The 123,671-nt window shown below is 39.7% G+C and overlaps 3 protein-coding genes and 5 pseudogenes across 6 annotated transcripts; 1 reads left to right on the forward strand and 7 right to left on the reverse strand.

The window, feature by feature from the left end:
* Positions 1 to 7,044: 7,044 nt before the first annotated feature.
* LOC143853767 (phytosulfokine receptor 1 pseudogene) lies at positions 7,045 to 9,284 on the reverse strand (annotated as a pseudogene). The gene is made up of 2 exons (XR_013237290.1): positions 8,687 to 9,284; positions 7,045 to 8,533 (listed from the first exon to the last, which is right to left on the reverse strand). The product of XR_013237290.1 is annotated as a phytosulfokine receptor 1 pseudogene (transcript).
* A 10,307-nt stretch (positions 9,285 to 19,591) lies between these two features.
* LOC143853768 (phytosulfokine receptor 1 pseudogene) lies at positions 19,592 to 22,446 on the reverse strand (annotated as a pseudogene).
* A 5,561-nt stretch (positions 22,447 to 28,007) lies between these two features.
* On the reverse strand, positions 28,008 to 30,485 carry LOC143854342 (phytosulfokine receptor 1 pseudogene; annotated as a pseudogene).
* A 13,969-nt stretch (positions 30,486 to 44,454) lies between these two features.
* LOC143853769 (phytosulfokine receptor 1 pseudogene) lies at positions 44,455 to 47,351 on the reverse strand (annotated as a pseudogene).
* A 5,446-nt stretch (positions 47,352 to 52,797) lies between these two features.
* LOC143854884 (phytosulfokine receptor 1-like) lies at positions 52,798 to 55,349 on the reverse strand. 2 transcript variants are annotated; one of them, XM_077365005.1, is made up of 2 exons: positions 54,399 to 55,349; positions 52,798 to 54,275 (listed from the first exon to the last, which is right to left on the reverse strand). In XM_077365005.1, exons 1-2 carry the CDS (start codon positions 55,177 to 55,179, stop codon positions 53,026 to 53,028), a joined length of 2,031 nt encoding a protein of 676 aa, XP_077221120.1. In that variant the 5' UTR covers positions 55,180 to 55,349; the 3' UTR covers positions 52,798 to 53,025. The 2 variants fall into 2 exon arrangements, with proteins under 2 accessions (XP_077221120.1, XP_077221119.1); XM_077365004.1 differs by having other exon boundaries at positions 52,798 to 55,349.
* A 17,008-nt stretch (positions 55,350 to 72,357) lies between these two features.
* LOC143854935 (auxin response factor 12-like) lies at positions 72,358 to 97,456 on the forward strand. The gene is made up of 15 exons (XM_077365078.1): positions 72,358 to 73,785; positions 80,646 to 80,758; positions 80,849 to 80,947; positions 81,038 to 81,094; positions 81,172 to 81,327; positions 81,403 to 81,487; positions 87,911 to 88,001; positions 88,438 to 88,602; positions 88,706 to 88,828; positions 88,909 to 88,984; positions 89,526 to 89,673; positions 93,598 to 94,517; positions 94,825 to 95,015; positions 95,994 to 96,185; positions 97,124 to 97,456. The coding sequence occupies exons 1-14, from the start codon at positions 73,743 to 73,745 to the stop codon at positions 96,169 to 96,171; spliced, it is 2,445 nt and encodes an 814-aa protein (XP_077221193.1). The 5' UTR covers positions 72,358 to 73,742; the 3' UTR covers positions 96,172 to 96,185; positions 97,124 to 97,456.
* A 5,970-nt stretch (positions 97,457 to 103,426) lies between these two features.
* Positions 103,427 to 105,498, reverse strand: LOC143854969 (trans-cinnamate:CoA ligase, peroxisomal pseudogene; annotated as a pseudogene).
* A 7,429-nt stretch (positions 105,499 to 112,927) lies between these two features.
* On the reverse strand, positions 112,928 to 120,541 carry LOC143854407 (Ribosomal protein L20). 2 transcript variants are annotated; one of them, XM_077364374.1, is made up of 3 exons: positions 120,403 to 120,541; positions 118,773 to 118,975; positions 112,928 to 113,503 (listed from the first exon to the last, which is right to left on the reverse strand). In XM_077364374.1, the coding sequence occupies exons 2-3, from the start codon at positions 118,956 to 118,958 to the stop codon at positions 113,324 to 113,326; spliced, it is 366 nt and encodes a 121-aa protein (XP_077220489.1). In that variant the 5' UTR covers positions 118,959 to 118,975; positions 120,403 to 120,541; the 3' UTR covers positions 112,928 to 113,323. The 2 variants fall into 2 exon arrangements, with proteins under 2 accessions (XP_077220489.1, XP_077220490.1); XM_077364375.1 differs by lacking the exon at positions 120,403 to 120,541 and adding an exon at positions 119,837 to 119,882.
* Positions 120,542 to 123,671: the final 3,130 nt, after the last annotated feature.

Raw genomic sequence — 123,671 nt, forward strand, 5'->3', positions numbered from 1 at the left:
TGGGCTTGCCACTTAGTGGGCCTCCCATTTGGGCTCAAGTGGGTCCGTTTACATGTAAAACTCCTTTTTTATGAGTAGGGCCCACTTAGGGATTTGAAGGGCAATTTTGTAACTTAAAATGAACACTAATTTTTTTAAGGGAAGTGATATTTACGCCCCTTTTCATCACCAGGTACACCAGCGCAAGTGTACGTGGCAATCAAGGCCACTAGATTCTTCTGATATCAAGTACATTAGGCCTCCTTTAGTCATTGGTATACTGGCACCAGGTGTCCTTCGTGATTAAAAGGGGCGTCAATATCACTTCCCTTTTTTTAATGCCCACAAATCTCACGAAATCGTGTTGAGGAAATCTTGCCCCCTTCAAGTTACGGGTTTCCTTTATTCAATCTTTCCCTCCACGTCGCCTCGAAAAAGATATTAGAAATTACGAGGGACAAAATCTTACCCTCCTAATTGGGAGTGCGAGAAAATCTCACCAAAACTAGGCGAGAAAATCTTGCACATTCACATTTTTTTCAGTAAAAAAATGGGCGAAAAATGTCACTTTCCTTTTTGGATTTTTCTTGGAAATGATAGTAAAAATGGCATAAAGAAGCCAAAAATCAGGTTTTTGAAGTGACTGAAAACACCAGACTGAAACAATAAAAAGGGAATTCTAGGAGGAATTCTTAAGGTGCAGAGCTATACGCAAATGCAAGCATCACTTTCCAGATTCCAAGGTGCGGGGTTATACTCATTGAAGCTGGGAAGCTGGCTATGCCAGATTGAGGCATTCCAATATTCGTTTCTTTGTTGCAAACTTGCAATTTAAAGTCCCACCACAAGTCTCAACCGTCCATCATATATTGGTTTTGATTGAATATACCAGATAGAGTTGAAGCTGCTATAGAGCAATTCGTGTGATAGATTGGTGAGAACATTTGTTGCATTGGAATAAACTAGAGTTGCAACAAAATAGTGAATCAAGTTTCTGTTCGCGTCTGTACTCACAGTGGACTGGGCATTCTCCTTAATATAGATCAGCCTACCACCATACAAGTGATTAATCTAGAGCAGATTTAAGACCTAGAACTACTTGACCTGCTCACTTTAGCATTGAGCCAAGTCACTGGTCTAGATTCTCAACTAGTAAGCAAGACTCGAGCTGAACTCTGTTGAATTTTCCTTTGGTGAAAAGGAAATAGTCTAATTATAATTCAGAACTATAATATTTACCCAGTTTTATTTTTCCTTTTTTTTAACCGGGAAAGGAATGCAGCCCCGGGGCGGACTGCCAACATTTTATATAAGATAAGAGATAGGGGTGCAAGTTTGGACCTGTCAGCCCTGACCCGCCCTGAGCCCGAACAGGGTCAGGGCGGGTCAGGATTCATTTTTTTAGACCTTGACTCAGGTCGGGTCGGGTTTTGGGTTAATGCCTCGGGTACCCTAACCCACCCCGACCCTAAGTTTTCTATTATAGAATTGAACCATCTGTGCATGTTCTTTTTGCTAATGTTCTTGGATTGATGTTTCTTTAAATGATTATTATTATTAATTGTCTCTGTTGCCCGTCATGTTGTTGAATTCATATTGTCTTATTTTGTTCCCTTTCCCTGTTTATTGATCATTTTGTTCTATATGATAAGTGGTTGCTTTATTTTTGGCACTCTTAACAGGTATTTGCACTAGGGTCAATTAGGGTTTGGCCGGCCCGGCCCTGCCCAATCAGGGCGAATGGAGGGCCAGGGCCAGCACTGAGCCCTGTAGGGCGGGCAATGGGTTGAGGTTTTTCAGCCCTGACTCAGGGTCAGGGCGGGCAATGGGTTGAGGTTTTTCAGCCCTGACTCAGGGTCAGGGCGGGTCATGGTCAAGATAATGGGATCCAGGGTTGGACTAGGATTTTGAAAAACCCGAGTCGACCCTGTTGCAGCCCTAATAAGAGATATACAAGCGAAGGGCAAGCCTCCTAGCCACAAAAACCAAAAAAGGCAAAACACAAAGTAAGCACTAAAGATGGCTGCAAATAGAGGAACCTAAAGACCACGAGGGGCTCAATCAGCCCTTCTTGACGCTCATAGCCGATCCCAAGATTCCTAACAATCATGGTGGATGGTTGGTTTTGAGATTCTCCCAGTTCGGGTTTTAACCCTAGCTTTCTGCTAATCCTTGGAGCTTTTTCTTTGCCATCGAATAGGGGGTTGAAACTTAATCGACAACATCTGTAGAATTATCTGGGCTGTTGTTTTCATTTAGCCTAGCAAGCTTGAGTGAGTCATTTTTTACTTTTTCAGAGAGAGCTTGAATCCTTTCCTCAGAACGATCCAACCCTTCAAGCAAACCTATCGAGGATGAAAGCTTAGGTGGGGGCTCCACTTGCTAATGGAAGGGTAGATAGCTGATCTATTGAGGTTTCTATTGGAGGAGGGGCTTCCGTGGGTACAATTAGGGGGGGGGGGGGCAGCCAACGGAGGTGAGAAGTGGGAAACAGGGCAGTCCCTGCCATTTAGAAGAGCTAAGCAGACATTATCGCCTCTGACTCTGGCAGAGAGTTCTTGGATCCTAGTCCTTGCCAGCGATGAGTTCAGAGGTTGAGAGCATGGTTTTAAATTTCGACCGAAACCGAAATTTCAGATTTCGGTGGGGACCGAAACCGAAATTTACCAAAATTTCGTTTTTCGCCATTTACCGAATTTCGGTCTGAATTTTGATTAAATGCCATTATTTACTAGAAAAAAAAGTGTTACAAAATTTCGGCCTAAATTTTGGAATTTTGGTCTGGAATTTTGACCCAAATTACCAAATTTCGGATTTCGCCGAAATTTCGGTTTTCGGTGGGTCCGAAACGGTTACCGAAACCCAAATTTTAAACCATGGTTGAGAGAGTTTTGTATGGAATTGAGTCTACTGAGGCTGGGCCAGTGGGGGATGCTTATCAGAGGTTTAGTAGTGACAGAGAGACAATGTAGTCTCATCTTTCTCCTACTTTTCTTTTGTTTCGAATTTTTACCCAGTTATATTTTGTCTTTTGCACTTTAACCTTTTGTGAACTTTTCAAAGCAAACTTGAGTTTCCCTCCTTTCCCTTTGTCCTTTGTGGTGGGGACATTTAGTCCCGTATTAGAAAGTGGAGGAAAGGCTCATGAGTATATACTGGTTTTCACTTCTATTGGTTTGTGAATGAGAAGAGGAAAATGAGGTCTACGCACATGAGTGGGAACCGGTGGGCTCCTGGCTATACCACATGTGCACCGCCAGGGCGGCCGCTCGTGTGACTCAACGTTTTTCCTCTTTCCCTCTATTTTATTTTTCTTTTTGCTACTGGCCGTATTTTTTCTCAAGGAACTTCGAAGTTATTGGCGAATAACTTCGTCGTTCTTGGGAAATAACTTCGCAGGTATTTGGAGAATAACTTCACCGTTCCCGGTTAAATAACTTTGTTGTTCAGGAGAACTTCAAAGTTATTCAGTGCGATGTTTTGTGTTTTGGATTTATAACCGCCCATTGAGTGCGGCTTTTCTTTTCTTCCCGTTTGGCAACGTTCTAGACGTTACCTAATTGTGTCCCTTAATTAAGGGATTAAGGACGCGACTTTTGGAAGTCTTTTTAAGGCGTCGTTTTGGGTTGAGAAAGACATGCACATTACATAAAGTTTCTCTCTAGTTTTTCCTTCTTCTTCAACTTTCTGTTTCCTATTATTTACAAGTTTTGGGTTGTTTTTCATCTGTGATGAAGGCTGCATAAGCGTTTTCGCTAGGCATCCGGGAAGCGTGAGTGCACACCCCCTGGAGCAGAGTTGTTGTATCCTGGAAACATACGCCAAGAGACCCAATCTGCACCGCTATTAGTCGTATTAGTCGTATTTGGGGGCATACTTGTCTCAAGGATAGCGAATTGAGATCGGTGCCTCAACTCACTGATAAGTTTCCCTTCACTATTGTTTACTGTTTTATTTCTACAGATTGGTTGCTTCTTAGTATCAGATTCCACATATTGTTGTATTTTCATCAGATTCATTTTGGAAAAAGGTATCATCCTAAATTTCCCCCATATCCCTAAACAACAAACTCTATAATGATGTCGACTCTATTGCTAATCTCACATTCAACAATCTGTATATTTTACTTCTAGGTTGAGCCTCGGTGCCTCCTTTAGACAGAACAACCCGCCTGCTAGCCACTAACAAAATTGGTGATAGGCGTCCTCACATGTTTCTCCCCTCCTGCATCACATTTGGCTAATATAGTAGTGCTTAATGGCTTACAAAAAGGGCGTCAGTGACTTGCTAGCCGAGAGAAGCTCAGAGGTTGAGGGCTAGAAGTTTTCCACGTCAAATATGGAGAAACTACAGAGGAAAATGAAGGAAGAGATGTAAGAAATGCATATTAAAATGGATCGATGACAAAGTTAGCTAGACTTACTGGTTGAGCAAATAAGCCGGCTGAATACCTGCTATGACCGTCCTTCCAAAGAGTGGGGTGATTCGAAATAGTCCCTGACACTCCAGGATGAATGGAAACATAATAAGAAAGTACGAGAAGAACTATGGGAAAGCTTCTTATCCCAATATCTCAAAGAGCTGGAGACTCACAAGAAATGGAAGATTGACCTTGAGGAGAAAATGGATAGGCTACAAGCCCAGAGTTTTGTTACCCCCACCACCACGAGAGCCTACTCCAGAAACTAATAGTGATTGGAAAGAAGAAGAAGCTTCCATTGAGCTATCCGCCAGCCCGCTAAGTTCAGCTCAACTGCATTCAGATGAGGCCCTACAATTTCCTCTATTACACACCCCGGTTGAGCAACGAGAGGAGAGTTTGGAAGAAAATGAAGAATTAAACTTATTGAGTAGTCCAAGACACTAGAAAAGGCACAATATGATACTACGCATGTATTAGAATATGAACTGAATATTGATTTCATAGGAGTGGATATTATTTACTGTGTGGATCACAGTAGGACTGTCCTACCAAGTCAAGTGAGGCTGCCATACACATCAGAGCATCTCGCACATACTTTTTATGGCTTTCGGGAAAAGAACCGGAGTAGCATGCCACCGGGAGTTACAAAGTCACTTGAGACACAACTGGGAGATGAAACTAAAGAGGTTGCTAACAAATCTCGAGTAAAGGGGTTGTCAATGGAAAACTTTCTGTTGGGTCCAGGCGTAGGAAATGATATTTGTCGAGCAATGAAGGGATGACATCTCTAATAGCCGGACTGACCGTGTCCAATCCTTGTGTTTAGAGAGGAATCGAACTTGAAGACAAGTTCTATTTAAGAGGCGGAGTCTGACGCAGAGCTACATGACGTAAATTTCAGAACAGAACAGTGCTCAGTGAACCAATGGGGTACTTTGGTCATTTTCTTTAAAAGGGACATTCCCTTTGGTCCATAGGAGGAGAGATTGAACAATTTTGTCCAAAAAACTTGCATTTATAGCTGAAATAAGTGAGGGTTATTATTGTCTTTAACTGTCATGGCTGAGTATAAATAACAATGAAAACCCTAGATTAGGCACTTTGAGATAACATTGAATTGGAGAATTAGGTTTTTCTGCTTGGAAAGCATTCCAGCAGATTGTGCTATCTTTGGAGTGTTCGAGGAGCAAATTTCAGAGTAAAATTTATGCATCTTAAACTCTTCTTATTTTCCCCGTTTCAAGTAGGTTCTCTTGAAGGCATATATGCTATTATCCATCCCAGTAACACTAGCGTAGCACTTCTACAAGCGTCCACCTACGTCATATATGGTATATGAGCTCCATTCCTGCCTCTTGATCTACGTCAATGTCTCCCCATACTGCCAATTGTCATCCGATATGCATCTCATTGGTGTGTCTCCATACTTCTCCTTAGTGACCCTTACACACAAATGATGCCCTTCTTCTCCAATTATCCATAACCATTTGCCTAGAAGTGCCATACTTGCATACTTAATTCTTCTAATTCCCAACTCCCCTAGTTTTCTTGGTTTGGAAACCTCCTCCCAGCTATCAAAGTAAAAGTTCTTCTTATCGTTAGCCCCACCCGACATGAATCTCTGTTGGACTTGCTCAATCCTATTCACCACACTCAAGTTGATATATAGGTATATTAGCTAGCGTCACCTTAATTAAAGTAATCCTCTCTTTCCCAAGGAGACCAAGTTCCGCTTCCAAGAGTCAAGGCTTCTTTCCATCCATTCTACTATATGGCTCCACTTGATGAGAGTCATCGCCGACTTGTCTACACAAGTGTCGGATGGGACCAGCATGGGCGGTGCGGACACGGCGCAACACAATGCGGTGCGGGCCGGCATGGTTATCCTAGTTAGATTAGGACTTGTAGTAACTGTTTGGTGTTAGGATACATATCCTTGTTGGGTTTGAGTGGAGGAGTCCTACTAGGAGTGGAAGTTTAATAATTAGTTTCCAGATAAAGTTGAAAGAGAGATGGAATCGTGTGGTTGTTTCAAAGTTAATTTGGGAGTTTTAATTGTAAGTGGAGTTTAGCTACAGGTTATCTATATGTTAGTTTTAGGTTTATTTACTTATAGTAAAGAAGTAGCAGACATGTGGCTGTAGGAGACATGTGGCTCTTTTGTGTTTTGGTAGGAATAGGACTCTGTCTTATTGTCTTTATAAAGAGAGTAGAGGGTCAGTGAGAATACGTCGTGACGAAACAGAATAGGGTATCCGATTGTTTTTTTTTTTTAAATAAAATTTCTCTCTATCTCCATCTCGTGTGTGGCTTTGTGATTTGTGGATATTGCTTCTTTCTTTGTTTGTGATTTGTGTGAACAAGTGTATCAAAACTAAATGTAAATGTTATTCAAGTTAGTACAACATTTCCATAGATGAGACTTATCTGCTAACAAGACAATATATAGGGAGATGATAGAATTGCACCCCCTGTAGGATAATTTGCACCCCTTTAAAGTGAATTGATGCCAAAAAGCGTTAAACTTTGCCACATGCCCTCCTTTTTTATGCTTTTTGACGTCAATTCACGGTAAAGGGGTGCGAATTATCCTACAGGGGGTGCGAATTTCTCATCTCCCTACTTGAAGACGTTCATGGAAGCTAGAATAATCTTCTCGTCATTGTGCATATGATAACTGAGAGGAGAAAACCTACAACGGCTCCAATTACAAATGGCCATCCTATGATGATGGCTCTAATTTCATTTGCCATTCTTTTAATGGTGCTTTTGTTTCTCTGTGGCTTTTCGCTTTGTTGGGAGGGAGTTCGAAACTGACAAGGGGCAGAATAATCACCACATAGACCGTTGTTCCCCTCAAAGCTTGAATTTGGAAAGGTTGAGAACTGTCCTCCTGAAGGGATCAACCCAGACAAGTGATTGTTTGCTACACTGAAAGTTGATAGAAAGCTGAGGTTGGTTAGAGAAGCAGGTATGGATCCCGAGAGATTATTGGAAGACAGATCCAGATATTCCAAGTTTTTCATGCCTGATAACTCATCAGGAATGGGACCTGAGAGATTGTTCCTGCTCAGATCTAACACATGAACCATCTTCAGTCGCCCAAACTCTTTCCAGATCGGTCCGGTAAGTTTGTTGTAACTCATATCCAAAGATGGTGGTAAGCTTGCAACCTTGCTATACATTAATGTTCTGGCACTTGGATTGCGCCCCTTAAATAAACCAAAGTTGAGAGAGGGACTCTCCAATGAGGTGGTGCTCAGTTGTGTCAAGCTTATGGGGATTTCCCCGCTCAATGAATTGTGAGACAAATCCAAGTAAAAGAGAGAGTTTAGACTGCCAAAATAAGAAGGGATGTTACCTTCCAATTGATTCCATGATAAATCTAACAGTTGCAACATGCTACACCTCCGCAACCACAATGTAATTGAACCAGAAAGACCACAGTTTGAAATGATGAGAACCTTTAGGCTTTCGAATCCTGTATTACCATTGATAGACAGATTTTCACCATGGAAATTTGTGTTGAGAACCAGAGTAGTTAGGTTTCTGCATTGCCGCAGAGTTGACAGAGCTCCTGAAATATTATGGAGGCTGCAATTTGCAAGAGACAGGTACGAGAGGGCCTGAAGATTTTTGAAGCTCTCGGGAATTTGGCCACCCAGACTATTTCTAGCAAGACCTATGGATTCCAGTTTACTGCAAGAGGAAAGACTATCGAGAATACGCCCATGAAACCGATTTGAACCAAGATCAATGGAACTGAGATTGACCATCGTTTTGCAATTAAAATTGATCTCACCATCGAGAGAGTTGTTCCTCAAATTAAGCCCGCGGAGCGTTGACAAGTTCAACAAGGAAGGGGGCAACTGACCTTCAAAAAGGTTTGAAAGAGCATAAAGATACTGTAACTTCTCGAGCTTCTCAAAAACATCTGGAACATGCCCTTGGAACCCATTAAGGGAGAGATACAAATCGGTAAGATTAGAAAGATCACCAATTCTGTCACTAAGCGGACCTGAAAGCTTGTTGTTCTGAACATACAAACGCTCCAACGACGCCAACCCAAATAAATCATCTGCCAAATTCCCCGTCAAATCATTTGAGTTGAGGGAAAGTTCAATTAGGAATCTGCAATTCCCAAAACCGATGGGAAAATTGCCGGAGAACGAATTCATTGAGAGTTTAAGAATGCTAATTTGGCTTGAAATGTTGCATATGCTCGTACTGACAGAACCAGAAAACCAATTGATACTGATAATGAAAGCCTTTAAATTCACAGACCTGATGAGGAGTGGCTGGCTGCCAGTGAACAAATTTGACGAAATATTGAAAATTCGTAGTGATGGTAGGTCAGTATCTGGCGGAATCAAGCCAGAAAAACGGTTAGAGCTCAAATCGAGGACCTCTAACCTTTTCAAATGGAACAGTTCAGATGGCACCTGGTCTTGAAAAGAATTGTAAGAGAGATTAAGAACTTTAAGCTGATCCAATCCAGCCAAGGATTCTGAAACAATCCCTTTCAATCCCTTGTTTCCAAGAGCCAACCCAACTACCCGGTTGCCCAAAACAGAAGAGAACTCGCAATTGACACCGACCCAAGTGCAACAATCAGAAGCATTGCTCCACCCATAAATCCCTGTATCAAGATGGCTCAAAAAACCCTCTAAGGCACTCAAGTCCTTTGTATTACAGCTTTGAGTCAGAGAATTTGAGACCTGTGCTTGGAAACAATATCCAAGAAAAGTGAAGAACACCCAGAAATATCCGAGACCCATCTTTTACATGAGACAGGAAATACAAAACAAATGGGTTTTTGACATTTATAGTGTAATGGTGTTGGGATTCATTTGAGTAAAATGGATTCAGTTTGAATTAAAAGAGGAAATGAGAGAAATTTCAAATCTCGTGTAAGACTTATGGTCTGTATTACATATGTTCCATTTGGGACCCACCACAAGATCAATTGTGTCGATTATTTTGGTCTCAAATAAGGGTTTCATAGCATGTGAGGGACTACATGGCAGTTGCATTTTTAACTCAGCCACTTTGTCATTATGGAGGAAGTTCTTCCAAGGTGTCATTCATGTGACGTGCCCTTACTACGTGTCATTAATTCACTTGATATGCCTTGCTTTGGATCTCCTATAGTAAACAAAAACTAGGACTAATTACTATCTAAATTGAGCACCACATTTTGATAATGGCACTCCTAACGATCATGTCATTGTGTTATTGTATCGTACGAAAAGTTTGACAGGAGCAGATCACATGCTTTAATTTTCTTGTTCTCGTTCAGACTTTGTTACATGGCCTGGAAAATGAAGAAGTATATTAAATAAACAAAACGAGTGAGGATAATACCAGTTATTTTTATGGGATTTGCTAGCGACCATCGCAGAAGGCATTTTGAGGAAGGGCTGTTGCATGTGAGAACAGCCACACAGGCTCACTTTTCAGCAGATTTTGTCTTCATTCACGAGCCGGCTGCTCTCACGTGCAACAGCCCATCAGCAAAATGCCTTCTGCGATGGACGCTAGCAAATCCCTATTTTTATTGATGACGTATAATTATTTATGACTTTCTAATTTTCAACTGAATAAAATAAAATGGCGGTCTTAAGGAAATAAATCAAAAGAAGTCATTTGATGAATAAGTCTTCGATCTTAATTAATATTTACTCTTCAATTAAGAAGAGACTTTCTGTTTGAATTTTTGGGTTCAAGTTTGTTTAATATAAATTAGCAAATCACCGTTGACTAATGAAGAAGAGACTTTCTGTTTGCATCAGTGAATGACCACAAACGACATGGATTCTGAAGTTGTCTTGTAAAATAGTAATGACTTGAGAGCTCTTAAAACCTTGGGATCTGCTTAGTATCTGACAGTCCAATGGTGATTTCAATGAAGTTCTTTAGCGCATCTCATATCACGGCTCAATAATGAATAGTAGAAGCTGCACCCAATTCTCACTAAAACAATGACACTAATGCATTCCAAATTGTAAGGCAGCAGAAAGGAGAATTCAAGATGGTAGGCTTCAATATAAGTGAATTCCCATCATAGAATTAAGCCCACTAGCTGCATTGTGACACGATGCTAGCTGGATTTCAGGAGCTCAGACTTCAGATATGGTTCTTGAATGATCAGGATATGATCTGATGGATTGAACTAGGCATATGTCCTGTGAGGAAACATTTCAACAAATCAGCAGCATCATATAATACTTGTGCCTGAACTTGTCGCCACAGTGTGGACCCCGATCCCGAGGGCGGTGAGCGAGGGATACGAGATCCCACGTCAATCTTCTGAGATCTCCACAATGTGAAGGAGAGCTCTACCAAGTAACTCTCGAAATGGTGCCACTAACAGCATGGGTAGCGATATAAATGAGATACATCTTGATTCAAGGGCTAGCCGGAACCAAGATGTACCTATAACAAAGAAGAGTCGCCATCCAAGGAAGTAGGCCCTGGATCCCATGAAATACTCTGTTGCAACGGATAACCAGAGATACAAAAGTCCGTGCCTGGTGACGAATGGGGAAGGTGTTAAGCGCCCCCAATTCGCCCAAGTGCAAGCACCTGGTCTCTTATGCCATTCTTAATTAACTTTGAAGAGTTTTGGACGAAAATCATGTGAAATGGGAACGAGTATCCCCAAGAAAACGTCTATCTAAACATGCATGACCCGGGGATGGGCAAAAGAAAATAAACATCCAAATCCTAACTCACCGCATCTAATCCTAACCCATCACATCTAGGAAAGCAGTAACATCTGCACGCATAGCTACAGCTAAGCAGATAATGACAGATAAGATGAGATAATCAGGAAAAATAGTAAAGGGCTACGTCTAAGAAGATAATCAAGATAAGATGAATGAATAAATGATACAACTAAGCATGTGAGATGACAGATAAGCACAGTAGTAAACTACCAAAGCAATAAAATAAACACACTAGCATGCGAGCCTATACAAGAGATAATGCTAAGAAAATAGCAATCAATCATAAGCTAGAACAGTAAGCAAGCTAAAAGTAACATATAATAAATCAAAGACAAACACACGATAAGCTAAAAGATGCAAGGAAAGAAAGGAATCGAAAAATCAACGGTATGTGAAGACCAAAAATACCAGGGAAAAGAAAAGGGAGCATACGATAGGCTCAGAGAGCGATTCTAATGAATCAAGCTCAGCGATCCTGATCCCCTAAAGATCGAATAAGTCTCACGATCGTCATAGCCTATCGTTGGGCTCAGCGAGGACAATCCCTGTAAAGGGGTCACGCTATGTCATCGCCCTTCCCAAAACCCAATAAAACGTCGAAAAACCGATAAAACGAGAAAACCACGATCAAAATCGGAAATGAAATGAAAGGAAGGCTCCGAGTGATCTGGCAATCATCATCCTTGCCCATTTTGGTTTTTGTTATACAAGGTTTGAAAGATTTTTTGGATGTTTAAATGACTTTTTTGAAGGGTTTAAATGATTTTATTGAAAAGTTTGACTGAACTTGAGACGAGAATCCCAAGCTGCCTACGTACCCTGTGGAAAGGGATCAAGCCAACATAGTTCTAAACAGCTTTTCGAAATACGTTTGAGTATTTTTTGATGTTTTTTGTTGTTTTTGGATTTTTGTTGTTTTGTATTTTTATGTATTTTTATCCCTTTTGATTGAAATGGGGTTTTGGCTCAAGAGGTTGCCGTCCGTCATCACCCAAAACCCGAGAAAGTGTTCCTGTAATCGAGGGAATCCCGAAACTCGAAGAGGATCCCGAAGAACATAAGGAGAATGACTCTGAACGAACAAGAAACCTGAGGAAATGTCCCTATAATCGATGGAATCCCAAAGCTTGAATAGGATCCTAGAAACGTGAGGAGAATGAACCCGAAGGAAGACAAGGTAGAACCCCTAAACCCTATGAGAAGTAATGATCTCGAAGAAAATGAAACCCCTAAGCCCCATGAGAAGTGACGAGATAAGAAGAGTGACATGAAGGGCAAAGGGGTGGCTCAAGAAACATTCCGTCATCGCCTTGACCCGAAGGGAAGATACCGAAAAATTGATGGAATGATCAAATGCCGATGGAAACCCTAAACTCTAATGAAAATCCCGATGACAAGAGGACGCTCAAGGAATCTCAAATGAAACCCGAATATCAATATAAAACTGGAAGGGAAGAAGAGAAAACGGAAAAGGTGGTGCTTGAAGGGATGATGGTAGTGAAGTTGAGGGTTTGGCCAGTCCCCTTCTCCCTCTTCTCTCTCCCTCTGTCTCTCTCTCTCTCTCTACCTCTCTCTGTGTTTTTTTTTTATATAAAAATGGGGATCTCTACACCCTCCTCCTAATCTCAGCCATTCATTTCCCATTTGATCCTATGGTCCTTGGTCGATGCTTGCAAGACAAGTCAAAATGATAAATTTGGTCCCCCTCTTCTTACCTTGGACAGACCCATCTAGTATATTATGACTACTCTTTTTAGCTACGAGGGGTGGCCGGGGCGAAAACAAGTGATGAGGAAAATGATATACATGCCCCCCCCCCCCTTTCTTCTTCTGGACAGTCCCCAAGTATATGTTGCAATCACTTCTTTGGTAAAAAGGGGTGACTCGGGTAGGAAGGAGGGGTGGCATTTAAATGCTGTTTTTGTTACCCAAAGGGTTGGTAATGGCACACTCAGGTAGGATATTTCACCTCCCTTCTGCTTCTTTGATTGGGGAAATGGCATTAGCACAACCGCATTTTAATACTTGCACCATCCTAGCTTATCTTTCCTTCTTTAATTGCATGAAAATGCAATAACCTCTTGACAACAATTTAACACTAAAAGACAAGATAGGTTATTGAAAATATCAAAAAGGGGTTGTCCGAACATCATTTGAATTTGGGGGATGTAAATAAAGGGCGTCACTACGAAAAACTTAGGAGTATTTCGAAATTTTTTACAAATTTCAGAAAAATAATTGAAGACATTGGGGTTCGGAATTATGACTCAATCTTGGGATACTCAGGGTTCAATTTTAGGTTTTCCAATTTAAGAACTCGGCTTTGGACATTAGAAATTGGCTTCGGGACTTCACTTGAATTTGGGATTTTATTTGACTTTGGGGAAATGGGTCCGGTCAAACTGGGGTGTGTAAGCCCAAGGGTTTACTCTCCTGTCTTGTTTTGATGATTCTAAACATAATTGATTATGTTCTTGAATAATAATCAATTTGCCTTGAAGTGTTGTGTTAAGATAGGTTGATCATTGAAGAAACCAACACTCCACATGGTCATGCTTGAAGATGTACCACACAAGAGTCAATGGAGCTAAGTGGAGCTCACATCATCTCTCAAGCAAGCATACACAAGATGGAAGATCAATTGAAGACCAAGGCTAAAGAGAAGTTGAAGGTTATATAGATTACATTGTACATCTTTTCTCTTTAGATTTCTAAGTCAAGGCAAGGTTTTTCAAAAGAGTTTTCAAAAACACTTAAGAACTTAAATGGTTTAGTGAATGGTTATGTGGTGGACCAACATGTTGGGACCCTCATAAAAAGTCTGCTGATATATAAAAAGTCTGCTGATTTTAGGCTTCTCGGAACTCCGAGATTTTTCTCGGAGCTCCGAGCTCGGAACTCCGAGAAATGGTCCAGTAGTATTTTTCAACTTCTGGCAATTTTCTCGGAACTCCGAGAAATGGTCCAGTAGAATTTTTCTTCTTCTGGCAGTTCTCTCGGAACTCCGAAAATTTGTCTCAGAACTCCGAGAATTTCTCGGAGCTCCGAGAACCTCGCGACAGCATAGAAAAGAGCCGTTGGGATTTGAATTAAAATTTGGTTTTTGATATTAACACCCCCAAACGGTCATATTTTGTTGAGAAGCTATATATATACATTCAAGAGGATTATTTTTCTCTCTTGAATATTTTGAAAAACCTCCTTAAGCATTCAAACAAACTTGCAACCCATTTGAGCTTAAGAATTTATTTTTCTCCCAAAACTTGCCTTGCACTTGCAAATCTTTTGAGTTTGGATTTAGGGCTTTCAACTTGCAACCTACTTTGGAGAAACATTCAAGGGACTACAACGTGCATCAAGCATTCAAGAGAAGCCAAGTTATTCATCTTATTTTCTTGTAAAGGTGGCTAGGGCATCCTATCTTAATACCCTAGGGAGTATCGCTTAGAACTCGGCGAAGAAGGAGAGTCGGTGTAAAAGTGTCAAGGGTATCCTCATTTAATATCCCTTGGAAGTGTAATCGCCTCGGAGCCGGGCATCGTGGAGGTCTCGCATAGTGGAAAGCCTTAAGGACGATCTTAAGAAGAGTGGAGTAGGGCTTTGCCCGAACCACTATATATCGGTGTGTTCTTTCTTTTTCTTGCACTTTCATTCTTGATTTTGGTTTGACATTTCATTTTGTTTTGATCTCATTTGAACTAACCAAAATCTAATCAAGAAAAGAAAATTCAAATTAGATTCAATACTTAAATTTAAAAAGACATAATTTAGTGTTAAAACCAATTCACCCCCCTCTTGTTTATTTCAGGATGTCTACACACAGTTGGGAATGCAACTCTTGTAGAATCTAACTCCAATTCTGGTAAGCTAGAAGGCTGCTCCAGTTAGTGGGGAGTACTGAGCTATGTAAAGGGAATGGGCTTGAGGCTTAGTGAATGCAAGGGTGTCATAAAGAAGCGGCTATGTATTTGCAAATCATGAATGCACTCTACTACTAGACCAACACTACATTGGCAACATGTAGAAATTCCTCAGCAACATTCACCCAAATGAAGTGGAGTCATTATTTGAATGAGGAAGCCTTTTAAAGCTATCCAAAATAAATGCTGTGCCGATTTTAGCACAAGACAAAAGCTTCACCAAAACAATCGAGTACACTGACCCGCATTCATTGAGATTTAGTTTGCCGTGCAAGATATTATTTCGCAAATCAAGATGAAAATTGTTCAATCAAGGAGGGATATGCTATTATGCTCCATTATTCAAATCTTGGGTTGGGCCAAATAGCTGTTGGGCTTGTAAATTTTGAGTTGGGATGGCTTGGCTGAAATTGTTTGAGCCCAAAATGGTTTTAATACAAGAATTGATTTCCTCAAGTAAAGCCCAGTCCATGTAAATTGGGCCCAACTTTTAACCATAGGTAAGCCCAATTACGAGTGCCTCATGAGTGTCTTACTTGAATGTTTATATAGTGGACGGCCCATAGGGAAAAATACAGTGGGACCCACATTATTGGATGATCTAAGCCATTTGTTCGTTGGGCCCAACAAAGATATGTCGTGCCTTAAATATGTACTTTGTTCATTTTTATATAATACTAGCATTCTTGGCCCATTCTGTGCATGGGGCATGGGTGTGAAATAATGGGCCCCACCCTATGCAAGGGCTTAGGTGGAGATCGTGGGAGCTACCCCATCAAAACATGGGGTAAATTGGTGGTTGGGTAATGGTGGGCCCCACCTATACATGAGTTTGAGTGGAGTATCAAAACATTGTGTAAAATGGTAAGCCCTATGCATGGATTTGGGTGGAGACGATGGGCCCACTCATGGGTGTAAAATGGTGGGCCCACCATATGCATGGGTTTGGGTAGAGATGGTGGTCCTTAGTGGCTTACCATATGCTACTAATCAATCAAACCCAATATAAAATAGAGTAAAGGGTTTCTGCGCTCGAGCACAGATAAGCTTATATGCGCTCGAGTGCAAGAACAGGGTGTGCCCACATTGTTTTTTTTTTTTGGGGGGGGGGGGGGGGGAGGGGTCCAAAGCATTCATTTAGAAGGCCCTTTCATTGATAGGGTGTCCACCAAAAAATAGTTCCATTGGATCATCTTAGGGTGTCCATTTGTGGGGTGAAAAAATGGGCAGATTAGTGGACAAACAATATCTGTCCATTTTCACCCCCACAAATGGACACCCTATGATGATCCAATGCAGATGATTTTTGGTACACATCCCATCCATGATGGGGCCTTTCAAATGAATTCTTATGATCACGCCATCAATGTGGCCCCACCCTTGTTTTTTGCACTCGAGCACAAATAAGCTATCTGCGCTCGAGCGTAGGAACCCTTTTCTCTATAAAATAACATTATTAAATAACCCTTTAGAAACTTTATGATGAGTTTCTCTTGATATTTTTCCCAATATTGTTGTCAATTTTTTTTATGGGACATGCCTTCCATGTTAGTGGGGAAGTTAGATTTGGTTAGAATGGTAAATCCATGTCATCATCAATACTGTAGAATCCAAACCTAAAGTGGGTTGGAATATGAGTGTTTCATGTGGGGGAATTGAATAGGGTCATTGAGTTATGTTTTGAGCATTTGAAAAGCAGACAAAGATGGCACACTGTAAGCAACTTTAGACGGTCTCTAGCATTAGATACTGAAGGAATGATTCAATTTCATTTCAAAAATATTATATTTCCTATAGTGTTTGTCTTAGATATGGTTAATAAATCATTCCGGCCCGCCTAATGGCATTTTCTTACCATAATTAAGCTTAGTGGCAATGTTTTGCATAGTGATTGTGGGAATTGCCTTTTGTTTTCTTATTTTTCCAATAGGAGAGGCTGATAAGGATATCAACCTAACTAAAATATGGTGAAAAAAGGCAGAGTGATTTCTATCCACTGAAAGCATGGAAATATGAAAGATAGGAATGATTTTCCAATTGAGCGGAGGCTAATTTTGATCATGGAGTGACCATTTGTCTATCTTTTGGGAAAAAGGAGATGATGGGTCTGGTCAGATAATTCATGGCTCAAATAACTAAAGATTAGATGGAGAAATCCTTAGCAAACTACACAAAGTTGGTATGGAATCATTCAACTTGGCTCCGCAACGTTGTGCAAGAACCTCCTGGGCAACGCACTAAAATCAAGAGAAAACAGGGGTGTGGAAATAGCAGACCATGGAATTGATTTTGCCACACCCCCTGCTATTTGTGTATTTTAGTGCGTTGCGCAGGGGGTTCCTGCTCAACGTTGCGTAGCCAAGTTTTTTTCCTGCTATTTGTGTATTTTAGTGCGTTGCGCGAGGGTTCCTGCGCAACGTTGCATAGCCAAGTTTTTTTCGAACAAAATGGCAGCTAAACAATAACAACTGCTTCCTTTGAAAGTTGACAAGAGGCAATCTAAAAAAAGATATCGGATTTGTAAACCATGAAAAAAGACATCAGAAAAAATGAAAAAAACTTGGCTACGCAACGTTGCGCAGGAACCCCTGCGCAAAGCACTAAAATACACAAATAGCAGGGGGTATGGCAAAATCAATTCCATAGTTTGCTATTTCCACACCCCCTGTTTTCTCTTGATTTTAGTGTGTTGCGCACAAGGTTCCTGTGCAACGTTGCGGAGCTAAGTATTGTTCTGAAAAAACAAGCAATATGAAAAGAACAAAATGGAAAAACTGTAATCTGACTTGTAAACCCCCAATCACAAAAAGGAAATCGGAGAAACCCCTGCAAAAAAAAGCCAGGCGGCAAAGGAGAGAGAGAGAGAGAGAGATCCAAATCTAAATCTCGTGGGTATCCAAACAGCGCCTAACTGAACAAGTGATTTTACTTTCTAACAGATTTAGGTGCCAGCAAATTTTTTTCCAAGAAAAATACGTGTCTCCAAGCACTGACAGAAGGGTAGAGCTTTTGGAAACAGATAGAGATTTGAGAGGGCATGATTGAGATGAGCATGAGAAGTGGCTAAAAATCAGGAAAAAAGTTTTTTGTTTCCTTTTTAGCCACCCCACCCTCATCTCCACTTGGAGGCACCCATTTATTATGAAAAAATAATTCGTGGTAGCCAAATGTGCCCTTAGTTGTAAGGTAGAATTTGTGTCTATGTTTCATGAATATAGAGAACCATTTTTAGGCCTGTTTGTTTTGATTTTTTTTTTTTTTTTTTAATGGTGAAAGAATTGTTGATAAGGAAGGAGACTAAGATGGTCAAAACAAAAAAGAAAAGAAGAAGAAGATAGAAGACAAAACAAAAAGAAGGAAAACAATAAACACAAAAACTCAAGGGGGCAAGGAATAAAAAATCAATAGCGATTCCCTAAAGACCCCATCCCGGCCAAACCATCTGCCACAACGTTTGCCGATCTCCTAATATGCAAGAAACCAATCAATGATGAAACCGTCCAATCCTAAATCTCATCAAAAAAACGACTGAATCTCCACGAATGGTGATGAGAACCTTTAAGCCACCTAATGTCATTCAAAGAGTCTCCATCTACCAAGATATTATTTAGGGCATTTTTATCCAATAACTTAATGCCTTAATTTACCGCACGCACCTTCTCTTCACTTGCATCGGCGATGCCAATATGACCTGCAAACGCCCAGAGAACCTCCCCTGACTCATTTCTTAAAACTCCCCCAACCCCGTCCAGCGCAGGATTTCCCAAACTAGGCCCAGGTTTGTTTTGAATTTTCGTAATTGATTTTGAGTACAAAACTGATAACTCACAATTTTAATGGTGCTTTTGTTTCTTTGTAGTTCTTTGCATTTATGGGAGGGAATTTGCAGCTCTTCACAATATGATAACGGATTACCACAGAGGCCCTTATTCCCCTGAAAGCTAATTCCTTTTGTCATTCTTTTAATGGTGCTTTTGTTTCTTTGTGGATCTTCGCTTTGTTGGGAGGGAATTTGTAGCTCTTCACAATATGGTAATGGATTACCACAGAGGCCCTTATTCCCCTCGAAGCTTAAATTTGGAAAGGTTGAGAACTGTCCTCCTAAAGGGATCAATCCAGACAAGTAATTGTCTCCTATGCTGAAACTTGATAGAAGAGCTTTGTCAGAGAAGTGGGTCTGGATCCCGAGAGATTAAGATACAGAGTTTCTAAGCTTCTCATGCCAAATAACTCATCAAGAATGGAACCTGAGAGATTGTTCTTGCTCAGATCCAGCACGTGAACCATCTTTAGTCGCCCAAACTCCTTCCAGATTAGTCCCGTAAGTTTGTTGCAACTCAGATCCAAATATGGCGATAAGATTGGAACCTGATTATACTGCAACTCGTTGGCACTTTGATTGAGTCTCTTAAATAAAGGAAAGCCGGGAGAGGGCTCTTCCAGTGATGTGTTGGGGGAACTAATGCGGCTTTCCAGTTGTGTCAAGCTTCTGAGGATTTCACTAGTGAGTGAATTATTAGACTCATTCATGGTAGTTGGGATAGGGAAACATGGAAGTATATTTATATGTATATACATATTACAAGAGTGTCATACATAGCTAATACTACTTCAAATAACTCCCGAATACACAAAGTAGGTAGCTTAAAACACAGATATAACTGGTATATAGAAATGCAGAGAACATATTAACCCTTCCATACAACCCAGAAAACCGCAGTCTGCTCTCGCCTATCCCCCGTGGATTCTACTTTAGCCATTCATGGAAGCTAGAATAATATTCCCGTCATTGTGCATAGGATAACTGAGAGGAGAAAACCTGCAACTGCTCCAATTGCGAATGGCCACCCTATGATGGCTCTAATTCCGTTTGTCATTCTTTTAATGGTGCTTTTGTTTCTTTGTGGTTCTTTGCTTTGTCGGGAGGGAATTTGCAGCTCCTCACAAGATGGTAACGGATTACCACAGAGACCCTTGTTCCCCTCAAAGCTTGAATTTGGAAAGGTTGAGAACTGTCCTTCTGAAGGGATCAACCCAGACAAGTGATTGTCTGCTACGCTGAAACTTGATAGAAAGTTGAGCTTTGTCAGAGAAGCAGGTATGGATCCCGAGAGATTATTGGAAGGAAGACCCAGAAATTCTAAGCTTCTCATGCCTGATAACTCATCAGGAATGGAACCTGAGAGATTATTCCTTCTCAGATCCAACACAAGAACCTTCTTCAGACGCCCAAACTCTTTCCAGATCGGTCCTGTAAGTTTGTTGCAACTCAGATCCAAAGATGGTGGCAAGCTTGTAACCTGATTATATTGCAATACATTGGAACTCTCGTTAAGCCTCCAAAATAAAGGAAAGTCGGGAGAGGGCTCCTCCAGTGAGGTATTGGGGGAACTAATTAGGCTTTCCAGTTGTGTCAAGCTTCTGGGGATTTCCCCGGTAAGTGAATTGTTTGACAAATCCAAGTAAAACAGATGATCAAGATTTCCAAACCACGAAGGGATGCTGCCTTCAAATTGATTCCATGATAAATCTAACAGTTGTAACTTACTACACCTCCTCAACCACACTGGGATTGAACCAGAAAGGCCACTATTTGCAATGACGAGAACCATTATGCTCTTGAATCTTATAATATCACCGACAGGCATTTCTTCGCCATGGAAATTTGTGGTGAGAACCAGAGTAGTTAGGTTATTGCACTGCTGCAGAATTGACAGAGCTCCTGAAATATTGTGGAAGCTATTATTTGAAAGGGATAGGTGAGAGAGGGCCTGAAGATTTTTGAAGCTCTCGGGAATTTGGCCACCCAAACTATTGCTAGCAAGATCTATGGTTTTCAGTTCACTGCAAGAGGAAAGATTATCGAGAATACGCCCATGAAACCAATTCAAACTAAGATCAATGGAACTGAGATTGGCCATTGTTGTGCAATTAAGATTGATTTCACCATCAAGAGCATTGTTCCTCAAATTAAGCTTACGGAGTGTTGACAAGTTCAACAAGGAAGAGGGCAACTGACCTTCAAAAAGGTTTGAAGAAGCATAAAGATACTGTAACTTCTCAAGCTTCCCAAAAACATCTGGAACATGCCCTTGGAACCCATTAAAGGAGAGAAACAAATCAGTAAGATTAGAAAGATCACCAATTCTGTCACTAAGCAGACCTGAAAGCCTGTTGTTCTGAATATACAATCGCTCCAACGACGGCAACCCAAATAAATCATCTGCCAAATTCCCCATTAAATCGTTTGAGTTGAGGAAGAGTCCATTTATGTATCTACAATTCCCAAAACCGATGGGAAAATTGCCTGAGAACTTATTCCACGAAAGTTGAAGAACACTAATTCGGCTTGATGTATTGCAGATACCTGTATTAACAGATCCAGAAAACTGGTTGCTACTAATAATGAATGATTCTAAGTTCACAGACCTTACAAGGAGTGGCTGGCTGCCGTTGAACGAATTCCCTGAAATATTGAAAATTCGTAGTGATGGTAGGTCAGTATCTGGAGGAATCAAGCCAGAAAAACGGTTAGAGCTCAAATCGAGGACCTCTAACCTTTTCAAATGGAACAGTTCAGATGGCACCTGGTCTTGAAAAGAATTGTAAGAGAGATTAAGAACTTTAAGCTGATGCAATCCAGGTAAGGATTCTGAAACAATCCCTTTCAATCCCTTGTGTCCAAGAGCCAACCCAACTACCCAGTTGCCCAAAACAGAAGAGAACTCGCAATCGACGCCGACCCAAGTGCAACAATCAGAAGCATTGCTCCACCCATAAATCCCTGTATCAAGATGGCTCAAAAAACCCTCTAAGGCACTCAAGTCCTTTGTATTACAGCTTTGAGTCAGAGAATTTGAGACCTGTGCTTGGAAACAATATCCAAGAAAAGTGAAGAACACCCAGAAATATTCGAGACCTGATGGGGTGTAAAAATTCCAGCCTCTCAGAGGCCGCCACCTGTCCTGGAGTAGGTGAACTCCAGCCTCTCACAGGCCGCCACCTGTCCTGGAGTAGGTGAACTCCAGCCTCTCACAGGCCGCCACCTGTCCTTGCACAGGTCATCTCACGTCACCACGTTTTCCCCTATAAATAGGGGTTCAAAGCTCAAACCAATGGGTAATACAAGAAAACCCTCTCCACCCAAAAAAACTCTTAAGACTAGCTCTGCACTCCTGCTCATACTGACTTGAGTGTCGAAGGGCCTGTCCGGAGTAAAACCCGGGTTGGTCTTCTGACCTCGCTTGCCTTGTGCAGGACTCAGCCCTCGTAGCAGGACTCAGCTACTTCATCTCACCTCACTCCGGTCCCTCAGGATTCAGCTCCTCTGGTCATCCGGCTCCGCTCTTACGCCACTGTCGTACCTGTTACCGATTTTCGGTCTAACAAGACCCATCTTTTACATGAGACAGGAAATACAAAACAAATGGGTTTTTGACATTTATAGTGTAATGGTGTTGGGATTCATTTGAGTAAAATGGATTCAGTTTGAATTAAAAGAGGAAACTTCCTGTTACTTCGTTTTCTGTTATTCTATGGAAATGAGAGAAATTTGAAATCTCGTGTAAGAGAGTCACTCTGATAGAATTTCTAGTTTGTTTTTCCTTGACTGATTCAAACCGTCCACATCATCTGATAGTACCAACTTATGTACGATTGATGACTATTCATGTGGCGTGCCCTTACTGCCTATCATTAATTCACTTGATATGGCTTGCTTTGGATCTCCTATAGGCCAACCCTAGAAAGTGGGGCCACACGTGAGGGGGAGTGTTAAAGTATAAAAGATTAAATACTGCCTTTCTCCAACAGCTTAAGCTATTGGAGAAGTTGGTAAGTTAACACATCTCATATCATGGCTCAATAATGAATAGTAGAAACTGCACCCAATTCTCACTAAAACAAGGACACTAATGCATTCCAAATTGTAAGGCAGCAGAAAGGAGAATTCAAGATGGTAGGAATATGCCACGTTTGGATACCCACAAGATTTAGATTTCGATTTAGTTGATATTTGGAACTGGGTCAGATCCTTAGATTTTTAAATCAGCTACAACAGTGCAAAAAAAATCCGATTTTCAAATCTGTTCTGCGAGATGTTATTTGGAAATCAATGTTTGTGGCAACTTCATTTCCTGTCGCTGCTCCTCGACGTTGCTCCCGCGGCAGCGAGACATCCCTCCCTCCCTCCTTCTCTCTCTTTCTCTTTCTTTCTCTCCCTCCCTGAAAACATGATCATGAAGATGATTGATGTAATTTATATCCAAAACTCAAATCCTAATCAAAATACAAATGCATGAGGTATCCAAATGGGAAGTGAATTCCTGTCGTAGAATTAACCCCACTAGCTGCATTGTGACACGAAGCCAGCTGGATTTCAGGAGCTCAGACTTCAGATATGGTTCTTGAATGATCAGGATATGATCTGATGGATTGAACTAGGCATATGTCCTGTGAGGAAACATGTCAACAAATCAGCAGTATCATAAAATACGTGTGCCTTAACTTGTCTCCACAGTTGGGAATGCAACCCTCGTAGAAAATTGGCAATCTAACTCCAATTGTGGTAAGCTAGAAGGCTTCTCTAGTTAGTGGGTAGTACTGAGCTATGTAAAGGGAATGGGCTTGAGGCTTAGTGAATGCAAGGGTGTCATAAAGAAGCAGCTATGTATTTGCAAATCATGAATGCACTATAATACTAGACCAGCACTACATTTGCTTAAAATGGATTCAAGAGTTAAAAGAGGAAACTTCCTCTTCTTTGTTTTCTATTATTCTTTGGAAACTGGCCATTATAGTCTAATTGTAACTGTGTAAAGTCCATGTTAAGCATGCCACAGAGACGTGTTGCCTTCTTTATCTCTCAATTTTATCAAGAGACATGTTCTCTTGGATTTGTATCCTCATGTTTCAAACAAACGTGGGCTACATTTTTCACTCTTCAAATTCCCACCAAGGCTCCGCACATATGTGCAACAACCACTGAGCCGAAGAGATCTAAATGCTCAATGCATTATTAGTAGCAACCAGTTTTCTGGATCTGTTAATACAGGTATCTGCAATACATCAAGCCGAATTAGTGTTCTTCAACTTTCGAGGAATAAGTTCTCAGGCAATTTTCCCATCGGTTTTGGGAATTGCAGATTCCTAATTGAACTTTCCCTCAACTCAAATGATTTGACGGGGAATTTGGCAGATGATTTATTTGAGTTGCCGTTGTTGGAGCGTTTGTATGTTCAGATCAACAGGCTTTCAGGTCCGCTTAGTGACAGAATTGGTGATCTTTCTAATCTTACTGATTTGCGTCTCCCCCTTAATGGGTTCCAAGGGCATGTTCCAGACGTTTTTGGGAAGCTTGAGAAGTTACAGTATCTTTATGCTTCTTCAAACCTTTTTGAAGGTCAGTTGCCCCCTTCCTTGTTGAACTTGTCAACACTCCGCAGGCTTCATTTGAGGAACAACTCTCTGGATGGTGAGATCAATTTTAATTGCAAAATGATTTTTTGTACACACTCTATCTATGATGGGGCCTTGCAAATGAATGGTTTTGATCACTACAAAAAGTGTGGGACCCATGTGTTTAGGCCCTCGACCGCACCTAAGCTTAGGTGCGGTCGACCGCACACTCTTATTCCTCATATATATATATATATATATATATATATATATATATATATATATATATATATATATATATATATATATATATAGAGAGAGAGAGAGAGAGAGAGAGAGAGAGAGAGACCCCATTTTAAACAGACCAGGACTGACGTTAAGTTGCCGCGATGATGACTCCGATGATGAGCGTCCGGGTAAGGTTTGATAGTTGTCAAGTAACCAAAGGACCTTTATAGGTAAAGAAATTCAGGACTCCCACTTTAGACAGATGTCCCATCAGATGGCCATACCTAGGGGTGCAAGTTTGGCCCTGTCGGCCCTGTCCCGCCCTGAGCCCGAACAGGGTCTGGGCCGGATTTTCCAACCCTGAGAGTGGGTCAGGATTCATTTTTTAGGCCCTGACTCTGGGTCGGGTCGGGTTCAGGGTTGATACCTCGGGTCAACCCGGCCCGACCCTAAGTTTTCAATTATAGAATTGAACCATCTGTTCCTTTTTCTTTTGCTAATGTTTTCTATTATCTTTGATTGATGTTTCTCTAGATTATTATTATTAATTGTCTCTGTTGCCCGTGATGTTGTTGAATTCATATTGTCTTATTTTGTTCCCTTTCTTTGTTTATTGATCATTTTGTTCTATATGATATGTGGTTGCTTTATTTTTGGCACTCGTAACATGTATTTGCACTAGGGTCAATCAGGGCCAGCCCGGCTCGGCCCAATCAGGGCAGGCCAGGGCAGCGCTGAGCCCTGTAGGGTTGGCAATGGGTTGAGGTTTTTCAGCCCTGACTCAGGGTCAGGGCCGGTCAGGGTCAAGATAATGGGATCCAGGGTTGGGCTAGGGTTTTGAAAAACCCGACCCTGTTGCAGCCCTCGCCATACCTTTCCCCACTCAAAAATCCTAGAAAAACCCCAGAATCAAAGCATCTTCTGAAAATCACCCAGCAAAGTTCGAGCGTCGCACGAACCAAGTTTTGCACGTCGCATGTTTTTAACCCTGGCGGTCGCACCTTTACTAGAATTTTAGTCCCACATCAGAAATTGGAGTGGGAGCTCATGAATTTCAAGTCAATAAAAGCATGACGTTACCTCTCATCGGAAAGGCACTGGGTGAGGGCCTGACCTTCCATTTTTGGAAGAAAAGAACCTCCATATGGTGTAGTTTAAGCCTTAGCAAATTACACAAAGTTGGTATGGAATCATTCAACTTGGGTATTCCACACATCATCCATACAACATTACACTCATAAATTATGTCACACATTACCAAAAACAAAAGGCTTTTTGCATTAGCTATTTCGCTCATTGTCAACCTATGTTATACTCCCAACTTTCATTTGAAAGGAAATTCCTTAGAATCCCTCCCCTGAGATACATTCACCAAGGGCATTAAACCCTCCTAACCATTAAAAGGAGCTCAAAATGGAAAAAACTGCATGGAAGAACAAAATGGCATCTAAACAATAACAACTGCTTCCTTTGAAAGTTGACAAGAGGCAATCTAAAAAAAGATATCGGATTTGTAAACCCTGAAAACAGACATCTGAAAAAATAAGCAATATGAAAAGAACAAAATGGAAAAACTGTAATCTGAGTTGTAAACCCCCGTCTCAAAAAGGAAATCGGAGAAACCCCTGCAAAAAAGAGCCGGGCGGCAAAGGAGAGAGATCCAAATCTAAATCTCGTGGGTATCCAAACAGGGCCTAACTGAACATGTGATTTTACTTTCTAACGGATTTTGGTGCCAGGAAATTTTTTTCCAAGATAAATAAGTGTCTCCAAGCAGTGACAGAAGGGTAGAGCAGTGGGAAACATAGAGAGATTTGAGAGGGCATGATTAAGATGAGCATGAGAAGTGGCTAAAAATCAGGAAAAAGTCTTACAGTTTTTTTGTTTCTTTTTTAGCCACCCCACCCTCATCTCCACTTGGAGGCACCCATTTATCATGAAAAAATAAATCATGGGAGCCAAATGTGCCCTTAGTTGTAAGGTAGAATTTGTGTCTATGTTTCATGGATATAGAGAACCATTTTTAGGCCTGTTTGTTTTGATTTTTTATTTTATTTTGAATGATGAAAGATTTGTTGATAAGCAAGGAGACTGAGATGGTGAATACAAAGAAGAAGAAGAAGAACAAAGAAGACAAAACAAGAAGAAGGAAAACAATAAACACAAAAACTCAGGGGCAACGAATAAAAAATCTAAAGTAGTTCCCTAAAGACCCCATCCCTGGCCAAACCATCTGACACAACAATTGCTGATCTCCTAACATGAAAGAAACCAATCAATGATGAAACCGTCCAATCCTTTATCTCATCAAAGAAACGATTGAATCTCCACGAATGGTGATAAGAACCTTTAAGCCACCTAATGACATTCAAAGAGTCTCCATCTACCAAGATATTATTTAGGGCATTTTTATCCAATAACTTAATGCCTTAATGTACCGCCCACACCTTCTCTTCACTTGCATCGGCGATGCCAATATGACCTGCAAACGCCCAAAGAACCTCTCCTGACTCATTTCTTAAAACTCCCCCAACCCTGTCCGGCCCAAGATTTCCCAAACTAGGCCCAGGTTATTTTTATAATTGATTTTGAGTACAAAACTGATAACTCACAATTTTAATGGTGCTTTTGTTTCTTTGTGGTTCTTCGCTTTGTTGGGAGGGAATTTGCAGCTCTTCACAATATGATAACGGATTACCACAAAGGCCCTTATTCCCCTCAAAGCTAATTCCTTTTGTCATTCTTTTAATGGTGCTTTTGTTTCTTTGTGGATCTTCGCTTTGTTGGGAGGGAATTTGTAGCTCTTCACAATATGGTAATGGATTACCACAGAGGCCCTTATTCCCCTCGAAGCTTAAATTTGGAAAGGTTGAGAACTGTCCTCCTAAAGGGATCAATCCAGACAAGTAATTGTCTCCTATGCTGAAACTTGATAGAAGAGCTTTGTCAGAGAAGTGGGTATGGATCCCGACAGATTATTGGAACAAAGATCCAGAGTTTCTAAGCTTCTCATGCCTAATAACTCATCAAGAATGGAACCTGAGAGATTGTTCTTGCTCAGATCCAGCACGTGAACCATCTTTAGTCGCCCAAACTCTTTCCAGATTAGTCCCGTAAGTTTGTTGCAACTCAGATCCAAATATGGCGATAAGATTGGAACTTGATTATACTGCAACTCGTTGGCACTTTGATTGAGTCTCTTAAATAAAGGAAAGCCGGGAGAGGGCTCTTCCAGTGATGTGTTGGGGGAACTAATGCGGCTTTCCAGTTGTGTCAAGCTTCTGAGGATTTCACTAGTGAGTGAATTATTAGACTCATTCATTGTAGTTGGGATAGGGAAACATGGAAGTATATTTATATGTATATACATATTACAAGAGTGTCATACATAGCTAATACTACTTCAAATAACTCTCGAATACACAAAGTAGGTAGCCTAAAACACAGATATAACAGGTTTATAGAAATGCAGAGAACATATTAACCCTTCCATACAACCCAGAAAACCGAAGTCTGCTCTCCCCTATCCCCCGTGGATTCTACTTTAGCCATTCATGGAAGCTAGAATAATATTCCCGTCACTGTGCATAGGATAACTGAGAGGAGAAAACCTGCAACTGCTCCAATTGCGAATGGCCACCCTATGATGGCTCTAATTCCGTTTGTCATTCTTTTAATGGTGCTTTTGTTTCTTTGTGGTTCTTTGCTTTGTTGGGAGGGAATTTGCAGCTCCTCACAAGATGGTAACGGATTACCACAGAGACCCTTGTTCCCCTCAAAGCTTGAATTTGGAAAGGTTGAGAACTGTCCTTCTGAAGGGATCAACCCAGACAAGTGATTGTCTGCTATGCTGAAACTTGATAGAAAGTTGAGCTTTGTCAGAGAAGCAGGTATGGATCCCGAGAGATTATTGGAGGAAATATCTAGAATTTCTAAGCTTCTCATGCCTGATAACTCATCAGGAATGGAACCTGAGAGATTATTCCTGCTCAGATCCAACACATGAACCTTCTTCAGACGCCCAAACTCTTTCCAGATCGGTCCCGTAAGTTTGTTGCAACTCAGATCCAAAGATGGTGGTAAGCTTGTAACCTGATTATATTGCAATATATTGGAACTCTGGTTGCGCCTCCAAAATATAGGAAAGTTGGGAGAGGGCTCCTCCAGTGAGGTATTCGGGGAACTAATTAGGCTTTCCAGTTGTGTTAAGCTTCTGGGGATTTCCCCGGTAAGTGAATTGTTTGACAAATCCAAGTAAAACAGATGATCAAAATTTCCAAACCACAAAGGGATGCTACCTTCAAATTGATTCAATGATAAATCTAACACTTGTAACTTACTACACCTCCTCAACCACACTGGGATTGAACCAGAAAGGCCACTTTCTGCAATGGCGAGAACCATTATGCTCTCGAATCCTGTAATACCATTGACAGGCATTTCTTCGTCTTTGAAATTGTTTGTGAGAACCAGAGTAGTTAGGTTATTGCACTGCCGCAGAATTGACAGAGCTCCTGAAATATTACAGAGGGTATTCTTTGCAAGAGACAGGTAAGAGAGGGCCTGAAGATTTTTGAAGCTCTCGGGAATTTGGCCACCCAGACTATTTTTAGCAAGACCTATGTATTCCAGTTCACCGCATGAGGAAAGATTGTCGGGAATAGGACCACGAAACCGATTTGAACCAAGTTGAAGGACACTGAGATTGACCATCGTTTTGCAATTAAAATTGATCTCACCATCCAGAGAGTTGTTCCTCAAATGAAGCCTGCGGAGTGTTGACAAGTTCAACAAGGAAGGGGGCAACTGACCTTCAAAAAGGTTTGAAGAAGCATAAAGATACTGTAACTTCTCAAGCTTCCCAAAAACGTCTGGAACATGCCCTTGGAACCCATTAAGGGAGAGACGCAAATCGGTAAGATTAGAAAGATCACCAATTCTGTCACTAAGCGGACCTGAAAGCTTGTTGTTCTGAACATATAAAAGCTCCAACGACGCCAACCCAAATAAATCATCTGCCAAATTCCCCGTCAAATCATTTGAGTTGAGGGAAAGTTCAATTAGGAATCTGCAATTCCCAAAACCGATGGGAAAATCACCGGAGAACGAATTCATTGAGACTTGAAGAATGCTAATTTGGCTTGAAATGTTGCATATGCTCGTACTGACAGAACCAGAAAACCAATTGATACTGATAATGAAAGCCTTTAAATTCACAGACCTGATGAGGAGTGGCTGGCTGCCAGTGAACAAATTTGACGAAATATTGAAAATTCGTAGTGATGGTAGGTCAGTATCTGGCGGAATCAAGCCAGAAAAACGGTTAGAGCTCAAATCGAGGACCTCTAACCTTTTCAAATGGAACAGTTCAGATGGCACCTGGTCTTGAAAAGAATTGTAAGAGAGATTAAGAACTTTAAGCTGATCCAATCCAGCCAAGGATTCTGAAACAATCCCTTTCAATCCCTTGTTTCCAAGAGCCAACCCAACTACCCGGTTCGCCAAAACAGAAGAGAACTCGCAATCGACACCGACCCAAGTGCAACAATCAGAAGCATTGCTCCACCCATAAATCCCTGTATCAAGATGGCTCAAAAAACCCTCTAAGGCACTCAAGTCCTTTGTATTACAGCTTTGAGTCAGAGAATTTGAGACCTGTGCTTGGAAACAATATCCAAGAAAAGTGAAGAACACCCAGAAATATCCGAGACCCATCTTTTACATGAGACAGGAAATACAAAACAAATGGGTTTTTGACATTTATAGTGTAATGGTGTTGGGATTCATTTGAGTAAAATGGATTCTGTTTGAATTAAAAGAGGAAATGAGAGAAATTTCAAATCTCGTGTAAGAGAGTCACTCTCTGTGGAATTTCTAGTTTGTTTTTCCTTGACTGATTCAGACCGTCCACATCATCTGATAGAACCAACTTATCTACGATTGATGACTCCATTTTTGTTGACCCCTAAACCATTGGATTTGTAGTCCTTCATTTTATTACGAATGGTACATCTGTTTGGTAATGGGATCAGTTCCTTCTACAGAATCTATGGTCTGTATTACATATGTTCCATTTAAGACCCACCACAAGATCAATTGTATCGATTATTTTGTTCTCAAATAAGGGTTTAATAGCATGTGAGGGACTACATGGCGGTTGCTTTTTTAACTCAGCCACTTTGTCATTATGGAGGAAGTTCTTCCAAGGTGTCATTCATGTGACGTGCCCTTACTACGTATCATTAATTCACTTGATATGCCTTGCTTTGGATCTCCTATAGTAAACAAAAACTAGGACTAATTACTATCTAAATTGAGCACCACATTTTGATAATGGCACTCCTAACGATCATGTCATTGTGTTATTGTATCGTACGAAAAGTTTGACAGGAGCAGATCACATGCTTTAATTTTCTTGTTCTCGTTCAGACTCTGTTACATGGCCTGGAAAATGAAGAAGTATATTAAATAAACAAAACGAGTGAGGATAATACCAGTTATTTTTATGGGATTTGCTAGCGACCATCGCAGAAGGCATTTTGAGGAAGGGCTGTTGCATGTGAGAACAGCCACACAGGCTCACTTTTCAGCAGATTTTGTCTTCATTCACGAGCTGGCTGCTCTCACGTGCAACAGCCCATCAGCAAAATGCCTTCTGCGATGGACGCTAGCAAATCCCTATTTTTATTGATGACGTATAATTATTTATGACTTTCTAATTTTCAACTGAATAAAATAAAATGGCGGTCTTAAGGAAATAAATCAAAAGAAGTCTTTTGATGAATAAGTCTTCTATCTTAATTAATATTTACTCTTCAATGAAGAAGAGACTTTCTGTTTGAATTTTTGGGTTCAAGTTTGTTTAATATAAATTAGCAAATCACCGTTGACTAATGAAGAAGAGACTTTCTGTTTGCATCAGTGAATGATCACAAAAGATATGGATTCTGAAGTTGTCTTGTAAAATTGTAAGGACTTGAGAGCTCTTAAAACCTTGGGATCTGCTTAGTATCTGACAGTCCAATGGTGATTTCAATGAAGTTCTTTAGTGCATCTCATATCACGGCTCAATAATGAATAGTAGAAACTGCACCCAATTCTCACTAGAACAAGGACACTAATGCATTCCAAATTGTAAGGCAGCAGAAAGGAGAATTCAGGATGGTAGGCTTCAATATAAGTGAATTCCTGTCATAGAATTAAGCCCACTAGCTGAATTGTGACACAATGCCAGCTGGATTCCCGGATCTCAGACTTCTGATATGGTTCTTGAATGATCAGGATATGATCTGATGGATTGAACTAGGCATATGTCCTGTGAGGAAACATTTCAACAAATCAGCAGTATCATATAATACTTGTGCCTGAACTTGTCTCCACAATTATTTTTTTGCAGTATCATAAAAAAACTTGGCTACGCAACGTTGCGCAGGAAACCCCTGCGCAACGCACTAAAATACACAAATAGCAGGGGGTGTAGCAAAATCAATTCCATAGTCTGCTATTTCCACACCCCCTTTTTTCTCTTGATTTTAGTGCGTTGAGCAGGAGGTTCCTGCGCAATGTTGCGGAACCAAGTACTGTTCTGAAAAAATAAGCAATATGAAAAGAACAAAATGGAAAAACTGTAATCTGACTTGTAAACCCCCAATCACAAAAAGGAAATTGGAGAAACCCCTGCAAAAAATAGCTGGGTGTCAAAGGAGGGAGAGAGAGAGAGAGAGAGAGAGAGAGATCCAAATCTAAATCTCGTGGGTATCCAAACAGGGCCTAACTGAACAAGTGATTTTACTTTCTAACGGATTTTGGTGTGAGGAAATTTTTTTCCAAGATAAATAAGTGTCTCCAAGCATTGACAAAAGGGTAGAGCAGTGGGAAAGAGAGAGAGAGAGATTTGAGAGGGCATGATTGAGATGAGCATGAGAAGTGGCTAAAAATCAGGAAAAAGTCTTAGAGTTTTTTTGTTTCCTTTTTAGCCACCCCACCCTCATCTCCACTTGGAGGCACCCATTTATCATAAAAAAATAAATCATGGGAGCCAAATGTGCCCTTAGTTGTAAGGTAGAATTTGTGTCTATGTTTCATGGATATAGAGAACCATTTTTAGGCCTGTTTGTTTTGATTTTTTATTTTTTTTTTGAATGATGAAAGATTTGTTGATAAGCAAGGAGACCAAGATGGTGAATACAAAAAAGAAGAAGAAGAACAAAGAAGACAAAACAAGAAGAAGGAAAACAATAAACACAAAAACTCAGGGGCAAGGAATAAAAAATCTAAAGCGATCCCCTAAGGACCCCATCCCTGGCCAAACCATCTGACACAACATTTGCCGATCTCCTAACATGAAAGAAACCAATCAATGATGAAACCGTCCAATTCTATATCTCATCAAAGAAACGATTGAATCTCCACGAATGGTGATAAGAACCTTTAAGCCACCTAATGACATTCAAAGGGTCTCCATCTACCAAGATATTATTTAGGGCATTTTTATCCAATAACTTAATGCCTTAATGTACCGCCCACACCTTCTCTTCACTTGCATCGGCGATGCCAATATGACCTGCAAACGCCCAAAGAACCTCCCCTGGCTCATTTCTTAAAACTCCCCCAACCCCGTCCGGCCCAGGATTTCCCAAACTAGGCCAAGGTTTGCTTTGAATTTTTATAATTGATTTTGAGTACAAAACTGATAACTCACAATTTTAATGGTGCTTTTGTTTCTTTGTGGTTCTTCGCTTTGTTGGGAGGGAATTTGCAGCTCTTCACAATATGATAACGGATTACCACAGAGGCCCTTATTCCCCTCAAAGCTAATTCCTTTTGCCATTTTTTTAATGGTGCTTTTGTTTCTTTGTGGATCTTCGCTTTGTTGGGAGGGAATTTGTAGCTCTTCACAATATGGTAATGGATTACCACATTGGCCCTCATTCCCCTCAAAGCTTGAATTTGGAAAAGTTGAGAATTGTCTTCCTAAAGGGATCAACCCAGACAAGTAATTGTCTCCTATTCTGTAACTTGATAGAAGAGTTTTGTCAGAGAAGTGGGTATGGACCCCGACAGATTATTGGAACAAAGATCCAGAGTTTCTAAGCTTCTCATGCCTAATAACTCATGAAGAATGGAACCTGACGAACATGTCATGGTGATAATGGCACTCCTAACGAACATGTCATTGTGTTATTGTATCGTACAAAAAGTTTGACAGGAGCAGATCACATGCTTTAATTTTCCTGTTCTCGTTCAGACTTTGTTACATAATAGGAGTTATTTTTATGGGATTTGCTAGCGACCATCGCAGAAGGCATTTCGCGGAAGGGCTGTTGCATATGAGAGCAGCCACACGGGCTCACTTTGCAGCAGATTTTGTCTTCATTCACGAGCTGGCTGCTCTCACATGCAACAGCCCATCAGCAAAATGCCTTCTACGATGGACGCTAGCAAATCCCTATTTTTATTGATGACGTATAATTATTTATGACTTTCTAATTTTCAACTGAATAAAATAAAATGGCCGTCTTAAGGAAATAAATCTAAAGAAGTCTTTTGATGAATAAGTCTTCTATCTTAATTAATATTTACTCTTCAATGAAGAAGAGACTTTCTGTTTGAATTTTTGGGTTCAAGTTTGTTTAATATAAATTAGCAAATCACCGTTCACTAATGAAGAAGAGACTTTCTGTTTGACTAATAAAATAGCATAATAGGGATATGCTATTATGCTCCATTATTCAAATCTTGGGTTGGGCCAAATAGCTGTTGGGCTTGTAAATTTTGAGTTGGGATGGTTTGGCTGAAATTGTTTGAGCCCAAAATGGGTTTTAATACAAGAATTGATTTCCTCAAGTAAAGCCCAGTCCAGATGGTGGTCCTTAGTGGCTTACCATATGCTACTAATCAATCAAACCCAATATAAAATAGAGTAAAGGGTTTCTGCGCTGGAGCGCAGATAAGCTTATATGCGCTCAAGTGCAAGAACAGGGTGTGCTCACATTGTTGTGGGGGGGGGCGTTTCCAAAGCATTCATTTGGAAGGCCCTTTCTTGGATAGGGTGTCCACCAAAAAATAGTTCCATTGGATCATCTTAGGGTGTCCATTTGTGAGGTGAAAAAATGGGCAGATTAGTGGACAAACAATATCTGTCCATTTTCACCCCCATAAATGGACACCCTATGATGATCCAATGCAAATGATTTTTGGTACACACCCCATCCATGATGGGGCCTTTCAAATGAATTCTTATGATCACGCCATCAATGTGGCCCCACCCTTGTTTTTTGCACTCGAGCACAAATAAGCTATCTGCGCTCGAGCGCAGGAACCCTTTTCTCTATAAAATAACATTATTAATAACCCTTTAGAAACTTTATGATGAGTTTCTCTTGATATATTTCCCAATATTGTTGTCAATTTTTTTATGGGACATGCCTTCCATGTTAGTGGGGAAGTTAGATTTGGTTAGAATGGTAAATCCATGTCATCATCAATACTGTAGAATCCAAACCTAAAGTGGGTTGGAATATGAGTGTTTCATGTGGGGGAATTGAATAGGGTCATTGAGTTATGTTTTGAGCATTTGAAAAGCAGACAAAGATGGCACACTGTAAGCAACTTTAGACGGTCTCTAGCATTAGATACTGAAGGAATGATTCAATTTCATTTCAAAAATATTATATTTCCTATAGTGTTTGTCTTCGATATGGTTAATAAATCATTCCGGCCCGCCTAATGGCATTTTCTTACCATAATTAAGCTTAGTGGCAATGTTTTGCATAGTGATTGTGGGAATTGCCTTTTGTTTTCTTATTTTTTCAATAGGAGAGGCTGATAAGGATATCAACCTAACTAAAATATGGTGAAAAGAGGCAGAGTGATTTCTATCCACTGAAAGCATGGAAATATGAAAGATAGGAATGATTTTCCAATTGAGCGGAGGCTAATTTTGATCATGGAGTGACCATTTGTCTATCTTTTGGGAAAAAGGAGATGATGGGTCTGGTCAGATAATTCATGGCTCAAATAACTAAAGATTAGATGGAGAAATCCTTAGCAAACTACACAAAGTTGGTATGGAATCATTCAACTTGGGGAACAATACTTGGCTCCGCAACGTTGTGTAGGAACCTCCTGCGCAACGCACTAAAATCAAGAGAAAACAGGGGTGTGGAATAGCAGACCATGGAATTGATTTTGCCACACCCCCTGCTATTTGTGTATTTTAGTGCGTTGCGCAGGGGTTTCCTGCTCGTTGCGAGTTTTTTTCCTGCTATTTGTGTATTTTAGTGCGTTGTGCGAGGGTTCCTGCGCAACGTTGCACAGCCAAGTTTTTTTCGAACAAAATGGCAGCTAAACAATAACAACTGCTTCCTTTGAAAGTTGACAAGAGGCAATCTAAAAAAAGATATCGGATTTGTAAACCATGAAAAAAGTCATCAGAAAAAATGAAAAAAACTTGGCTACGCAACGTTGCGCAGGGGTCCCTGCGCAACGCACTAAAATACACAAATAGCAGGGGGTATGGCAAAATCAATTCCATAGTCTGCTATTTCCACACCCCCTGTTTTCTCTTGATTTTAGTGAGTTGCGCAGGAGGTTCCTGTGCAACGTTGCGGAGCCAAGTATTGTTCTGAAAAAACAAGCAATATGAAAAGAACAAAATGGAAAAACTGTAATCTGACTTGTAAACCCCCAATCACAAAAAGGAAATCGGAGAAACCCCTGCAAAAAAAAGCCAGGCGGCAAAGGAGAGAGAGAGAGAGATCCAAATCTAAATCTCATGGGTATCCAAACAGCGCCTAACTGAACAAGTGATTTTACTTTCTAACGGATTTAGGTGCCAGGAAATTTTTTTCCAAGAAAAATACGTGTCCAAGCACTGAAAGAAGGGTAAAGCTTTTGGAAACAGAGAGAGATTTGAGAGGGCATGATTGAGATGAGCATGAGAAGTGGCTAAAAATCAGGAAAAAAGTTTTTTGTTTCCTTTTTAGCCACCCCACCCTCATCTCCACTTGGAGGCACCCATTTATTATGAAAAAATAAATCATGGTAGCCAAATGTGCCCTTAGTTGTAAGGTAGAATTTGTGTCTATGTTTCATGAATATAGAGAACCATTTTTAGGCCTGTTTGTTTTGATTTTTTTTTTTTTTAATGATGAAAGAATTGTTGATAAGCAAGGAGACCGAGATGGCAAAAACTCAAGGGGTCAAGGAATAAAAAATCAATAGCGATTCCCTAATGCTCTGTTTGGTTGCAGATTTCTGAGGAGAATAAGGGGGAATGATCTTCTCTTAATCTACCCAAGGTTGTTTGGTTGTATTTTTAGCCATTTCTACTTCTTTGACCACGGGGGTTGTCGAGAGCCGGTCGGTGACGTGGTACCCTCTAGATCTTCTCGCCAAATTTAACAAAATTCAAGAAATTTGAGGAGAAAATCTTGAGAAGATCGAATATTTCAGAGTTGAGAAGACGTCTGGGAGATCTGAGGGAGATCCACAGGTCTTTTCTCCTTCGTCAAATCCCGTCTTCATTTTTTACCCTTGTTTTATGGCAAGAAGCCCAGAACTTGTGGAATCAGCGAGCTCCTCATCCGTTCCCTCCCCAAACCCAAAAATCGCCAGGAAGAGGAAGCGAGTTGAGGTAAACTTTCACCCTTCTTCGTATCTATTTTTATTTTTAATTGATGTGGGTTCTGCTGTGGCATTGTGATGGGAAGTAGAGTTCTGGTGTTGAAGAAATTTGCTTTATTGTGATGGGTTTTCATTTCTGGTGTTGCAAAAATTAGTATTTCTGCTGTGATTTGCTGATGGGAAGTAGAAATGTGTTTTCTTTTGATTTGATGTGGGTTTCTGTTGTGGTATTGTGGTGTGATTTTTTTCTCCATCACATTTCATACTAGCTATGGCTTTGTGATTTTTGTGATTTTTTTTCCTTTGTGAACATTTGATACCTTTCATTCTAGGGCTTTGTGATTTTTGTGAATTTTTCAACTAGTAGGGCTTTGTGATTTTTTTTATTATTCGATCTGGGTTTGTGGTGTGTGGGTTTGGTTTTTTTTATTCCATTTGAGAGTAGAGGGTTTTCTGTCTCAGTCCCCAGATGTTCTACAAATGGGATTGCAGGAAGGTTTTTTCAGAAGAACTTTTACTAGGATGGTCTCCACATTTGTGTAGGACTTAATTTTTTTTTATTTGATCTTGGATTTATGATGTTCTTTACAAAAAAATAGGGTTTCTGGATGGTTTTTTCAGGAGGGTTTTTATTGATCTACGAAATGGATTTCTAATGTGGGCTTTTTTGTACTCCAGAAAAAAAGTTTTTCATAATAAATTACTGAGTGTTGGTTCTTCAAAAATAATTTCAGTATGTTGAAAGTAGGAGCTTGTAGGGCAAAATAGATGATTGTGTGTGATTACGGGATGGGTTTTGTATTTTAGCACATCAAAACATCGACCGAAAATGTTGGGACTATTTTTCAACTACGTTGACATCTAAATATAAGTTAATTTTTTTTACTCTGTTCTTTACTTGAAATTTGTGAATATATGTTTACTGATAAACAACATAATCTTTGTAAGTAGGCTCAATGATGGAAGGACAACTAGAAACCTCGAACGTATTTTGTGTTGTGAGGGTATTAGAAGTGTTTTTTATTCGGAATTAGTCAGTAGAATTTGCTAGTTAATTAGATGGAGTAAATTTATTGGAGATCTCTGTTTGTCAAATGTTTATTGGTCGAGGGCGATTGTTCTATTCTTAACGGTAAGTCCTACCTGTCGTTAGGCTTGAACCCGTACAAACAGAAGTCGTGATGGACAACCATGATGATGACATATATGATGATGACTATATTGATGGAACTGATGCTAGTGAGAATGAAGATGATGATGACATGATTACAGAAGTGGCAGCCTTGGCTGTAGTTGGAACAACTTTATTTTTTACCACGGAGATGGAGGAACAAGGGCTTTTCATAGAAAGGGCGCTTTATGAGAACAATTACCGAACTTATCGAACATTTGTCAACTTTGTGGTGAACAGTGATGTGCATTGCCATAATCTCCTTCGGATGAACCCCGAATGCTTTAGAAGGTTTGTTGATATTTTTAAAAATAACGGACTACTTAGTGATACAATCCATTGCACTGTTGAGGAGCAGATGGCGATCTTCCTGCACACAATTTCCCACAATCAGCGGAATCGTTGCATGACAGTATACTGTAAACGATCAGGGGAGACCATTTCTAGGTACTTCAATAAGGTTCTTCGTGCCATACTGAGAATGGTCGACCTCTTTATAAAACCCCCCTCAACAGACACACCGAGGCAAATTCGGGAGAATGCTAGATGGTACCCATACTTTAAGGTATCATGCTACCCTCGTTAAGTTTTGGTCATACTTAGCCATTTTTATTGCACTAATACTTTCACTTTTCAATCTTTAGGATTGTATTGGTGCGATAGATGGGACACACATCCCTGCCAAAGTACCGGCTGGAATTAAACTTCGTTTTATAGGTCGTAAGGGATCTCCTACCCAGAATGTACTCGCTGCATGTGATTTTGACTTGAAATTCACCTTTGTCGTAGCTGGATGGGAGGGATCGGCGTCCGACTCTAGAATGTTAGGTGATTCCGTAGCAAATGATAGCGGAATTATTTGCCATCCTGGGACATACTACCTCGCTGATGCCGGATTCCCATTACTGGGTAACTTTATCACTCCGTACCGGAAGACTATGTACCATCTAAGCGAAACTAGAGGACGTGCACCACAAACTGCTAAAGAGCTATTTAACCACAGGCATTCATCAGCTCGAAATGTAATTGAGCGTGCGTTTGGTGTCTTGAAGAAGCGTTTCCCCATCCTTACCAACGAACAGATGTACTCTTTCGAGAAGCAAGTGGATATTGTTATAGCATGTTGTTGCATTCATAACTTCATAAGAGGCGTAATGCCCCAAGATGTGTATGTTGCGGAGGTCGATACCGATATAGAAAGAACTGTTACGGCAGCTCATGACATTCAACATGCGCAAGTGGGTGTTGCCTCTAGAAGGACGCCGAGAGAGGCACGTTTGACTAGAAGTGAAGATGGGAGAGAAGGAAAAAGAATTCGAACACAGATTGCTGTCGATATGTGGAATGACTATGGGTCATAATGTTGACATGTGTCACTTTGTTGGACATTTTCTATGCTTATTTAGGATTTGTCAGTAGGCTCTGTTTGTTGGACATGTCCCACTTTGTTGGACACTTTCTTATTGTTGTTGTAACTGATATGCATATGTTTCGTAAGGTCTATTGGTTGTTGATTCTCAATTACAGTTAGTTTTTCAGAACATCTGAAAGAGTAAACTATGCCTATGCAGTTACCCTCGTTAAGAATTGGGTACTTTCCATATTACTGTGTACCATACTTATACCATATTGTTGACATTTCTTTGTTGGGTAGCTATGCATTACGTTAAATTGTAATACGAAACAGGGAATGGAAGAATCAAGCACGAAACAGGGAATGGAAGAATCAGGCGATGGGGAGAAATTGAAACACATGTGGTGGTCGACTGACATGGACACTGTATTGGTGCAGTCCTTATTGAAAGAATCCATTGAGGGGACTAAAATTCCCACTGGCTTCAAGGAACCTGCGTATAAGTTTGCACAGGGTGAAGTGAATAGGGTATGCCAGACACAATTGACGGTTAATCAAGTTAAAAACCGTGTCAAAACTATGAAAGCAAATTACAAGATCTTGGCTGAAATGCTTTGTACAAGCGGTTTTGGTTGGGATGATGTGAAGAAGAAAATTTCAGTTTCAATTGAGGTACAGAAAGATTACTTGAAGGTACCAACTCCTCAGAAATTTCATTTATCAAAATCTTGTTATATCAATGATGATGGGTTGTGTCATTGATATCTGTTTTTTTAATATCTAGTCCTACCCCAATCGGAAGAGGTTCTTCGTTCAACGTCATGAATTTTATGACGAGATGGTGCAAATATTTGGAGATGAGTACGCCCATGGTACATTCAAGAAAACAAATAGGAATGTGTCAGAGCTTGTTGACAAAGAGACGTACACCCCCCACATGGGTAATGACGAGTACGATGCCTTTCCAGAAACAGGTTCCCAGTACGACATGTCCACTGATGGCCCGAATCTACCATATGTTCCGTCTCCACCTACTAGTTCGCCGCTTGGGGAGGGTGAGAGGTCGCTACCTCTCCGCAGTACAACACCTATGCAAACCAGTGTGGGGGCAGAGGATAGTCCATCTGTTGCTCCAACGAAACTCCGGAAGCGAGCTACGCCTGAAATGAAGGAACATCTTGTAGAATTCACCAAGACCCTGTCAGAGATCGGGTCTGCCCTTAGATCTAGAAATGAGGCCATTTTGGCTAGAAATGAGAGAGGGGATATTCAATGCCGCAAAATCATGGAGGCATTGCAGGACATTGATGGCCTTACAGACTCCATCGTCTGTGATATATACGATTATTTGGCCGTCAACGAAAAAGAGGGGCGAGCCTTTTTAAATCGGCCAAAGGAAATGCGCATGTCGTATGTTTCGAAGTTCCTTTACCGCAGGTCTACTGCGCCCCACTCTTCAGACTACGGCCTGTGAGGGTGAACTTAACTTATGTTGGGCTCCATCACCATCGTCTCATATATATTAGTATTTTCCGTTGTTGTTTTATGGCTTTCACCTGTGAGGGTGAAACTTAACTTATGTTAGACTCTGTCTATGCACTGCTTATCTTATGTTGGACTCCATCTATGCCCTGCTTCTTCACTTTGAAGACAAACTTGGATCTTTATTTTGTTTGAATGGCGGGCAGTGGACTGTACTGCTTATTACTTCTATGTAGAATCTAATTGTTTAGATGATATCTTAACTTTAGTGGGATTGACTGCTGATTTAGTGGATAAGCTTGTTATATTAAATGCTTCTTTTATGGGTGTTGACCTTTTCTTTTATGGGTGTTGACCTTAGTGGGATTGACCTTTTCTTTGGGGCTTCTTTTAATTCATTTTGTTAATATTTCTTATATGTTAAAAGCCCCATTCCATGTCGTGTTTGGGGCTTCTTTTAATTCTTAATGTTATTGCTTCTTGATGATATAAATCTATCATCTTTCTAAATCCTTCAATTTGTACATTCTTGTAGTATGTGGAACATAGATAGGGATAAGACTTTATTAAGCAGCATGTCAATTCAAATTACTGAAGGGAATAGAGTTATGGGTGGATGGAAGGACGTCGCATTTATCAATGCCGTCCTCGACATTCAAATTACTGAAGGGAATAGAACTTGTGATCGTTATGTTCGTTATTCTCTTTTCTATAGTATTGCAGGTTAATTGGAAGTTGTCCAACAATTGCATGGATATATATATATATATATTGGCCCAACAAATGGGGATGGAGATGGACTTGTAAAAACTCGAGTTACCAATGTCAGAGCTTATTGGCCCAACAAATGAATGGTTTGGATCATCCTATGGCATGAGGCCCAACTATACTTGTCTGAAAAACATGGACTTCATGCCCCACGCACCATATAAATTGTAATGTAGGACACTCAATTTCTGTTTCTTGGAAGACTGGTTTTGGATGATGGATTTGGCCTTTTGCATTCAAGAAGATAGACATGAAAAATTGGTTACAAAAAGTGTCTAGATTGTGATTTCCATAAATCATTATAGTGAAGTTGTATTTGTTTCACAATTCAACTTCAAATTGGGAAAAACGGGATTTGGGATTTCATTACAATTTTTCAGGGTTACATGCTTGTGCTGAATGATTCAAGAGGAAAATCAACATTACTTGGTTTTGCCAAGTATGAATGCTGACTAATCAACAATGGTTTTAGCTTGATAGAGAAGTCGAGCAAGAAAAAGCATGGACTTCATGCCCCATGCACCATATAAATTGTAATGTACCACTCAATTTCTTTGTGAAACGTTGTAGTTCACTTGCTAGGGAATTTAGCAGAAAGCCATTTCGCGGATCAGATTTGCAAGAGAAAACAGCCACAGAGGCTCACGTTTGGCAGATTTTGTCTCTTCTATTTAATTGATCTGAGTGGGTAACAGTATTCAAGGAACATCATTATATACAAAATCTGATTCGTATTGTTGATCCAACGGTCAGATTGCATATATAAGCAACAGATACTTGGCATTCCAAGGGTAAAAAAATTAAAAAAATTAAAAAAAAAACCCTCCATGCCACTTCCCTTTCAGATGTGCCAATGTTCTAAAACACTGGGGGTGACCAAACATTCAACCATCCATATGATTGCGGGTCCCGGACAAGATGAATTTTGAACCGTCTAAAGGGCTCATATTGTGACCGGCTATTTTTTTTGGGTAGATGTTGGTACAAAAACAGTTGCTGTTTGCACAAAACCCCTATCAATCTACTTGCAACCAAATGCATTTGTAGGTAATTCCCTGCTATTCTCCTGTTGATCTACTTGCAACCAAATGGATAAAATGGACTTCTTCCAGAGATCTCCCACAAATCTTCAAAGCAACCAAACAACATTCCCTTCATCCACCACTAATCTCCCCATTGACTGATCTTCTTGTGATCTCCCCGTTGACTTCTTCTTCTCCTAATCTCCTACTCATCTACAAGCAACCAAACAGAGCATAAAGACTCCATCCCTGGCCAAACCATCTGCCACAACATTTGCCGATCTCCTAATATGCAAGAAACCAATCAATGATGAAACCGTCCAATCCTAAATCTCATCAAAAAAACGATTGAATCTCCACGAATGGTAATGAGAACCTTTAAGCCACCTAATGTCATTCAAAGAGTCTCCATCTACCAAGATATTATTTAGGGCATTTTTATCCAATAACTTAATGCCTTAATTTACCGCCCGCACCTTCTCTTCACTTGCATCGGCGATGCCAATATGACCTGCAAACGCCCAAAGAACCTCGACTCATTTCTTAAAACTCCCCCAACCCTGTCCAGCCCAGGATTTCCCAAACTAGGCCCAGGTTTGTTTTGAGTTTTCGCAATTGATTTTGAGTACAAAACTGATAACTCACAATTTTAATGGTGGTTTTGTTTCTTTGTAGTTCTTCGCATTTATGGGAGGGAATTTGCAGCTCTTCACAATATGATAACGGATTACCACAAAGGCCCTTATTCCCCTGAAAGCTAATTCCTTTTGTATTCTTTTAATGGTGCTTTTGTTTCTTTGTGGATCTTCGCTTTGTTGGGAGGGAATTTGTAGCTCTTCACAATATGGTAATGGATTACCACAGAGGCCCTTATTCCCCTCGAAGCTTAAATTTGGAAAGGTTGAGAACTGTCCTCCTAAAGGGATCAATCCAGACAAGTAATTGTCTCCTATGCTGAAACTTGATAGAAGAGCTTTGTCAGAGAAGTGGGTCTGGATCCCGAGAGATTAAGATACAGAGTTTCTAAGCTTCTCATGCCAAATAACTCATCAAGAATGGAACCTGAGAGATTGCTCTTGCTCAGATCCAGCACGTGAACCATCTTTAGTCGCCCAAACTCCTTCCAGATTAGTCCCGTAAGTTTGTTGCAACTCAGATCCAAATATGGCGATAAGATTGGAACCTGATTATACTGCAACTCGTTGGCACCTTGATTGAGTCTCTTAAATAAAGGAAAGCCGGGAGAGGGCTCTTCCAGTGATGTGTTGGGGGAACTAATGCGGCTTTCCAGTTGTGTCAAGCTTCTGAGGATTTCACTAGTGAGTGAATTATTAGACTCATTCATTGTAGTTGGGATAGGGAAACATGGAAGTATATTTATATGTATATACATATTACAAGAGTGTCATACATAGCTAATACTACTTCAAATAACTCCCGAATACACAAAGTAGGTAGCTTAAAACACAGATATAACTGGTATATAGAAATGCAGAGAACATATTAACCCTTCCATACAACCCAGAAAACCGCAGTCTGCTCTCGCCTATCCCCCGTGGATTCTACTTTAGCCATTCATGGAAGCTAGAATAATATTCCCGTCATTGTGCATAGGATAACTGAGAGGAGAAAACCTGCAACTGCTCCAATTGCGAATGGCCACCCTATGATGGCTCTAATTCCGTTTGTCATTCTTTTAATGGTGCTTTTGTTTCTTTGTGGTTCTTTGCTTTGTCGGGAGGGAATTTGCAGCTCCTCACAAGATGGTAACGGATTACCACAGAGACCCTTGTTCCCCTCAAAGCTTGAATTTGGAAAGGTTGAGAACTGTCCTTCTGAAGGGATCAACCCAGACAAGTGATTGTCTGCTACGCTGAAACTTGATAGAAAGTTGAGCTTTGTCAGAGAAGCAGGTATGGATCCCGAGAGATTATTGGAAGGAAGATCCAGAAATTCTAAGCTTCTCATGCCTGATAACTCATCAGGAATGGAACCTGAGAGATTATTCCTTCTCAGATCCAACACAAGAACCTTCTTCAGACGCCCAAACTCTTTCCAGATCGGTCCTGTAAGTTTGTTGCAACTCAGATCCAAAGATGGTGGCAAGCTTGTAACCTGATTATATTGCAATACATTGGAACTCTCGTTAAGCCTCCAAAATAAAGGAAAGTCGGGAGAGGGCTCCTCCAGTGAGGTATTGGGGGAACTAATTAGGCTTTCCAGTTGTGTCAAGCTTCTGGGGATTTCCCCGGTAAGTGAATTGTTTGACAAATCCAAGTAAAACAGATGATCAAGATTTCCAAACCACGAAGGGATGCTACCTTCAAATTGATTCCATGATAAATCTAACAGTTGTAACTTACTACACCTCCTCAACCACACTGGGATTGAACCAGAAAGGCCACTATTTGCAATGACGAGAACCATTATGCTCTTGAATCTTATAATATCACCAACAGGCATTTCTTCGCCATGGAAATTTGTGGTGAGAACCAGAGTAGTTAGGTTATTGCACTGCTGCAGAATTGACAGAGCTCCTGAAATATTGTGGAAGCTATTATTTGAAAGGGATAGGTGAGAGAGGGCCTGAAAATTTTTGAAGCTCTCGGGAATTTGGCCACCCAAACTATTGCTAGCAAGATCTATGGTTTTCAGTTCACTGCAAGAGGAAAGATTATCGAGAATACGCCCATGAAACCAATTCAAACTAAGATCAATGGAACTGAGATTGGCCATTGTTGTGCAATTAAGATTGATTTCACCATCAAGAGCATTGTTCCTCAAATTAAGCTTGCGGAGTGTTGACAAGTTCAACAAGGAAGAGGGCAACTGACCTTCAAAAAGGTTTGAAGAAGCATAAAGATACTGTAACTTCTCAAGCTTCCCAAAAACATCTGGAACATGCCCTTGGAACCCATTAAAGGAGAGAAACAAATCAGTAAGATTAGAAGATCACCAATTCTGTCACTAAGCAGACCTGAAAGCCTGTTGTTCTGAATATACAATCGCTCCAACGACGGCAACCCAAATAAATCATCTGCCAAATTCCCCATCAAATCGTTTGAGTTGAGGAAGAGTCCATTTATGTATCTACAATTCCCAAAACCGATGGGAAAATTGCCTGAGAACTTATTCCACGAAAGTTGAAGAACACTAATTCGGCTTGATGTATTGCAGATACCTGTATTAACAGATCCAGAAAACTGGTTGCTACTAATAATGAATGATTCTAAGTTCACAGACCTTACAAGGAGTGGCTGGCTGCCGTTGAACGAATTCCCTGAAATATTGAAAATTCGTAGTGATGGTAGGTCAGTATCTGGAGGAATCAAGCCAGAAAAACGGTTAGAGCTCAAATCGAGGACCTCTAACCTTTTCAAATGGAACAGTTCAGATGGCACCTGGTCTTGAAAAGAATTGTAAGAGAGATTAAGAACTTTAAGCTGATGCAATCCAGGTAAGGATTCTGAAACAATCCCTTTCAATCCCTTGTGTCCAAGAGCCAACCCAACTACCCAGTTGCCCAAAACAGAAGAGAACTCGCAATCGACGCCGACCCAAGTGCAACAATCAGAAGCATTGCTCCACCCATAAATCCCTGTATCAAGATGGCTCAAAAAACCCTCTAAGGCACTCAAGTCCTTTGTATTACAGCTTTGAGTCAGAGAATTTGAGACCTGTGCTTGGAAACAATATCCAAGAAAAGTGAAGAACACCCAGAAATATTCGAGACCTGATGGGGTGTAAAAATTCCAGCCTCTCAGAGGCCGCCACCTGTCCTGGAGTAGGTGAACTCCAGCCTCTCACAGGCCGCCACCTGTCCTGGAGTAGGTGAACTCCAGCCTCTCACAGGCCGCCACCTGTCCTGGAGTAGGTGAACTCCAGCCTCTCACAGGCCGCCACCTGTCCTTGCACAGGTCATCTCACGTCACCACGTTTTCCCCTATAAATAGGGGTTCAAAGCTCAAACCAATGGGTAATACAAGAAAACCCTCTCCACCCAAAAAAACTCTTAAGACTAGCTCTACACTCCTGCTCATACTGACTTGAGTGTCGAAGGGCCTGTCCGGAGTAAAACCCGGGTTGGTCTTCTGACCTCGCTTGCCTTGTGCAGGACTCAGCCCTCGTAGCAGGACTCAGCCACTTCATCTCACCTCACTCCGGTCCCTCAGGATTCAGCTCCTCTGGTCATCCAGCTCCGCTCTTACGCCACTGTCGTACCTGTTACCGATTTTCGGTCTAACAAGACCCATCTTTTACATGAGACAGGAAATACAAAACAAATGGGTTTTTGACATTTATAGTGTAATGGTGTTGGGATTCATTTGAGTAAAATGGATTCAGTTTGAATTAAAAGAGGAAACTTCCTGTTACTTCGTTTTCTGTTATTCTATGGAAATGAGAGAAATTTGAAATCTCGTGTAAGAGAGTCACTCTGATAGAATTTCTAGTTTGTTTTTCCTTGACTGATTCAAACCGTCCACATCATCTGATAGTACCAACTTATGTACGATTGAGGGGGAGTGTTAAAGTATAAAAGATTAAATACTGCCTTTCTCCAACAGCTTAAGCTATTGGAGAAGTTGGTAAGTTAACACATCTCATATCATGGCTCAATAATGAATAGTAGAAACTGCACCCAATTCTCACTAAAACAAGGACACTAATGCATTCCAAATTGTAAGGCAGCAGAAAGGAGAATTCAAGATGGTAGGAATATGCCACGTTTGGATACCCACAAGATTTAGATTTCGATTTAGTTGATATTTGGAACTGGGTCAGATCCTTAGATTTTTAAATCAGCTACAACAGTGCAAAAAAAATCCGATTTTCAAATCTGTTATGCGAGATGTTATTTGGAAATCAATGTTTGTGGCAACTTCATTTCCTGTCGCTGCTCCTCGACGTTGCTCCCGCGGCAGCGAGACATCCCTCCCTCCCTCCTTCTCTCTCTTTCTCTTTCTTTCTCTCCCTCCCTGAAAACATGATCATGAAGATGATTGATGTAATTTATATCCAAAACTCAAATCCTAATCAAAATACAAATGCATGAGGTATCCAAATGGGAAGTGAATTCCTGTCGTAGAATTAACCCCACTAGCTGCATTGTGACACGAAGCCAGCTGGATTTCAGGAGCTCAGACTTCAGATATGGTTCTTGAATGATCAGGATATGATCTGATGGATTGAACTAGGCATATGTCCTGTGAGGAAACATGTCAACAAATTAGCAGTATCATAAAATACGTGTGCCTTAACTTGTCTCCACAGTTGGGAATGCAACCCTCGTAGAAAATTGGCAATCTAACTCCAATTGTGGTAAGCTAGAAGGCTTCTCTAGTTAGTGGGTAGTACTGAGCTATGTAAAGGGAATGGGCTTGAGGCTTAGTGAATGCAAGGGTGTCATAAAGAAGCAGCTATGTATTTGCAAATCATGAATGCACTCTAATACTAGACCAGCACTACATTTGCTTAAAATGGATTCAAGTGTTAAAAGAGGAAACTTCCTCTTCTTTGTTTTCTATTATTCTTTGGAAACTGGCCATTATAGTCTAATTGTAACTGTGTAAAGTCCATGTTAAGCATGCCACAGAGACGTGTTGCCTTCTTTATCTCTCAATTTTATCAAGAGACATGTTCTCTTGGATTTGTATCCTCATGTTTCAAACAAACGTGGGCTACATTTTTCACTCTTCAAATTCCCACCAAGGCTCCGCACATATGTGCAACAACCACTGAGCCGAAGAGATCTAAATGCTCAATGCATTATTAGTAGCAACCAGTTTTCTCGATCTGTTAATACAGGTATCTGCAATACATCAAGCCGAATTAGTGTTCTTCAACTTTTGAGGAATAAGTTCTCAGGCAATTTTCCCATCGGTTTTGGGAATTGCAGATTCCTAATTGAACTTTCCCTCAACTCAAATGATTTGACGGGGAATTTGGCAGATGATTTATTTGAGTTGCCGTTGTTGGAGCGTTTGTATGTTCAGATCAACAGGCTTTCAGGTCCGCTTAGTGACAGAATTGGTGATCTTTCTAATCTTACTGATTTGCGTCTCCCCCTTAATGGGTTCCAAGGGCATGTTCCAGACGTTTTTGGGAAGCTTGAGAAGTTACAGTATCTTTATGCTTCTTCAAACCTTTTTGAAGGTCAGTTGCCCCCTTCCTTGTTGAACTTGTCAACACTCCGCAGGCTTCATTTGAGGAACAACTCTCTGGATGGTGAGATCAATTTTAATTGCAAAACGATTTTTTGTACACACTCTATCTATGATGGGGCCTTGCAAATGAATGGTTTTGATCACTACAAAAAGTGTGGGACCCATGTGTTTAGGACCTCGACCGCACACTCTTATTCCTCATATATATATATATATATATATATATATATATATATATATATATATATATATATATAGAGAGAGAGAGAGAGAGAGACCCCATTTTAACCAGACCAGGACTGACGTTAAGTTGCCGCGATGATGACTCCAATGATGAGCGTCCAGGTAAGGTTTGATAGTTGTCAAGTAACCAAAGGACCTTTATAGGTAAAGAAATTCAGGACTCCCACTTTAGACAGATGTCCCATCAGATGGCCATACCTAGGGGTGCAAGTTTGGCCCTGTCGGCCCTGTCCCGCCCTGAGCCCGAACAGGGTCTGGGCCGGATTTTCCAACCCTAAGAGTGGGTCAGGATTCATTTTTTAGGCCCTGACTCTGGGTCGGGTCGGGTTCAGGGTTGATACCTGTTGGCCCTGTCGGCCCTGTCCCGCCCTGAGCCCGAACAGGGTCTGGAAACCCTAAGTTTTCAATTATAGAATTGAACCATCTGTTCCTTTTTCTTTTGCTAATGTTTTCTATTATCTTTGATTGATGTTTCTCTAGATTATTATTATTAATTGTCTCTGTTGCCCGTGATGTTGTTGAATTCATATTGTCTTATTTTGTTCCCTTTCTTTGTTTATTGATCATTTTGTTCTATATGATATGTGGTTGCTTTATTTTTGGCACTCGTAACATGTATTTGCACTAGGGTCAATCAGGGCCAGCCCGGCTCGGCCCAATCAGGGCAGGCCAGGGCAGCGCTGAGCCCTGTAGGGCTGGCAATGGGTTGAGGTTTTTCAGCCCTGACTCAGGGTCAGGGCCGGTCAGGGTCAAGATAATGGGATCCAGGGTTGGGCTAGGGTTTTGAAAAACTCGACCCTGTTGCAGCCCTAGCCATACCTTTACCCACTCAAAAATCCTAGAAAAACCCCAGAATCAAAGCATCTTCTGAAAATCACCCAGCAAAGTTCGAGCGTCGCACGAACCAAGTTTTGCACGTCGCATGTTTTTAACCCTGGCGGTCGCACCTTTACTAGAATTTTAGTCCCACATCAGAAATTGGAGTGGGAGCTCATGAATTTCAAGTCAATAAAAGCATGACGTTACCTCTCATCGGAAAGGCACTGGGTGAGGGCCTGACCTTCCATTTTTGGAAGAAAAGAACCTCCATATGGTGTAGTTTAAGCCCTTAGCAAATTACACAAAGTTGGTATGGAATCATTCAACTTGGGTATTCCACACATCATCCATACAACATTAAACTCATAAATTATGTCACACATTACCAAAAAAAAAAGGCTTTTTGCATTAGCTATTTCTCTCATTGTCAACCTATGTTATACTCCCAACTTTCATTTGAAAGGAAATTCCTTAGAATCCCTCCCCTGAGATACATTCTCCAAGGGCATTAAACCCTCCTAACCATTGAAAGGAGCTCAAAATGGAAAAAACTGCATGGCAGAACAAAATGGCATCTAAACAATAACAACTGCTTCCTTTGAAAGTTGACAAGAGGCAATCTAAAAAAAGATATCGGATTTGTAAACCCTCAAAACAAACATCTGAAAAAATAAGCAATATGAAAAGAGCAAAATAGAAAAACTGTAATCTGACTTGTAAACTCCCAGTCTCAAAAAGGAAATCGGAGAAACCCTTGCAAAAATGAGCCGGGCGCCAAAGAGGAGAGAGAGAGAGAGAGATCCAAATCTAAATCTCGTGGGTATCCAAACAGGGCCTAACTGAACAAGTGATTTTACTTTCTAACGGATTTTGGTGCCGAGAAATTTTTTTCCAAGATAAATAAGTGTCTCCAAGCAATGACAAAAGGGTAGAGCAGTGGGAAACAGAGAGAGATTTGAGAGGGCATGACTGAGATGAGCATGAGAAGTGGCTAAAAATCAGGAAAAAGTCTTAGGGTTTTTTTGTTTCCTTTTTAGCCACCCCACCCTCATCTCCACTTGGAGGCACCCATTTATCATGAAAAAATAAATCATGGGAGGCAAATGTGCCCTTAGTTGTAAGATAGAATTTGTGTCAATGTTTCATGGATATAGAGAACCATTTTTAGGCCTGTTTGTTTTGATTTTTTATTTTTTTTTTGAATGATGAAAGATTTGTTGATAAGCAAGGAGACCGAGATGGTTAATACAAAAAAGAAGAAGAAGAACAAAGAGGACAAAACAAGAAGAAGGAAAACAATAAACACAAAAACTCAGGGGCAAGGAATAAAATATCTAAAGCGATTCCCTAAAGACCCCATCACTGGCCAAACCATCTGACACAACATTTGCCGATCTCCTAACATGAAAGAAACCAATCAATGATGAAACCGTCCAATTCTATATCTCATCAAAGAAACGATTGAATCTCCACGAATGGTGATAAGAACCTTTAAGCCACCTAATGACATTCAAAGAGTCTCCATCTACCGAGATATTATTTAGGGCATTTTTATCCAATAACTTAATGCCTTAATGTACCGCCCACACCTTCTCTTCACTTGCATCGGCGATGCCAATATGACCTGCAAACGCCCAAAGAACCTCCCCTGACTCATTTCTTAAAACTCCCCCAACCCCGTCCGGCCCAGGATTTCCCAAACTAGGCCCAGGTTTGTTTTGAATTTTTATAATTGATTTTGAGTACAAAACTGATAACTCACAATTTTAATGGTGCTTTTGTTTCTTTGTGGTTCTTCGCTTTGTTGGGAGGGAATTTGCAGCTCTTCACAATATGATAACGGATTACCACAAAGGCCCTTATTCCCCTCAAAGCTAATTCCTTTTGTCATTCTTTTAATGGTGCTTTTGTTTCTCTGTGGATCTTCGCTTTGTTGGGAGGGAATTTGTAGCTCTTCACAATATGGTAATGGATTACCACATTGGCCCTCATTCCCCCCAAAGCTTGAATTTGGAAAAGTTGAGAATTGTCTTCCTAAAGGGATCAACCCAGACAAGTAATTGTCTCCTATTCTGTAACTTGATAGAAGAGCTTTGTCAGAGAAGTGGGAATGGATCCCGACAGATTATTGGAACAAAGATCCAGAGTTTCTAAGCTTCTCATGCCTAATAACTCATCAAGAATGTAACCTGAGAGATTGTTCTTGCTCAGATCCAGCACGTGAACCATCTTTAGTCGCCCAAACTCTTTCCAGATTAGTCCCGTAAGTTTGTTGCAACTCAGATCCAAATATGGCGATAAGATTGGAACCTGATTATACTGCAACTCGTTGGCACTTTGATTGAGTCTCTTAAATAAAGGAGAGGGCTCTTCCAGTGATGTCTTGGGGGAACTAATGCGGCTTTCCAGTTGTGTCAAGCTTCTGAGGATTTCACTAGTGAGTGAATTATTAGACTCATCATTGTAGTTGGGATAGGGAAACATGGAAGTATATTTATATGTATATACATATTACAAGAGTGTCATACATAGCTAATACTACTTCAAATAACTCCCGAATACACAAAGTAGGTAGCCTAAAACACAGATATAACAGGTTTATAGAAATGCAGAGAACATATTAACCCCTCCATACAACCCAGAAAACCGAAGTCTGCTCTCCCCTATCCCCCGTGGATTCTACTTTAGCCATTCATGGACGCTAGAATAATATTCCCGTCATTGTGCATAGGATAACTGAGAGGAGAAAACCTGCAACTGCTCCAATTGCGAATGGCCACCCTATGATGGCTCTAATTCCGTTTGCTATTCTTTTAATGGTGCTTTTGTTTCTTTGTGGTTCTTTGCTTTGTTGGGAGGGAATTTGCAGCTCCTCACAAGATGGTAATGGATTACCACAGAGACCCTTGTTCCCCTCAAAGCTTGAATTTGGAAAGGTTGAGAACTGTCCTTCTGAAGGGATCAACCCAGACAAGTGATTGTCTGCTATGCTGAAACTTGATAGAAAGTTGAGCTTTGTCAGAGACGCTGGTATGGATCCCGAGAGATTATTGGAGGAAAGATCTAAAATTTCTAAGCTTCCCATGCCTGATAACTCATCAGGAATGGAACCTGAGAGATTATTCCCGTTCAGATCCAACACATGAACCTTCTTCAGACGCCCAAACTCTTTCCAGATCGGTCCCGTAAGTTTGTTGCAACTCAGATCCAAAGATGGTGGTAAGCTTCTAACCTGATTATATTGCAATATATTGGAACTCTGGTTGCGCCTCCAAAATATAGGAAAGTCAGGAGAGGGCTCCTCCAGTGAGGTATTGGGGGAACTAATTAGGCTTTCCAGTTGTGTTAAGCTTCTGGGGATTTCCCCGGTAAGTGAATTGTTTGACAAATCCAAGTAAAACAGATGATCAAGATTTCCAAACCACAATGGGATGCTACCTTCAAATTGATTCAATGATAAATCTAACACTTGTAACTTACTACTCCTCCTCAACCACACTGGGATTGAACCAGAAAGGCCACTTTTTGCAATGGCGAGAACCATTATGCTCTCGAATCCTGTAATACCATTGACAGGCATTTCTTCATCTTTGAAATTTTTTGTGAGAACCAGAGTAGTTAGGTTATTGCACTGCCGCAGAATTGACAGAGCTCCTGAAATATTACAGAGGGTATTATTTGAAAGAGCTAGGTAAGAGAGGGCCTGAAGATTTTTAAAGTTCTCAGGAATTTGGCCACCCAGACTATTGTTAGAAAGATTTATGGTTTTCAGTTTACTGCAAGAGGAAAGATTATCGAGAATACGACCATGAAACCGATTTGAACCAAGATTAAGGGAATCGAGATTGACCATTGTTGTGCAGTTAAGATTGATCTCACCATCCATAAAGTTGTTCGTCAAATGAAGCCCGCGGAGTGTTGACAAGTTCAACAAGGAAGGGGGCAACTGACCTTCAAAAAGGTTTGAAGAAGCATAAAGATACTGTAACTTCTCAAGCTTCCCAAAAACATCTGGAACATGCCCTTGGAACCCATTAAAGGAGAGAAACAAATCAGTAAGATTAGAAAGATCACCAATTCTGTCACTAAGCGGACCTGAAAGCCTGTTGTTCTGAATATACAATCGCTCCAACGACGGCAACCCAAATAAATCATCTGCCAAATTCCCCATCAAATCGTTTGAGTTGAGGAAGAGTTCATTTATGTATCTACAATTCCCAAAACCGATGGGAAAATTGCCTGAGAACTTATTCCACGAAAGTTGAAGAACACTAATTCGGCTTGATGTATTGCAGATACCTGTATTAACAGATCCAGAAAACTGGTTGCTACTAATAATGAATGATTCTAAGTTCACAGACCTTGCAAGGAGTGGCTGGCTGCCGTTGAACGAATTCCCTGAAATATTGAAAATTCGTAGTGATGGTAGGTCAGTATCTGGCGGAATCAAGCCAGAAAAACGGTTAGAGCTCAAATCGAGGACCTTTAACCTTTTCAAATGGAACAGTTCAGATGGCACCTGGTCTTGAAAAGAATTGTAAGAGAGATTAAGAACTTTAAGCTGATGCAATCCAGGTAAGGATTCTGAAACAATCCCTTTCAATCCCTTGTTTCCAAGAGCCAACCCAACTACCCGGTTGCCCAAAACAGAAGAGAACTCGCAATCGACACCGACCCAAGTGCAACAATCAGAAGCATTGCTCCACCCATAAATCCCTGTATCAAGATGGCTCAAAAAACCCTCTAAGGCACTCAAGTCCTTTGTATTACAGCTTTGAGTCAGAGAATTTGAGACCTGTGCTTGGAAACAATATCCAAGAAAAGTGAAGAACACCCAGAAATATCCGAGACCCATCTTTTACATGAGACGGCAAATACAAAACAAATGGGTTTTTTGACATTTATAGTGTAATGGTGCTGGGATTCATTTGATTAAAATGGATTCAGTTTGAGTTGAAAGAGGAAACTTCCTGTTACTTTGTTTTCTGTTATTCTATGGAAATGAGAGAAATTTGAAATCTCGTGTAAGAGAGTCACTCTCTGTGGAATTTCTGGTTTGTTTTTCCTTGACTGATTCAGACCGTCCACATCATCTGATAGAACCAACTTATGTCCGATTGATGACTCCATTTTTTTTTACCCCAACATTATTGCATGATCCTAGTCCCTAAACCATTGGATTTGTAATCCTTCATTTTATTACGAATGGTACATCTGTTTGGTAATGCGATCAGTTCCTTCTACAAAATCTATGGTCTGTATTACATATGTTCCATTTGGGACCCACCACAAGATCAATTGTGTCGATTAGTTTGGTCTCAATTAAGGGTTAATAGCATGTGAGGGACTACATGGCAGTTGCTGTTTTTTACTCGGCCACTTTGTCATTATGGAGGAAGTTCTTCCAAGGTGTTATGGAGCCTATTCATTAATTCACTTGATATGGCTTTCGATCTCCTATGTCGAAAAAAACTAGGACTAATAACTAACTAAATTGAGCACCACAGAGAGTTTGAGTTATTGTATCGTACAAAAAGTTTGACAAAGCAGATGACTTGCTTTAATTTTCTTGTTCTCGTTCATAGACTTTGTTACATGGCCAGGAAAATGAAGAAGTATATTAAATAAACAAAATGGGTGAGGATAATAGGAGTTATTTTTATTAGCGACCAACGCAGAAGGCATTTCTCGGAAGGGCTGTTGCATATCAGAGCAGCCACACGGGCTCACTTTTCAGCAGATTTTGTCTTCATTCACGAGCTGGTTGCTCTCACATGCAATAGCCCATCAGCAAAATGCCTTCTGCGATGGATGCTAGCAAATCCCTATTTTTATTGATGACGTATAATTATTTATGATTTTAAAATAGCGGTCTTAAGGAAATAAACCAAAAGAAGCCTTTTGATGAGTAAGTCTTCTATCTTCTTTAATGAAGAAGAGAGACTTTCTGTTTGAATTTTTTTGTTCAAGTTTTGTTTAATATAAATTAGCAAATCACCGTTGACTAATGAAGAGACTTTCTGTTTGCATCAGTGAATGATCACAAAAGACGTGGAATCTGAAGTTGTCTTGTAATTGAATAGTAAGGACTTGAGAGTTCTTAAAACCTTGGGATCTGCTTAGTATCTGACAGTCCAATGGTGATTTCAATGAAGTTCTTTAGTGCATCTTGTTAAAGTATAAAGGATTAAATACTGCCGAGAAGTTGGTAAATTAACATGGTATCAAAGCAAATGTCTGGGTTCAAACCTCCTTGATAGCAAAATCCACATGCAATGGCTAAACCCAAAAGTGGGGCCACATGTGCCACGTGGAGGCCAACCCTAGAAAGTGGGGCCACACGTGAGGGGGAGTGTTAAAGTATAAAAGATTAAATACTGCCTTTCTCCAACAGCTTCAGCAATTGGAGAAGTTGGTAAGTTAACACATCTCATATCATGGCTCAATAATGAATAGTAGAAACTGCACCCAATTCTCACTAAAACAAGGACACTAATGCATTCCAGATTGTAAGGCAGCAGAAAGGAGAATTCAAGATGGTAGGAATATGCCACATTTGGATACCCACAAGATTTAGATTTGGATTTAGTTGATATTTGGAACTAGGTCAGATCCTTAGATTTTTAAATCAGCTACAACAGTGCAAAAAAATCCGATTTTCAAATCTGTTCTGCAAGACGTTATTTGGAAATCAATGTTTGTGGCAACTTCATTTCCTTTCGCTGCTCCTCGACGTTGCTCCCGTGGCAGCGAGACATCCCTCCCTCCCTCCTTTCTCTCTCTCTCTCTCTCTGAAATCATGAAGATAATTGATGTATTTTATATCCAAAACTCAAATCCTAATCAAAATACAAATGCATGAGGTATCCAAACGGGAAGTGAATTCCTGTCATAGAATTAAGCCCACTAGTTGCATTGTGACACGAAGCCAGCTGGATTTCAGGAGCTCGGACTTCAGATATGGTTCTTGAATGATCAGGATATGATCTGATGGATTGAACTAGGCATATGTCATGTGAGGAAACATGTCAACAAATCAGCACTATCATAAAAAACGAGTGCCTTAACTTGTCTCCACAGTTGGGAATGCAACCCTTGTAGAAAATTGGCAATCTAACTCCAATTGTGGTAAGCTAGAAGGCTTCTCTGGTTAGTGGGTAGTACTGAGCTATGTAAAGGGAATGGGCTTGAGGCTTAGTGAATGCAAGGGTGTCATAAAGAAGCAGCTATGTATTTGCAAATCATGAATGCACTCTAATACTAGACCAGCACTACATTTGCTTAAAATGGATTCAAGTGTTAAAAGAGGAAACTTTCTTCTTTGTTTTCTATTATTCTTTGGAAACTGGCCATATTACTCTAATTGTAACTGTGTAAAGTCCATGTTAAATAGTGAATACAAATTATTCTTTCCTTTCGTGTTTGTTTTTCTTATAAGAGAGACTGAGAGTAAGAGACACATGGTTGACGAGCTGACTTGTTTGTGGAGAATTTCTAGCGTTTCTTTAAGAGAGTGAGAGACACGTTATAAGATATTTGAGGGAGAGATGTTGAATATTCCGAACACCAAGAAAAGTATTGGAGGAAACCGTGTTCCTATTTGTTAGCCCACGGATTCCCATGGGTTTAACCATTCACCTTTACCTTATTGTTTTGATGCTAGCAAGACAACAAGGTGTTGCCTATTGGGATTTCACTATTAGAGTATGAAACTGTGTTTTATCTCGTTGTTTTTCTACTCGACCTCGTCATAGGAATCTCCTTGATTTTCTCCTATTTACCTAAAAATACATGGAATTTTTTGTGTGTAACTAACTGATTCTCTTATCCTTGAAAACCATTAATATATATCCTTTGATTGGACAATCCTAGACCTATAATTTTAGTAGGGTTAAATGCTTTGTCAATTTGGGACGTGAACCGGGAACCATGTGAGGCGCCTTGTAATGGCTCATGATCAAGGTCTGGATTAAACACACATGTCTCATGTGGACTGGATGATCTTTAGGATTCAACCCTAATGGCACTACTATTCGTGTCGTCTGTTTATATATAATGCTCAGCACTTAGCAACAATGGGGTCGGCCATTATTTTACAAACAATTGAACGAAGTCATTTCATCTTAAGACATGGATTTTCGGGCAAGGCCCGCCATCACAACGGTCACGATGCATGCCACATATAAATCTTAGATGACGACCGATTGCATTCTACATGTGTATAGCACTTTGACAATCCTTACAACTGTCATCATACCAAAAATTGAAACAAATTGTATTTTTGTCTTTTAACAAATAAATCTGCAGTAAAAGTCTCCATGCTGTCCAATTTGCAAAGAATGGGCACAATGGCATTACATTAGAAAATTAGCAAACTGGAGGACTCCATTTGCAAAAACACGTCAACTGTTTTTTCAGAACCCCGCTTTTTTAATTTGGAACTTTATTGGTCTCTCTATTTGGGGCTTTTCACATTATTTCTAGAGTTCCCTAAGAATCTTTGGCTTGATTTTTTGCTCTAATCTTAAGTAGTTATTGCTTCCAATCAGATTGGGTTTTCTGCTGTAGGAATTGATTCAACTTTCTCCAAAATAGTAGACAGAAAACATGTTCTTACTCTCCAAATGTTGATTCCCCACCAACTTATATTCAAATAAAGAAGAAAGAGCTAACACGAAGACAAGATGATCAAAAAGAAAAGTATACTTCAACTTCACTCATGCTCATTCAATGTAAACCAATCACATGCCATCCAAGCTAGGGAAGAGACTAGTAGATAAGATTGATGGTACTTGACGAGAATAATTATTAGAGGAAAGTCTTGGATATGAGAGGGAAATATCAAATCAGTCCGAGACTTTCTTTCTCAAGCCATAAACTTCTCTCTCTCTCACGTCCAAGTCTTCTTCTAATAAGGCTTTCCTCTATTAAGGCTTTCTTTATCAAGTGCAAGGTTTCCCTCTCATATCCAAGACTTTCCTCTAATAATAATGAACAACCCCTTGCATAGATTTTTTTAATTTCTACTAAAATATAAACTTAATTAGAACCACCTTGGATTTTTGAATGATTTGAATAACTCTGGTACTTGTGTGCTGCTCTTTCGACATTCTGAATTGACTTTGTTTTCAATCCAATCTTTTCTCATTGTTTTTTTACTGTTTAGTTTTATTTTAAATAATGGCATTGCTCAATGAATCATGCCGATGAAGAAGGGAATGTTTGGTCCAGCTCTCCGTCGGAATTGAATAATGCTCGTGTATCCTTTACCATAGACACAACAGTGCGGGATTGGTTCAATGAATCACGCCAAATTAAGTGCATACTATGGGATGTGAAACAACCAATTACTCGAAAAGCTTAAGCTGTTATAGTTGGTGTTATTTAATCATTTATACTTCCACACTCGCAGCCACGTATGCCCCCCTTTTTTTTCTGGTTGGCTATACGCCTGGATTTTTTAAATGAAGTACCCCTCCAAACACTCCATGTGGAATTTTTAAATGAAGTACGCCTTCAAACACTCCATGGGCTTTCTCTTTTGATGGGCTAAGTCTTACCTTCTCTAAAGAACAGTTATTAGTCTTCTATGAAAATGTCAATTAGTTTTTAGTCTTTTTATGAAAATATTAATGATCTCTCTCTTATTTTTTTTTATGGGTAAGTTGGGGTTTAGCGGGGACCCTACCGATTTATTAGATAGAGAGAAAGAGATACAATAAAAGCACAAAACCAACCCTAACTCGGAATATGCAAGAGGGGGGGAACCAAGGCTCTGCACATATGTGCAACAAACACTGAGCCCAAGAGATCTAAATGCTCAATGCTTACATAATCACCTAATTTGGTAGGTTCTCTACAAGTTCATCCTAACCCTGCCATTTGTGGAGGGGGAAATGGCCAGAAACATGGACACACAGTGTCTGTCCATTTTCCCCTCCAACTCTGATTGGGTTAGGATGATCTTATAGGGCTGATTTTTGGTACACACCCTATCCATGGAAGGGCCTTCCAAATGAATGCTTTGGATCCCCCCAAAAATGTGGCCCACCCTATGCTGCACATACTTCATTTCCTCATATATATAATAGAGGAAATGGTTTGTGAGCAGCTGCTCAGATAAGCTTATCTGAGCAGAGCTCAAAAACATAGGGGGCCACATTATTTGGATCATCCAAAGCATTCATTTGATAGGCCCTCATATAGATAGGGTGTGCCCGAAAAATCAGCTCCATGAGATCATCCTAACCCTTCAAACCGTGGAGGCAATATGGACAAATTTGTGAAAGTTTATACACGTCCATTTTTTAACTCCACAAATCGTAGGGTTGGGATGATCCCATGGAGCTGATTTTTTGGGCACACCCTATCTATATGAGGGCCTATCAAATGAATGCTTTGGATTATCTAAATGATGTGGCCCCCCAATGTTTATGAGCCCTGCTCAAATATATATATATATAGAGGAAGGTCACCAAACTTATGGTGAGCTAGCTTGCCCAATCACATGGAGGCCCACTTTGTTAGGATGATCCAAACCATTCATTTGAAAGTCCCTTACATAGATGGGGGGTGTACCAAAAATCAGCTCCATAGGATCATCCTAACCCCTCCATTTGTGGAGGACAAAAATGGACAGACACAAATCTGCCCCATTTTTGTTCTCCACAAATGAAGGGGTTAGGATGATCCTATGGAGCTGATTTTTGGTACACCCCCTATCTATGGTAAGGCCTTGCAAATGAATGGTTTGGATCACTCCCCAAAATGTGGGACCCATGTGATTGGGCAAGCTAGCTCACCATAAGTTTGGTATATATATATATATATATATATATTTGATGGGTAAGCTGGGGTTTGGGATAATAAATTTGAAGAAGAAATCAAAGCAAATGAACAAAAAGTCAAAACCGAGAAGAAAATTAAAGGAGAGAATTTCTCTCTCTTTTGGATAGGATTTCAAAATATTGCACAATTCACTTACGTTTTTGCTCTCTCCCTTTTATAAGAAAACCAAAAACTCCAAACTGACTAGGACTCAAACTACACTATATGTCTACTACTTTGGAAACCATGCACTTGTACGTTTGCTCCTTTGTCTATCTAACTAGAGGTAAGGAGAAAAATAACTCACCTTTTCTACCAATAATATTGCTCCCTAACAAATCCCTGCAAACCTTCTTTGGTATTTTGGAAGAAGAAAAGTAGTAACAAGAGATATGAGAAACTGCTTTGCAAAAACGTGAAAATAGAACTCCGTTTGCAAAAATGTGAATGCAAGATCACCTCTTGAATTCACACGTTCATATATATATATATATATATAGAGAGAGAGAGAGAGAGGAAATGAAGTATCTGCAGCTGCACAGATAGCTTATCTGTGCATGGCTGCACAAACCATAGTGGGAGCCACATTTTTTGGGGATCCAAAGCATTCATTTGGAATGCCCTTCCATGGATAGGGTGTGTACCAAAAATCAGCCCTTTTGGATCATCCTAACCTAATCAAAGTTGGAGGGGAAAGTGGACGTACACTGTTTCAGCCCATTTTTTTCCCTCCACAAATGGCAGGGTTAGGATGATCATAAAAGACTGATTTTTGGTACACACACTAGCCATGGAAGGACCTTCCAAATGAATGCTTTGGATCTCTCAAAAAATGTGGCTCCCACTATGGTTTGTGCAGCCATGCACATATAGCTTATCTGTGCAGCTGCACATACTTCATTTTCTTATATATATATATGAGGAAAATGATTGTACGCTCGATCGTACCAAGCTTATGGTACGCTCGAGTGCCCAATCACATGGATCTCACATTTTTTGTGGTGATCCAAAGCATTCATTTGCAAGGCCCTATCATAGATAGGGTGTGTACCAAAAATCAGCTCCATTGAATCATCCAAACCCCTCCAAAAGTGGAGGGCAAAAATGGGCAGATTTGTGGACAAACAATGTCTGTCCATTTTAACCTTCACAAATGGATGGGTTAGGATGATCCTATGGAGCTGATTTTTGGTACACATCCCATCTATGTAAGGGCCTTTCAAATGAATGCTTTGGATCATCGTACAATCCCACCCTATGCAAGGGCTTGGGTGGAGATGGTGGGAGCTACCCCATCAAAACATGGGGTAAAGTGGTGGTTGGGTAATGGTGGGCCCCACCTATACATGAGTTTGAGTGGAGTATCAAAACATTGTGTAAAATCGTACTCCCTACCCTATGCATGGATTTGGGTGGAGATGATGGGCCCACTCATGGGTGCAAAACGGTGGGCCCACCATATGCATGGGTTTGCGTAGAGATGGTGAGCCTTACTGGCTTACCATATCAAAACATGAGGTGCAAATTGGTGGGCCTGCTACGCATAGGTGTAAAATGATGGACCTCGGCTTATCAAAACATATGTTGTAACATGATAGGCTTCTCCACCAATGCTATGCATGAGGTGGAAAAAAAATCTAACATAGAAAAAATTTCAGTAAAAATTTTCCTTAGAAAAAGGTACACAAAAAAAGTTTTCATAGAAAGAAAATGAATGACGAAAGAAACATGTTTCGGCCCTGTTTCGTTTTTATTTCATGAACTGATTGCGAGTCTGGACTCCCAACTGATTCTATCAAAATCCAAAACAAACCGGGCCTAAACTTAAATATGAGTTCAATAATCAGCATTTTAGGCTCAGAATGGGTTCTCGAAATCCAAAACAAGCAGGGCATTGGTAATTCAATGAGTGGAATATTTCATTTATCTGAACATTCCTGCCTTTTGGAGAGAGAGAGAGAGAGAGAGTTTTCACATTGATTGATATTGACCGGTTGAAGAATCAAACAAGGAAAATGTAGTGGTGCTTTTTTGGTGTAGGAAATATGAGATGGAACCCATAACTCTAGTGTTGCAATGCATGGACCCTAGCCACAAGAGTAGAAAGCTTTCACACTTCCTCCTTTTCTCATCTTTTGGTACTTGTGTGGTGGAGATGGGAGGCTTTATTGATGAGGAAGGAAATAGGTTCCACACGTTTCTTATCCGTTTTGGTCATATAACCACTGAAAAGAGGATAAGGGAAAAGGAAGACTGGAAGAGAGATGGGTTCTACACGTTTTTCCTTCAAATACATTGCTTAGTTCTCTTATGAGTCAATAACCATGATTCTCTAATAGAACTGTATTGACACCCCCTTTCTCTATTCTAAACTTATCACTTCTTATATTACTAACAAGCTTAGTTGTCGATTATTTATGTAGGGTTTTTCAAAATACCCTTTAAACGGTTATAACATGGTCAAAACGGCTAAAAATAAAGGTAAAACAGTAAAAAAAAGAAGGAAATACAGCGATTTGGTGGCGTTTCAATAAAAATTTTAAATAAAATACTATGTTCCAGCCAAAATAGGGCATTTCGCCCGGAAGAAACGGGCGAAATTTACGAACATTTATTCCATTGCCCCCCCCCCACACACAAACACACACACACACACTCAAGTAGGGTCCACGGAAAAGATACCAGAGTTCAGGTTGTGGACCCCATAGATATGAAAATGTCCCACTCCGTAATTTTAGCAGGGCAAATTGCCATTGGATAGTTTCACACATGGGACAAAATGCGTCAGGCACGCCACCTCCGAATAATTTGACCTAGATATTGACCTTCCATGATCCTAAGTAGATTTTCCATCCATATTAACAATGAGTAATGTGATCAATGCCTTAGTGGCATCCAATGCATAAACAAATACACACAATTCCTTTTCTCCTTGCAGTGGGAACCATTAGTTTGGCTGGAAATATCCAAGGTGGTCTTGGGTATCTTGCTAAAGTCTCATCACGATCCTTCTCCTTGTACTCAATTTTTCTTTAAAAAACTAGGAAACCTTTACACACTTTAATCTTACATATTCCCATTCACCCAAATACTCATTTGTCCTATTGCTCCACATCAATATCTTTCCTCCTTTCTATCCCCATTCGAAAGTCTTTGTCACTTTTTCTTGTTAGTGGAGAAACTCACGTGGGTTCATCTATGTATGTATATACCACTTTTAGGGGAATGTGGGTCTATTGAGTTTTATTTGTTGGGAGACTTTTAGAAGATGGGCACTTTTGTATCAATGTATTCATGCTAACTCTAGGTTAAAATCATGTAGGAATGATTAAGGGGGAGGAGGTGTGAAGGAATGGGGACCCTAGAGGGCCATGAAAAAAGCCCTAATGAACTTTTGTTAGCGTTTAATGATACCCCTAATGGGGCAACATATATTCTTGAAAAATACATGATTGAGGCCTGTCTCTTTTTTGACATGGGCATGGTGCCCTTTCCCTGTCTTGCACTTGATGCTCCCCTTCCCTACAAAATTAATGTCGCCTTGTCCCCACTACATTCCCTCCGGGCTCCCAATGACTCCCCTGGCCTCCGGGAAAGGCGAGAATCGACATTGTCACACAACTTTTGTGGTGTGTGAGATTAATCGACACTGGGCTCATTGAGTAGTTCATTTGAAAATTATTCACCCTCATTTTCGTTGTTGTAGGACATGGTGGTGAACCCAGTGTTGGCGACACCAGCATGAAGTGCTAGTCTGAGAGGAGGTGCATATGCACCACCTAACAAGAACACTCACCCAATTGACTTTCATCTTGTGCCAACCTTATGAGCCGACATGATTTAAATAAAAAGGAGCCCATATTTTATTTTTTGAACTGATATGATTTCATTTAAAAAGCAGCACCACAACGAGACAGACATGGAGAAAGGGGAATAAGGAAGAAGAAAACAGAAAATGATCTATAATACTCAAGGAGGTAAGAAGTCCAAAATCTCTAACTCATCTCCAGAAGCTAGAAACTCCAGCACGAGCTAATTGGTCCGTCTCTCCGTTTAAAGCACGCCAAATGATCCCCATGCGATCTAGAATATCATCCATAAACTCTGGAAAATCTCCATGGGTGAGATGTCACATCCAACCACCGTATAATGGTAAGGCTCCATTTCTTTTACAGCATAAAACAAATTTTACATCCATTTTTACATCGAAAGAAATGGAGCTTAAGGGAATCACCCTCCACCACTAGGTTGTCTAATCCGTGCTTTGCTGACAGTCATATACCCTCGAGGATCACCCTCACTTCTACCTCATTAGAATCCTTCATACCGATCGAGCCTCAGAAAGCTTATACGGTCCCAAAAGGAGCCAATTTAAAAAAAAAAAAAAAAACTGGTGAGATTTCATTAAAAAACAGCCACTACCAAGATGGTCATGAAAACAAACAAAAACAGGAGGAAGATACAAAAAACAAGAAAATCAATTATCTCGATTGATTCTCTAGCCACTCCTCAAGCAAGGCGACCAACCACTCCATTTGCTGACCGCCTAACGTGATTGAAGCGAACTAAGTGGTCCGATACTCGATCCATAATCTCATCAATAAGCTCTGCTAATCTCCATGGGTGAGGAGTTCAGCCTTCCAACCATCTAATGGCATTAATAGAGTTGCCATAAGATTGTCCATCTCTCTTTCTGACATCATTTTGATTCCTTGATGAATTGCTCGCGCTTCATTCGAGTCCTTGATACCAATCGTTCCTAAGTAGGCCCATTTTGTGATGCAATTCTCATCTCTTATAGTATCACCTATTTCCGTGGGAACCGGATTCCCTAAACTTGAGCCATCAAAATTAAACTTCAACCAACCGCGGTTAGGGGGGGATCATCTAGGGGCTGGAATCTCCTCATGTTCGTTAATATTGCAAATCTCCTTCCAACACCTTCTTATGTCTGAAGTCGAGTACAAGGAAAACGTAGGGAGAACTTTAGCCCCCCAAGAGATGACTAAATATATAATCCTAGAGAAGGAGAATGAGGTGCTTTTAGCTAATTTTTAAAAACTGTGGGCGTTTCTCTCTTTCCAAAGAACCCAGATGGAGGGTATCAAAGACAAATACCATAAGGTCTTACCCTTGTAGAGCCAAGGAGCGAAAGACCAGCAATGGAGGAGACCTGATATGTGTGCAAGAAACACCTAGGAAATATTGAACAAGCCCAGCATTTTACACCAAATCTGACGAGTGTACTTGCAATGGACAAGCATGTGGTCCACTATCTCTCCAGATCCCGCACAAAGGGAAAAATGATCGACCATGATCATGTGACACCGTCGGAGGTGATATATGGTTTGTAGTCTTCTTTGAAACGATGACCATCTAAAGTCTTGAACTCTGGGTGTTGATGGGATGCTCCATACCATGGAAAGCCGTGAGGGAGGGAGGAAGGAGCCAAATAGCAGTAAAATGATTTAACCGTAAACGAACCAGAGTCATTCAAGATCCAAACCCTTTTGTCATCTCCGTGCTTCCCGATGTAATGGGATTCCAATAGATGGATTAAAGAAGCGACTCATCCACTTCCCAATCAAAGAAATTTCGTCTAAATTCAATTTTCACAATATCCTTTCTCCTTCTCTCTGAAACCAGGGGCGGAGGCACATATAGCATTAGGAGGGGCATGCTCCCCCCCCCCACCCCAAATGACCAATGCATTCAAGGGCAGTCCGCCCCCCAAGTGTAAATTCCTGGCTCCGCCCCTGTCGCGCACTAATATTCGATGTCACTCTAAAGAGACCAGGGAAGAAATCCATAAGAGGAATTTGAGAGCACCATTTATCTTGCCAGAATTTAACTCTGTCTCCACTGTACACCCTGAATCTAATTCCTTCCTGAAACGTAATTTGTTGCCTTAGGCTATCCCTCCATATTGTTAAGGCTTTACGACCATAGTTGTCCTACAAAATCCAATTACCGGGGTGGATCCATACTTCATTTCTATTACCATCGTCCAGGGGCTGGTCTGTTCTTTTACAAATCTCCATAACCATTTACCCAATAGCACTTTATTAACTTCCCTCAACCAGCGAATCCCGATCCACCTGCTTTGCTAGGTTTGCAAGCTTCCTCCCAACTAACCAAGTGTATCTTATACTTTTCATCATCCCCTCCCCATAGGAAATTTCTTCGAATCTTTTCAATTCTTTCAATCACACTTACCGGGCATCTGAGAAGAGAAAAGTGGTTTATTGGAATATTAGTCAAAAATGTTTTATAAGGGTAATTCTCTGTCCAAGCGAAACTAGATTCCGTTTCTAGGTAGAGAGTCTTCTGTCAACCCTTTCCACTATCGGATCCCATGCCCTCTTCTTAGGGCGACCAACTCCAAGAGGAAGTCCCAGATAAGTGGTTAGGAATTCTTCAACTGAGCACCCCAATAGACTAGCTATTCTGGTTGTCTCTTCTGCCTCGAGGTGAATTAGATTTGCTACAGTTGGATCTGTGACCTTTTACCACTTCATAGCACCGCAGAATATGCTCGAGATTTAGAATTTGGGCATCATCTGCCTTGCTAAAAACCAACGTGTCATCACCGAATTGAAGTTGAGCCAATATGATTAAAAAATATTATTCAAAGAACCAAAAGAAAAATCAAGAGCGGATGTATAAGGAAATTGATCGCAAGATCTCCCACCTCTAATCTGTGTGAAGATCACCATTCGCGTATGGTACCTTGATCTCAAAGATTTGAAAAATAGTTAATTGTCTTTCGGTTAATTAAATGGGAAGGAGGGTGGAGTCCACATCTTACTCCCTACACGTTTTACACATTAGACGTGTCTTTTTATACCTTCTTAGTAAGCATAGTTAGTCTAGATCTTTTGAGATTTTCTAATTGGGGTAAACCCATATTTCAAGCTTTCATTAAACAAAAAAAAAACATGCCACACGCTATAGTTCTTTTGTTCTCTATATCTCTCCCCCTAAAAGACAATAATATTCCTCCTAAAAAATCATATGGTCCACGCAATGAGCACAAAGCAAATGATTTTTTTTATAACCAGTTTAACAATGTCCGCTCGACCCCAAAGAACACATAAATTTCGGATCTGGTCACTCCCATTAATCGCAATATTGAGGGACCTATGACAAGGTAAGGGCTCCATAGCTCCCACCAATAGGGTTCAATGTGGCCAATAGATCAGGCCAAGCCACCTGCATGTCTTCCTCTCCTCTTTTTTTTTTAAATAATCTGTAACTTAAAGCCGAGTTGGTTTTAGATTCAGACAACTGGTTGTGGGCCCAATCCGATTTACTGGATAGGGCCCAATCCGATTTAAGGGAGATGACATTCCCCTCCTAACGGTTTTCGTGAGAATGGTTCACTGTTTGAGGATAAATTCACCCCCTGTAACGTTTTTAACTTGCCTTTAAAACTTAACAAATAACGTTAGGGGGGAAGGGGGCATGTCATTCCCAAAATTAAACGTAATTAAGAGTCCAATAATTGGTTTGGGGCTCACAGTCGGTTGCAACAATCTAAAACGAATAGGGCCTAAACGCCAAGTGAATTTTGAATTACCCCGTACCATCGGGCCCAACGACGCAACATTTGAGGGTAAGAATGGAATAAGATATTAATATCATGGTCACAAGTTGCCACCTAGTTAGTGAGAGCCATGGGGCCCATAGTGTTATCAATGTCACTAGGATGTAGGTCCCATCACTTGAACAAACCAACCAGCATAGATGTTTTTTTTTTTTGCATCAGTAAATGATACTAGCTAGCATTCCTTCATTTTTATAAGATCAAGAGGCATGCATAAATATAAGATTGAGGGAGACATGAAAGGCGTGCCATGGCAACTAATGTTTTGCAATAATGTAATGTACATTGTATATAATAATAGAACAATCGAAAATGTAGGTAATAGAATAATCGAAAATGTAGATTATAGAAGTATTCGTATCCTAATCAATTCACGAGAATACACGCCCCCATACTTCTCTATCATGGATCATGGGTAGTATGTGTTCCTATCAATTAGTACATGTGTCAACCCTTCAACAATTTTATCAACAGCATTGATAGCCACACACTACCAAATGTTCCAGACCGCAATAGCCTTTTGAAGGTCGCAATGCACTGCTCGAAGTTCATACTTAGAAAACTTCGTGCCTAGATTTGGTATTTTTCCATAGGGCGCTGATATTTTCACCACCATTTTGATCGATTGTGGCAATCAATTCTAGGGTTCCACACAAGGACATATATGTGCAATCAAGACCGTTGATCTTGTAGAACATTATTAGGCTACTTATATAGTCCATGCCAAATGGATGTCCATACTTAAGATAATGAACTGCAAAAATCAAGGGTTTTTCTTAATTGACGAAACTCTAAAAGAAGCTTAATGGATCCAGAATCTAAGATCATCCCATCATTTTGTTCTCAAGAACATTTGGTTGTACTTGTGGGTGACAATTGGACCAACTGATCCAACCACATGAGAGAGAGAGAGAGAGAGAGAGAGTATTTTTAGCTTTTTCTCTATGCAACGCTTCTTTGGACGATGCCATTTTTACACCAAAGGAGTCTCTGGCAACCATGATTTTTTTTTCTATGGAAAACTCGTGTGGGCAATTGTGTGAGAAGCGGAGTAGTGATGAACGGGTAGGAGTGGAAAAAGCATAAAAACTCTCCGTTTGGTTGCTGGGTTTTTTTTTTTCCTAGGATTTATGTGGGAGAATATTTAGTGGTCACATCAGCTTTTTCTTGGTGACAATAGCAAAATCTCATCTTGAAAATGGTGGTCTCTCTTTCTCTCTCTACCCTCTCTCTCCACTAATCATAATATCTTTCTCTAATTAATGCTTGTCCCATCTTTTGTCTCCTACCTTTACCCACATAAATCCTAGGAATCTATTCAGAATTCGATTTTTATTTTCCAGGTTTTTATGAGCTTTTAGGAGCCTTTTCACACTCCTCTCACTCCCACCCTCTCAAGTCTCTCCCTATGAATCATATCTCTCACAACTAGCCCAACAAATAATCCCTCGAATAGTTTTTTCCATGGTTGCTAAACATGCCCCAAGGGTGTAAAATAAATTTTACTCTCAATCTTACATAGAAAAGGAACATATATGAAAATAAAAAAATGCTAAAAAGATGGTGGCTGCTAGGTACAGTCCTATTTCCTAACTTATGAAGGGTGGCACCCCAGCATAAAAATCTCCTCAGATATATGAGGACGTTAGAATTGAACGGTACCAAGAATCCTCACACTATTACCAGTAGTGTAGTCGTTCTCAATTCTCATTAAATAATAAAATGATAGCTTTCTTTTCTGTCCATATCCACGGCTCGTGTCGGCGATTGGGACTTTCAATCTGGTGGGCCAATGGATCACTGTTGTCACTATGTAGAAACATCTTTATCCGTTCCGATTAATAGCCACCGTATGGATTGTTTTAAAATAAAGAGGAATGATAAACTGAAGGGTGACCTTGCTAAAACCATGCTTTTAAATTTCGCCCGAAATCCGTTCCGAAACAGAAATTGCAAAAATTTCAGAAATTTCGGTTGACAATTTCGGCGAATTTTTTGATAAAATATTAATTTTTTTTAAAATTTCTTTACAGAATTTTGGCCCAAAAATCCAACATTTCAAGCACATCTACCGAATTTCGGCCAAAATTTCTGCTTCGGCGAGGACCAAAATTACCTCCGAAACCGAAATTTAAAACATTGGCTAAAACACGCTACAAGGCACCCCTATTGGACCATCTCACCGAAATGCATTTATAATGACAGGAGAATATTAGATTTTTTTTTTGAAGAGCGTCCTTCAGTTAAGCATTCTCTTAAAAAAAAAAAGACTTTTGCTAAGCAAAATCTGCAACTTTCAAAGGGAAATGATATCACCACTACCGTATTTTGATGATCACACTTATAGCATTATTAAAAGTACGGTATAGCCAGCACCATACGTTGATCCAAATCGTCCATTAGATGGGCCCCAGCCTAAATAGGTTGTGCCCTGACATTCATTTCCATAGGTTGATCCAAACCCTCCGATCTATAGAGGAACTGAATATTAGAGGGTTGATCCTAACCCTCTAAAGATCGGAGGGTTAGGATCAACCTATGGAAATGATTTTTTGCACAACCTATTAAGGCTGTGGCCCATCTAATGGACGGTTTGGATCATCCTATGGTGCGGGCTATACCGTACTTTTTAATAAAGTGAGGAGTGGTGAATGGTGATGTCATTTTCCTTTTCAAATATCTAAGATCCTCATCCTCCAAGGTTATGCAGCTTCCAAGCCAGCCAACATAAAAACTAGCTTACCAAAGGGAAGTGATATATATATTCGGGGGCGAATATATTCAATCAAATCATTACTATTGCGAGTCACCGAGTCACGGGTGCTATCAACGTTTCCGCGGTAAAATCGTTACTATTGGAATAGAGAGGGGTAGTTCTGTCTTACTAAAATCCAGCCTCAGATACCCGATGAAAATATCTTGGGAAGAAAAGGAAAAGACGACGATCATCTCTCCTTTCCTTTGTCTAATCAGTAAAAAAAGAAAAAGAAAAGCTTGAAAACGACTCCTTTTATTTTCTTACAATTCTCTCACCACTCTGACAGTGACCATTAAAGAACACACAGCACATGCCTCACGTCCCGTCAGTCATAGATCATATCAATTAAACGGTTCAGATTTCTCATTAGCTTTGCTCGACGGTCTAGATTGAAACTTTTACCAAAAGTTGCAAACCCTTCCCCCAAAATCTCTCTCCTATTTACAGACTACTTTGCTTAGAACAGTGAGTTTTTCTCGTTGCTTAGGAATGGGTTTAAAATAAGAGTACTGATATCGGCACTACCAGTTTTTAATAATACCACGAACCCAGATTCTCTTCTCCTCTCCGTTTTAGTTAGAGCCTTTTCGAGCTTTTTGGAAAGGGTGATGATATTTTCACCCCTGCAGTACTTGCACAGACCCCTTTAACGTGATTTGACATAAAGTTGCCCACTTTTCACTTCAACTTAGGTTATAAGTGGGGTGGTGCACGTAATGTAGGGGGTGAAAATATCATCTCCCATTTTGGGAACAGTAACAAAAGACAAGATGAGTTCGTGCAATTATTAAAAGATGATAGTGCCACAACATTAGTAGCTTAAAATAAAAGAGGTAGCTTCTCTCTCTCTCTCTCTCTCTCTCGTTTTGGATTGAGACTGTAGCGGTCGAAAAGGTGGAGAAAATATCTTTCATGGCGATGTTGGAGATCGAGCGCTTTTCGAAGCTTGTTTGAGGTTTTTAAGCGCTTTTTTCGGTCTTGATTTTGGTGAAAATACGAACGAATTCGAAAAGAAGCTCATCTTCTTTCAGACGGAAGCTCTTTCACCGCGATCTCGAAGATTGAGCGCTTAGCGGAGCAAAATCTAGGTTATTTTTGCCTTTTTCAGTGGTGATTTTGGTTAAGGAATATGTTCTTTCGATTTTGAAACGTTTTTGGAAGGAAAGATTGGTGAGAAGAATCTCGTGGAAGAATCGCTTCTCGGAATTAGTTTTGGTGAGCGAATGTGTGATTTATGAAAAGAATTTCGTCGTTCTTCGGTCCTTTGCAACTTAAAAGCGGTCTAGAAGAGAGAACTTTCATTAGAGCTGGGTTGAGCTTATTTTGACGAGATTGCAGTGGTGATTCTGGTGAAGGAGCCTGAGATTGAGGTTATTTTGGCGTTTTTCAGTGGTGATTTGTGTTGAGGAATTCGTTATTTCCGAAATAGCTTCTTATTCTTTCGATTTCTAAACGTTTTTGGAAGGAGAGATTGGTGAGAAGAATCTCGTGGAAGAAGCGTTTCTCGGAATCGGTTTTGGTCCTCTGCAACTTAAAAAGTGGTCTAGAAGAGAAAACTTTCTTTAGAACTGGATTGAGCTTATTTTGAAGTGATTGCGGTGGTGATTTTGATGATCAAATGTGTGATTTTTGAAAGAATTTTATAGTTTTTCGGTCCTTTGCAACTCTCATAGCGTTCTAGAAGAGATAACCTTCTTTAGAGCAGGATTGAGCTTATTTTGATGCGATTGCTGTGGTGATTTTAGTGAAGGAGTGTGAGATTTCTCGAGTAGTCTTATTTTGTCTAGGTTTTCTCAAAGTGAAGGTTTTCAGCAGTTCGAAGAAGCTTAATTCGCGATTTAGGGTCTAAATCTCGATAAACAGAGGAGCAATTGTAAGATATCTGTAGTGTGATTTGCTTTGAAGTTGCAGGGAAGAATTGTGGTTTTAGTAGGTTTTTGTCTGAAGAACGAGAATTGTGGTTTTGGTTTTCCACTCCTTTGAAGGCTGTTGTTTATTGTTGGATTTCACAGCTTGGATTGGGCTTTGAGCATTGTCTTTGCAGGAGATTTCATATGTACAGACTTTGTAGAGAAAGAAAATGTGGAGATTATGGAAACTTAAATTAAAGAATTTTGAACTTTCGAATGGAGAAATGGATGAAATTGGTGTAATGGAGTTGAATTCGAGAGAAGCTTTGGACATCTTTGTGTGAGCTTGCTTGAACAAAGGATTTGATAAAAAAAAAATGAAGCTTTCTACGTCAGGGCTGGCTCCTCAGGCTCAGGATGGTATATCGTCTGTCATTTTAAAGATTATTATTCTTATATTATTCTTTCTTTTCTTTTTTTTCTATTAGTCCATTTGAAAATGAAACATCTCTAGTCTGCCCCATTCTAACTATATAATACAGATTACAGAGGTCATTTACATAAAGTGTTTTTTTGTTTGTGAATTTTCTGCATCGTGGTCTCTAATTATTTGTCCGAAAAACAATTTGAAGAGTGAAAGATGTTGGTGGGAATTTCTAGAAGTAGAATTCTGCAGAGTTGCTTCAAGGCGCGTAATCGCATTCCTTAAGACAAATTTCGCCCCCACCAGTTGTGTGCAAAGGGGATCCTCGAATTGCCTCCAAGATACAATGAAGCTTTGTAGGAAGATCCCACAAATGTTTGACGACACTTTGCACAAGTGGAATCAAACCCAAAACGCCTCTTTAAGAACTTCAAAGCCTTAGAGAAATCACTAAAACTGTTTCTGCAGAAAACAGTATTCAGTGCACTGTTTTTATGTAAACTGAACTTTGAGAAAACAACTAAGTAGGAGATTGCAAGAGAAGAAAAAGAATACAACAATAACTGTTTTTCTGTGTATTGAAAAAACAGATTTCTGCTCTTTTTATAGAGCATTAGATGTCTATTCACTAAGAGAAGCATCTCTTCAAGACATCCCTTGGATTGATTTGAATAATGAACATTCGATCGCAACTCTTTGCGATTTAAGTGGTTTGGATCATCCACAAAGTGTCCCCTGTGTTAGAAAATCATCAATGACTGTTGGGAAGCAAAAGACATGAAAGAAGTTTGAAAATGGAAGTGAAAAGTCATGTCTATTTTCTCCCAACGGATAGATTTTCGAACAATCATGGTCAACCGTGCTACCGCGGTCGACCGGCCATGCCTTTCTGGAAATTGTTTATGTTTCCAGAAACCAATCCGAGGTCGACCGTCCCTGTTTGAAAATTGTTTATTCTATTTTAAAATAACTTATGAAAATTCAATTAATTTTCCAATATCATTTTGAAAATCTCTAACAATCCCTCACAATTTTCAAAATGAAAATAACTTTCTCATCAGGCTTGGAAACCTTATGCATAAATGAAGGTATTTCTTGATTTGGACATTCACTTAGTGAAACACATCAAAGTTAGTCAGAATTGCATAGTAGACGTATCTTTGAACTAGCTATTCTATTCGGCTAACCGGACACAATTTCTAAGAGCCGACACATGAATTGGCCTTGTGTCTATATCTTGGTTTCATGAGCGCTCTAGAGACTAGCCAAGTCTCATAGGAAGCGGCACCACTCCCACACTTACATAGGTAGACTTATTAAGAGTGTCCCTGTAACTAAAACACTCCATCACCATGTTATAAGTCTATTAAGTGCCCATTTACTCATCCTTACCCTTGTAAACATTACAGGTACCAAGCACTTTACCTTGGGATGAAAATAATGTATATTATAGTGCTTGCAATCACTCCATATGATGTCCTTGGACTCAACTCAAGACTTGATGTTTATTCAAGTGTTGAGTCGAGGTTCCATCATTGGTGATTATTGGTTAATGACTTTAACCCCATCCCTACTGATGTTTTACACATCAAATATCTTGCAAGAGCTTTAGTTAAAGGATCAGCCAAATTTTGGCTTCATCTCACATAATTAATAGTCACAATCTCATTGGTTAGTAACTCTCTTATCGTACTATGTCTAAGTTCTATATGTCTGTATAAACATGATTATATGCCCTTGATAGCGTGGCCTGACTATCACAATCGACATAAATCGATGGTATTGGTTTAGGCCATATCGAAATTTCCAATAATGAATTCTTAAGCCGTTCTGCCTCTTTACAACATGCAGCCAAGGCTATAATAAACTCTGCTTCCATAGTAGAGATAGTAATGCATGTTTGCTTTTTAGAGGCCTAGGAGACATCTTGACCACCAAGAGTGAAAATCCACCCACTGGTTGAAGTATGGTCTAACGCTCAGTTATCCAACTAGCATTAGCGTATCTTTCTATTACTGTTGGATACCCACTATAACATAAACCATATTCCATAGTCCTCTTTAAATATTTAAATACTCTATATATTGCATTCCAATGTGCATAACCAGGATTACTGGTAAACCTACTAAGTTTACCTACTGCAAATGCTATGTCTGGTCTAGTACATGTCATAACATACATGAGACTACCAATAGCACTAGCATACTCTAGGTAGGAAATGATCCTACCTTGATTAGGATATAGCCTCCCACTAGGATCAATAGGTGTTGAAACAGGTGAACACTCAAAATGATTGAATCTTTTGAGCATCTTTTCTATGTAATGCGATTGGGTTAAAATCAAACCATTGTCATTCCTTATAATTCTTATTCCCAAGATTACATCTGATTCACCCATGTCTTTTATATCAAAGTTTTGAGACAAAAATGATGTAGTACTTTGAATATATTCAATATCTGTACTAAATATTAACATGTCATCAACATATCGACTTATTATAACACCTTTATTACCTTCAAATTTACTATAAATACACTTATCTGACTCATGTATCCTATAATCATTTGACACTAAAACTTTATCAAATCTTTTATGTCATTGCTTAAGGGCTTGCTTAAGGCCATACAAAGATTTGATTAGTTTACAAACCTTATGCTCATGTCCTGATAATATGAAACCTTCTGGTTGTTCCATGTATACTTCTTCATCCAATTCACCATTCAATAATGCAGTTTTAACATCCATTTGGTGAATATGAAGTTTGTATATAGAAGCAAGAGCTATCAAGACTCAAATAGTAGTAATCCTAGCAACATGTGCATAAGTGTCAAAGTAATCAATACCGGATTTTTGTGTAAACCCTTTGGCAACTAGTCTTGCCTTAAACTTCTCTATTGATCCATCTACTTTCATCTTCTTCTTGAAGATCCACTTACAACCTATTAGTTTTGACCCAGGTGGTAGGTCAACTAATATTCAAGTCTTATTTCTCATGATAGAATCCATTTCGTCATTAATTGCTTCATTCCAAAAGGCAGGATCTTGTGACTTTATGGCTTCTACATGGGTTTGATGATCACTTTCTATGTTTAAGTCTAACATGATCGAAGTATGGAGTTTTTCTCTTGTTCCTTCGACTAGATAGGTAACAAAGTTAGGACCAAAACTCTTTTCTTTTCGATCTCTTTTACTTCTTATTTCACTAGTTTCACTGACTTCTTTTTAAAGTTCTAGAGGGGGTTCCATGGAAGTATTAGACTCAACTTCCTTTGGAATAGAAGTAAATCTATTTTCATAGAAAATATCATCTCTTGACTCAACTATAGTGTTTATCTCAAGAAAGTCATTAGGTTCTATCACTTGAAACCTATAGGCCTTACTATGAATGGCATATCCTAAGAAAATATATTCAATACTCTTTTCTCCTAACTTTCTCAATTTAGGTTTATGAACTTTAACTATAGCCCTACATCCCCAAACTTTAAGGTAACTTAAGTTTGGTTTTCTTTTCTTCCAAAACTCATAAGGAGTTATATTAGATTTCTTACTTGGAACTCTATTCAAGATGTGACAAGCCATAAGTAAAGCTTCACCCCAAAAACTTTTGTTTAAATAAGAATTTACAAGCATTGCATTAACCATTTCAGTTAAAGTCTTATTTTCCTTTCAGCTACTCCATTTTGTTGTGGAGTAGGGCAGTAGTCTCATGAATAATACCTTCTGATTCACAAAATTCAGGAAAGTAATTAAGGGTGTTCGTTCGGTTATAACCGAACCGAATAGACCAAAATTTGATAACCGAAATAATTTCGGTTATCAAATTTCAATAACCGAAACCAAACCGAAAATTTTAAAAACCGAACCGATTAAAAATTCGGTTACTCGGTTATAACCGAATAGTAGGAGAAAAAGAGGAAAAAAAGCAAAATCTCGGTTTGGATCAGAAGGCTAAGATTATCCTATCGAAATGATTTTTTGAACACAACCTAATTAAGTTGTGATCAATCAAATGGACGGTTTTGATCATCCTATGGAGTGCCCATATATTACTTTTTTTTTGAAAAAATAATGGTTTTTATTATAATTTCGGTTATTCGGTTAACCGAATTTTTTTGGTGATAACCGAAACCGAACCTGAATAATCGAATTTCAAAAAAAAAATAACCGAAACCAAACTCAAAAGGAAAAAAACGGAACCGAACCGACCAAACCAATTCGGTTCAGTTCAGTTATTCGGTTATAACAGAATAATGAACACCCCTAAAAGTAATATTCACTACCCCTATCAGATCTTAAGCACTTAATCTTTGATCCACATTGGTTTTCTACTTCAGTTTTATACACCTTAAACTTTCTAAAAACCTCATTTTTGTGACTAAGAAGATATACATAACAGTACTTTGAATAGTCATCAATGAACGTGACAAAGTACTTTTTGCCTCCTCTAGTGGGGACACTATGTATATCACACATGTCACTATGAACTAGGTGTAACATGTTATTATTCCTATACACTTTAGGAAAAGACTTTGAAATTATCTTAATTTGCATGCATATTTTGCATTTGTCTACCAAGTCACGTTGATACTTAGGAATCAATTCTTATTTAACCATATCATCCATTTTTTTAGTATTAACATGTCCTAATCGACTATGCCATAATGATAAAGAAGAATCAACAACATAAGCAAATATATTCACTTTATTAATATTCAACTTGAACATTCCCTCATACATATATTCCTTCCCTACAAAGGTACCTCCTTTTGTAAGAATAAACTTGTCAGATTCAAACACAAGTTTGAAGCCATTCTTGTTAAGAATGCTTCCAGACACCAATTTCTTTCTAACTTCTAGTACAGATAGGAATCGGTTAGAGTGAGATACTTTCCAGATGTGAATTCTAGTTCCACCTATTCTCTTCCTTTGACTTCTGCTGTCGACGAATTGCCCATGTAGAGCATACTTCCATCTTCAACTATTTCATAAGATGAAAATAGATTCCTGTCTTTGCAGACATGTCTCATCGCACCCGAGTCAATCAACGAATCATTGCCATCTTCAAGGACATTTGCCTCTGAAATCATGGCAAAAAACTTTTCTTTGTCTGTTGGTACACCCGACTTCTTATCTTTAAGAAGTCGACACTCACCCTTGTAATGGCCAGGTTTGCCACAATTGAAACAAGCCACTTTTCTTTTCTTGTTCTTATCGAACTTCTTTTCAGGATTCTTGTTTCTCTTCCGATTGCCTTTTCCTTATTGGTTCGAGTCCTTGACATTTTCCACCAAATGGATTTTAGAGGATAGAGGTTCATGCTCTTCTTTGTAGTCTCTTATCCTTGACTCTTCCTCAATCTTAAGGCATTGAGCCAAGTCTTCAAGAGACATTTCCTCTTTTTTTGTGTTTAAGACTTTTTCTTTAAGTCTTTCCAAGTTGGTGGAAGTTTGTCAATTATCGAAGGAACAACGAAAGAATCATCAAGAAGAACGCCTTGCAAATGTATTTGACTTACTATATGTTGAATTCCATGCAACTGATCAATGACCGACCTATCATCTACCATGCGAAAATTCAAAAACCGACTTACAGTAAACTTCTTCCTACTTGCATCTTCCGCCATGTATTTTGCTTCAAGTGCATTCCAAATCTCGCTCGCTGATCCCATTCCCTGATATATGTCGAATAAAGTATCTGACATAGTGTTGAGGATGTGTCTTTTGCAGATGTAGTCGTCTTGTTCCCATTTCAGCCTTGCACGAGCCAGTGCTAGAGTTTCATTTTCAACTGCCACCGGCTTTGGGGTTGTGAGAACACGGACCACTTTGAGCGAAGTGAGAATGAAGTGCAACTTCTTTTGCCACCGCTTGAGTTCCCTTTGTCAAAGCGTTCAAGTTTGACGAAGTCTTGGTCATTTGATGAATCGAAAACAACACCATTGCAGCACTCAAAAAGAAAGAAAATTTGTCTTAAGATTGTTGGTGGGAAATTCTAGAAGTAGAATTATGTAGAGTTGCTTCAAGGCGCGTAATCGCTTTCCTTAAGACAAATTTTGCCCCCACCATTTGTGTGCAAAGGGGATCAACGAATTGCTTCCAAGATACAATGAAGCTTTGTAGGAAGATCCTACAAATGTTTGACGACACTCTGCACAAGTGGAATCAAACCCAAAAACCTCTTTAAGAACTTCAAGCCTTAGAAAAATCACTAAAACTGTTTCTGCAGAAAACAGTGTTTAGTGCACTATTTTTATGTAAACTAAACTTTGAGAAAACAACGAAGTAGGTGATTCAAGAGAAGAAAAAGAATGCAGCACTAACTGTTTTTCTGTGTATTGGAAAAACAGATTTCTGCTCTTTTTATAGAGCATTAGATGTCTATTCACTAAGAGAAGCATCTCTTCAAGACATCCCTTGGATTGGTTTGAGTAATGACAATTCGATCGCAACTCTTTGCGATTTAAGTGGTTTGGATTATCCACAAAGTGTCCATTGTGCTAGAAAATCATCAATGACTGTTGGGAAGCAAAAGACATGAAAGAAGTTTGAAAACGGAAGTGAAAAACCATGTCTATTTTCTCCCAAAGGATAGATTTTCGAACAACTGCGGTTAGCCGCCGATAGGCTTCTGGACTTTTTATTTTTTTTCGATCCAAAGAACCGCGATCGACCGGCCATGCCTTTCTGGAACTTGTTTATGTTTCCAGAAACCAATCCGAGGTCGACCAAGAACCCCCGGTCGACCGGCCCTGTTTGAAAATTGTTTTTTCTATTTTAAAATAACTTGTGAAAATTCAATTAATTTTCCAATACCATTTTGAAAATCTCTAACAAAAAACATTGTGCACTTTTTGTAGGAGAAAAGAGATGTTTGAATTCAGAGCTTTGGCATTGTTGCGCTGGCCCTCTTGTCTGCTTACCGACAATCGGTAGCCGTGTTGTTTACTTTCCTCAAGGTCATAGTGAACAGGTGCAAATAAATTAGCAGAAAATGTTCAATTTTTATATTTTTAAATTTTTTTTTTGTATAGCATGTTAATAAACCTTGTATTGTGTTGAGGTTGCTGCATCAACGAACAAGCAAATTGATGGACACATACCCAATTATCCAAACTTGCCTCCTCAACTTATCTGCCAACTTCACAATGTTACAATGCATGTGAGTTCTACAGTAATCTTTCTCAAAGTTTCACTATCTTTTGGAAGGTGGGGAAATGGTTAAAAAGAGCAATGTGATGTGGAATTTCAGGCAGATGTTGAAACAGATGAAGTATATGCTCAACTGACCTTGCAGCCTCTAAGCCAGGTAAACCTGAATCTGTCTGTTACAACCCAATTATTCCATTGCTTGCATAAAATAATTCTTGGAACTTTTCTACTCAGCAAGAACAAAAGGATACCTATCTTCCTGCTGAGCTGGGAATTCAAAACAAACAGCCCACAAATTATTTCTGTAAGACATTAACTGCGAGTGATACTAGTACTCATGGTGGGTTTTCTGTTCCTCGCCGTGCAGCCGAAAAAGTGTTCCCTCCACTGGTAGGTTTCTCATCCGAAAGTTGTCTTGTATTGTGTGGTGTTTAATGAGATAACCTTTATTTTTTCTTCCTTCAGGATTTCTCCCTGCAGCCACCAGCTCAAGAGCTTATTGCAAGGGATCTCCATGATGTTGAGTGGAAGTTCCGGCATATTTTTCGAGGTAAGTTAAGAGTTCCTTAAGGTTTTTAATGACTACAACATTTTCCCCATCTTATTTAGGTGAAGGTATCTCTTTCACAGCATCAGCTATTGGACCAGTTTACCTGATAAAAATGAAAGCCTGTTTTAGCATTAACCAAAAAACACTCTCAAAAAAGTATATCCGTTCCATAAATTATAGTTTCCTCAATTTGATGTTCGTGGATAACTGAAGATTGATGGGAGACCTTAAGCACCAAAATGAAAAGTAATCAATTGAATTGGTTGAATATCAAAGTTGGGGCTGTGAAGGTGGTGGAGTGGGTTGGATGGGATATGTTAGCATTATATTTGTATTTTTTTTACATGGTGTGAATTTTATTAATCAAGAAATAAGAGCTGCAACTAAGATGGTTAGAGAATACAAAGAGAGAAAATAAAATAAAAAAGCGAATGACCACAGACAAAGATATTAAAGAGGAAGCTCATCAAGAATCACGATTCTCAATCTATCAATACCCTCACAGGCCAAACGATCTGCCTCACCGTTAGCTGATCTCCGAGCGCACTGAAAGCGAACCGGGAAGCCCCCACACTGTCGAATCTCATTTATCAGAGGGGCAAATCACCAAGGGTGAGGACGACTCCCATCCATCTATCTAATAACATTGAGGGAGTCCCCCTCCACGATACATCTTGCTAAGACACCACTATCGGAGAGTCTGATTCCCTGCAATAATGCCCCTACTTCAGTCTCTTTTGAATCCTTGAACCCAATTAGACCTGAGAAAGCCCATCTAACTGACCTGACCTCGTCTACCAGTCGATCCACCCAGCCACACTGGCCAGCCCAGGGTTATCAATGCTTGACCTATCAAAGGTTTTTTTTTTTTTTTGTGGGGTGGGGGTGGGGCGTCCAACTAGGAGAAGCGGTGGTCTTCATCTTCTCGTTGCTCGAGCAAACCTCATACCAACATCGATTAAGGTCAGAAGTCAGAGGTAGAGATGAACTTAAAGAGGACTGTGGACCTTTTATGGAGTTCTTGAATAGGCGGGCATATTTCTCTCCTTTTAAAGAACCCACATGGTATCCACCAAAGCCAACCTGCAAAGTATCTTGCCTTTCTTGGGGTAAGGAGACGAGAACCAATTGTCCAAGAGGTCGGCTAAATGGAGAAGGAACAGCCACGACATGCAAAAGCGGTTAAGAATGCATCCCCAAACCTCTAGCGTACCTGCAATAGAGGAGAATATGATCGACTGATTTGCCCCCCTTCACACAGAGAACACAATGATCAATGATTAGCATACGACAGCTGTGCAGATGATCTACCATCAATATCTTGTCCTGGAAGGCTGTCCACCCAAAGGCACAGATTCTAGGCAGTGCATGACTCTCCCACACTCTCGCCGGTCGGGGGGGCTAGAGACAATATGGAGGAAGAAAGATCATGAAATGTCCCAGATGTGTTCCATATCTAGAACACATTTGGCATGCATTGTATTTGTATCAGATTACCTTAAACACCAAAATGACGGTAGAGCGAGAGAATGTTTCCAATAGCTGTTAGTCTTATATTACCAAGTTCTAGGTACTACTAAACTCTATGTAAAGAAGAATTACTAATAAGGTTCTAATAAGACCTAATAAGGTTCTACTAGGTTGGACTAACTGCATGAATGCCTGTTACCATATAAAAAGCATACTATTATTTTTTGATTAAAGTAAAAACAAAGCATATTATTAAGATAGATAAATATCAAAACTTGTGGTAATTATATATGTGCTTATAATATTCAGAAAAAATAGATAAAAGAGATCTAGAAGTGTCACACTGAATCCAGAGTGTCAATTCCAACATATGTTGATAAATTTGTGTTTGTTATATTCAGAAAAAATAGATAATCCAACATGTGTCCAACGCTGTAGTTTACCCATTTAGAAGAGTCCACATATTTCCGGCATGGTTTTAAATTTCCACCAAAACCGACACGAAACGTACCAAAATGTTTTTGTTTCCGTCTGTTCCAGTGAGGGTAAATATGAGGGAGTAATCCATTTCAGGGTGAACCATTTTAGTGTAATCTACTTACCATATATTCATTTACTTTTGATTTAATTTTCGTTGTTCCATTGTACAAAGCAGTGTTCTAAAAAGCGCTGGGCGGAGCTGGGCGGCTGACTGACCTCCCAGCGCCCAGGCGTTTCTAGGCGTTTTTCATTTTTTTTTTTAGATATTAATATATTTTCATAATTTCTTGCATTTTTTTATATAAAATATAAGTACTTGAATACATAACAATCCAAACCATTTTATGCATAAGCACTAAACATTAAATAATAACAAAAAGTCAAAAACTTAATAAGAAATTAAGCTTAAAATACTTAATAATTTAAGTATTTAACAATACAACACAAATCCATAACCAAAAAAAGATTAAGATCCAAGCACTTCTTCAGTTTTCATAAATCATTGTCCTCTTCCTCCAAGACCAAGACTCTATCTTCATCTGATTCTTCAAACACAATCTCCTCATCCACCCCCTCATCCTCTGTCTCATCATCCAATTGAAAATTATCTTCATCAAGTTCTCTTACATTCCTGGGAATGGTACGAGAGGAAGAAGAAGAAGTACCACCAACTCTTCTACTCCTCCGAGGTTCTAAAGCATCATCTGCTCTTGCTGCCTCTCCAACCACTCTCCAAGTAAGTCCCGAACCGGGGTAGACTTCATCTTCTTCTTCTTCGTCACCACCATCCACTATCCATCCTTGAGCCTTACTAGCTTCATTCGCTAGTAACACATCTCCTCCTCGTTCTTTCATCCTTTTCTTCTCATTGAAGAGCTTAGCATTGAATTGAACATAAACAAGATTGTTCAATCTTGAAGCATCTAGCCTATTCCTCTTCTTCGTATGAATCTAAAAAAAGAAAATGCAAGTATTAGTATATTAGTAGCAAAACTTTTAATCTCTAAAATTTTCTTTAAATTATTTTTAACACTTACCCCCTCAAAAGTACTCCAATTCCTCTCACATCCCGAGGAACTTGAAGTCAAAGAAAGTATCCTCATCGCCATTCGTTGCAAGTTTGGTATTTCAACACCATAATTGGACCACCATCCAGCTAATTAACCAAAATCAATAAGTAAAATTGAAAGCTTTACTTATAAACTACACTCAATAAGTTATAAGTAAAATTGAAAGCTTTACTAGGATCAAAATTGTCATCATTTTTTGATCTTCCCATAATAGCCAATTTTCTTCCAAACATACCCGAGGCTTGCTTGTACTTCAACAATTCCACATTAGACAGTATATGTTGGGTATCAAAATCGTCGGGGAAGAAATTCTCAATGCAAGTTATCATGGCATCCATAACACGAGGATCCTTCTCTACTTTATCATCTCTAAAGTAATAGTAAGGATTCAAGAAGTAGCCAGCTAAATGCAATGGACTATCAAGCCGATCTTTGGCCTTTGCATCAATGATTTCTAAAGCTTTAGGGTTTTGAAGTTTTTGGGTTTTACTGTTTTAGACTTTTAGTTTTAGTCGATGTTGAGGTTTGAGAAGAGGGTGAGGGTTTTACGTTTTAGGTTTTAGGTTATAAAAACTAAAAAATACACTAAAAAAGGCACCCCTTTTATTTCTTTAGGCACCCCTCTTTAAAAATTAAAATAACTAAAAAGGCACCCATTTTATTACTTCAAACACCCCCTCTTTTATCACACCGCCCAAACCCGCCCCGCCCAGGCCCACGCACATCGCCTGGGCGGCCGCCTCATCTCCTGGGCGGCCGCCTAATAACGCCCAGGCGGTGAGGCCGCTTTTTTAAACGCCTAGGGCCTGGGCGGTGCGTTTTTTCCACGCCCAGCGCCTAGGCGGCCGCCCAGGCCGCCTTTTAGAACACTGGTACAAAGTAAATAAGGAGGGTATTTTATTTCTAGTGTTCCATGACCACATATTGTAGAGGGTAAATGTCATTAGGGTATTTTAATCATATATTTTGGTCATTTCACCTAATATATATAAGGGTATTTCGGTCATTTTCCATGATGTAGGAGTATTCTGGTCATTTTTGCCTAATACGACGTATTTTGATCATTTTTTATGTCATGAGGGTAATCTTAGGGCTGCAACTCGTGTCGGGTTTTACCCGACCCACATCGACCCGACCCAAAAATAACATGGGTCGGGTTTAGAAATCATGGGTCTTGGGTAGGGTTAGGTTTTAAATTAGAAAACCCGACTCAATCTTGGGTAGGGCCGGGTTTAAAGAAAAAAAACCCGAAACCCGAAACCTGAAACCCGATCCGACTCATATGGGTGTACTATGACTTTCTTAAGTATCTCTTGAATAACATAGAAAATTATTTTCCAATATATAGATACAATTGCTTTCATGGAGGTGAGATCATGTCTGTTCTGTAAAAATATAACATCCTTAAATTTATACATAAATTTAGAGATTTTTGGTGTTAAGATTTTTTTTTCCTTCAATCTTTAAAATTAGTCCCTATCCTACGCAAAAAAATGAAAACCCGACCCAACCCGAGAAACCATCTTGGGTAGGGTTGGGTTTACAAATCTCGGGTTTTCTTGTAAAAAATTAGACCCGACCCGTGATAATTCTCGGGTAGGGTAGGGTTTTGAAAAACCCGAGTTGCACCCCTAGGTATTCTAGTCATTTTTACCTGATATAGGGGTCTTTCAGTTATTTTCCATGACTCGGGGGTAGTCTAGTCATTTTACCCTATGTGGGGGGTATTTTTATCATTTTTATCTCATAAGGGTATTTAGTCATATTCCATGACTAGGGTATTTTGGTCATTTTCACTCTATAGGGGTATTTTGGTCATTTTCCATGATGTAGGGGTGTTCTGGTCATTTTTACCTGATATGACATATTTTGATCAATTTTTATGTCATGGGGGTAGTTTGGTCATTTTCCATGACTACGGGGTATTATAGTCATTTTACCTGTATTTTGATCATTTTTATGTCACAAGGGTATTTTAGTCATTTTCAATGACTCGGGTATATTGGTCATTTTCACTCAATTCAGGGGTATTTCAGTCATTTTCCATGACGCAGGATTATTCTAGTCATTTTTACCCGATACGGGAGAAAGATTTGTTTGGGTCGGGATTTCGTGCAACTTCTTCGACTTCCACTCAACGCGACTCCTAATTACATAGTTTCTAATTACTACCTCCTTGAGTGTATGCCATTCTGCCTCTTTCAGGGTAAAGAGATGGCAACAAGGGAACAACTTACGAGAAAAATTGCTTATGTTTTGATTATTGGAACACCCTTAAGTTTTGCACAGGGGGTCACTGGAACATATCCATAGCGAAACTGAAATGCATACCTAAACCAATGTGTTACATAATTATATTTACATGAATCGCATGTGAAATGTGGTATATATGTTATTTATAAATATTTATATAAATTGCATGTGAAATAAGGTGTGTACTGAATTATTGGACTGTTGTTTTGCTTACGGGATGGTTTCTAAGTGTGTATTTGTGCTTATTCTAGCATTTCCTTAAGTTCCATCTTAAAATTATATCATTTGCATATATTTCCATACGGCTTTGTGATTTTGCTGGATTTCCACCAAAATTTTCAATCGAAACCAATGCTTTTGTTTCTGCCATGACCGAAACTGGAACCAAAATCGAAATTTAAAACCTTGGTTGCCTGCAATGGTGGAGACTTGATGCAGGTTACACCATGGTCTTACTGTCACATGGAATAATTTACTGACAAAATTAATACATTTGAAAATGTAAATCCAAGGTTGGGCTGATTAGAAATGGAGATCAGGGTATGCAAGTGCTGATTTTCTGGTACACTGCAATTTTAGGTTGGTAAATCCTAGGTTGGGTTCATTGGACATGGAGATCAGGGTATGCAAGTGCGCATTTTCTGGTACACTGCAATTTAGTATTATTTGGCTACATCAGTGATCTTGCTATAGTTTGATGATTTGGCTCGAGATGCCTTGTCTGTAATTTTTGTTTTGTTTTTCTTTGTCTTTGTATCTCACCTGTATTTAGCCTGTATTATTAGCCTTGCCTAGCCTAGTCTTTTCCTTTTAATAAAATTTCAATCAATAAAAAAAGAAATTGGCAACTAAGTCTAGACTCATTTGGACTGGGGCAGATGCTAAATGTCTGAGTTTATGAGGTATTTGAATTACTCATGACTCATGTGGTCTTGAGTACACTCTTGCAACATTGATGCAAACATTACAGAAACAAATTGTACGGAAAAAATAAGAACAAGTAAACATATCATGCACACAGTGGCTTATTTTCATTATGCCATTTGATATATTATATGTGCAGATGCTGAATATTTTTTATTTAAAAACCAAAATCATATTCTCTGACTCACTTAATGGCCGTTATTTCAATTTACTGTTGCTTGTGCAGGCCAGCCCAAAAGGCATCTTCTTACTACAGGCTGGAGTGTGTTTGTCAGTGCCAAGAGGCTTGTTGCTGGGGATTCTGTCCTTTTCATTTGGTAAGGCTTTTACCTTTTCCTATTGCTCCCAGCTGAGATCTATGTCACAGATTTCGTTGTCGGGAATTTCTCAGCAAAGGAAATTCTTGGGATATATTAATTTTTTTTTTTTGGGTTTATATAGGGAGAAAATGGTAAACATAAAATTATTTAAAAAATATTAAATTTAAGAAAAAAATATTAAATATAAAATATTGTAAAAATATCGGGATAATATCACGATATTATCGGGACATTTTATGATAAAAACGAAAACATCACCATATTTTTAAAATACCGGGATTAGTTCGGTATTTTGTCGTTTTATCAAAATGTCGCGATAAAACTGTGATATTTTGTGACATATCGGAGATATTTGTGACATAGGCTGAGATTAAGCTTATGGATTTGTGACCTGTAACATGTTACCATCCCTGTGTTTTGTTGTCAAACTAAGGAATGAAAAAAATCAGCTTTTATTGGGTATCCGGCGCGCCAGTCGACCACCAACCGTGATGCCTTCGTCTGTTCTATCAAGTGACAGCATGCAAATAGGACTACTTGCTGCAGCAGCTCATGCCGCTGCCACAAATAGTCGTTTCACTGTTTTTTATAACCCAAGGTAGCAAAGTGTTTTTTTTTTTAATTCTCTTCTCTGTATGTTGTCATAGCTCTTCTTTACTAATATGTTTTTTATGGTTTCATCTGGATGCATATCATTGCAGGGCTAGTCCATCTGAGTTTGTCATACCACTTTCAAAATACGTGAAAGCAGTATTTCACACTCGTGTATCAGTTGGAATGCGTTTCAGGATGCTTTTTGAGACCGAGGAATCAAGTGTCCGTAGGTATGCTTGTGGGAGTTTATTCACATTTATTTTCATAAAGTGACAATTTGTTGTATTTTTTATCAGTCTTTTTAATCCAGGTACATGGGTACAATAACTGGAATAAGTGATTTGGATCCTGTTCGTTGGCCTAATTCTCACTGGCTTTCTGTCAAGGTAAGCAAGTTTGTGTGGAAAGATACTTTGGCAAAGTCTAAATGGTCTACTGAGTTTGAGGTCGGTGACGTTCAGGTCAGGTTTTATTAAACTAAATTAGGGAGAGGCCTTGGTTTGAATTCATAAATTTTTAGAGGGGACTATCTAGATTTAGATATCCAATCAGGTGCCAGTGATTATGGGATACATAACTATTATTTCAATTACATTCTTTTCTTCTTGATTCCCCTTATTATGTTACATATTTGTGGGCTACGTGCATAAAAAGTTAATCGAATAAGATATATTACTAGTACATGAGGTCATGAATCTTTCTATTTTCCCTTCGACACTTTCTTCCTCGATTATCTTGCCGACATTGTCATTTTTTTTTGTTGAATGGCAAATGTTGCAGACATATGTCATTCTGTAGCAAGTAAAGAACCTCCCATTTTCAGCGATTCCTGCCCGCGCATTTCAACGTTTCTTTGCTCAAAAATTCAAATTATAGTGCATGACGGTTTGCTGACATCGAATAAAATTTTCTTTTTTAAAAATGCAGGTTGGTTGGGATGAGTCAACCGCAGGCGAGAGACAGCCAAGAGTGTCTCTGTGGGAAATTGAGCCTTTAACAACTTTCCCCATGTATCCATCATTGTTTCCCCTTGGGATGAAACGCCCTTGGCATCCCGGCTTACCTTTTTTCCAAGGTATATATTCTCGTTTAAATGGTCTTTGTTTCCAGTACTGTTTGGTCGCTTTACTCTGCATTATGGAGACTAGTTCATGGTACCATTATTTATACATTATATTTACAATTGCACTCTTGGTACGGTACAGTTTGATCGCTTCCTTGAGTTTAATTGGCGTGACATATACTATTAGCGGGTTGGTGCTCTGTGATTTTAGTAAATCGTAAGTGTTCGTTAGTTATGAGATTGGATTCATCTCTACACTTAGAAAGTTTTAAATACAATATATTGGCAAGCAGGTTTGTCTCCATACATGTGTGAGAGTTCCGAAGATGAGAATGACGCGAGAAGAGAAGGGAGAGAGAAATGGGAGAAGCCACATAATTCATGTGGTTTGCCTTGTATTCAAATAAAATTATTCTAAACACATTACAACTTATTTATCAATCACATTTTCATTTACAAGTATGCCCTTAATGGCTAATAATGTTCTCTGCAACACTCCCCATAAATATGAAGTGTGTTCCTCTGAACATTTTCAGCATGTCAAGTGGATAGAAATGATGATTTGTAGTCAGCCCTTTGGTGAATATATCAACCACCTGGTCCTTCCTTTGTATATGTTGTGGTATCACTATCACCTTTCCACTTTCTCTCTTTCCACAAACGAAGTGAGTATCTCAGCGTGTTTGGTCTTCGTATGAAAATTAGGATTATTTAAAATTTTAATGGCAGTTTAGCTGTCACAATGCAATGCATGTGAGTCACGGTAGCAGTTCTCTCTCCAATGTGACCTCATATGCCACGGCTCTATATTCCGCGTCTGCTTTAGATATGGCCAGATTCCTTTGTTTATCACTTCTCCAAGAAGCAAGAAATCCATTTGCTACTATGCATAGGTGTCCTCTGCCCAATCAACATTTGAGTATCCTGAGAAACTTGTTAAGGAATCCAATATCTATATGTCGGAAGTAGTGTAACTTATTACGATCCTTTGTGTCAAGTTTGATCGTAAGCATTCTTTTACTCTTTTAATTTATGTAGAGAAAATTATAGGGAGATGCACCCCCTGTAGAATAATACGCTCCCCTTTTAACGTGAATTGTGGGCAGACTTTTAACTCTTTTTCACGTTAAAGGGGTGCCAATTATCCTTCAGGGGGTGCGAATAAATCATTGCCCAAATTATATTAATTATAATATAGTCAGCTAATCAATGTCATACCTGATGAAGTGCGGCTGGTGAACAAGGAGTTATTTGATTTACTTCAGATTCTCACGAAGAAATGCATTGTTGACATCTACCTAGGATAAGGTCTATCCAAAGAGTTTGGTTAAGGCTATAATCAATCGAAGTGTTGTGCTCTTTACTGCTGGAATAGATGTATAGTCATCGTCGAGGCAATGTTGCTGATTATAACCTTTGACAACAAGTCAGGCTTTGTATCTTTCGTTGTATCACCTGGTTTCCATTCCAATCTTTGGGCCCATTTACATCCAACAACATTCTTACCTTGATGGTTCAAGTACAACACCGTAAGTGTTATTTTTGGATATGGCTCCAATCTGATCAACAATAGCTTCAACCATTCTATCACTGGCAGTAGCTTTTGTAAAGGATGCTAGCTCACTGATGTCTGTTGTCGTCGCCACCAATGGTTGTTTGTATTTTTGTTGATGACTGTAAAAATTTCCATTGGGCTGAAAATCCCAGTTCCATGGGTAGAAGAGGAAGATCAATAGACAGATCAGTAATCGGAGTGGTAGGAATGGAGAGTTGCATGTCCCCGCCTTAATCTCAAAGCCTATAGTGTGTGGATCATAGAAGTGTCTCTCTTTTTCATGCGATTAACATCCATCTTGCATCAATATAATAATACTTGTACCACAATGTGTCACTGTAGCCAACATAATTTAGACAATTCCCTTTTGGGAGATCTTTCTCGTCTATCTCAACGTATGGAAACATATGCAAATGATTAAATTTTAAGATGAAACTTCAGGAAATGCTAAAATAAGCACAAATACACACTTAGAGACCATCACATAATCAAGACAACCATCTATAATGGTTTCACAATATTGAGCACTTAGTGACATGCGTTGTCGCACATATATGATAATTATGTACATACCAGAATTCATATTTCATGAAAATATTTATACATAATAAAATAATAAATACTTCATATTTCAAATACAATTCATAGTAATTTAATTATGAAATACATACTGATGTATTATGCTACTAATACACTCGATTTTGGTTTCAATATGCATTTCAGTTTCGGTGTGCATTTCGGTGGGGCTGGAAATGGATATCGGTCTTTTCGTGTTGGTTTCGGTGGATTTTTTTTTTGGAAGATATTTCTGTGGATATTTAAAACCATGCAAAGGAAGAAGAAAGAGAAAGAGGGATAAAAGAAGAGAGAATCATGAGAAAAGTGTAAACAAATCCTCACTCACGTATTAATGAAATCAGTTACTATTAAAAAAAAAATCCTCACTCACGTTATTGTATTTATATACTAAAAAATATATTGGATAATAATGCCCCTACATTGAGGTAAAAAACATATTCCAACAGCTTGCATATATGGGCCCCATGATCCTCCAAGTATTTGCTTAATGGTGAACTATTTCAATATGCATGCTGACCTGGAAGTTTTTTTTTCTCTGAATGGCACGAAGCATTCTTATTGAAATGATAAGAAATACAAATGAACAAGCTGGTCACAAAAAGCAAAACAAAAAACAACACACAAAGCAAATCAGAGAGGGCCCCTAATTAGGGAAATCTCACTATCCTGGAAACACACTCACGGGCACGAATCCACCTCAGACTTATCCACACATCGTACCTAAAAAAAATTGACAGTCCGCAATGCATTCAAGAATCTCTTCAATAATGTTTGCAATCCTTCAAAGGCACTCAATGTTTGCAATTCATCCATCTAGCTAAATTGAAGGAGTCACCTTTGACCCAAAAAGGCCACCTTTAACAGCATGACAACACACTTGAGAGCTAAAACTTCCACATCATTGAGTCTTTTGTCCCCCACTGGCCCTGAGAAATCCATTCTAACCTAGGTATCGTGGTTCATCATCCCAAATGACACTGCCAATGCAGCATGCTCACTATTCACAAATACTTGACCCATCGAATGAGCTTAATAGACCCATTGGTTATCAATAACAAGCGAGCTAAACCAATGGGGTATTATTCACTTAAAGCTGCTTGAATGCTTTCTACCCTTTAGCACTAAAAGAGGGGAGAGTGATGGTAGACTTAACCCTCCTGAAATCCAATGGAAAGGGATTATTTTTCTGAAATAAAATAAAAAAATTGTATGAACACCTGAACCTCACAATGGGCCGCCACTGTGGTCTTTGAAATATATGTTTCTCCGACCCCTGTAATGTCTTCAACATACTGTTCAAGGGTTGGATTTTTATGACTATGTACATATGTTGTGTGAAGTATAATAATTATGAGATATATTTGAAGTTCTCGAGCATGTGGGTTGGGAATCTCTATGAGATCACTGTTTTGCAGATTCATAGTCTACAACTGCATAGCTTTTAGTGGGACTTTTTTTTGTTCCACAAACATTGAAAATTGAATTGGCCTTGGATCATTTTCAAGGTTGTTTTTTTTTTTTTTTTTTGAATGGTAATTTTCAAGGTTGTTATTTCTTCCGTTTCCATATTATATCTGTGAATGATTTCTAAATTCGAAAAGCTTATGGTTTTATGCTGGCATTAAGACACCCTTGACGTGTTTTTTTAAGACACCCTTGAAGTTCATATAGGATGAGCTGAGGAAGCATTCTAGTGAGCGTGTCAGGATTTCGCTAAAGGGTTATTTTAAATCAAATGCCATATTAAATTGTGTTCTCATCATTCAATAATATTCGTTATCTATTTTTTTTCCTTATTGTAGAAAATAGAGAAGATGAAGGTAATGCCTTCATGTGGATGAGAGGAGACACTGCAGTGCGAGGCCTTCAATCCGTGAATTTTCAGGCACTTGGTATGGTCCCCTGGATGCAACAAAGGGTTGACCCCTTGCATGATCAGTATCAAGCAATGGCTGCAGCGGCGTTGCAGGATATAAGAAGTGGGGATTCTCTGAAACAACAATTTTTGCACTTACAGCAACCTTTCCAATCTCCCCAACAACTGACCAGGTCCAACCCACTTATGGAGACGCAAATTATTCGACAATCACAGTTGCCTAATATGTCACAGAACCTGCCTCGGAACCAACTTATACAGCAACACCTTCCGCAGCCATTTAATGATCAACAAAATCATCAAACACAACAACAAACCTATCAAGAAACATTTCATTTTCCAAATGATCAGATTCACCAGCAGCTATCACCTTTGCCCACTTCTTTGTGCCAAAAAACATCCTTTCCAGATTCAAATGCCACCTCATCACCCATAACACCTACATCCGTAGAGAGTATGTTGGGTTCATTGTGTCCGGAAGGAAGTGCCAATCTTCTGAACTTCTCGAGAATTGGCCAGTCCGTTATAAACGAACAGGACCCTCAAACTTGGGTACAAAAGTTTACAATGCCACAGGTCAGCCCCTTTGGGAATACAGTATTGCTTCCCCCATTCCCTGGGAAAGATGGTGCCATGGAGCCACAAAATTGCAGTCGAGATTCCCAGACACATACCTTGTTTGGTTTTAATATTGACTCATCGTTACTCCCTACTCAAGTTCCAAATCTGAGTTCTGCTTTTTCTGCTTCCGGTTATCAAAGCTCGATGTATGGTTGCATAGATGACTCGTCCGGTTTGCTACAAAATCCTGAGCAAGTTGATCTGACAACCAGGACATTTGTGAAGGTTAGAACAGCACGCAAGATTCTTTCCTACTATTCTAACCATGGTGTTAAATCATTTTTGGTTTGGGTTTCAGACTTGACTTGGCCGAAACCGAAATTCGGTAAAAAATGAAATTTCATTTTTTTGTAACGAAATTTCGGCCGAAATCTTGGAACACAATTTAAAAAAGTGTAGAAACCTTTTTCTCTTAAAAAAAAAGCATTTTAACGAAATTTCGGTTTTGGATCATTTCGGTTTTGGTCAAAATTTAAAACCATAATTCTAACTTAAAGTTGTTGAACTGAAATTTCTGTTTAAATTTGTGCAGGTTTATAAGTCGGGATCAGTTGGGAGGTCATTGGACATTACCCGGTTTAGCAGCTACAATGAGCTGCGAGAGGAGCTGGGTCAGATGTTTGGCATTGAGGGTCAGTTGGAGGACCCTCTAAGATCAGGCTGGCAGCTTGTATTTGTCGACAGGGAGAATGATGTGCTTCTCCTTGGAGACGACCCTTGGGAGTAAGTATCTATTATAAATGATTTTGGAAATTGACCTGTTTTCTCCAAAGAGTAAAGGGATTCCCTTTTTTTTAATCATATACATAAAACCCAGTTGGTATTGATTTTGTTGCTCCATAGTAGGGTTGTTTTGGGATTTGGAAAAATGCCATCTGTACTTTCCCCTCCACATTGAATAGTTGGCCGTGATTGCATTCTTTTAATTAAGCTACAGTTACGTAAAATGGAACTTGGCTTAGTTTACAAAATTTTGACTAGTTTCTGTCACGCCAGTACAGTCGCCATGCTATCACACTACGGGATGAGTTGGAATCCATACTTTTAGCGTTATGCACCAGCCAGATATGAAATAATTACATATGTAATCTTCATGCTTATGTCGGAATTGGATTTTCTCTTCTCACTTTCTGAATGTTCTATTTTCTGGGTAAATCATGGTATGTTGTTTATTGAAAATCTTTGATTGTTTTTCTCCTTTCCGAAAATTGTATGCTGATCATTTTTCAAAGTTTGGGCTATTATGTTTCTGGATGTTGAAGGTTGTTTTCTTATCATTATCTTATGGTCAAATGTATTGTTAGGTATTGACTGAAAATAAATGGCATGTCATGGTAATAAGGCTATCCAGATTTCAAAACAACAGTGCCTATATCCGATACAAATGATATACTTGTTGTGAATTGCCTTAACCATAGTTCTCTCACCATAAAAAACTATGAATAGTCTCGTTGAGTATTATAAACTGGTTAGGCCACCATATACGAGTTTCCTATAGAGTGCATGAAGTGTTTGGGGATAAGGGGGAACTACTACCTTTCTGGATTTTTGCACTTCGTAAATGTATTGTCCGTTAATCCACTATGTTTTGTTATGCTCAATAAAGCTTTATGAATCTTTTATTTCTTTTGTTCTGTTTTTTTTTTTTTTTAAATTGTTTGTTTGTTCTGGTTGTTCTGACTCATATGAACACTTATGCAGGGCTTTTGTAAATAACGTATGGTATATCAAGATACTTTCTCCTGAGGATGTGCAGAAATTGGGTGAGCAGGAATTTGAGTCCTTAAACCCAAGTGGAGCTCAAAAACTGAGCAACACCAGCTGTGAGGCTCGAAACCTTGTGTCTGGCATAACCTCAGTTGGCTCGTTTGAATATTGAAAGGAGACAAAGCGGTAAGTCTTACATGCACATAAATCATGCATAGGCGCAGCTGAAGGCACTGTTACACAGAGCAACACACACTGTGTGCATATATGTGAATGCATATTTGTTATATAAATGATTTCTTAATATTAACCTTTCAAGTAAATGGGCTTATTGTTAAGGGGAAGCATGTTAATTCAAAATGTTCATTAATTTGCAAATTCATGTAAAAAAACTGTTGCAACACTTTTGTTATTGCCTAGCTAAATGGTCGAAGTTTGTAGGCGCTGGTAATTTTTCTCTTCTCAAGTGTGGTAATGGAAAGTGTGGGTGGGAGATTCGGAAAATGAAACTGTTGCTGTTGAGTTAGCAAATTCTGAAAGAGTTGCTAAAAATTATTTTACTCTCCATAATACCCCTTTTATAGACTTGAGTGTCCATTAGTGTCTTCATAAGTTCATACTCACGCTTTCAAAATTTCCAATTTCAGCCCATTTACCTTTCAAAAAAAAATAAAAATCGACCACTGGCAATTCTCATACCCCATTCAACAACCAAAATGGCGCTGGCATGTGCTTCGCATAACTTAAAAAAGTCTTTGAGTGTAGTAGTAAGCGCCCTTTATCTGGGGGTATTGATGTACGGAAATCTGATGCCATGTCCTTGGCTGTTCTAAGTTTCTTCTGCCTTGGGTCAAAAATTAGTTTTCTAGTATCTCTCAGAACCTCAAATCCCGCTTTCTCCCTTTTTGGTAATTAAAGTTATCTGTATGTGGTTTCAACTTGACGCTACAATAAATGTTGTGGCTCGAAAGAGAGATTTACCATTTGAAATTTTTGGTGTGGTTGTAGAAAGTGATCCTTTTAGTAGTTTTTTGCACACATTCTTGCGAGCACATCCCTGCATATATTCATACTTGCTGACACATCTGTCATATAATCACGACTAGAACATTCTTGGCATGCAGGTATTTGGTCCATGTGTATTTTTCAGCCGGGCTTTCCAACTTTGCAAGTTCCATGTACCAGTAATTATGTGAGGTGAAGGTAAGGACTATGGATGGTGAGTAGATCCCAGTATTCCACAATTTCCTATGTAATATATACACTGACAAACACCTGCTGTCCTTTTTACAGTTTAACTTCATGTGTTCTGTTTATGTCTCAGTTGATGATTTATGACTCATTTCTTGCAATCAGTGGTCATAATCAGTAAGCAAACCTCTAATAGCATTACTAATTGTCATTCCGTAATTTGGTGTTTAATATGTATATCACTCTGTTCAGATTAACTGCTCAAATTCTTTGCACCACTATTTTAGTTGTCATTATTGATTGGCCATCCAAATTCGTAATTGATAGCGGAAAAGATATTATACAAAACTACAAGGTGATTATGAAAACTAGCATCCATCAAGGTTGAAAAACATGCAGCACTGTTCTAGGGTTTTGCAAATGTTCACCGACATTTATTTGAGACATTGGTCTCCATCTTTCAAATCAACTAGAAGCCCCATGTCAACCTATGGTAGAACCTCACAAACCTAATATTGTTGCGACTGGATAGAATGTAATCAGTTACTGGAGGATTACTATAGAGGCTTTGGATTTGGTCACTTCTGGAAGAGATCACTTTGTAGTTTCTATATATAGACACTTTTATGAGTTCCAAAAGGTACAGTGCGTAGGTGTTTTGTGATGGCATGGTAAAGTAGGATATAGTTACATTGGTGTAGGCTATTATGGTGGCCCTGCTTTGTTCTAGTATTTGTGTCCAAGGTTTATTTCTACATCTTGGTTGTATGATGCATTTTAAGTGCTTAGGTGTACTATTGTAGTTTTTATAGTTTTAAATATGCAATATAATGTGGTTGACCACATTAGTCCGAACATAACCTTTTCTCCCTGAGCCGTATTCTTCTCTTTGTCCTTTTTTATTCTTTGCTTCATGTTACGTGCTATCAGATCAACTAGTTGAACACTTGAACCTTTTCCTAGTATAACCTTTCTTCTTCTTGATTTCTCCTTTCTTACTTTTACTTCTCTTTTTTTCAATCTATTTCCTTTTTCTTTTTTTTTCTAAACAACCATAATGGTTTGTTGTTGTGGCTGGGTTGTGTGGCATTGAGTATCGTATTTTCTTTTTATGACATAATAAATAGGATTGTTTTGAAGACTATTTTGTTGGTGGGATTTGGAATTGATGGAGATCTAAAATCACTAAGTGGTGATGCTTTAAGGCGCGTAATCACTTTCCTGAAGACAAATTTCGCCCCACCAGTAGTGTGCGTAGAGGATCCACAATTGCCTCGAAGATACAATGAAGCTTTGTAGGAATATCCAACAAATGTTTGACGACGCTTTGCACAAACGGAACCAAACCCAAAACACCCTTTAAGAATTACAAGCCCCGGAGAAATTCACTAAAACTATTTCTGTAGAAAAATAATATTTAGTGCACTGTTTTGTTTACAACTCAACCTTTAAAAACAAGAGAATAGGAGATTTCAAGAGAGAAAAGATTCAGTAATAACTAACTATTAAAAGACAGATTTTCTGCTTTTTTTTTATAGAGCCACAGATCACAGATGCCTTTTCAATGTGAAAAGCATCCATTCAAAGTACCCTTTAGATTGGTTTGTACAATAGCCGTTAGATCGCAACTCTTCGCGATATAACTAATTTGGATCATTCATAAAGTGTCCATTGAGTTTGAAATCATCCATCACTGTTGTGAAGCAAAAGGACACGAAGAGATTCAAATTTGGAAGTGGAAAGATGTGTCCATTTTTCTCCCAACGGATAGATTTCTGCGCAGCCACAGTCGACCGGGTTACCTGCGGTCGCCCGCCGATATGGTTCTGGACTCTTTATTTTTTCGATCCAAAGAACCACGGTCGGTCGAGCTACCCGCGGTCGACCAACAATACCTTTCTGGAAATTATATACACTTCCAGATTCCAATCCGCGGTCGACCGGCCCTGTATGAAAATCTGTTTTATTTCCTTTTATTTGATAAAACACTTTCAAATATTTTGTCTTTACCCAAAACATTTTGAAAATCTCTAACATACTTGTGTTATGATCAACTAGATTGTGCGATCATGTTCTGGTAATCATATCTGGATGGTGGTTTCCCATTGTCATTTGTGATGTACTGCTGGTTTTTTATGAAGTTCTGATCTTGTGATCAAATCTGGATCTGATTTAACTTGTGTGCGATCGTGCTTACTGATGATGTGATCATCAAGGTTTAAGGTTTCAGTTTTGGTATGTGTTTCAATTGTGATGGAAATGGGAACATATCGGTTTTGGATGAAATTTTCAAAATCCTATAAAATTACGGGAATGGGGAGATGTGCCAATGATGGACATTTAAGATGAAACTTTAAAAAAAGAGCTACTTGAAGAAACTCAATATAACACATGATGGTTAAAGGAAAAGCTACATAGAACCATATATGTGGGGACATTGGCAAGTAAAGAAGTGAAATGATATGAGCCCCATAGAAGATGCTATGAAACTCTTGCTGTAGAGCATGGAAATTAGAATTGCGTTGTTAGGTCAAGGTTTTGATCTTGGATGCCATGTTTCGGGATTTCATCGGAGATTGAATGTGGGATACTTCCTGAGTGCATTGATATAGTTGGGAAGTTATCTTGATTCAAATGTGGAGATGTTGGGATTCTTAGAGAGTAAACTATTGGAAATTAGGGAAAAATCTATTCACCTATAAAAACAAAAGGTGAAGTTGTTGTTTGCACTCTTAGTCTCTACTGTTGGTGGTGATCTGCCGATTGTCTTTAATGTTGAAGATGTATGAATAGCCTCCAATTGTAGTTGGAAACTTTCATGAGAAGAGGGGGGAACCCAATACTGGTGATAGCGATTATGGATGCTAATCATCTCATGGTTTATGAATTTTTTTGAGCGCTGGACTTAATCACTAATTGTGATGTTGAAAGGACATTAGCTCTGAGGTTTTTTTTTAACACAATCATCAATTAGTGGACTTTTTTTTTTCTTTTTTGAATGATTTTGGTTTTATTAACAGTGCGCACAGATGTTAAAAAATGTGAAACTAATAGTGATGGTTGGATAAATTTCCATTCGAAGCCAAGGGCTTTGATAGAGCATAAGAGGGTCATGATAGGGAAAATGATATAGTCGCGCCCTTATCCTACCTGAGCCACCCAATTGTAGTGTAAAAACTAAAAAGAGTAGTCATAAATGCACTAAAGAGGGTGGCTTGTGGAAGAAAAGGGGGTGAATAAGTCATTTCCCCATAATTATTGTAATTGATGGAAGAAAACATTGTTACCCAGGAGATTGTGATGAGAGGGAGTGTTGAGAATCATTGATAAGTCAAGGTTTTCTTCTTCTAGATAGTATAGGGGGTGAACCTCTTTCCCTTATTCAAGTGCGAGGATTATGTAGTGCCCGATTGGATGCATGTTTTGTATGAGGATAATGGGATTGGTGTCTTGTTCAACTCATGTAGAGTAGGCCAAACTTAGTTTGACTAGGAGTAAGAATTGTTTTGTGTATCATAGTTGGACTAATCCCGTCCTGTTTGGATTGCAAGAATATTCTGGAAAATTTTGGAAGGCCAAAATATTTTTCGATTGATTTTTTTTTTCTATGAGAAAAGTTTTCTTGCAATCCAAGCAGGGCCTAAGAGACTGGGGCTTGGGTCTTTGGCCCTTGTCTATTAGGTAGATGTGGGGAGAGAAACTGTTAGGGGTAAAATCCATCCTAATAAGCACATGGCACGTGGCCTCTACACCGAACTTTCAGGGACTGTACTTGCCCATTTCACCTCCAAAATAGGTAAGTCCGAGTAAAGAGGAAAGTGTCCTAGAAGGGAGTTCAAACCCCATGAGGCAACCTTCCAAAAAGCTCGGTCACATAAATAGAAATCGAGCTCCACTATGAAACTCAAAGTATCCAAGATAAACATAGAAATCGACTCCTTCGGGAGGTCGACCAATAAGGAAAGACTCCAAAATAGGCAAGCACTCTAAACTGCGTAGGACTCCGACTCTATAGAAAGACCCCCTACAATCAAAGGTACCCAACTGAGATCTCTAACATGTCGTTACCCTGCTCCTTTCCTATTTGGATTACCCATTTTCTCGATTTCAGACTTGAGCGTTGGTGGGTCTTCCCAGAGTCCAAACTTTGGGACTTCTAACGTTTGCTCTTTGAGCGCAGGACGTGCACGGATCGAAGTACAACTCAATCTCATCCGGCCACGAGCAGATTTTGGCACCAATAAAAACTACATCTGCTACGAACCTGATTCGGTTCGCAACGGATTTTATCTTCTTAGAGGAAAGATCACCTCTTGATCCACTTCGAGGGATGGATCAATCCTCCTTTTGGCACAAAGACCCAATTTCTATGATTTCTTCATTAATTTCCATTAACAGTAATATGTGCTTATATGAAGCACTTAATGATAAACATATAAAGTGATGGAGATAAACATAGAAATAATAAATCCTAATCTAAATTGGTATCTAATCTATCCTAACTACTAAATATATCAGATCTGGTAAGATCCGATCTTATTATCTAAAATAGCATATTAATTTATTCCACCACAAGTTGATCCCATTTAGGCACCAAACATTCCACCCGCCTTGAAATCAACCTTGTCCTCATGGTTGGAGATTGCGGACCAATTGGTGAAAAAACAGATCTTGCGAATTTTCTGAAAGTCTTTCCGTCTCCCTCCTTTTCTTCTTCTCTTTGTCTTGGAGAATGTCGTCATCAATAGTTGAGACAACTCGATTTTCAAACCAATCTCATCGTAGCATTCATCAAAGCTCCTTCGTTGTGTTTTTCTGGAATGATTTGGATCTTGACACACAAATGGTTGTGGGTGAGAATTTTTCGGTGGCGTTAGACAATTTGAGAGGAACGATAGACTCTTCAGCGACAAACTTTCTTTTGTGGCTTTTTAGCTTTTTTTTCTAGCTATATTTTTTTCTCTTTTTTTGTTTCATCGGGCAGGACTTTCTGAATGCCGTGCTGATTTTGTTCGATCCTTCCGTAGGTGCTTTGATCTTCTGAAAAGCTGTCGATGTCCTTCCATCAATTCTAAAGTAAGTGCTTTGATCTTCTGAAAAGCTTCACACATCGAATCCAAAATCTGAAGATGTAGCCATGGCGTAGGATCTACTGCTTTGATACCAAATGTTAGGTACCTTACCAATACGCCAAAAGGTCCAGAGCTGATGGAACGCATTAGGCAAGGCCTTTTAAACCTGCCCCATATCGGGCTGGGTCCGACCCAGTCCCATACCTAGGTAGGCCCCCACTTAGGACCGTAACACCACGACCCAGTGAATGATGGTGAGAGAAAAAGAGAGTTTCTTCTTGAAATTTTTCAATGTGGTGTCAAATTGAGGTGGACTTTTCTTACTCTGTTTTTGGTGTACGGCTTGACTGAGAGATAAAGGGAAGGGTTATGGTTTGTGGGTTTCGGGCTAATCTATTTTAATCTTTGTATTTTTGCTTTTTCATAGTGAAGATTATGATCTCACCTGTGGATGTAGGCGGTTTTCCGTATCTGTATCTTCTAGTTTGTTTCTTTCTGCTAATCCATTTCTTTGCACCCGATCGGTTCAAATTTTGCCCGTGATTTCTCAATAAAGGAAAGTAAAAGGGGTTTAGGGTTTAGATTGAAACCTTTTTTAATAAAAAAATTTTTCTTTTGAAAAAGTTTATGGTAAAAATTTTCTCACGAGATAATGCACGGATATAGCATGGGGTTTTTTTATTTTTAAGGTTTCTTTATAAAATAAATGTCCTTGAAAAATCTTTTACCCAGAGGGCATGTTTGGCGGTGATGAAAAAAATTCTGTGGAATATTTGTTTACCCCACGTGAGAGAGGGGTACAGAGGGCTGGTAATAGAGATTTGAGAGGAGGGGATGAGTGAGCACAGCTTGAGATAGGAATAGAAATTAGAAAACTAAAAACCTTGCATAGAATAGGTCTTTTATTTCCCCCCTGTACAAGCCCCATTAGATGCTCAGCTCAATTACCAACCCCTCAAATCTCTCCAGGATCAAGGGTAGAATGGAGCCTTTTTATGTATGTGTCTTTCTCCTTTCAAACTATAAAACATTTGCAAAAGCAAAAGCAAAATGCAAAACGCACAAGGCAATCAAAACTCAGGTGCAAAACTCTTACATTCAAGAATGAATAAAAGACAGAACATTAAAAGGCATAGAAGCTTGTAAAGGCAAAACGTTGTAAAGTTACATGTTAATACTCTTTGTTTAAAGCTTTGCTACGCAGAGTGCTGAATATATACGCTGTATTTACACGTTATAATAGCCATGAAGGTTCCCCTAGAACAGGAGTGGGTCGCCCAATAGGAGTAGAAAAACTCAGTTCAAAGTATGTTGAAGACCAGATGCCCTAACGCCATAACAATCATATGTCGCAGCACATAGAGAGTGATTTTAACATCAAAGTCGAGATTTAGCAAGGATCCGTTGTTCTTGTGGCCGAACGTTGTGGTTATTGTTGTTGTTGTTGCGTTGGAGTTTGGGTGGGACATTTTGCATCTTGTTTTGAGGGAGAGTGGCTGTAACCCGAGCCCTGAGTTCAAATTTTTGAATCTTGCCCGTTGAAGTCTTTGGTAGCTCGTCTACAAAAACCACTTTCTTTGGCACCATGAAATGGGGCATGTTCTCTCGACAGTAGGAAATGATCTCTTCTTCACTCACTATGGTAGTACCCACTTTGGACTCTTTGGTGGTCTCCTTCTTGAGGGTCACGAAGGCACACGGTGACTCGCCCCAGTACTGATGTGGCATTGCCACAACGGCGGCCTCCGATACCATCGGATGACCGTACAGTACTGTCTCCACCTCGACGCTGCTGATGTTCTCACCTCCCGATATGATCACGTCCTTTGATCTATCCTTGATCTCCACGTATCCATCCGGGTGGACCACCCCCACATCACCCGTACAGAACCAACCCCCTTTGAAGGCGTCTGACGTGGCAGTTGGGTCCTTGTAGTACCCCTTCATTATACTACTGCCACGTAGGACGATCTCCCCGACGGACCTCCCATCTCGTGGAACGCTCACCATTGTCTCTGGGTCCATAACGTCGGCCCCGGCAAGCGTCAACACGCTTATACCCTGTCGCGCCTTGAGCCTGGCCTGCTCATTACGGGGCAATCCGTCCCATTTTGACCGCCACTCGCAAATGAGGGCCGGGCCCGTCGCCTCCGTGAGGCCGTACCCATGTGTCACGTGGAACCCGAGCCGTTCCATCTTCTCGACGAGTGGTGCCGGGGGCGGGGCACCGCCGGTGAGGATACAGACCTGGGAGGGGAGTGGGCGCCGCTCCGCTGGGCTTGCATCGAGGAGGACGTTGAACACAACGGGGGCGCAACACATGTGGGTGACATGGTGCTCGGCAATGGCATTATACATATCTGAGGCGCACGTGTTGCGGATGCATACGTTAATGCCTCCGCGTGCAGCCATGCCCCAGGTGAAAGTCCACCCGTTGCAGTGGAACATAGGTAGGGACCAGAGGTAGACTACCTCACTCCCTACCTCCCACTGCAACAACAGGCTGAGGGTGCTTAGATAAGCACCCCGATGGCTATATACAACACCCTTGGGAGCCGACGTGGTTCCTGAGGTGTAATTAAGCGCGATCGGGTCCCACTCATCGTCGATCATCTGTGGGTTGTACCTTGGATCACCATCTCGAATCAGCTGCTCATACTCCAACTGCCCCAACCGAATACCCGTCGGTGTATCTACATCATCGATCACCACAACCAAGGGTAAGGAAGACGAGGGATCGTCTTTTCGGCCCTTACCCTTGAGGAGGCACTTGAGTGCCTCTCGAGCTAAGGGCACATACTCGTAGTCCACAAAGATTACCTTCGCTTCAGAGTGACCGAGTATAGTGGCCACATTGTTTGCGTCAAGACGGGTGTTTATGTTGTTAAGCACCGCGCCGGCCATTGGCACTGCAAAATGCACTTCGTAGAGAGCCGGAATGTTGGGAGCGAGCACTGACACGACGTCCTTCTTCGCAATGTTGAGCGATTGGAGAGAGAAGGCAAGGCGGCGGCACCGCTCGTATGTTTGGTCCCAAGTGAAACGGGTCTTGCCGTATACGACCGACGTGCGTCCGGTGTAGGCGGAGGCCGCCCTCTCGACGAAGGTGATCGGGGAGAGGGGGACATAATTAGCCCCACACTTGGGTAGTTGTTCCATTAATGGCTACTAGCTTTTTTCTTTCAAGGGAAGAGAAGATGAAAAAGAGAATGGCTGAGAAGGGGGAGGAGGAGGAGAAGGAGAGAGAGAGAGAGAGAGAGAGAGAGAGAGAGAGAGAGAGAGAGAGAGAGAGAGAGAGAGTGTGTGTTTTGTGGAATCACATAAGTGAGGAGGAAGAGGGGTTTATATGGTGCCAATGTGGGGGCGAGGAGGGACAATTGCACCCTATGGAAAACCTAAATGATAAATAGCACGGGATGCTTTACTGTTACCTTCCACTTTCAATTGGATGTTAAAAGCATTTTGCAAAGGGGAATGACATCCTTAAGGAGGGAACCATTCTCACGGAAACTGTTACCACGGGGGGTATTAAATAAAAAAGTATGAAGTGGTGCCATTATTAAACCAATGCATGGGAAACCATTGGGAACGTTTTATAGCGTAAAATCTGTATATTTTTAGGAGCTAGGGACCCTAGCAGAGGCATTTCGAGGCTGGCTGTTGCATGTGAGAACAGCACTTTTGACCAGATTTTGTCTTCTTCATTCATTTAATTCATCTGACATGGCTGCTCTCAGCTGCAACAGCCAGCCTGTGATGGTCCCTAGCAAATCCCAACTGTTTGATGACACATCCCAACTGTTTGATGACACGTTTTAGACGTATTAAATGTAAATGGCAAAATCATCCTAATACTTTCTATGAGGCCAAGGCTTAAACCGAAATTTTGGCCAAAATCCTGAAATTCGGTAGAAAGTCTCGAAATTTTGATTTTTTGGGTCGAAATTCAGTAATTTCGGCTGAATTCTTGTAAAGAATTAAAATGGGGCATTTTTTTTTCAAAATTTCGGCCGAAATTTGATAAATTTTGGGAATTTCGGTTTCCGTACATTTCGGTTTTGGACTTGACCGAAATCCAAAATTTTGGATTTCGGCCAAAATTCCTGAAGTTTCCAAAATTTCGGTTTCGGTACATTTCACTTTCAGACTTATCCAAAATTTTGGATTTCGGACGAAATTTAAAACCATGCAAGAGGCTTATCTACAAGAGGCTGTCACACCTCCATCGCCACGGACTTAGTCGGGACAAAGGTTAAACAACCTCTATCTACAAATCGACCATCATGTTGTTGGCATAGGTATATAATTTTCAGATTTTGGTTTTACAGATACGAGGTATGCCAAACTCGGAGGAGCTCTTGTAGAAACCAGCTACAGGGGCTCCTCCATTGGAACCACGTCATTTCCTTCTACGGTTATAAGTGTCATCATAAATGCACTTAGGATGACGTGGATCCAATGTAGGAGCCCTTGTAGCCGGTTTCTACGAGGGCTCCTTTGAGTTTAGCATCTCTCGATATATATATATATATATGAGGAAAAGGATTGTGAGCTTGAGCGTTGGAACCTTATGGTGAGCTTGAGCTCTCAAACCAATGAGGCCCACATTCTTAGGATGATCCAAAGCATTCACTAGAAAGGGCCTTACATAGATAGGGTGTGTACAAAAAATCAGCTTCATAGGATCATCCTAACCCATCCATTTGTGGAGGTCAAAATGGACAGACCACAAATCTGCCCATTTTTGCCCTCCACTTTTGGAGGAGTTAGGATGATTCAATGGAGCTGATTTTTGGTACACACCCTATCTATGATAGGGCCTTGCAAATGAATGGTTTGGATCCTCACAGAAATTGTGGGACCCATGTGAATGGTGCACTCAAACGCACCATTTGGTTCCAACGCTCAAGCGCACGAACATATTCCTCTATATATATATATATATATATATATATATATATATATATATATATATATCGAGAGAGAGAGAGAGAGAGAGAGAGAGAGGTGTTGGTGCGCTTAAGCGCACAATTTTTTTGGTGCGCTTAAGTTGTTATAACGCCTTCCATCGGTGCGCTTTAGCGGGACCCAAACATTTAAACGAATGGGAGGCGTTATAACAATTTAAGCATACCAAAAGAATGGTGCGCTTAAGCGCACCAACAGTTTTCTCATATATATATATATAGAGAGAGAGAGAGAGAGAGAGAGGAAAGTGTTTCTATGCAATGCGCAGGGAGCTCCCTGCACACAAGTGGCTTAAAAAGCCACCGATTGTTTCGTATGGAGGGGTCAACAAAAAGAGACAAATCGGTGGTTTTTTAAGCCACTTGTACGCAGAGAGCTCCTTGCACACGTGCGTAGAAACACTTTTCTCATATATATATATATGAGAAAAGTGTTCCTGCGCAGCTGCTCGGATAGCTTATCTGAGCAGCTGCTTCAAAAACTCAAGTGACCCACATTTTTTAGGTGATCCAAAGCATTCATTTGAAAGACCCTTGCATGGATCGGGTGTGTACCAAAAATGAGCCATTTAGGATCATCCTAACCCTGCCATCTGTGAAGGGGAAAAATGGTCAGAAACAGTGTCTGTACATTTTCCCCTCCACCTTTGATTGGGTTAGGATGATCCTATAGGGCTGATTTTTTGTACACACTCTATCCATGGAAGGGCCTTTCAAATGAATGCTTTAGATCACCACAAAAATGTGGGCCACATGAGTTTTTGAAGCAGCTGCTCAGATAAGCTATCTGAGTGGCTGCGCAAGAACACTATTCTCATATATATATATATATATATATATATATATATATATATATATATATATATATATATATATATATATATATATATATATATATAACGTAATCCTGCATGCTAGGAGTGCGCCATGTGGGGGAGAGATTTCTAAAACCTGGATTTCTTACATAAAATATCCAGGATAATGGATTGTAAAATCCATAATTTTACCCCGCTTTCAAACTAAAACCTAAATTCTAAAATCCACGTATCCGACACAGCCCTTTACTTTTCCAGTCGCCCCGTGCATCGCACAGGTTATCCACTAGTTGATGATATATAGGCACACATGTACACATATACGTTTTAATATAATCTATTTTAAAAAAAAAAAACCAATGGTGTATTAAACCGGAATTTTTCCTCTTGCTTTTTTGCCTATCAATTCTTGCTGACTATGGTATTCTTAACTTAAACATGACTTTAGAAGCTCCAAAGATATTACTTTGGATATCTACTTTGGATCTCCTATGACCAAAAAATCACGCCAATCGATCGCTAGTCCTTCCGCAATGAATATGAATAGAAGTTAATAGAAGTCCAACCACTAAGAAATATTCATTAATATGAGTTAGGAGAAGTTAGGATTGGATGATTGGTGTACTTTTGACTTGTAGGAGATCTAAAATAAGGCATAAAAGGGACGGTTTAGATCATACAAAGTGGGATGCCAACTCATTGTAATACAATGATACATACCCATATTGCATATATGGGCCCCACCTTCTTTGTTTTTAATCTAGACTGTCTATAAGATATGAATCATCTTGGACCACTAATTACCCAAAATTTTCTGAAGGAAAAAATGAGTTGGGGTAGCTTAGCCATGTAAATTGAAAGATGGGAACAGGAGAATGTGGGCGGTCTCATATGCAAACCATGAAACCAAGGAACGTCAAAATCACATTAATGTCGAGTAGGTGAGCCCATATTAGATTTCTCATCCTCTCATTCCCTTCATCTGATGAAAAGCATTTCAAAAAGGGCAGTGATATATCCTCCCCTTTTGATCACCAGGAACACCCTCTGTCAGTATAAATGGCAATCAAGGGCATTGAATTCTTCCGACATCAAGTACAACAACCCCTCATTAGTCATTGACACACTGATAAGGGGGTGTTCCTGGGGCGGATATATCACTTCCCTTTCAAAAAATGTGACTTTTATTGAATAATCCATAACAGTACAATGATATGTTCTCTAGAGCTGGCGAAAAGATCTGCTAATCTCTTTACAAACAGTGTACTACCATTGCCTTGTACAACAACCGACCCCTACCCAATATTTATGGATGAGTTCAATTTCCAGCTTTTGCAGTTCTACCTTAGCAAGCATATCTGTCCTTCATTGGTTGATCTAAGCATGTGTAAGAAGGTAGGACGAATAACTCTGCAGCCCATGATGATGTTGGGCAACTTCAACTAGCTTGATGCGGACTCCTTAGCCCATGATATAACGATGGAAGAGTCTCCTTCCACAATCAAAGAGTAGGATAAATTCGCCATAAACCATTTTAAGCTCCATAAAAGCGCTTTAGCCTCCGTCTCGTCGGAGTCACAATTACCAATGAGACCCGAAAGACACAACCACCTCCTCCCATATGAGTTATCGATCAGCCCTCCTGTGCTAGTAGGTCCTGGATTGCACTACCATCAAAATTAAGTTTTAAGCAGCCTACGGTGGGGGGATCCATCGAGGAGAGGGGCAGTCTTTATTTGTTCTCACAAATGACTGCAAGTGCCAAATGATGTCCGATGTCGAACAGGAGGGGGTTAACACATGGCCATCATTCGCCCAAACCACCAACTCAGCCCTTGATCTCTATCATTATTCATCCGGGTCCTTTTTTTCTTTATCCTTAAAAAGTCTTTGATTCCTCTCTTACCAAATGTGCCATATGATAGCATAAGGGACAACAGTTCCCTCCCCAGCTATCCAAATGGGTGGCTACTCTAGTGTAATATGTCTTCTTGATTGATCGATGAAATACCCATGCGAATCCGAAACTACTAATAATTCCTCTCCATGCATTACAAGAAAAGATGCAATGCAATAGAAGATGGTTGATGGACTCCTCTGCTGCCTTGCATAATACACACTGACTCGCCAGATGAATGCGGTGCCTTCTGAGCCTATTACATGTATTGATCCGCCTATTACGTGTATTGATCCGCCTATTAGTAGTAGTCCAAGCAAAAGCAGCCACCATCATGCGGTAGAACCTGGAATCATTTCCTCTTCACCGACCAAACAACGAAAGAAATGCCGAACTATAAAGGACCCTGAGGAATCAGGAGACTACACTAGGTGATCTGAGCTCCAAGGAGAACTGTAATGCAACTAAAGAAGGGCTAGAAGATTAGCTAAGCTTGTTAACGCCTGCTCCTTTAAATTTCTCCTTAACTTTATGATCCAATCTAACCACCCATCCCTGTCAACGTTCTAGATAATCTTTGCATGTTGCTCCTTTATTCAAAGCTAGCAAAAATTAATCTAGAAATGCCTACATAAGCGGGATTCCCCAATCCATCGGTCATACCAAAAGCAAACCTCCTCCCCTCCATCTACTTGTAGTCTTACGGTCTTACCCATGGATGAAAGAACGGTCTCACTGCGCAAATTGACCTCCATGCACCTGATCCTTTTCCAACTGAAGGCTTTACACTCCCAATCCCCCCATCCCCTACCATATTTATTACATTCACTTGATGCCAGAGCGCGTCCTCCTCCCCGTACCTCCACAACCATTTCCCCAAGAGGGATGTATTTCATATCTTTATTCGGTCAATGCCAACTCCTCCCTGAGGCTTCATCCTGGATACTTTTTCCCACTTTATAACGATCATTAGACTCCTCTTGACTTCTCTTCCTTCCCATAAAAACTCTGGCTGGAGTCTCTCTATTCAATTTGCCACCTTTGCAAGAACCTTAAAAAGCAACATAAAATATACAGGTAAATTTGCAAAAGCCGCCCTTATCAACGTAATGCATCCGTCGAGAGATAAATATTGTCCCTTCCATGTAGAGAGTTTTCTCTCAATTCTTTCTATTACCGCGTCCTACTGATGAGCTTTTGGCTTCCTAATCCCTAAAAGGCAATACGAGATAAGTAATAGGTAACTTTTCATGTCTGCAGCCAAGTATGGCTGCATGCTCCACTACCTTTTCTTTTACCATGTTCACTCCTGCTAACACACTTTTGTGGGAATTGATTTCCATCTCTGTCACCATCTCGAACCATTTGAAGATTCTTTTGAGGTTCTTTGTGAGCTCCAGCTTCTCTTGAAGGAAAATTGTAGTATCATCGGCAAACTGGAAGTGAGAAAGCATTTATCCTATGCTCTAGAAATAAGAAGGCTGAGTGCTTCTGCTACCATAATGAATAGATATGAGATAAGGTGACATCGGATTAACCTGTCTCATGCCCCTCGTGCTCATGAAGAAACCCACTGGCAATCCATTCACTAAGGCTCTGTTCACTTACGTTCCCGGGAAAGCAAATCCCTGGAAAACAGCCTCTTTTTTCCTTGACAAGACAGAATTCTGGTGTTCACTTGCTTTCCTGAGAAAGTAACAAGCCTAGGTGGAAAATGTCAAATAATGACCTGGAAATTGCCAAAAGTGATGTGGAAATGTCTCTTTTCTTACAAGTGTGGGAAACCAAATTCCACTATTTTGGTCGGATTTGCTTTCCCGGGAAAACTAGTGAAAAAAGGTGGGCAAGCAGTTTCTCGGAAAACCTTTTCCTGCACACGTGAACAGGCGCGGGAAACCTTTTCCTACACAGTTCCCCTGGATTTCTTTTCCTAATGCCACGTCAGATTCCCGGGAAACCTTTTCTTTTCCTTTCCCGGGAAAACAAGTGAACAGAGCCTAATGGGCTTTTAGGGGGACTTCAAATACCAGTTTCCACCAATAATGAACTGAACAATCGGATAGGAGTTCTTAATAATATCAAAGGGAATCAAGGTTGAATTTCAAATTGGAGCATCTGGCCCCCACGCCCAATCTTTCCCTAATGGCGGGGGAGGACTGCGGGTGAGAAAGAAGCCGTAAATAAACATTCCTTGACTCATAACCTCCATCGCTTTCCAAATCCCATTTTTTCCTATATGTGGTCCAGGAAGGACCAATCTACATTGGTCCTATGCCTTTTTCATGTATGAGGTACAGGAGAGTCCAGTCTACAGAGTCATATGCCTTTTTCTCCATGTCGATCTTCACAATAATTCCGCTTTCGCCACTTCTCGCTCTTGTATCTGTGATTTCATTGACAGTGCTTGGCCATTGTGTTGTTCGGAATTTAAGGGGACTTGAATCTTTTAGAGCATTAGCTTAGCTTTCAAGTCTGCCAAAGGCTTTGGCCGGAATACAGATATAATCTTCATCTGAACAGTAACTAAAAGAGACACAGGTGTCTTCTTTAAAGACGATAGGTGACACACCATCCACTTTAGTCAGATGATCCTAGCCCTTTATCTCTACACTTCTAACCCTAAAATTGCGGAATGATAAATTCACCCCATTTTCTTCCTCGGACAGTCCCCTTGCACTTTATCTAAACTTTTAACCCTAAAAAATTGGGGAATGATAAATTCACCCCCTTTTCTTTCCTGGGCCACCACATTGTAGTGTAAAAAGTGAATCATAAATACACTAGACGGGGGCTTGCCCTAAAATTATCAGATTAGGGTGGGTGGGTCCAGCATCCTTGTCAATGAAGACACAAATCACGCCGCGCGCACACATATAATAAATAAATAAAAGTAAAAAATATTAAAATAAAAAATATACAAACAAACAAAAGATTTAAAAAATAGGCTACAGATACCAGCATGACCATGCTTTTTTTTCCCAGAAAATTATATAAGCACAACCACGAATATATAATGGGGGAACTTACCTTGTTTTACATCGTTTAGGCAGCTGTCAAAGGCTATTACAAATACCAACAAAAAGTACTGAGCAACCAATCAAAAAGTGTAGAACAACTTGAGTTCGGCCCATTATCAAAACAAGGTCGAGCGGATATCAGTAGCCAAAAGATATGGGATTAAATTGAACAAAAATCTGATCTTAGAGAACTGATCAGAAGAGGCCTAGACACTTCATTGACTATTAATTCTAGCAATCAATGTTGCAAAAACTTTTAAACTAAGAAGATGGAACATTTTTCAATTTTCAATGACTATTAATTCTAGTAACCAAAGTTGCAATAACTTTAAAACTAAGAAGATGAATATTTCTTTTAAAGAAACTCATACAAGTAGAGAGAGGCCTTCTTTTTTGGGGACTTTGTTTCCGGGGAATGAGTTGCGAGAGATGTCAACGAGCGCTTTAAAGCTATGTGGCTCGTGCATAGAAAGCTCTGAAAGCACCTTCCTGTTCAGCTGGATGTTCTCCTTCATCAGTCCATGCATGAAATTACCATAATTCACCTGAGAAAGGGGAAATAAATGAAGAAATGAGATGAATTTTAGAACTAACATTCACATAAAATTGGCAGATTGAGATTCAATCAAAATTAGATAATGTCTAATAGGTTGAAATGGATCCAACTACTAAAACAGGAAGCTATTCTGAACTTTGAACTGAATTAACAGCTTGAAAGGTGTGGGAGATGTAAGGTCCCCGTCCTATCAAGTCAAACCCAATAAATCCTTTATCATTCCAGGCAGTTGTAAGGGAAAATTTCCATAAGAGGTAACAAATGTAAGAACGCCCTCGATACAGTAGATAAACATCTTTTCTTAGAGTTTGATATGAATTAGGAAACTAGAGAGAATTAGATGTAAAACGAGACGTTATATGCATGTTTTATTTAGTCTGTAGAGTTCGACATGGCAATTTCTTACGTTGGGTTGGGAGTCCTGTTATAGGTACGACAGTGGAAGAAATAGGAGATCAAGATCTCTTCTTATATGTACTTATAAGTTATAACTTGTTATGTTGGGATTCATAAAGTTAGTAAGGCTCGGTCAAAAAATTGTACGTGAGTTTATGGGAGAGATTGAAAAGAAAATCAAATTAGTGATTCTTTATTCTTTGGCTTGTGTCTAAACCTCACCCTTTAAGGGGTGGGATTGCCCTGTGGGCTTCCCTCGTTCTTCGTTTTTGTTTTGAGCAAATCGCCTTCACAAATCCCAACTCCATTAACCCTGGAAATTCACAAGTCGATAAGAGAGCCATTTTTTTCCGCAGTGGAAACCTAAATTCCTATGCTGCATGTAGGGGTGGCAATGGTTCGGTTTCGGTTCGACCCCCAAACCGAACAGAACCGAACCGAACCGAACTGAACCGAAACCGAATTTTCGGTTCGGTTCGGTTCCGCCAATTTTTGCACCCCTTACTCATAATCATTGAAAATATTCGGTTTCGGTTTGGTTTGATCCCCAAACCGAACCAAACCGAAATTTGAATCGGTTTGGTTTAACCAAACCGAAACTGAATTTTCGGTTCGGTTTCGGCTCGGTTCCGGTTCAGTTCGGCCAATTTTGCCACCCCTAGCTGCATGTCATTATGCAAAGCATCATTTGGGCCTTTAGATTTTCTTCACTGCTGCAAAGCATCATTTGGCCTTGGATTTTCTTACACTACAGAATTCTTCTCAGCCCTATAGGTAGTGAAGCAGCAGTACACATTCCTCAACCACTATTTGGCCTCAAACACAATAAGCAACCAGTAGGGAGGATACCCTGGTGGGTATATTTCAAGCGTCAAAACTCAATGAAGCAAAAACCTGTATGAAGTGATCCACTAAAGGGAAATACCAATTCTAATACTCTCAAACTCCAAATAAATATGTACATGAGAGAAGTCATTTACGGTGAAGATCCAGCTGGAGATGAGTACCCATTCCAGGATTACCCATCAACTTCAATACTTTGTAGAAAAGAACCCCACAAGAAGGGTAAATTGGAGCCGAAAAATCGACTTACAAGTAACTTCACCCAACCCCCCCCCCTCCCTCTTCCACACACACACACAAAAAAACCCTTTCACCCTAACCTATCAAAAAACTGAACTTCCTAGTAATAATGTCTCATTCACCAACTTCCTTCATGTCATTCTTGAGATGGCCTAAAAAGCTGCAGATGCATGGGGAGTTACATCAACAAACATTAAACAGAAACACACTCTCAAAATCTAATGCCTACTGAAAGCATCTTTACCCTTCACAATCTCTAAACCAGACAACAAATCTCCACCTGATTGATGCACTTTTTCATGGATAAACCACTTGAGCCACTCAATAATCTATATATTCACGATGAAATTGTTATCCCCCACAATTCATTCCCAGATCTCAGGGGCCGTTTGGATACGTGGATTTTAGAATCTTGGATTTCCTCAAAATTGTAGATGGGAGACGAGAGGAGACCAGCCGTTGTTTTCTGATTTCTCGCGCTTCTTTTCGTCAGCAAGAGAGTAAGAGATCATCCCATGTTTCCAGGTTTTAGAAATCTCAGGATGGGAGAGAGATTTCTAAAACCTGGATTTCTTACTTAAAATCCAAGATTCTAAAGAGAAATGAAACGGACAGTCTCCTTCTTCTCGTCTCCCATCCAGGATTTTGAGGAAATCCAAGATTCTAAAATCCATGTATCCAAACGGGCCCTCAATCTACGCATAATCTCCACTGCCACATCAGTCAAGCCAGATCAAATGGCTTAAACCACCGCATGCCAAAACATCCCATTCTTGTTGAGTAATTCAAACAATAAAATAAAACTTTTTTCCCTGGTCTTCGATTATTTTGAGGACTGACAGAGATTTTCTTAACTTCTTCAGAATCTCAGGTAGTGTGTCAAATGATTAAAATATTCGGAGATCAGATTGATCAAGACTATGAGTCATTTTACAAACCAATTACAAGATTAACACTTATACGAAGCCAACACTTCTTAACATGTTTGTAGGCTTCATGGTTAATTATGATGTCGTTTTTGGAACAGAGGTGCCAAGATATTGCATGGGAATGGATTCCATTTCATAATCCAAATAAAAGTGTCATACATGGAACTTTGTTAGTACTACAGTGAACCAAAGGCTTATCTACATAAATGTTTAAATGAATATAAGCTCATTCACAAATAAGAATCAAGACTACAATTAAATGAAAGGACCTGCAAGATTTGGCCATAGATAAAAAAATCACGGTGTGGAAAGGTCAATTGTAGAGAGGGTAACGTAGAGCAATGCCCCTCAAAACATGAAATAAGCCACCTGGAGTGTGTGTAATGGCATCATATTCACTTAATGTACCTCAAAGGTGTACCTATCATCGTAATGCACTCAACCTTGGCTTTAACTCTAATATTGTGTTCCCTAATGCCAACGTTTCAAATTACATTTCACATTAGTGAACACGTTAATCTTTTGTGTGCACTCTTATTCCCCATCCGTGCATGTTGCACACATCCGAGGCTTCACTGTATTGCCTAAGAAAACCATACAAACTACAACACTAGATTGTTTAAATAAAGCATGTAAAGAAACGAGGTTAACATAAATTATTGCGAAACAAAAAATTAGCTAAATGGGTATAAAAAAACATAAACATGCATTCAGCCCGATGGTGCATATAAGCATGCAATCACATACACATCTCATAATGCACCATACGCATCACATCATGAATCATGCACAAAGCTTAGCAAAGTAAAAGGTTACTGCTTTTGCTAGCACCAACAAAAAATTGTCTACCATGGATATACGCACTCTTCAATTTCAATATAATACCTCTCATGATACATTGAATCCTATCACCAGAACTCTAGCCAAAATCTTATAAACATTGCCCATCAAACTGATTGGCCAAAAGTCAGAGAAGTTATTAGCTACATCCTTCTTAGAAATCAACAAGACAAAAGTGGCCCCAGTACATCTATCAAGATTGCCTCTCTAGTATTCTTTAGGAAAATTCTTGAAACATGGCCAAAATATTCCCATTGATCCACTCCTAACATTCCTGAAAAGAAAAGTCATACAAAAACCATCTGGGCCAGGGGCTTTGGCTTCATGTCTACCCAAAGGAAAGAGAGAGACAAATCTTCCTTAGAAAAAAGGTCTTTCAAGACTCTTGTTCAAAACCTCATCCAACTGCCCAAAAATCACATCCTCAAGGTAGGTAAAGGCCTCTTTCAAAGGAGTATAGTTTAAAAAAGGACACAATTCCAAAAGATATAGATACTTGGTCCTCCACCGTAGTCCCATTTCTAATAAGAGAGTGTATTCTGTTGCCCTGTCTCTTGGCACTTGCACTACTATGAAAATAAGTCGTGTTTTGTCTCCCTCTTTTAGCCATTTCAATCTGGATCTTTATTTCTACTTCAATTCTTCCTAGATAAATTTTTTAATGGTTTCTACCTAGATAATTATCCAATAATAATCCTCCTTAAGTTGATTTCACTCCAAAATGTCTTTGGCGGATAAATGGGTGACCTCATTCCTCGTCTAGCTCAGAAATTCTGCCAAGGATGGAAAATTTCTTTCGATTCATTTTAGCCAAAGCCTCCCTAGCCTAGTATTTTAGTTTAGTCTAAACAAATCTCAGCTTCTAGCAAAATTTTGCTAAAGCAGATCGAGACCCCCTCTTAGCAAGTTTTTCATGGAGGGTTCTTCAAACTAGGCTAATGAAAGTAGAAGGGCAAGGGTCCTCACGAGCCCATCACAGAATCAAGAAGAATGAGCCGATGTCCGGTAAATAAAATTCCAAGCCCCTTCATGAGTGCTAATTCCTTATACCACAAGATCTACCATATCTGCACGAATATTCCACGGATTTAACTACTGCAAACAAGGATCACCAAATCATCTCCATAGGCCGGTGACTCCAAAGTCTAAGTATCGGAGCTAGAATCAAATTTCTAATTTCAAGGATTTTCTTTAAATGTTAGGATTGTTTGTAAAATAATAACAATTACTATGGAAAACTAAGATTCATCCAGCACTAGCAACGGTTACAGAAAACAGTTTAAAGTAAGAAAAAGGAATTGAAAAGGAATCCACATGAAGCAAAAATCTTGGAGTAACCTTTCAAAAAAACCAAAAAAAAAAAAAAAAAAAACCTTGAGAGTAACGTCACCCAGAACTAAGAAATACCTAATGACTTTGGTAATCACAGTTAATGGTAAAAAGCAAGATAGAGTAAAAAACTGTAAAATAAACATATGATTAGAGGTGCAACATGGGTCATGTTGGGTTGAGCTTTTATAAAACATGAATTGCATTCAACCTGAGGCCAATTCGATTAGAAGGTAAACATCAATCTAAGGAACCCAGAAATCAGAAAACTTGCACCCCTACATCTGATGTAATTTATTAATTATAAACTAGAATAAGGTCATTCAAGAATCTCAAATAAAAATATATTTCAGTTCTTTTTAATTTTCAAAAAAAAAAAAAAAAAAGAATCTCAAATAGAAATAATCAAGAATATGATGCCTTCGGGCGTATAAAACAATTCCCATACAAATATCAATTATAGTTAGTTAATTTTCATAGCAGTAGAAATAAGGATTCTGTAAAAGAAAATCTATTAACTCCTTTGGGTCACTCATGAATCTCAAACAAAAACAAATAAGAAACAAAAATCTGATATCCATTCATTTAATTCGAAAAAAAAAATACCATTATCAACTGTTTATGCAAGTAAAATTGAAAAGAAATTGAAAAGAAAAATCAAATGAACCGGATTTTCCTTACTCCATGTAAGCGGGTTCCAGCATTAATCCTTTCAATCCATAGAGACCTCATGTCCCTCTTCTTGTTCCGGCGATCCCTGTATGAGTATTGCAAAGCCTTCTCCACGCGTTCTCTTGCTATCCGGATGCAATTCTTTGCTCTGCCTCTGAACCCTTTTGCGAGCTTAAAGATCTTGTCCTTGTTCATCTCTCAATTTCTCTCTACTAAAAAAAGGAAAGAGAAAAAAACATAAAATCAGTTGATTCTACCAAGCTTTAGTGATTTCTCATTCATTCCAATCTATTGAGAGAGAGTGAGATAAAGAAAGCACAGGCACTAATTAGTATCTGAATCTTCCATTTTCATCAGAAAATCTGCACATACCTGTATAAGAAAAAAAAAATCCACAAATACATATAGGAACACCCCTTTTAGTGGTTTAATGAACTAAAATGAAAAGATGCGTGCTTTATGACTATTGTTTCAAGGGCGTAATACTTAGCCCTTAGGTCCCCACACATAGCACACACCTGTTGTCCCCATAGGATGACCTACATGGTCTTCGTACTGCCACATAGACGCCCTGTCTTGTAAGACTACAAGATCAATACCTACTAAAATTAGTGGCTTAGGATGCGATCAACCATTCACTTGATTCTCATTTCGGAATCAAGATTCAGAATGAATTTTTTTAGTGCTCCTGTCCAGAATATTCCCATAGAAAGGTGTCTTCTACCCAATTGTTGAAGGTTTTTTACTACCAAAAGTATTCCAACTCCTTCAAGCCTAAAAGAGCTTATGGTATAGGCCCTCATAGAAGGCTATGGCTCAAATCTAAAAATAACAACCTTTACAACATTTATGTATGTGAATTAAAGAAACTTATTAAGAATCATTCCCAAAAAAAAAAAAAAAAAACTTTTTAAAGTGATTCATTAGTTAAACTAAACCATAGTTTTAAAACTCCCCTGCGTCTTCGTGGACTCCCCCAAGTTGACTCCCTTTTACCTAGGCCGTGTCCCGCGTTTTGCCCTACAAAGTCAATAAAAACTCCAGAATTATGACCACATTAACCGAGTACTCACCCATGTCAACCTAATACTCGATGGCGTCGTGCCGAGTCGACTACAATTTTCTCCCTATTCGAGAGACATTTCTACAAGCACACATAGATCATAACATTATGAAATAGAAGTTCATCTACTATGGAATGCAGGAGCTAGATACAGTTTGAATTCCAAAACAAAAAATACTTCCCATTCCCTTAATTTGTAACATACAGAAATACAGTTTGCTTTGAAAATAGAAATACTTTCCATGCTCTTAATTTGTAAGTTACAGAAAAGATATCACTGAGCAAACTGTAATAGAAAATCGGGCATCAGATCGAAGGGCACTCATATGAAATTGCAGCAGCTAAATCAGAGAAAACTATAAATCTAGGATTCTAAAATCATAGAAAAACTACAAAACTAGGATTCTAAAATCAGAGAAAACTATAATTCCAGAAATGTTTGTTTTTTGTCTCATGGATGCACAAAGATTCCTCCAAAGTTGATGCATTCTTTGAAGATATAGAAAAATGAAAATGGAGAAACCTTAAAACGGATTACATGGGTGGAGATAAAGATAGAGGGAGGGAGAGGGGTACCTTGATGGAGAACAAAAGGGTTTTCAGATGTGGGAGAAGCAAATGTGTAGAATAATACCACGAGTGTGGGTTTAAGGGCAAAAGGGCCTGGCAACCGGCCGGGTTCTTTGCTGTTTTTTACCCACACTATAATATGATGATCCAAACCGTCCATGTGATGGGCAATAACGTAAATAGGTTAAGCCCAAAAAAATCATTTCCATAGGATGATCCTAGCCCTCTGATCTATGTAGGAATCGCATATTATTATTTATGGAAACCTATATAGATCGGAGGGCTAGGATCATCCTAAGGAAATGATTTTTGGGACACAACCTATTTAAGTTGTGTTCCATCACATGAACGGTTTAGATCATCCTAAGATGTCGTACATACAGTACAATCTGAAAAAATACGGGATTATAAGGGCTTACACCATATAAAATCTAAATCATGTGGGTTTTTTACGGGCACCCGAGGGTCCACCTGGCCCGGCACAGTTTTGACATGACCCGTATGGGTCGGGTCAAATTTCAAACGGGTCCTTAAATTACGGGCGGGCCAGATGGACCCGCGGGTCAGGTTCATTTTTTGCCAGGTCTAATGACGGTGGACCCGATCACCGTACATGTGGGAGATTATTATGACTGTCCGATTGGAGAAAATTTTTGATCTATATCCGATCAAAATGTGGGTTTTCAGTGGTTCCATTCTCTAATTTTATCTTGATTTTCTTTGGGTTATGTTTTTTTTTTCTTTAATTTTTCAATTTGGCCCTAGGTGAATCCGAACTCAACCCGACCCGACCCGATTTGAAAAAAAAAAAAGGTTAGATAGGTTGGGTTAGGGTTGACTATCCTCGAAACGAGGCTTGGGTTAGGGCTAGGTTGGCCTCAACCCGACCCAAGTTGCACCCCTACGCTCTCAGCTGGATCAGTAATTGGGTGGAAACGACAATCTTTACAAAGAGCTTTTATATGGTGTCAAGACAATGCTGCGTGTAATCAGCGCGCCACCCTTGATATTTGATCCACGGACAACCAACTTTTTAAGAGGCTGTCATTAGATCAAATATCAAGGGGTAATTGTAAACAAATTGCACTGCCAATCCAATTTGATTGCACACCCTAACTAGAGCCCTCAGATTAAGTAGACTTGCTTTTGGTAAAATTTTAGGAACAGGTGATTAGTTCCTGAAAAATCCATCTCAACCAAGGGTCGGGATCATTGTTTTCTGGTGGAACCAGTTCATTAAGTAAATAGGTTTACTATAGGTCTGGCGGGGCCCAGCTGATCAACTGTCTTGATCACTCGTACTGTATAAGATACCTGAATGGATGATACTGCACAACTTTTTATATGATCAATACATCGGATCCACATGAATGGATGGTATTAACAAGTCACTTTCTATTCCCATTGTAGATAGGGGAGTAGACCCGGCAAAATGGCACCCGTACCCGCAGGTACACCCGGCCCGTAGCAAAATTTGCGGGTACCGATACCAATTTCTTTACCCGTCAAAAAAAGAGAGACCCGCTCCCGTGACCAGCGGGTGGGTCTGGGTCGGGCCCTGCTGCCCCTGGGTTACCCGTCAAAACTAGGGTTAAGTTTTGACATTGATGTAGTTCAGAAATATAGATAAATTTCTTAGCTTTCTTAAAGTAAGGAATGAATCATATGTGTAATTTTAGTTTGACACTGATGTAAATCTGTGTAATCTCTCAGCTATGTTTATCTATGTATTATTGCAGTATACTAATCTGTGTATATCTGTGTAAAAAAACATATGATCCAATAATATTAGTATGCTAAGCTGTGTAAATCTGTGTATTTTTCAGGGAAAATATTAGTATGCTGCAATAAGACATAGCTTGTGAGCTACTGGGGTAACTCCCTTCCCCCTTTCATTGCACTATCAGGGATCGGACAGGCTGTTGCATGAGACAGCAGCCACCTCTCACGAATTGAATGAATAAGACAAAATGTGTGCCTCTATGAGGCTGATCTCTCATGCAACATCTCGCCTGCCGAAATGCCTTTGGCGATGGTCCATAGCAAATCCCCTTTTCTCCATTGACCATGATATTTATGTAATGGGGTGCTAAACTTACCATTCAAAAAAAAAATAAGGGGGTGCTAAACTTAATACAATAGAAAATGGGATATGCGTACAATCTCTGCCGTTGATTTTCTATGGGATTATGTTCCATAGAAAATGAAATCGTCGTTGCCGCAAAAGGTATATTTTTTTTTTTAAAGAAAATTAAATATATATTTGCTGGGTTACGCGCTAGTTTATCCAACCGGCGCGGGTTGGGTTTGGGTTAATGAAAAGCCTACCCGTAGAACCGCGGGTATTTTTTACCCGTACCCGCTCGATACGTACCCGAACGGGTCGGGTTTGAAAATCCGATATAGGGGGTCCCAAGTTATAATAGAAATGGCAACTATGAGGAGGGAGAATACGGTTGTTTAAGAAAACTAGAATTTACCAATTTGAAAAACTTAAACCGATTAAGAGATCAAAAACAATATTTTAAGCATACAAGTTAAATCTAATGGTGCAATGCAAATGAAAGAGCAAAGAGATAGAAAGAGTGCACCCGAGATTTAAAGTGGTTCGGTCCTCAAACTCGAGGCCTACTCCACTCCACCAACCAAACCCGTTGATGGCTTCACTATTTGATCTTCTTAACCTTGGCGAAGATCGGTGCCAATTACAATTGCTTTAACCTTGGTGGCAATCCTCACCACGGAGAAAAAGGGCTCCGCTTCTCCGAATACTCGCCCGAATACAAATCTTAAAAGATGAAAGAAAGAACTAAAAGATCCCTTCACAAGGGTTACAAAAGATGTACAATTGAGAGCCTATGATCCAAATCCTAGAGTTGGTGATGAGAGGCACAATTGAAGCTTGATTCACTCTTGGGTATTCAAATGAAGTTTAAGAGTGTTAGGATTGATGGTTTGTATGTTTAGAACACCCATATTTATAGGAAAAACAAAATATGACCGTTCAGTGGCATTACGGTAATTCCAGCAAAATTCCAAACGGCTCTTTTTCAGACCGTTGGAGTGTTCTCGGAGTTCCGAGAATAATTCTCGGAGTTCCGAGAATTCTCGGAGTTCCGAGAAAAAATCTCGGAGTTCCGAAAAGCCACACAGAAATTGGAAAAAGTCTACTGGACCATTTCTCGGAGTTCCGAGAATAATTCTCGGAGTTCCGAGAATTCTCGGAGTTCCGAGAAAACCTCTCGGAGTTCCGAGAAAACCTCTCGGAGTTCCGA

The sequence above is a fragment of the Tasmannia lanceolata genome, unplaced genomic scaffold (assembly GCF_043159265.1).
Source record: "Tasmannia lanceolata isolate RefF3 unplaced genomic scaffold, GAP_Taslan_0.1 ptg000020l, whole genome shotgun sequence".
NCBI lineage: Eukaryota > Viridiplantae > Streptophyta > Magnoliopsida > Canellales > Winteraceae > Tasmannia > Tasmannia lanceolata.

Bases quoted from the DNA above. Each gene is read 5' to 3' on its own strand.
- LOC143854407 (XM_077364374.1), bottom strand. From the start codon at position 118,958: ATGAACAAGGACAAGATCTTTAAGCTCGCAAAAGGGTTCAGAGGCAGA. The intron at 113,504-118,772 runs GTAAGGAAAATC...CCCCTTTCTCAG, and splicing joins CTGGAACCCGCTTACATGGA to GTGAATTATGGTAATTTCAT.
- LOC143854935 (XM_077365078.1), top strand. From the start codon at position 73,743: ATGAAGCTTTCTACGTCAGGGCTGGCTCCTCAGGCTCAGGATG. The intron at 80,759-80,848 runs GTGCAAATAAAT...TATTGTGTTGAG, and splicing joins CTCAAGGTCATAGTGAACAG to GTTGCTGCATCAACGAACAA. The intron at 88,603-88,705 runs GTAGCAAAGTGT...ATATCATTGCAG, and splicing joins ACTGTTTTTTATAACCCAAG to GGCTAGTCCATCTGAGTTTG.
- LOC143854884 (XM_077365004.1), bottom strand. From the start codon at position 55,179: ATGGGTCTCGGATATTTCTGGGTGTTCTTCACTTTTCTTGGATATTGT.